This window comes from Tursiops truncatus, chromosome 6 (genome assembly GCF_011762595.2).
Source record: "Tursiops truncatus isolate mTurTru1 chromosome 6, mTurTru1.mat.Y, whole genome shotgun sequence".
In the NCBI taxonomy this organism is placed as follows: Eukaryota; Metazoa; Chordata; class Mammalia; order Artiodactyla; family Delphinidae; genus Tursiops; species Tursiops truncatus.
Window position 1 is genome coordinate 112,748,774 of NC_047039.1, and position 139,359 is coordinate 112,888,132.

Here is a 139,359-nt window from a genome sequence, read left to right on the forward strand (position 1 = left end):
AGACTTCCATTCACAAAAATGCAGAAGACGTGAAGATCAGACTGTGCTGTCCATGTGCCAAATGGCGGCAGAATCCAAAGAAGGAGGAAGCTCAGGTGGACAGGGGTGTTCAGGAGGGCTTCCTGGAGGAGGGGGTAGGATTGCAACTGGTCTCAGACTGTTCTCTGTGGAAGCCCCAGGGCCATGTTGCCAAGACCACTTGGGGATAAGCCACTTGGGGTCTTTCCTAGGCTGCATCCGCTTCCAGCCACCAGGCCCCCCACGCAGGCTGGAGGCCTGCTGTCCAAGATGGACCTGCCCCTCCCAGCCGAGCTACAGAGAGGAGATAGGAGCTGAGGTCCTGAGTGCAGCCGCAGACCAGGTGGCACTGAGCTTCAAGCATCACTGCAGACCCATTGCCCCACGTGCAAGCCCTTCGGTCAGCAAGTGTTCTTGGGTTCCTGGGGTGCCTGCATTTCCCGTGGGGCGATGAGGCCTTCAAGGGGCTCCAAGGAGGGTTTCTGACTAACCATTCATGGCCAGGGTCCCCCAGCGGAGAACCAGCCCCGGGTAAACACGCAGGCAGGGAGGTGCCCCGCCACCAGCACCCGGTGGGGAGGTTTCGGGGTAGCCGCTCCTAAAATTAGCGGCATCAGCAGACACTCAAGCGTCCACCACTTCCGCTGCCCCCCACCAAGAGGACGGTCCACCTCCTGGACCTCCCTACGCCCCCATCTTCCCCCAGAGAGTTAACGAAGGAATCAGGTCTGTCCCCCTACAGCCAGACCTTGACATTCATTGTCTCATCGCACCCCAAGCAGGCAGCAAACTGAGGTCTCAGGGGACAGTGCTTGCTGGAGGCTGACCGGCGTCCAGAACCTCCTGAAGGACCCCTGCCTGGCGCTCCCGCCCCACCCCAGGCCCATGGAAAGTCCAGCAAAGAGAATCAGCCCGAGGAGAGTGCAGCCCACTGCCAAGGCCCCAGCAGGCGGTGGGAGGGAGACAGAGAGCTCCCTGCTAAGCAGAGAGCCAGCGGCTACTTTCCATGGAAAAAATGTCTTCAGACCCCCAGGGGCCGGGAGGCCCCAGCCCATGAGTCAAGGCTCTGCTGCAGCCACTGCTGAATCGCTTCCCAGACAGACAGCCTCGACCCTGGCCCCCCACCCCATCCTGCGCCAGGCTCTGTCCCCCTCCCATCCGTCAGGGCTGGGTCACAGCGAGGGCCCCCTCCAGGCTCAGCCCCACCGGCAGGCGCCGTTGCGCCTAGCAGGCCCCTGGCCCTCTGCCTCGCCCCAGCACGGGCCCCAATGCGAGTCCCCTGTCCTCCAGGATGTCTACCTCCCCGCTGAAAAGTGGGCTTGTTTCGAGTGGGCTCCTGAGAGCCCACAGCGGCGTTGCTCGGGGGTGACCCCGGTGCCTGGCCTCAGGCCGTGGGCCCTTGCTTTCGGGCCTGGCACCAGTCAGCTGCCAGCAAACTGGGATCTGAATCCCTCCAGGCAGACGCTCGCCCATTCTCGCACTGTCACTGGGCTTCTCTGCTGGGTTTTATTTCAAGAAGCATTTCTGAGACAGAACGTGGAGATGACAGCTAAGCCGGGCCACCTGTGCGGACCTCCCTGGAGTGACTCCTCGGAGATGCCAGGGCTTGTGCCTGACAGGGCTTTATAAGTGGCAGGTGAGGCCCTTTCTGCCCGGGGGGCCCCCTGCCGCTAGGTCTGGGAGGGGTCTGAGGCTCTGGCGGGGTGGGGAGAGTCCCCGGAGAAGGGGACTTAGCACCCTTGTGCAGTGAGGACCGTATCAGCTCCCGCCGTGTTCCAGGGCCCCTGGCTCAGGGACCCGCCCTCTGGAGACCCCGTCTGGAGGTGCTGGGACAAGCAGGGTCCCGAGGACAGAGGTGGACAGAGGTGGGCTGCCATCCTCCCCCCACTCCAGGGCCCACGGTAGCCAGGGGCTGGGGACACCGTGGGGGGCCCAGACAACCGGCTACAGGGCTGACTTTGGACAGTGCGGGAGCCGCGGGCACTCAGAGGCAGAGCCCTGAGGGCCGAGTCACCCCCGCAGCCCCGAGGGGACCCTCCTGACGACGAGGCTGGAGGGGAAGCAGAGCAGGCCCGGCAACGCCGTGACGTTTCCGTCCGGGGCCAGCGGGCTCTTGGCAGGGTCGAGAGACACTGATCTTTTCGGGAGCAGCCCAGTGGGCGCCCTTTCTCCCTCCCAGGCTGTGGGGCTGAGACCAGACAACCCAGGACACCCAAAGCAGGGGACCCCGTCTCCCCCAGTTCTGCTTATCTCCTTGTGCAAAAGACCCCATGGGTCATCAGCTGGCCTGGCTCGAGGGCCAGGAGCCGGCCTGGGACCTATTTCATGTTGTGTGTGTCCCAGAACCAGTGGCGAGCTTCATATTTTCCCACTGACGTCACCCGGCATGGTTTGAATCTGAAGTGACTTCGAAACCCTCAGAGACATAATTGCAGTTGTCTTTGCAAAGTGAAATCAGATGGTTTTTCCAAACCTCCCCAGCCCCTGCCTCTTCCCCCACTCCCTCTCGCCCTCTCTCCTTTTTATTATGTTCCTTGGACCACGTCCAGGTGTTTCCTGCAATAGCAACCCTCCAAACATTACAAAAAAAGAGCAGGCGTGCGGCTTCCCGCCGGCCCGGGTGGAAGTGGCGACGTGGCAGGGCGGGGGCGGCAGCCAGAGCTTCAGGCCGGCAGGAGGCAACAGGCTCCAGCCAGGCCACAGGTCCGGACACCCGCAGAACATGGCCACAGGGCCACAGGGCTCCGGGGCAGCCCCCATCCCCGGATGCGGGGCCCTGGCCCAGCCGTGGGCCGAACGCAGGCCATGACCTGGGAAAAAGCAGGGCAGAACGTCAAGTCCAGGCTCGGGGCTCAGGCTGACCCGGGTGTGATCCCAGCTCAGTGGCTCATACATGTGGCCGTGGGAGAGCCACATCTTCACAGCGGCTGGGCGCCTTCATGACAAGCAGCCTCTGTCCAGGGCTGGCATCGGGGACCACGTCACCTAGACCAGCTCACCTGGAGGCTGGTCCACAGGGCCCGTGGGAGGAGGGGCTTCAGAGCCTGGAAGGAGACCCAGCACCCCTCCTGGAAGGAGGCAAAGATGGGGAAGGTGTGTCCAGGGCTGGCATCGGGGACCACGTCACCTAGACCAGCTCACCTGGAGGCTGGTCCACAGGGCCCGTGGGAGGAGGGGCTTCAGAGCCTGGAAGGAGACCCAGCGCCCCTCCCGGAAGGAGGCAAAGATGGGGAAGGTGTGTCCAGGGCTGGCATCGGGGACCACGTCACCTAGACCAGCTCACCTGGAGGCTGGTCCACAGGGCCCGTGGGAGGAGGGGCTTCAGAGCCTGGAAGGAGACCCAGCGCCCCTCCTGGAAGGAGGCAAAGATGGGGAAGGTGTGTCGGGCGGGGATGCCCGTGGAGCAGCGGCCTGGCTAGACCCACCGCTGGGGACCGAGGCACCTCTGGGAGAGCTGGCACATGAGGACCCCTGGATGCCCCCCCGAGCCTTAGTGAGGGCAGCACAGAGGCAGCCCCTGAGCCGGGGGAGAGAGAGCCAGATGCTGCCTTTGGAAGCCCCGCAGCCCCAGCCAGCCCGCAGCGCTCCCCCTTCCGAGACAACTCAGCGTCTGCACACAGACGCAGAGTCCAACGTCTTACCAGGCAGTGTCCCCTCTGACCTATGTGCCTCCAGGTTCAGAATGGGGTGGGGTGGACGGGGGGAGGCCTCGGTCAGAGGACCCCCCTCAGGGAGGGTCCCCCGACCTGAAAGAGTCTGGCTCTCCCCAGGACTGTAGGTGCCAGGTGGATGCCCGGTGGGCAGAGCTGGGAACCTGGACAGGGAAGCCCTCAGCAAAATGTCCCAGCGTCTGAGGACGTCCTACAGGGCCTGTTGGACACAAGCCTGCCTGCTGGGGGTCGAGACAGAAATGGGACGGACGCCCCCCCACCAGCCTCGGGGCCAGTCAGCAGGGAGACTGACACTGCTGTCCAGGGGCTCCGACCACCCTCAGCTTCCATGATGCACTGGAAGGACTCACAGAACCCAGACAAGCCGCTAAGCTCCTGGCTAACGTTTATTAGGGCGAGAGGACAGGTAAAAACCAGCCAAGGGAAGGTCCGCATGCGGCAGGTCCAGGAGATACCAGACACCAGCCCCTCCTGATGGACGTGTGATGTCACGGGTGAGGGTTGCCAGCCAGGGAAGCCCCCCTGAGCTTTGATGCCCAGGTTCTCGTTTGGGGTGGGTCATGTAGGCATGGCTGACTGCCCACGTGGGTGACCTTAGCCTCCAGCCCCTGCAGAGGTCGAGCTGGTACCATGAGCCCCTAAGCCCCCCCATAAACCCCATCATTTCACAGACTCTCTGGCCTGGCCTGGGGTGCCCCAGGTAGACAGAGATGCTCTTATCAGCAGGATGTCCCAAGGGCTCAGAGGTCCCTGCCGGGAGCCGGGCCAGGGACGGACCTTTCTTGAATGTGCAGGGTGTGGGCAGCCCAGGTCTGCTGGGTTAGCCTTTACTGCACAGGGACCGTGACCCACCGTGCACCATATTGGGAGGCAGTCTGCCCAAATGAGCCCAAGCTGGGGAGGCGAGGAGGGAAAGCATCTGGCAAAATTACAGCCCCTGCCAGACATATGGCAGGCGTGGGGCCAAGGGTGGGGCCGCCGTCACCTCCATCTTACAGGCGACGGAACAGAGGCTGGATGGGGGCACGGAGCCAGACTGTTCCGGAGCCCAAGTCCAAACCCAGTCTCACATGCAGCCGGCCCCTCAGCAGAGCGAGCTGGGCCCACGTCTCGGCGAGACCCTGCAATGGGCTGGGACTGGCTGCTGGACCAGCTTCCTCTCCATCACCCAAGGGTTCTTCCCTCAACTCCAGTGACACGAGCACCCTTCACAGCGGCCCCTGCTAAACCCTCCCAGGACCTCCGAGAAGAAAGACCAGGACCACTTCAGTCTCAAAGGTTCAGCAAGTGTCTGTAAGGGCAGAGGGTGATACTCCCCCCCCCCCAGAATGAAGCCCCGAAGCTCAGATTCCAGACAACAGAGGACGGAGCTTTGGGGAAAGGGAGGTCATCCTGCTGCCCATCCCATCCCCCGGAACCACGGTGTCGATTCCAGAGAAACCCCCTCTTTCCACAGAAAGGAAAGCTGACACCCCAGAAAGCAGAAGGGATGTGCCTCTGGCCACACAGAGCCGTCACAGCCCTCGGCCGCCCCGCAGCGGTCACCTCTCCAGAGACGCCCCTGATGCAGGTTTAACCTTTTGATTCTTTGTAGAAACATTTTGGAAGATTCACATCTAAAGGTTTTTATGAACACGGCAGCTTTCCAGGCTGGCCCCTGGGAATAGCCACAGGTATGGGCGGCATCTGAGTAGCTCTGCAAAGCAGCCTCGCCTGGGACCCCAACAGCAGCAGAGACGTTTCCGTCAGACCTAAGGAAGGCTGCCCGAGCGGCAGCCAGGAGATCGTACCTGGTTACAGACAAGTTTGGGGAATCCCCACCTGCACTTCCTTCCTGTAACACCTCAGTGAAGGCTCTGGAAGGCACAGGCACACACAATGGCCTCATAACACAGCAGTAGGGCCAGGTTATGCTGTCCAATGGCCTGGCCAATACAGCTAAGGTCTATGGCCCGCCTATTAGTAGCTAAACCTCTAGACCTTGGTGTTTGGAACTAAAAGATGGCAAAACATGTGTACTGGCCCAGGGGCAGGAAGAAGAGGATTTAAACCAGCGGCTCCTTTAGGAGAAGCTGGTGGGAGGTCACGGAAAGTCCTTGATTTCTTCAGACCCCACCTAGGCAACGAGGAATGAAATTAGAAGGTTTACTTTTCCCTACTTTGTACCCAAAGAACTACTATTTTCCTTTCAGTGCCCAGCTCAAATGCCACCTCCTCTGGGAAGCCTTCCAGCCTCCTCCCCCCCTGGCTGCTCCCTCCTCTGAATTCCCACAGCACATTGGGCGTGGCCTCCTCCTGGCCCAGATCAGCCCACATTGGCTCCCCTCCTTACATGCAGCCCCAAGAGAATGTTCTAGATTTTCACTCTCCAATATGCCAGCCACTGGCCACATGTCGCTTTTGAGAGCTTGAAGTGGGGCTTGTACAAGTGGGGATGATGTGCTGTAAGTGTAAAATGTGTACCAAACCTCAGACTTGGTACCCAAAAACGAGTGTAAAATAGCTCACTAATAATTTTTAGATCGCCCACATGTTGAAATAATAATAGTTGACACATTGGGTTAAATTAAATATATTGTTAAAATTCACGTGGCTCTTAATGTGACTACTAGAAAATTTTCGGCCACACACGTCACATTCTATGGGACAGACTCTGCTCTCCCCTAAGCCAGCCCAGGGCCCGGCCCGTGCAGGTTTCCAGGCAGTGTTTGCTGAATGAATGAACAAATGACTGGGTGGTCAGGGCCACACGCCATTGCCTTTGCCCTGGAGCCTCGGACTCACCCCAGCGTGACCCATGACCGTCTTGTTAAAACACAGACGATGTGTGAAGTTTAAACCACAGCTCCCCCCTCTGGAGTCTACAGCCAACCCGCGCCGCAGGCAGCGTGCGCCTGGCCCTGTGCTGGGGTCTCGGGGCACGCTGGGGAGAAGCTGGGCGGTGCACCCCGAGGGGTAGACGGGGAGCTCCGGTGAGCGTGCAGAGGTCTGCAAGCACGCCCTTGGCTGCACCTGCAGGCTCACAGCGGGCTGTGCAGGCAGTGGGAAGGCTGGGTGCCCGCCTTCTGCTCAGGCTGAGAGTCTGCCAGGCCGAGCTGGAGAAGGAAGCGGGAGGCTGCGATGTCCTTCCCTGGGTCTCTGCGGGCTGGCTCCTCACTGAGGCCCGGCCCGACCACGCCGTCTAGGTCGTCTCCCCAGACACCTCCTGGGGCTCCCCACCTGCCCCACCACTTGATTCTCACTCTGAACTGGCAAGGTGCCCGCCTGAGGCTTTCTACAGGCTCCGGGGAAAAGCTGGGGGTGTGGCACTGGGGTCCAAGGTGGTCAAAATTCATAATCGCTTCTCGCTCCACAAGGTCTGGCCACAGAGGGAGCTCCCACGGGACCTCCGCTGAGACCAGCTGGGGGTGGATGTCCCAGGCCCCTCCACTCTTCCACCGGTGATCTCCTGCATTCTGCATGCCCCTCCTCTCGGCAGGCAGCCACTGCACCCTCCCCGGCCCACTCTCCACCATGGGGTGTGAGATGATCGCTGCCTTTGCACCTGGTTGTGAAAGTTTGCTCTCTCTCTTTTTTTTTTTTCCCTGCTCTGTGTTTCCAGAACAGGACGTGGGAAAGAAAAGCATTGGGGGAAAAGGAGGGCCCCTCAACCAAGATGAAATCAGAGATGCTGGTATGGGGCCCCTGGCTACTGGCACCATCTGGCACCGTCCATTTGGGCAGCTCCTCGGCCCCAGGTTCAGGGGACAGAGTGCGGAGGGACAGCACCTGTCCATCACAAAGCAGCACGCTGCTGGATGGGCACTGGGAAAGGGAGGGCTGGAGGCGGTTGCCAGGGAGACGTCAGGGCTCAGCCAATCAGCACCGGCCACCAGGCTTGGTGGTGGGGTTCACTCAGTGGGGCAATGCTGTCCTCTGGTGGTGGAATGGGGAGCTGACAGCCCAGCCCCATCTCTGCCATCATGCCGGGTGGAGGCACCTGGTGATGTTTTCGCCTCATTCTAGGTACATTAAAGATACCCAGATAGGCATGCGTTTCTCTAGTGGGGGGGGGGGGGGGGGGGGGGGGGCGAATACCTCCCTTCGTGATGAGTTTCACAACCATCCTGTACTCCAAGGAGGTTATTTTTATTGGAGTCACCCTCACCTGCTGCCCCACAAGTCAAGGTAAGCTGTTGGCAGGTAATAGATCACGAAATGGCTCTTTCCTTGAATCTGACTTAATTCGAAGTTATAATCCACAGAATTCTGTGCACAAAGGTAGGCTTTATTGAACTTGCTCAATCAGTAAGTTATCTCGGTTTGGTAAACCCTAAAGTTGCAGAATAGAGGAACTTTCCGCTTGGAATAGTTAGAGAGCGCCACCCACTGTCGACCCAGAGAACTGCAACCCAGCTTTACAAGCTGTTGTAACTCTTGGAACAGAAGGGCCACAGCCTCTGTGAGTGGGGCGGCTGGAGGGGTAGGAGAGGGTGTCCAGGAACTGGTGGGATTTCTAGAGCCCTAAGAGGTCCTGGCGGGACCAACAGAAAGAAACCACCAAAGTCAGAGGGATGAGTAAGTGAAGTCAGCTAGCTCCGGACCTTTAAGCCAGCTGCCCTCTCACACATTCCAGCTCACCCATGGACACAGCTACACAGAGGCAGTTCTATCAGGCTGGTAAGTGTACAGCCTCCACTCTCCTAAGGCTGTGGCAGAACCAACCCATCAGGCATCTGAATCCTTCTCAACACAGTGCCCCAGGCAGCCCCTGCTTTTGACTGGAAAGGGCAGACAGCTGGCCCTGGAGATGAACAGCTCAGAACAGCCCCTCAATCCACATTCTATTTGCTCCTAACTCATTTGTTTGTTTTGTGGGTTTGGGGGAGGTTTTTTGGTATATTTCTTGTTTTTTTAAATTAAAATCTCACTTATCTGTTGCACCCAAAGTTCACTGGATTTGTACTCACTGGCAAATTCCTGGACCCTTTCCTCCAACTACCAGGGCCCTCTGAGACCTCAGGGCCCTCCAGCAACCCCGATATCTTGGTCCTCTACCCCCTGGGCAGCCTCCTGAGGCCCAGGGGAGCCCCACCTTCTACACCCACCCACCTGTGACATTCTGCTCCAGAGCGGGGAAGCTGATGTGCGTGACTGCAGAACCCAGGGGCAGGGCGGCTGAGACCCAGGACTGGGTTCCGGAGCTGCCACCACCCGCAGGGCCCTGAGACACTGTCATGGAGGCTCTGAAGAGCTCACTTCCTGTTCCGTAAGGATGCTCTAATCTCCCCTCCCACGCCTACCTCATCCAACCCCAGACAAATCAGAAAACCTTGCCTCCCTATTGGGAAAGTATTCCCACCCCCTACACATGGGACCTCTCCAGCCCAGGTCCTGCTGACCTAGAACATGAGTTGGGGGTGATCTACTGGAGAGCTGGAGTTTGGGCCCCGAGGGGTAACATATGGTGTGGCCTGGGTGTCCAGCTGAGCCTCCTGCACCCCTGCCATCCCTGGTGCGTTCACTGGGCCTGGAAGCCAGACCATGGGCCTGCCGGGTGGGCACCGGCTGTGAGATGGGACTGGTTTCCGCCCAGCAGCCAACCCTCCCTCGTCCGAGGCACCCGGGCTCTCCCCTATCAGCTGAGTTTGGGGCCTTTCAGATTGAAACACAAAAGCTGAGCTACTGCATGAAAACTTGTCCATGTGGTTCTGTAACTGGGGTCATGCCCATTCCCAGAGAGCTTTCATTGCTGGGGAAGGGGCTCAGGCACATACAACAGAGACCCTAGTTAGTGACCTTAGAGGGGTAGGAGGGAGTGGGGAGGGAGGGAGGTGAGGGAGAGCCAGTCAGTCTAGCAGGTCAGCTCTTCAGCCCCCTCCCGTCACCAGACCCCAGCAGCCCCCCACCATGCTCTCTCCCTCCATCTCTCTCTCCCCACCCCCTCCTGAATATGGGATATTACACACAGGCTGGATATGGAATATCTCTGAAAAAGCAACGTCCTTATTCGCAACAGCTGGGCTGTCTCGCAAGAGGTCTTCAGTAAACACACTGGTTTCTGTAAGTCAGTATTCAGGCCACATTTTTTGTGTATATATGCTGCTTTGATTTTCTAAATAAACTTTTTTAATTTTAGAATCATATTAGATTTACTGGATTGTTGCAAAGATAGTACAGGGAGTTTCCATAGACCCCTCGCCTAGCTTGCCCTCATGCTAACTAACATCTTACATTCATATCGCACATTTGTCGTAACTAATGAACCAATCTCAGTACGTTACCTAAGGCAACAGCTCAGAGATATTGCGGGTTCGGTTCCAGACCACTGCAATAAGTGAATATCGCAAGAAAGCAAGTCACAGGAATGTTTTGGTTTCCCAGGGCCTATAAAGTTATGTTTACACTGTACTGTAGTCTATTAAGTGTACAATAGCATTAGGTCTAAAAAAACAATGTACAAACGTTCATTTAAAATATTTTATTGCTAAAATATGCTAACCACCATCTGAGCCACTGGTAAGCCGTAATCTTTCTGCTGACGGAGGGTCTGGTCTGGATGCTAACGGCTGCTGACTGATCAGGGTGGTGGCAGCTGAAGGTTGGGGTGACTGCGACAATGTCTTAAAATAAGACCACCATGAAGTCCGCTGAATTAACTGACCCTTCCTTTTGTTAACGATTTCCCTGTAGTGTGCGATGTTGTCTGCTAGCATTTCGCCCACAGTAGACCTTCTTCCAAAATTGGAGTCAATGTTTTGAAACCCTGCTGCTGCTTCATCAACTAAGTGTGTGTAACATCCTCAATCCTTTGTTGTCATTTCCACAATCTTCACCGAATCTTCACCAGGAGTAGGTTCCATCTCAAGAAAACACTTTTGATGGCCAAAAAGCCCATGAAAAGATGCTCAACATCACTGATTATCAGAGAAATGCAAATCAAAACCACAGTGAGGTATCACCTCACACTGGTCAGAATGGCCATCATCAAAAAATCTACAAACAATAAATGCTGGAGAGGGTGTGGAGAGAAGGGAACCCTCCTGCACTGTTGGTGGGAATGTAAATTGATACAGCCACTATGGAGAACAGTATGGAGGTTCCCCAAAAAATTATAAATAGAATTATCATATGACCCAGCAATCCCATTACTGGGCATATACCCGGAGAAAAACATAATTCAAAAAGACACGTGCACCCCAACGTTCGTTGCAGCACTATTTACAATAGCCAGGATGTGAAAGCAACCTAAATGTCCATCGACAGAGGCATAGATAAAGAAGATGTGGTACATATATGCAGTGAAATATTACTCAGCCATTAAAAGGAATAAGATAATGCCATTTGCAGCAACACGGACGGACATAGAGATGATCATACTAAGTGAAGTAAGTCAGACGATTATACCACTCATATATGGAACATAATTTTTAAAAAATGCTAGAAATTAACTTAATTACAAAGCAGAAACAGACTTATCGATATCGAAAACTAATTTATGGTTACCAAAGGGGAAACATGGGGGTGGGGGTCGTGTATAAACCAGGAGCTTGGGATGAACATACACACACCGCTATATATAAGACAGATAACCAACAAGGACCTACTGTACAGCACAGGGAATTCTACTCAACACTCTGTGACAATCTGTAAGAGAAAAGAATCTTAAAAAGAATGAATATATATATATATACAACGGAATCATTTGCTGTACACCTGAAACTAACACAACATTGTAAATCAACTTTACTCAAATAAAATTAAAATTTAAAAAAAGCAAAAAATATGAGATTGAAGTTGGTAGATGTTAATACGCAAAGCATGAGTTTAGGGCAAAGGTCAGCAAACTAAAGCCCACTGTCTCCTTTCGTAAATAAAATCTTATTACAACACACACACTCACAAAAGACAGCACTTCCTTTGCTCATCCGGAAGAAGCAACTCCTCCTCTGTTACAGTTTTATCATGAGGTTCCAGCAATCCAGTCACATCTTCAGGCTCCACTTCTCATTCCAGTTCTCCTACGATTTCCACCACATCTGCAGTTCCTTCCTCCACTAAGGTCTTGAACCCCTCAAAGTCATCCGTGAAGGCTGGAATCGACTTCTTCCAAACTCTTGTTAATGTTGATATTATGACCTCTTCCCATGAATCACGAATGTTCTTAACCATATCTAGAAGGGTGAACCCTTTCCAGAATATTTTCAGTTAACTTTGCCCAGATCCATCAGAGGAATCAGTATGGCAGCTGTGGCCTTACAAAACGTATTTCTTAAATAATAAGACTTGAAATTCCTCCTTGATCCAGGGGCTGCAGAATGGATGCTGTGTTAGCAGGCAAGGAAACATCACTGATCTCATTGTACCTCATCTCCATCAGAGCTCTGGGGTGACCAGGTGCATCGTCAATGAGCAGTACTATTTTGAAAGGAAATCTTTTGTTCTGAGCAGTAGATCTCAACAATGGGCTTGAAATATTCAGTGAACCATGTAGTTAACGGATGTGCTGTCATCCAGGCTTTCTTGCTCCATGTATAGAGCACAGGCAGAGTAGATTGAGCATTATTCTGATGGGCCCTGGGATTCTGGGAATGGTAAATGAGCAATGACTTCAACTGAAAGTCGCCAGCTGCATTAGCCCCTAACGAGAGAGGCAGCCTGTCCTTTGAAGCCAGGCATTGACTTCTCCTCTCTGGCTATGAAAGTCCTGGATGGTGTCTTTTGCCTGGAGAGGCTGTTCTGTCTACACTGAATATCTGTTGCGTGGTGTAGCACCTTCATGAATGATCTCAGCTGGATCTTCTGGATAACTTGCTGCAGCTTCTCCATCAGCACTTGCTGCTTCCCCTGGCACTTCGACGTTACGAGACGGCTTCTCTCCTTAAACCTCTTCAGCCGACGTCTGTCCGCTTCAGACTTTTCTTCTGCAGCTTCCTCGCCTCTCTCAGCCTTCACAGAATTGAAGAGCGTTAGGACCTTGCTCTGGATGAGACTTTGGCTTAAGGGAACGTTGGGCTGCTCTGATCTTCTATCCAGGCCACTCGAACTTTCTCCATACCAGCAATAAGGCTGTTTTGCTTTCCTATCATTCGTGTCTTCACCAGAGCAGCGCTTTTAATTTCCTGCAAGGACTTTCCTTTGCCTTCACACCTTGGCAAACTGTTTGGTACAAGAGGCCCAGCTTTAGGCCTGTCTCAGCTCTTGACATGCCCTTCTCACCAAGCTTCGTCATCTCTAGCTTTTGATTTAAAGTGAGAGCCGTGCAACTCTTCCTTTCACTTGAACCCTTGGAGGTCATGGTAGGGTTATTAATTGGCCTGATTTCAATACTGTTGTGTCTCAGGGCAAAGGAAGGCCCTAGGAGGGAGAGAGAGAGACGGGGAACAGCCGGTCGGTGGGCCAGCCGGAACACACACATTGATCAATTCAGTTCACCGTCTTATATGGGTGCCGTTCATGGCTCCCCAAGCAATTACGGTCGTGACCTCGAAGGTCACAGATCACCATAGTGGATATAACATTAATGAAAAAGTTTGAAATACAGTGACAATTCCCCAGATGTGACACAGAGACACAAAATGAGCACATGTTGTTGGAAAAAAGGCACCAACAGACTTGCTTGACTCAGGGTCGCCGCAGACCTTCAGTTGGTTTGCCTGTGTTTGTGTCCGTAGTTTAATTTTCTTTGTTTTTTCCTCATGTCCTCCTCTGTCCCAGGACCCCACCCAACCTTTAGTTGTCACGTCTCCTAGGGCTCCCCTGGGCTGGCATGGTTTCTCAGACTTTCCGTATTTTCGAGACCTCGACAGTTCTCAGAAGATTGCTCAGGATTTTGTAGAATGTTTTCAGCCGGGGCTGGTCTGGCGTTTTTCTTGTGGCTGGACTTGGTGGTGGGTTGGGGAGGAAGACCCCAGAGGGCAGGTGCCCACCTCATGCCATCACACCAGGGGTGCGGGCCAGCACCAGGGCTCATCACTGCTGGCGTTGACCTTGATCCCTGGCTGAGGTCATGTTTGCCAGGTTCCGCCCCATCTCCACCTCCATGAAGCTCCTCTTTCTCTCCCTCCCTGTAGAGCCCTCTTTATAAGGAGGTCACTGGGCACAGCCCACGCTCAAGGATGGTGGGTCAGGCTCCACCCCCTAGAGGGCAAGCGTCCACGTAACTCCTTTGGAATTCTTCTGCAGGGAGATTTGTCTCTTGTCCACCGTTTGTCTATTTATTCAATCACGTATTTATACGAGTTACAGGCTCACGGATATTCATGCTATCCTTCGAGTTATCATCCAATCCAACTTTATTCTGTCCCAGCTCCGGTTGTTACAGCTTCAGCCATTGGGAACTGTGCCAGCCACATCCTGTGTCCCCCTGACGACCCCACTGTCGTGCTTCTGTGGTTCCTGCGGGGTTCTTTTTTACTTTTACTTTCTAGCACGACAAGATGCTCCAGGCTCATCCTGGCCATTTCCTGCCCCAGCCCTAGAATCAGCGATCTCCCGCAGAAGCCGTGGTCCTTGCATTGGAGCATCTCCCGCAGAAGCCGTGGTCCTTGCATTGGAGCATGGTGTTAGAAACCAAGATCTGGGCACGGGGGTGCTCGGGGCTGCTGGGAGCTGTGTGTCACTTCCAGTCTCTCTCAGCTGGTGGAGCAAGGAAACTGTGTGTATCCTACGCTGGGCTGTGTTTACACATAATTATAGGTATTCTCCATGCAGCCGTCTGTAGGAAGCCAGACCTGAGTGTGTACTGCATCTCCAGCTCTGAGCCACTGCCATGCCGGTCATTCGAGCGCCTCCCCTGCTGGTCTGTCCCTCCCACTCTAGCAGCTACGTGCCAGGCCCCCCCGACACCCACCCCACGGCACGGTTCAGTTCCAGTGTAGACATACAGCAGCATCAGATATCAGAGCCGTCAGCCCGCAGCCCCGGAAACAGCTTTCTCAACTTAAGTGCGGCCTCACACAGTGCGTTTCATCTCTAACTTTACAAACCCCACTCGTCTCCAAAGCTGCTAGCTCGGCGGCTGTTCCCTCCACCCTTTCAGTGAGGTTGATTCAGGAAGGTTGTTCTGCCACCGTCTGCACGCCAACCTGGGACTCTCCCAACCTCCTAAGTAATTCTCTATTTGCATGCAATAAGGCTCCCTGTTTGTTCAGTAAAATCCTGTGGGTTTGGACAGGTTTGCAGTACCCACCAGTAGCCTCGTACAGAATAGTTTCACTGCCCTGAAAATCCTGCATCTCACCTGCTCGCTCCCCCTGGAGCCCCTGGCAACCACTGATCTGTTTACCGTCTCTACAGTGCCGCCTTTTACAGAATGTTGCATAAATGGAATCGTGTAGCATGTAGCCTTTTCTCTTTCTTAGGCTTTTTCACTTAGCGATATGGATTTATAATTCCTCCCTGTCTTTTCGTGGCTGGACAGCTCATTTCTTTTTTATTAAGAGCGTTCCCTCTGTCTGGATGGACCTCAATCTGCTTGTCCATTCACCTACTGAAGGACATCTTGGTCGCTTCCAGTTTTCGGCAATTATGAAGGAAGCTGCTGTAAACGTTTGTGTGCCAGTTTGGGGGTAGCCTGCCAAACCCCTTTCCAGAGCAGCCCTCCCCCAGCCCTCCGCAGAGGAGGTGAAGTGCTGGGGGGAGCCTGCCCTGACGCCCCTGCGGTGGCAGCCTCTCCCCTTTCTGAGCTCTCAAACGGCCTTGGGCATCTACAGAGTTTGGGCCCCACCGCCCAGCCCCTACCCCACCTCCCCGAGGTCTCGGCGGCAGACGGAAAGGGAGGTCCCCAGGCATCTCTGCCGGGCTGCTCCGCCCCACCACCCGGGGCCCCGCCTGCCCCACTGGGCAGCCTGGGCTCCGAGCAGGCGGCAGGGCGGGCTCACAATGGCTCCTCTCCTGGCAGGAGCGCCGCCTAGGGGCCGGGGTTCCACTGCTCAGGCTGAACCCGGGCGGTCACCTCCTCTCCGGGCCTCAGTTTCTTACCTGAGCAATGGGGCTCCTCATCTTTGGTAGGATCATTACTCTGCTCTGAGCCGTCCGTCACAGCACGTGCTCACTACAGGTCTCCCCCATCCATAGAAGGGAGACTGAGGCCCAGCAGGGAAACGTTTGGTCCACCATCCCCAGCGGGGTTGGACTCCGGGCCTGGCTTCCTGAATCCCATGCCTCCCCGGATGGCCCCGGCTGGGCACTGGCAGCTGCTGGTGCGAGAAGGGCAGGAGGATGGAGGCCCGACTTTGCTGGCTACCCGGAGACCTGTCCCTCCCCGGCCAGAGCAGGCTTCTCAAAGCTACGTGGGGACCAGCCCCCAGGGGGCAGGGCGGCCAGGAAAGCCTCTGTGAAGCGCGTTGGCTCTGGGCCCCCAACCCATGTGCCCCTCTGGGCTGCGGGCCTGGACTCACCTCTGCCTTGTGGAGACGGGAACCAACCACAGTCCCACAGGCGGAAGCAGCTTTTTCCAGCCCCGCTGGGTGCTGTGCACCGTGCCTCACGGCTTCGGGTCGGAGTGTCCGCGGCAGTCCTGCCAGGTTAGGGCAGGGCCCCAGGTGTCCAGGCAGGGAGGGCCTGGGGGTCAGGCTCGGGGACAGCTGGGCCAGGCCGTCCAGCGGGGGGTGGGATAGGGATGTCCGGGCACTCCTGGATTCAGACCCAGGGGCCCTAGTGGGGTGGAAAGCCCCTCAGGGTGGGGCTTGGGCCTGGTAAGTGTCCTCCGTGAATGACTGCACGAAGTCCCCTCCCCGGGATCCCCAAATGCCCAGGGCTTGGCCACCCACCCGGGCAGCTCTGACCTGCCCTTGGAGTTTCACCTTCAAGGACACGATGGTGCTGACCTTCCTGGTCCCCCGGCCTGGAACTGGGCCCATAGCCCTGGCGTCCTGGCCTCCATAGACGTGGCCCCAGGCCAGAGCTCTGAGGGCTCCAGCCCCCGCCCCTGCCAGGTCTGCGCCTCTGTGCCACAGTCCCTTCGCACGGAAGTGACACAGGAAGTGGCGACTTCAGAGCATTTTCTGGATGACCAAGGTCTTGTACCCCTCATCACAACGGCTCTGGGAGGTGGAGACGTCTGTCCTCGTGGTGGGGACGCGGAAACTGAGGCCCAGAGAGGGCGGGACCCGGCCTGCCCCACCTCCCGGCCCAGGCTGAGCACACAGTAGGCCCTGCTGCCCAGCCCACCCCTGGCATCCCTGCTAAGCACCTGTGCCGCCCTCGCTTCTCCCACCCCAGCCTTCTGATGTGATCAGCTTGGGGGAGGCGGCCTGGGCATCAGGATTCCGCGAGGCTCCTGGTGATTCTGCGTGTAGGGCATCGGGACCCACTGCAGCGCGGGCTGCAGGGATGGGAGGGACAAGGGACCGGAAGGACCAGGGTGGGCTTTGCCCCAGCACTTCCAGCAGGGGGCAGTGCCGCCTCGCACCTGGGGCAGCTTGGCCCCGAAGCCTCTGTTCTGAGGCACCCAGCGCACCCTTCTACAGGGGTCCCTCGTAACCGGGGTGGGGGCTGGGCTGGTCCTGCCTCTGGGCCCCGTCACCCGACTCAGAACTCCTCCCAGGGGCTCTGTCTGCATCAGGGAGGCTGCCCCCGGGGCTGCAGCCCCCTCCCAGCCTCCTGTGGGTTCTCCGGGCATCCACGTAGAAGGGTTCTGCGGCTAGGTGGGGTCGGGGGGGTTGAAATGGCCAGTCCACTCTGACACTGAGTCCTCGAGGTCACCGGCAGTCGGGACGCCTCCCCTAGGGACAGGACGGATGGGAAGTCCACAGCCAGCAGGCTGGCCGTGCCCCGCGTGGACCCACAGCCACACTGGCACGTAGTAGGGCAGCAGCCTCTCCTCGTCCTGGCTGGGGACGACCCACCACTGCAGGGGAGCCCCTGCGTTTGGGGGCAGATGGGACTCTGTGTGGGTAGCAGGGGCTGAGGACTGAAATCGTGACAAGGCCGCTCTGCCTAACCCTCCACGTTCCGGTCACTTCCTGCCTGAGGTCTCAACTCCCCTGACCATCTCTGCAGGGTTCTCGTCACTCGGTATGGCAGCCCTCGGGCCCCGTGATGACACCTACTCTTCTGTCCTCTGCATCCTCTGCTGGGCATCGAGGCCTCACTGGGGGGCTCACCCCACCTTTCCAGGATGTCCCCCCCATTTCCCACACATGCCCTTTCTCCAATCACACTGCCTGCTTGCTGACGGCAGGGCCAGCCCTTTCCTGTCACTGGGCTCCGGCACCCAGCCCAGAACCTGTTATCTAAGGGAGCTCAGCACGGTTCCATCCAAAAACCCCCCACCCAAATCTCACCTCTCAGGTTACAACCCCCAAGCCCTGCTGACTCATCCTGTCACCACCTGATCCTGCTGGTGATAAACTTATCAAGCCCAGCATCTCTGGTCCAGGGGGACCGCCCTGGGCAGGAGTCACCATGGCAACTGGAGGCAGCAGAGAGGCCAGAAGCCAGGTTGCCAAGCGATGCCCGTAGGCAGCCTGGGTCTCCACTTGACTGGAGGCTCGCCAGGGGCACAGGTCTCCTCAAGAAGCCGGGTGTCAGAGCCCTGCCCACCCGGACTCACCCACCTCTCGGCCCCCTCCACCTACCGGCCCCTCTGCTGCTGTCCCTCCGGGGTGACGTCAGCCCAGGTGTGCTCCCTGGAGCCTCTGTCCTGGACGTTTGGGGGATGCTGGGCCTGGCTAGGTCCTCGGTCACTGCCCTGCTCGGCCTGGGAACCCGCCTCTCCCTGCTCTTCCCCTGAGACCCCCGTGGTCCCTCCTCACCCTGCAGCCATTGCAGCCATCCCTCCTCAGGGCCCACTTACACCTGTGACCCCGCACCCTGCCCAAGACACCCCTGCAGGATCCATCCGTGGAGGCCGGGCCCAGAGCTGGGCCAGGGTAGCCAGTGGGCCTGGGCATGTGGAAGGCAGGGCAAGGGGCCCTCAGTGGGTGGCAACCCTCCAATTCTCCAGGCCCCCCAGGGCTGACCCACTTTTCAGACCAAGATGAGGCCCCCACGGCTGGTATTATTTGAGCTTTTATGACAGGAAACCAGAGCGGGCCGGTCCCAGCAAGGCCCGGAGGCGGTGGGAGGCTGTCTCCCTGTGCCCGCCCCTTCCAGGAGGTCCAGGCTGAGCTCTGGTGGGCAAGGCCACGCCCTCACTCTGGGGAGGCCCTCCCAGGCAGCAGCAGACCTGGCAGCGGGTCCGGTGGCAAGGCCTCCGCGCCCTGCGCTTCCAGAGTCCCACTGGCACGGCCTGCAGCCCTGGTAGGGACGGGAGCCGCTGAGTTTGTGAGGTGGTGTGCGTGCACGCGTGTACGAGCGTTTGTATCGGTGTGAACGCGCGTGTCCCCGTGTATACTGTATGTGCACGAGCACATCTTAGGGGGGTTACCAGGGGAGCCCCTGCCTCTTGGGCCACAGGCCTCGTGGTGAGATTCACGCCCTCCTGCCGGAAGCCACCTTTGCCCTCGGTACCATGTGGCCGGCGCCACCGGGCGGGACTCTGGCCCTCAGGGTTCCCAGCTCCGGGACACCCCCGGGGCTCCCTGGAGGGTGCCTGCTGGCTGGAGGTGCACGAGAGGGTTCGGGGACCATCACCAAACTGCGGCCGGGCCCAGCCCAGCCCACGGACAGCATGGGGACGAGAGGGGGAAGGGGCGTCGCTACCTGCTCCCTAATGGGGCAGTTCGAGGACGTCACTCATTCTGTGGCTGTGTGTGAACCTCCCGCCCGTTCAAGCCAGTGTGGACACCGGGGCTGGGCTCGGCCCACACCTGGCCCCTCGGACGCTGAGGGCAGCCCTCTCGGGAGGCCTCTGGACGCGGCCCAGACCCAGAGGCAGGCTCCCGGGAGCTCTGCGACCGGAGCAGACCCAGGAGGAGAAAGGGCCCGGGGGGGGGCCCAGGGCGCAGCCTCACCATCCTGGACAGGCCGACACCGCCGTCCGGGGTGCAGTTGGGGCACCTGGTGTGGACCCGGCCCAGGTCAGGGCGAGGCCGGCAGGCCCTCCCCCTCCAGGGTGGCCGGAAGCCCCCGGCGTGGCTGACTTCCAGACCGACAGGAAAACCCCATCAGCACAGAGGCAAACTGAATGGGGATGTATTTTTAAACACTCATGTTTTGTTTGTTTCTCCTCTCACGTTTGGCTTTGAGTTTCTCTTTTCCACAATTCTAACACCATTGTTCGTGCATCCCCGGCACCTGCGGCCGCGAAGTTTTCGAGAACAATCACGTGGGGAAGTAATTTCACAGTCACAGAGTCTCGGGAAGGCCAGCTGGCAACAGGGACAGAACAGAGCAAGGCTTAGAAATTACTCGAAAGGGGAAGAAAACCCTTGAAAGTTTCAGGCCCACCTTCCTGCCCCAGAAAGAAAACATCTGTGTGCAGCGGTTTCGTCTGAAGCCCGTGCCCCGTCCCGAGAGCTCCCTCCTCCGCTCCACCTTGCGTGCCAACGTTGACTCAGAAAGCTTTCGCCTCAATCTCTGAAAGCAGAAACAAGTCCCCCCTCCCCGCCACATCCTCCAAGTATACATGAGGGATAAAATTACATTTGTACAAAAATAGATTTTTTTCTACCTTTCCCGATGCTTTAGACATCTCTCTTCTCTGTACGTATTTGTCATCCTCTCTAAGTGTGAGCTACGCATCCCGGCTAAGGCATTCTAAGGACTGGGAACGGCTAAACCTGTTTGCTCCAAAGCATCTTAAAATAGATGCATCTCCTTGCCACGAGATATCCATTCGAACCCGGATTTCACCAAAGGAGGGGTCCTTACGTACTTGCTTACATGAAGCAAATCTGTAGGAAAACGGGGGGTGGGGGGGGGAGGAAAGTCTTGATTAAAAATAAACAGAAAACGCTGGTAACTGGTACGTGTGTGTGGATGGCAAGCAGGTCTGTGCACACAGGGTCTCTGTACAGCAGGTACATTGTACACCACACACCTGCGTGGGCAGGGACCGAATTCCGTGATGGGGACGACATCAGCTGATTATCCACTGGCTGCACGTTCCAGCCGGTGGAGGAAGCTCGGCATGGTCTCCGGCACTGGCCACCGGCCTGCCAGCCCGAATCCTTCCGGAACACGGCGAGTGTGGCGCCGTCTTCCCCCCCACCCCCGGGGGACGAGAGGGCCAGGGGCTGACCCGGGAGTCATCTGGGCGGACGTCCCCGGGCAGGCCAGCTTCCAAGGAGACGCCTGACGGGGGACGAGCCGGAGTCTGGCTTTGCCAACACCTTCCAAACCCGGGGCGTGGTCGTCTTCACTCCTCGGCCTCGGGAGGCCCATCTGATGTCCAAGCAGGGAGGGGACGTGCCGGAAGCGCCCAGCAGGCGGGGACGGGCACAGGATGGCTAGTGAGCTGATGTTAGTGCTATCTTTAGAAAATTAAAGATTGTCCCACCAAAATAATAATAATAATAATAATAATTACAAAAAATCACCTTAGTTGAACCAGATTGGTAATACTACTGAAGGTCTGGTTAAATAAAAATCCTACCTCTCTACTGAGTAATGTGCCGTTTCCCCACCATCATCTTTCAAACAAACAGCACTGCATGACAACATCGATGACAGCGGACCGAGGAGAAGATGAACGGGCAGCCCCCAAGAGCCCGAGACGCTGCCGTGCCGGCGGGGCCACGAAGGCTGAGCGGCGAGGGGCCAGGGAGTTTCCGGCTTTGGGAGGGGGTGGCCTGGGGACCTCAGTGCTTTACGGGCAGTCAGCCCACGAGGCTGACCCCCCAGCAAAGCGCTCCATCCTGGGTCTTTCCCACTGGAGCCATCACGTTCCCGAGGGGTCCAGGGCAGCGGGAGGGGGCTGGGCGTGGACAGGGTGCATCTGGCTACAGAAGGCACCGGGGTGGCGGGCCGCGGGGCGGTCCACGTTCCCAGGGGGAGGGGGTCCCAGAGGGAGGCCCCTGAGGGTGCCGGCGTCCCTCTGCCTGACACAAGCATGCCCCCAAAGGGTGCCAAGACTTGCAGGGAGATCTGGGAAGAGGGACAACTAGGCAGGCGTGGGCTCGCCCCATCTCTGCCTCAGATGGTGGACGGGGCTGGGGGTGCCTGTGTGGCAGGGGACGCCTCGCCTGGGCCACCACGTTAAGGGCGGGGTGGGGTGCCAGAGAAAGGACGTGTTTGTGGAAGCTTCCACATCTTCTGTCCAGGTGCCTCACGCTTAGCTCGGGCCAGACCCTGGAGGGCAAAGAATGGACCCCGTCCTCCCTAGAGGCCTGGAGGCCGGCATCTCCCCTTCCAGCCCCAGGGGCACCCTTGCAGCACCCGGGGGAACAGACTCGGGGGGAGGGCACCCACAGCCCCCATGCCCACCCCCGCTCTGGGGCCTCTCTGGTGGGGAGTGGCGGGAAGAAGACAGGCACCGCAGAGCATCCCCTTCATGGGCTGAGAAGACAGGACTCTCCTCCCCAACCCCTACTCCTGGGTCCCCAGGCCCCCGGCCCGGTTCAGCCCCCCCCCCCCCCCCCACTGACAAATGCTGGGTTCATGGAGTACGAGGCATGCAAATGGAAAGTACTCAGACCAAAGGGAGGGCATTACAGTGCAAAAGAGGCCAGTTCAACCTGAGAGACCCTGCCCCCGCCCCCGCCCCAGGGGCAGAGGGCCTGCCTGCCTGGGGTGGGTGAAAGGTTCAGGGGTGGGTGCAGGGCTGGGTGGGGTGCCCTCAACCAGAGCAGGTGTTGATGGAGCTCCCACAAGGGCTCCATCAGCTGGCCAAGACAACAGCCAGGCTGGCTGTCCCCGAGGGGCATCCAGCCCCGGCCCAAGGGTGCTGGCACTCAACGGTTCCTGACCCCAAGAGTCCTCTGGACAGAACAGCCAGCGAAGGGGCCTCCCTACCCAGAGCGTTCCAGAATGGACCTTCTGCCCCGTGCCCCGAGCCATGCGCCCACAAGTCCCTCCTTCAACGTGCACAGCTGCCCGAAGACCCTCTGGGGAAAGTGACTCTCCTCTCCTCCCGTCCCTGTGGGCCTCCTTGGTGATGACCTCTGCCCTTGAGAGGTCAGCAGAGCCCAGGTCGGCATGGCCCTCCAGTGCTTCCAGGAGGGCCAGAGACCAGGCTAGCCCTCCAGGACTGGGGACTGGGGTCAGCCTTGGCCCTGGGCACAGACTGCAAGATTTGGGGGCGGGGTGAGGGTTGGTTACCCAGGGCTAGACAGGACCATGTGGGACAAGAAGCTGAAACCAGGACGATGCAAAGAGAGAAATGAGGTGGGGTGGGGTGGGCAGGTGACTCCAGTCCCTGCAGCCTTGAGGTGGCCCCAAAACCCTGCACAGAGGTCAGCTTCTGTTCTGACTGGCTCGGGGACAAAGCTGAAAGTCATCTTTGGAAACAGGGGTTGCTCACCCTTCATTCTGAGGGGAGACAAGGCTGCTTGCCCCAGAGCCCCTCCCGTCTTCCCAGGGGGCAGGTGGAGTCTTTTGCAATGAAATGCCAACCCCCCCACCTGTCCCCTCCTCCCGATTGTGGGTGAGGCCGGGCTGGCAGGTTGCCAGCACACACAGGAGGCAGAGGGATCCCTGCAAACAGAGGACCTCGCGACAACAAAACAGTGACGGAACAAAGCCACCCTCTGACCGCTGCAGCTCCGGGGGCGGGGGCCTGAGACCCCGTGAGCCGCCCGGGCTCCCCCGGGGCTCACACCAGTTCCTGCCACTCCGGCCGCCACCCCAGCATGGCCACTGCCCGGTCCAGTCGAGTAGTACTGAAAACGACGAGGGTGGCAGCGCATCTCAGGCTTAGCAGTGACAGGCCACGCCCCCAAGTCCAAACATCCAGGCAGAGGAGGGGCGGGGCAGGCTCGGCTGAGAAGAGCTGCTGGCAGCCGGGCGGGGCGGCCGGACCGGCGAGTGCGAAGAACGGCCGGGGGCCTAAGTCATTTGGTGCGGGGCTTCCAGCATCTCCATGAGGAAGGTGTCGATGGGCGTGTCCCCGATGAGTTTGAAGAAGAAGAGGTGTTCCAGGCACTTGAGGCCGATGGAGCGCAGGGCCGGCAGACGAAGTAGCAGCTTTGCAAACCTGCGGGACGGGAGCCGCGTGAGGGGCGGGCAGGGCGGGCAGGGCGGGCCCTCCCACCCTCCGTCCCGGCGCCCAGCGGCCCCCTGGGGAAGGGACCAGGCTCACTGCCCCATCCCCCTGAGGCTGCCGCGGCAGGAGCCCCCCAGGGTGGAGATCCAGGATGAAGGTCCAGTGGCGAGACAGTGGCCGGGCTGGGGCAGGCTGGACGGGGCTTCGTGGGGAAGCTACGACACGTGAGCTTTCTCCAGCGCAAGAGGCAGCCACAGTAGGATTTTAAGCAGGAAGAAGGGCTACGAGAAGAGATCTGAGTACCAGCAATGCCCCTGGCTGCAGGGGCGCCAAAGGTGAAGCCACTTCTGAGCCGCTCCTGATCTGGGAGCAGGTCTGAGCGCCAACAAGCCCTTCTCAGCAAGGACCAGCCTCCAGGGGGCCCCACGCCAGGGCCCACCTTCCCCAGAAAGAGCTCGGCCAGAGGCACCTGACGCCCAGACAGGGCGGGTGGGAGAGAAGGAGGCGCCTCGGTCCGTGCCCACCCCCTGGGGAGTTTCTGGGGAGGACGCTGGGTGGGGGAGGAACACAGGAAGACTTTGGGAGCCTCTTGGAAAAGGGACGCCAGGCTTAGTGGCCCCGCTGCCAAGGACAGTTGCCGTGGGGGGGGGTGACGGGGCCACATGTCCCTCCAGCGACATCCACATCTGTCCCCCATGCCGTCCCCATCCCACGTGCTGCCTGGTCTCTCCACATGCCCCTCCAGGGGTCCCAGGGCCTCATTAATTATTAACAGTGTCTGTATTTCAGGGGGGAAAGCCCCGTGCTTGGCTGCAACACTACCCGCGTTTTAAAGGCAGAAACGCAGCTTAGAGGCTGGAACAGGGCCAGAGAACGAGCTGTTTTCTGCTGAGCTGGCCAGATGGGCTAGGGCGGGAAGCCAGGAAAAACAGGCGGGCCTGCCACCCCTCCTCTCATCCTCCTCCGGGAAGTTTCACTCTAAACCAAACCAGATGAGGCTGAGCAAGACAGTTAACCCTGTGTGGCCCGTGTGTGCCAGTCGGCGGGGCGGCCAGCGGGAGAGGGAGGGGGCAGAATCAGGACAGCAGATTCGGATGCCGTGAAGTCACTGATGCTTCCCCTTCTCCTGGACGCCCACGGCGCGCCCGGCACTGTGGACCCAGAAGGGAGACAATTCCAGCCCTTCCGGGGCCCACAGTCGGCCAGGAGAGACGGGCAGGTCTGCAGACCACGGCCATCTACTCTGCATACGCCTATAAACCACCTACTGTGTGCTGGCGCCCTTCCCTGCTAGGGGTGAGCACGCCAGGCCCCCACCTCTAGCGGTTCCCTTTGGCAGGCGGAGGAAGGCACTGACTTCGTTCACGTGCTTTACAGCGACAAGCACCTACTGTGTGCCCGCGCTGGGCCCGTCTTTTTGGTGGGGCTACAAGGAAGCGTGAGAGCGTGCCCGCTGAGGCCGGGAGAGCGCCTCAATCCCCCACTGCCCTGGGTGAAGGCAGGGTGTCGCCTTCTAATCCACAAGAGGGTCTGAAGGGCTGGTGGCGGGGTCCTGCCCCGGGCGGGGGGTCTGCAAAGAGACCCCGAGGTCCGTCCAGGCAGAGGCTGGGCCGAGGCTCACCTTCCTGGCTGCTCGGGGTACTTGTGTTTGCAGTACGCCTCCAGGGACGCGTAGACCTTCTCGCGAAGCGTCTCCACCTCGGCCGGGTTCGAGAGCCCCTTGGAGTCTGTGAGGGAGCAGGGGCCGCAGGTGAGAGCCCTGCCCGGGGAACCTGCCCCAGGGGCCGAGAGCCCCGACTCAGACGAGGCTGCTCGAGCCCTGGCCCTACCGCTTGCTTGCTGGCCACTTGACCTTGGGCCAGTCCCCTGACCTCCTGCCACTCAGCCCATCCGTAAAGTGGGACGCGCCTGCCCCCGGGGCGGCTCCTGGTTACCATGGCAACCGCGTGGCCTCCAGAGGCCTCTGCTGCATCGGGTCTCAGCCCCCTGGAGCGAGATGAAGGCCCCAAACCCTCTTGTACCTGGAAGAGCCAGACCCACGCTCTGGGGGGCCCTGAAGCCATCCCGAGCCCTGGGACCCTGGCGGCAGGAGTCCAGGCTGGAAGGCTCTGCCTGTGGACGGAGATCCCTGGGACCAGCGTCGCCAAAGCCCCCAGGGCCCAGGGGTGAGGCTTAGAAGCACGGGCCGCCCGGCTCATCCTGGTGAGCCGTCACGGGCCTCTCTCCGAGGCACCGAGAGCCCCCCGGCCGGGCAAAGCTTTGCTAATAAGCCCCCTGGGCTTCTTCATCTCCTGAAGTTGCCCAGCAAGCTGACATTGGACGAGCCTCTCTCTCTCTCTCCCCGCTGCCCCCGGACAGCAGCCACCACTGCGCATCTGGATGTGGGCTCACACAGCCCTGAGTCTGGCCCCAGCCAGGCATGGTCCGTCCTAGTGGCTCAGGGGGCAGAGGCTAGAGCCTCCCTGCTGCTGGTCTGAAGCTGACGCAGCGTCCGGGGCTCAGCCACGGAACAGGACTGCTGTCGGTTGGCCTGTAAGTCCCAGACCAGGGGGGTCCCACATCGGCCCTGCCCTGGCTGGCTGATGTCCCAGTAGGAGCACTGCGGCCCAGTGTGAATGCCATGGTGGCCCGGGGTCCTGGGCACCTTGGGAACATGCCAGGCTCCGCTGCAACTGGGCTCCCCCAGGCCCTGGGGCTCTGCCAGCCCTGGACATCTCCCTTCTGTGCCCAGCAACCCCACGCCTGGGCCCCAACAGATGAACCAGAGCCAGGAGCCAAGCCACGCACGACTTCAATGGGGATCCCGCCAGGCAGGGCCGAGACACATGGCTCAGCCTCCCATGCTGGCAGGGTCACGGGCTCGAGCACAAAGCTGGGGAACACACGTCCCTGGCAACGGGCTGTCCCCCACGAGCGGACTCCATCTCCACCCCGGCCCGGCCCTCAGCACTGGAGCCGGTGGAGGGCAAGGAGTCAGGGCCCGTGACCCCTAGGGCCGTCCCATCCTCCCACCGCCTGGTCAGTTCCCTGCACCTCCCCCTAGAAGCCCTCAGCAGCCCCAAACCTGCCCCCGGTGTCCCCGTCCACCCCCAAAACATCCGGGCTCCAGAACTCCGGCAGCAGAAGCGCGCGAAGAGGCCATCTCCTCTGGAGCCCAGGATGCCGGTGCGAGTGGGGCCTCGCTTTGGACACAGCGCCCAAAGGCCCGGCCAGAGCCCTCACCAAACCGCAGAGGATGAGCTCGGCTGCGCAAGCCTTGTCCGACCTTCACGAGGGCCTTGGGAAGAAGGTGGCACGGCTGTGCCCCCCTCGTAAGGGAGACACCGAGGCTCGGAGAAGGGGCGGGTCGCCGACGCTGCAGCGCCCGTGAGCAGCGGGGCGGGGAAGAGAGCCCGGGGCCTCTAGTCCCCCAGGCGGGCTGACACCTGGGCCTGGACAGCAGGTGAAGCGGCAGGAAGGCAGTACCAGGGTTGAAGAGGACGATGGCGCGCAGGCAGCCCAGCTCCGTCTTGTCCATCTGCATGTCCCGCATCTTGGACACCAGCTCCGTCAGCACCCTGCGGGGGAAGCGGGCAAATGCCGACGTCCCAAGTCAGACCACGGCCCTCACAGGACCCGCCAGGAACCCCAAAGCGCTCGGGAGGCCCGCTGTGGGCCTGGAGGGCAGCTGAGAAGAGCCAGGAGACCGGGGGAGCTGCCCAGCCTGTCCCATCCCGCCCCGGGGGCGCCATGCCTCTTCCTCAAGGTCTGCGAATGGGATTTTATCCTGGGGGGCCAGAGACTAAAGAGGAGCCTCGTGACAGCCGGGCGAGCCAAGGCCCCGCACGTCCAGGGCAAAGCCCACAGCCACACGCCCCACGGGGATGCAGGCCACACACGGCGGCCTGAGCGCCGCATTCCTGCCACTCCCCGGAGCCCGCCCGCGGGAAGGCATTTCCCCAGCTCCTGGGCTTCCCGGCTCCTTCCTTGCAGCCGGAGCGGGCTCCGTTCCACTTCCCGACACCGGCCACTTATTACATTCCCATCACCGTCCCCTCTCTAGCAGCTGGAAGCACAGAGCTGTCAGCTGGGTGCGTGACTGGGGCCGCACTTCTAAACATGCCCCCAGGGGACGTGCTCTCCAAGAAGCCGTCTGTGGGCAGCAAAGCCCGCGCTCCACAGCCCCTTTGGGTGGCACTACTGTACACGAGCTCGTTAAAGGCCCTGAAACGTCCTGCGGCAAAGACACATCCCTACACTGTCTAAACCAGTGCTTGCCCACGGTACGCGGTGCCCCTCTGTTCTCCCTGAGCTGTCCCACGGGGCAGCAGGCTCCCACATTTATCCCCGGGGGGCTACAGGAGGGGCTTCTGCTGCTCCCCTCTAACGTCAAGGCTCCTGTACTCGGGGGCTCGCCTGGGACCCCTCCCACCACCATCCCCACCCCCCACGCCCTGCCACCCGCTCCTTCCCACTCACCACTCCTGTGCCACGCCCCCCACACCCGAGGGACCCTGGGACGCCCCTCCCCAGCCCTTCCCACTCCGGCTGGCTGAGCTGACACCCAGGTCCCCAGGTCCTCCGGGCTCTTAGGCAAGGCCCAGAGACAGGAATGAGTAGCTCCCGTCCGCCCTGCCTGGTGCAGCGCAGGTGGGCCATGATTCTGGAGGTACTTGAACGGAGCCCCCTACCCACTACCCAGCACTGGCCCCCCGGCTGTGTGCCGAGGGGCAGAGAGCGGTGTCTCCACCGGGGACACGCCAGAAGCAGCGCTGAGATGCAGCCGGGCACCCGGGGACAGGGTGCGCGCGGGCTCACAGGCGCCGCGATGCTTTTAGTCTCAGCTCGTAAGAGTCTCCGCCGCATCCGACATGACAGCAGCACAGAACAGTACCTACGGCACAGTCTACCTTTGCATTAAAAATACGGCAGCTTTCCTTCCCATAGGCAGGACTTGAAAACATACTTGGAGAAAAGTAAACCAAAAACGTCAGCTGCGGCTGTCGGGGGTCCCCGGAGGGATTTTAACCTCAGTCCTTGCACGTCTCTGTATCTCCGCAAGTGTAACCCTCGTGAACAGGACAAAGGCCAAGCAGGTCACGGCCGTGGGCTGGGCTGGGCCCCCACCTGTCAAAGATGGCGCCCACCCCCGCGCTGTGGGCGCTATTGCGGTGGACGTGCAGCCCGGTGGCCAGGAGGATGCCGTCCTTCACGGCTATGGAGCGGTGGGAGAAGGAGGCGATGAGCAGCTCGTTCCAGCCTGCGGCGGGGAGAACACACGGTCACTGCTGTCTCCAGACCCCCGGGCTGCCCTGCCCCCGACCCCCGTTGGGCCCCCCAGAGGCAGCTCTCACCCTCCCAAGCCACGGTTCCCAAAGTGGGCTCCATGAAACCCCGAGCCCATGACCGTTCCACAGAAAGGAAGTTCCCGAGCATGGACGTTTGGGGGATGCCTCTACAGCGCGTGCAGTAAAGGCCCTGAGAAGTCCTGCACAGAGCATGTCCTGTAGCGTAGCTTAACCCAGGCTCCCCAGCTAGGGTGCCAAGGAAGTCTGTCTCTGTGAGTGCCAGACGCTTGCGCCACGGAGCACAAGGGAGCTCCCAGGACCCTCTCCAGGCGGCCCTGGAGCAGCTGCCGCCAGTCTGGCCCCCCACGGCAAACTCCCAGAGGCTGACATTTTGTGGATGCCACAAATCGGCAAATTATTGAGCTGAAACAAGGGGTGTTTAGAGCCAAAGGCCAACTCGCCGCTCTCTCTACATGAGGCCCTGGCGCGCCCAGCGCAGGCGCAAGGGCTACAGAGACGGATGGAAGCGATTCTGTGAGCAAGTGTCTCGATGACCCTATAACTGAACAGCATGAATCGTCCCACAGGACTGTCACTAGTGACCGTCCCAGCCACCACTCCTGAGTGCCCCGAAGGTTCTGGGCTGGCGGCTGCCAGTATCACAAGGATCATCCCACTGAATGCTGATTCAACCCCACAGAGCAAGTATCGGCCCCGTTTCATACAGAGGAAAACTGAGGCCCAGGGAGAGGAAGGCGCTGCCTGGTCAGTGAATCAGAACGCCCTCCGACCCCGGGTCCCAGACTTTCCCAATCCCTGCGGGTCTGACGGCTCTGGGTGTTGGGTTTTGTGCCCCAGAGTGAAAACTCCTCTGGGCACGGGCTCTCCCCGCCCCCAGGTTCAGCGCGAGGGACACCCCGCTGGCCAAACACCAGGGCCAAGGACCAGAGCTCTGCGAGGGGCCGGACCAGCCCCCCAGCGCCTGCCCTACCTGCCACTCTGCGATCACTCTGCCTCTCTCCCTCTCATCCCCCACTGAGGCCCGCCCAGCCCCTTCCTACCTCTGACCCTGCTGCCACCTGTCCTCCTGCCCCCAAGAGTGGGCCCAGCAGGCGCTGGGCTGGCCCGATGCTCCTGTGGCTCCCAGCACAGGCCCGGAGCACGCGTCAGCAGGTGCACACCGCAGGGCCCAGCGCGCACGTATGGACCGGTGGGGTGGGGCTCCCGCCCAGCACCTCCCAGCTGGCCAGTCCCTACTGTCTCTCTGGCAGGAGCTTTGCGCCAAGGACCCCAGCGTCCCAGCAGAAACCGGCTTCCACGCGGCAAGGCCGTCATGCCCACTTTCCAGATGAGAGAACGGCCTGGAGGGCGGGCGGCTGCCTCGTCGGGACTCCAAAGCCGCCGCTCCCATCCCCCGCCCCCGCCCACCCCCAGGTCCCAGGATCTCCCTCACCACCCGTTCGGCCGTGGGGTGTGTGCTGAGCACCGAGCGAGCTGTTTTTGCACCAGCTTCGCGCATCGCAAGCCCAGCCTGGGAAAGGGGCTGCGGCCTCAGTCGGGGGAGAAGGCAGAACACACAGCCCCCCGAGGGCAGCCCTTGCTGGACATGCTCACCCCTCCCTCTCCACAGGTCCCCCAGACGGCCCGTCACCCCTCTGAAGGCCACTAGGAGAGACCCCAAACTGAATCCTTCCTTATGAGGGAGGGGAGGGAAGCCCAGGCTGCGGTGGGCAGTGCCGGAGCAGAAGCCCCGGCCCGTGCCCCTTCCCCTGCGGCCCCACGCAGCAGCAGGAAGGCCGCGTCCCACCCGCGGGGCCGCAAAGCCCCCACCCCTCTCCTGTCCACGCCTGCCCAGCCCCCGCCAGGCCCGGCCACTCACCTGCCCGCAGCAGGATGACCTGGTCGTCCAGGGGCAGCTCGGAGAAGTGTGGGATCCGCTTGGCCCACTCCACCAGGGTGAAGAGCTGCTTGTCGGCCGCCTGGCAGATGTTGGTGACGGGGTCATTGGGCTGCGGGAAGGGGCACCGCGTGAGCACCGAGCAGAGAACGCAGCCCCAGGCCAGGTCCCGCCACACGCCTTACCCGGCAGTGGCGGCTGAATAACGCCCCCGGTGACACCCACGTCCTATACCCCAGAACCTGCTAATGTGCCACCTTACCCGACAAAGGGGACTCTGCAGACGCGGCCAAGTTAAGGGTTTGGAGATGGGAGGTTACCCTGGAAGAAGTGGGTGGGCCCAGTGCCATCACGAGGGTCCCTACTGGAGCAGGGAGGAGGTCAGAGCGGAGAGAAGGCGTGAGGACGGAGGCCGAGGTCGAGGAGGGAAGACGCTGCCGGCCCCGGAGCCGGAGGAAGGGCCGGGAGCAGAGGAACGCGGGCAGCTCCAGAGCGGGGACAGGCCGGGCAGCAGCTTCTCCCCGAGAAGGGCCAGCCCTGCCGATGCCCTGACTTGGCCCAGGGACACTGAGCTCAGCCTTCTGACCTCGAGAAGCGTGAGACACTAAACTCTGTGCTGTCTTAGGCACTTGATTTGTGGTCACTTGTCCTAGCAGCCACAGGAAGGACACCGTGCTACGACCCACTCGGTCCCCACCGCAGCCCCGGGGGCTGGGGCCGGGTGACCCCGTGTCACAGGCCAGACTCGGGGGTGGCACTCAGAGAGGGTGCATCAGAGGCCCCTCCAGAAAGTTCTAGCCAGAAGGGGACACCCCGGTCATTCTCAGAGACGAGGAAACCTGGGCGGCCTCCGCGGCACCCTGCTGCTCCCGGCTCCAGCCTGTGGGGCTCGGGTGGACAACCTCTGGGCCCGGGGACGGGGGGACCGAGGCCCGTGCACGGGATGTGGAAACCCCTCATTCCAGAAACCATGACGGCTAGGCAGCCACACGGGGGAGGCCCCCTCGGAAGAGCTTCCCCTGACAGAAACCATCCGCCCCCCAATGACGCAGCCTAAACAACCCAGCCCCGTGAAGGGCCTGCTGAGGGCTCTCGTGGGAGGCCCGGTGACCAACTGGCACCGAGGCCACCGGGGCGGACAGAGCCAGGCGAGCAGAAAGGGGACCTGGGACCCCGGGAGAGGCGGCAGCCGCGGGGCGTGGCCAGTTGGTCCGCGGGACCGAGGCCCGTGCACGGGATGTGGAAACCCCTCATTCCAGAAACCATGACGGCCAGGCAGCCACACGGGGGAGGCCCCCTCGGAAGAGCTTCCCCTGACAGAAACCATCCGCCCCCCAATGACGCAGCCTAAACAACCCAGCCCCGTGAAGGGCCTGCTGAGGGCTCTCGTGGGAGGCCCGGTGACCAACTGGCACCGAGGCCACCGGGGCGGACAGAGCCAGGCGAGCAGAAAGGGGACCTGGGACCCTGGGAGAGGCGGCAGCCGCGGGGCGTGGCCAGTTGGTCCGCGGGACCGAGGCCCGTGCACGGGATGTGGAAACCCCTCATTCCAGAAACCATGACGGCCAGGCAGCCACACGGGGGAGGCCCCCTCGGAAGAGCTTCCCCTGACAGAAACCATCCGCCCCCCGATGACGCAGCCTAAACAACCCAGCCCCGTGAAGGGCCTGCTGAGGGCTCTCGTGGGAGGCCCGGTGACCAACTGGCACCGAGGCCACCGGGGCGGACAGAGCCAGGCGAGCAGAAAGGGGACCTGGGACCCCGGGAGAGGCGGCAGCCGCGGGGCGTGGCCAGTTGGTCCGCGGACCTCAGGGGGAGGGGCAGACAGGCACCAGCCGCTGGGCGCCCCCGCCCCCACCTGCTCTGCAACAAACCTCCCAGGAGCGTCAACCGGAAGTCCACACACTCGCTGGGCCCCGGACACCACGTGCCCAGGACACCCTGCGGGCATCGCCCACCCCATCCCGTCTGATGGACAGCGGCAGCCACGGGCACTCACACGAGCGAAACACCCAGCAGCTAGCGTGCCAGAGGCCAGGGCCAGGTTCTCGCCGGAGCCACTGCGGCCAGGCTGCACTCCCTGGGGACCGTGCTCCTTGCCCTTCCACGCCGCAGGGCAGCCCCTCGAGGTGAGAGCACAAGCCTGATGGTGGGGGGCATGGGGGAGCCATGCAGGGGGAAGCGGGGGGCGTGGGGAAGACCCGAGGAGAGCCCCAGCGGTCGGGCCTTCTCCCTGGGCACCAGCCAACGGCTCCCTCCGAGCCCTCAAGGGGCCCAAAGCAGGTCCGGGGCACAGGCTGTCACCCTGAGCCACTCCCGGGCAGGCCGGGGCCTTGTAGGTGAGCACAGTCACGCCTAGAGCTGGGGGCGACGTCTGCCTGCACAGTGGGTGCAGGACTAGGCCTGGGGGGCTGCCCTGGGGGAGGGGGCTCCAGCTCTGCCCTGCTCCGTCCCGCAGGGTGGTCTCCAGCAAGTACTTAACTTCTCCGAGCCTGGATTCCCGCTCAGAGACAAAACAGGCCTCATTCAACGGCAGTTTCTGGAGTTCCAGCCCGTGCCTGAGAGGGCGGGACCTTCCCCGTGCTAGGAGGTGACAGCGGGATCCCCAGGCAGAGGCCCGAGGCTGCCCCAGGGCAGAGAGGTGTCGCCGGTGTCGAGAGAAGGGGCCTAACAAGCCGTCCCCAGAGCGGGGGACCCAGGCCAGCCCAGCTCAAGCTGCAGCACGAGGGCAGACCCGCTGCCTGGCCGGCCCGCCTGCCTGTCCCCTAGACCCCCCTCCGCCTGCTCTGAATTCGTGGAGAGAGAAGATGGCAGATTTGTTTTCTTCCCAATAACGTCCTTACTTGACAAAATCAAAAGCTGGCAGGCCAGGACTTCTCTTTCGGGGTTTCGACTCAGTCGTGAAGCCCTCCCCACCCCGCACTGGGACCGGAGAGGGGGCGTGGGGTCGGGCCGGACCACAGACCAGACGGACCGCTGAGCATCACAGCCGACGGGAGTCATTCTACGAGAGGCCGAGAGGCGGCGCGCCCAGGAGAGGGCCCGCCTTCCCTGGCACGCAGCCGAAGCGGGCGTCTCAGAGGGGCCGTGGTCCTGGGGCGTCACAGAGTGCGGGGCAGCAGGGCGGCCTGCGACCCCCCACAGATGAGACGGGACCCTCACACTCGGAGATGGGGGTGGGGGCCACGTGAGAGCACCTACGGGCAGGGCAGGGTCCCGTGGAACAGCCTGATGGCAAGGATGGAGAATTAACCCACTGCACACGCTGCGGTGTGGCCCCCACGTGCTAGGGGCCGTGAAGAGTAACGTCAGGGGCGCTGAGCCCACAGAACAGGGGCACCAGGGGGGTCAAAGGGAAAGGGGCTCCGCGAGGAAGTGACACCTCTCCGAGGCTGAAGCCCGAGGAGGAACAGAGGGAGCGGCACGTGCAAAGGCCCTGGGGTTGGGGCAGGGAGCTGGGCAGGTGCGTCCGGTGCCGTCTGGGCCACCGTGAGCCGGGGAGACCTCAGGGCAGGCCACAGGGCTGTGGTCCCACCCCGACCACACACGGGAGACATAGATGAAGTCTGGACCTAACGCTGCCCGCAAACCTGGGGCAGACACAGAACCCCCGAAACCCAGCTGGACGATGGGCCAGAGACAACACGAAGCTTGAAGGTTACCATAACGTCCTGGGCTTTGAGCCAAACAACCAAAACCTCACCCACCCGACTGGGGACATCACAGAGGGGGTCTCCCTCCCAGGAGCGCGCCGGGGCCACCGTCCCCAGAGCAGGGCGGGGGTGCACTCACCGAGCTGGGGTTCAGCCCCACGTTTGCCTCCACGTACGTCTCGGTCTTGGGCTCGACGGCCAGCTCGGCCTCCAGGATCTTCTCCACGGGCATGTCCTCGTTGGCGCTGCTTGTAGACTCCACCTCGTTCTCAGCCCGGTCCTTGCCCCGCTGCCGCTCCTCCTGCACAGCTGAGGCACGGGGAGGCTTCCAGTCAGCCCGCAGCTCCCGCGGCAGCCCCTCCGCCGCCAGGGCCCGAGCAGCGCGCCCACAAGCTGGCCGGGGCCGGGGAGAAGGATGCTGCTCAGAGCCGGCCAGACTGCGGCCCCCTTCTCTGCCCCAAGCCTGGCCTCCTGGAGGCTGTGCGCTCTGAGAACAGAACACGCCGCCTCTCATTAATTCATTCACCTACTGGTCACCCCAGGACCCGCCCAGGGCCAGGGCAGATGGGACCCAGCTCTCAGGAAACTGACAGTTCAACAGGGATCCCAACGTGGAGTGAGAAGGGCTTTGATGGGCTACGGACTGAGGCAAAGCCAGGAAGGCTTCCCGGAAAAAGTGACAGTGAAATTGAAGGAACGGGAAAAATAGGGAGAGCAATTCAGGCACGAGAGGTAGCACGCGTCAAGGCCTAGAACCAGAGCAGAAATGCCGCTGAGGAAAGGGCCTCTCACGTCAGCTAGGGAGCAGAACAAGGGGTGCAACGGTGGGGAGTGTAGCCGAGAACAGGGTCCACTGTGCCCCAGGAAAAGGATGGGGTGAGATGCAGATCTCTGATGGTCCCTTTCTGCTGCGGGGAGGAGAGGGGCTGGGGAAGAGCACAAGCTGGGTCAAACCCAGGCTTGAGACGGGACAGCCCGGGCCGGCCGGGCGGGTGCGGGGGTCCAGCACGAGGGTAGAACCTGAGCAGATGCTGCAGTCGGGGCAGCCTAGTTTCTGGGAACCCAGGGAGAGAAGCTGATGGGAGGAGGCGGAGAAGGAACGGTTCATTCCAACACATCCCCGCGGAGACCCGGGTGGGAGGGAAGGCCGAGGGGACCAGGCACCCCACGGCTGGGCGTTCACAGACCCTCGACTTCACAGCCCATGCAGCTCAAGCCGCCCTTTCCCAAGAGGGGCCGAGACCTCCCGGAGGTCACCCAGCAGGCCCAAGGCGACGCTGAACCAGAGCCAGGCTGTGGACCCCACCCAGAGCCCCGCAAAGACACAGGAAGGCTCCCGGGGGCTTCTGCAGCGCCCTCTGCTGGCCCTCACACCCCCGCTTCCTCTGCTGGGGACACCAAGGGCCCTGGACCCGGGGAAAGGAGGCCTGGCGGGGTGGGAGAGGCTGCCCACACAGCACCAGCACGGGGGAGCCCCTGGGCATATTGGGCCTGTGCCTCCCCAGGGACGCGCCAGATGCCACTAAGCGAGGGCCGCAGCGCCAGGACGGGGCCCGCCACCGCCGCCGGCCGCCCTCCCTTGGTCCTGCTCTGCTGAGCCAGAGCAGATGTCCAGACGTCCCCCGACACTCCCAGGGCGCCCACGGCCTCCTCAGGACCAGCTCCTCAGCCCCCACCCCACACAAGGCTTCCTGGGGCCCCTGGAGACCCCAAGGCAGAGCAGGAGCTTATGCGAGGCGACTTCCCGAGGGCGGCAGTGAAACCTCTCACACACTCCCAGCCCCACCGAGGGGAAGGCCCTGCACGCAGCCCCCAGCATGGAGCCTTCCGGAAGCCGGGAGGGCGCGGCCCCTCGGGGGACTTCCCACGTGCCATCACCCCTCTGGGCCTCCGTCGAGGCTTACCCTCCCCTGCAGGAAGTCTGGACTGGGCAAAACAGTGCCCTGTTCCCGCAGACGCCGCTGTCACGGGACTGCCCCCCACGCGTACCTCCAGACCCACCTGCCCTGCCCAGCTCCGGGGCCCGAGCTCGGGGCCTCACCCCGGGCCCTCTCACCCTTGGCCTCGGGTGGGTCTCGCAAACGCAGGACACCAGCAGGAGGGAGGAGGGGGTCCGCGGCTCTGGCGCCCGCCCTGCCCGGCCCCGGTTCTCAGCGGTCACTTCCTCCTCAGGCCGCAGCTCTAGGGGCTCTGCCGGCCCAGCCCCGCTCCGTCCTCCAAGCCTGGGGGCGTGAGGGCTCCCTCTCTTGCTCTCTGGGGGTCCCCCGGGCCCGTGCAATTCTTGGGACACCGCCCACAGCTCTGCAACAGTCCACGTGGACCCCTCTCCACCACGCCGGCCCCGCCGACGACCGTTCAGACCCTCTCCGGGCCGCGGGGCTCCCTGAGGGCCGGCCCCGCATCCTTCCCGCCTCCACAAATGGCTATTTAGGGATGGCCCCTGCAGGGGCTGCGCTCTCCAAGACGCAAACGCTGACTCGAGCGAGAGATTCTCCATCCGTGTGGCGAGACTCGGGACAGAGGGCCGGCCCACGCTTCAGACCCACCAGCTGGGCCCCGGAGCCAGGCGGGAGGCCTCGAGTCAGAGTTTTTGCAAGCCTGGTGCTTCTGGAAAGTCTGACAGCCGGTGGGGCTCAAGCTGGCCGGCCTGGCTCTGGCCTCTTGCGACACAGTGGATGCCGGGCTGGAGCAGGGCACCTCCTCGTGTCGCCGTCTGCTACAGGGGACGGGGTCACAGACCAGAAGAGTGGACCCGGTGGGCGGCAGCCACAGGCTGAGCTGGACCAGCATCCGGAATGATGGGGACCCTGGCAGGCCGGTGTCCCTGAGACCCTGAGGGTGGGGGTCCCCAGGGTCTGTCCTCTGAACAGAACCCTAAAGCTGAGAGGCACGTTGGAGCAGGTGGGGAAACGCCCAGAGCACCAAAGGGGTGCGGCTGAGCCCTCAGGAGAACAGGCGGCTTCAAGCTACAGGCTCTGGAATCAGACGCTGCTCTGCCCCAACTGCTGTGTGGCCCCGGGCGAGCCCCTAGCCTCTCAGTGCCCCAGCTTCCCCAGCCACAGAGGGACGAGGTCGGCACCAGCCTCCAGGCTGGATCCGCAGGAGGCGCCCTCGGGACGCGCACGGCCCCCATGACGCGGCCCAGTTAAGGGGTTCTCCTCCCCTTCCAGACGGGACAGGGTGGCAGGTGGGGGTCCCTCAGCACTTGCCTCCTACGTGGGGGCGTCCGGAATTAATTCGCGAGCGCTCTGTGAAGCGCTCTGAAGCCATGAAGGGCCGGGCCGCTCCGAGCAGCATCATTACAAATGTTATTGTTTTATTTAAACACGGGGGGTGGGGGGGCAGGGGGGAGGGGCTGGGGATGCCATGCTTTGCCAGCTCGACCACCTCTTAGACGTGGCTGTGTTTGACTTATGTCCGCTGGCGCCGGGAAGCCTCGGGTGGGAGGCGTCGGCCAAGACAGGGCCTCGTTATCCTCCCAGCCCCGAGCCACGGGCAGAGGGGCCGGCACGGGGAGGGGACGCTGCCGGGAGGGCAGAGGAGGCCGGGCCCCCACGCCGGGATCCCCAGGAAAGCCCCCGGGGCCGACCCACCCCCAGCAGCCGAGCACGCGCCTGGGAGGGGCACTCAACGCCCAGCATAAGCGGGGTCGCCGGCGTCAGGAGACAGCTGGTGCCGGACGTCCTGGGGAGCAGCAGCCCACAGCCAGGGTGGGACCCCCGCCCCCTGACCTGCACAGTGCCCACTGCCGCCCTCCGGCTCCTGGGGCCGGGCAGGAAGCCGCGAGGTGGGAGGGGTGTCTGGGCGGGGTGGGGGTGGGGGGACCACAGGCCTGCCGCCTCCTTTGCTTTGGCACCGCCGGCGGCTGGGCCCTTCCTCCATCCCCTGCATGGCCCCCGGGGCAGGCAGGGCTGGACTTCTCCAAGGGCTCTGGCCCGGAGGCCGGCGGGGCATGTCCCTGTCAGAGGTCACAGGGCGAGTTATGTCCCTCGAGCTCGGAGGACACATCCCTCCTTCCCTCAGGGGGCTCAACCCAGGACAAGACGCCTGCACACAAGAATGATCACGTGCAACATACACGGGCACGCACGCGGGTTCACACGCTTGCACACACGCTGCGGCCCCCACTCTCTGACCCCACCACCCGCCAGGCGCGGGGCTGGCGCCCGCCACGTTCCCCCCAACAGGCCCTTCGGGGAGCCTGCCGACACCCCCATGCACCCCGTGGAAACTGAGGCTCGGAGAGGCAAGGCCACGCGCCCCACCCGCACAGGGAGGCGGGGGAACCAGCGGGGGCCTCTCCGCAGCCGCTGCGGGGCCATGCCCGCCGGCGCACACGCGTCAGGCACTGCCGTTTCCACACCCCAGTCCCTCGGAGGCAGGGGATGGGGCGCAGGAAGGAAACAGGGAGAGGCCTTCCTCAGAGAGGAAGAAGGAAGCAGAGGCGGGGCAGCGGGTGCCCCTCCAGCCTGCTGCTGTCAGGTCTCCCCCCTTCAGACGGGAGCACAGGCAGGCCCCCGAGCCCTGCAGCTGCACGCTCAGCGGACAGGCCCGGGCTCAGTCTGGGGAGGGCTGGCCCGCGGGGCAACTCCCACCTGGGCCCCACCAACCCCGGAATGCTGCGGAATGAGCCCCCAGGGGCTGCGTGTGTGCGCACGCCCCTGCCGTTGCCCGACACGAGACGCCGTGGGCCTGCCGCGTCCCTCCTTACCAGCGCGGGGCAGGGTGCCCGTCGGCCCTCCCTGCGGTCGGCCGGTCCAGGGGCCAGCCCCAAGCCTGTGCCCCACCTGCCCCGGGGGTGTGATCACAGCCTCTCCCAGGGGTCGTGCGGCACCGAGGCCAGTCAGCATGGCCGCCCGTGTGGGGCTGGCACCCAGGAGGGCTCAGGCCGGCCCGGTCAGCATGGCCGCCCGCGTGGGGCTGGCACCCAGGAGGGCTCAGGCCGGCCCGGTCAGCATGGCCGCCCGTGTGGGGCTGGCACCCAGGAGGGCTCAGGCCGGCCCGGTCAGCATGGCCGCCCGCGTGGGGCTGGCGCCTAGGAGGGCTCAGGCCGGCCCTGGGGGCGGACAAGCCACATCCTGTGTGCTCCCGGCCAAGGCTGGGGTGTCACTCCAGGCCCCCGTCCCCCTGGGCCCCACTGGGCCCCAACTCATGCTGCCACCAGCCCTGCCACTGCCAGGGAGCCCTCCTGGCGGGGGTCGCCGAGGACAGCAGAGAGGAAGGAGGCTGCCTCAGGACCGAGCCCCCTGCAGGGCCGGCACTGAGGCTGCGCCGTGGCCACCGGTCACTCCTCCCGAGAGCGAGGCAGTGGGCCGGGCCCCGCAGGCGACGGGAAGCACGACGGGCGCTGCCACCCACGCCAGGACAGAGCCTCCTCCCGTGGCCCCAGGGCTCGCGGGCCGCACGGCGGCGGTGAGGAGAGTTTTACGTTGTATTGGGAGCAGGAGAGGGCGGTGTAGGAGGGTCCTGGCCGCCTGCTTGTGACTTATAAATCCAGCAGGAGGCAAGGGGGTGCGGGGGGTCCTGATGGGATCCGGTATTTATCTAATGGCCCATAAATCAGGTCTGCCTCAGGATCTCGCCCAACGCTCCATATTTATGCACCAGACGAGAGACGGGAGCAGCCCGGCCCTGCCAGTGTGGCCCTGAGACCTCCGCGAGCGCCCCTCCCCCCTGCACCCCATTTCTCCACCCGGGAGGTGTGGGAACAGCGTCACAGCACCACGGCTGGGAGTGTGTGCGACAAGGACAGGGCCCCCAAAGAGGCTCCGCACACGGCAGGCGCTCCTACACCCCCCGTGAGCACAGGGGAGGGGTCGGACCCGGTGCCTCCCCAGCCCCGAGCCTGCAGCTCCACTGGGACAGGAGAGGGGCGTCATCCACTCTCCCCCAGGCCTTGGGGGAGCAGGCAGCTGGGGTCTGCCCAGGGCTCATAGGTGGACAGGCTGAGGGGGCCTGAGGAGGGGGTCAGCGTTTCCGGGAAAGCCCTGGGGACCCGTGGACGGTCACCCCCTGGGGCCCCACAGTGCCACATCCACTGAGTTTCTCGCCCTCGGCGTACGCTGACCCCGGCAGCTGGGCACGGGGTCTTGCCAAAGACTCTTCCACTCTTCTGGTGTCAGCTGGACATCTGCCCACCCAAGCCTTGCCTGATGTCCACGGCTGGGCCAGGGGCCCACTCTGGGCTCCCACAGTGCCCTGGGCTTCCCCCAAGGCAGCACTGATCACACCTGGGGGGCCCTGCCTGGCTGTCCGACGGTCACTGTGAACGGGCGGATGCCCATGGCTCGCTGCTGTGTGCCCAGCGCCCGGCGTGGTACCAGGCGCCAGGGGTGGCCAGCTCACTCTACACCGTGGTGCCCACAGGGAGCCCCGAGCCGCAGCTGCATGTCAGGGCCCCACCTCCCCTCAGCACACTGGCACCTCCCCTCTGGCCAGGCTCCACATCTGGATGCAGACTGATCCGCTGCCCACCACACGCTTGCCCCCTGCCCAAGTTTCCATCCTTCAGGAACCACGCTGCACTCACCACCTCCAGGAAGTCTACCCTGACTACAAAGGGTGGCCAGAGGAACCGGGGCTGGGCACAGGCCTCCCCCAGCCAGGCACATGCTTCCTCTGCCCTCCTGATGGTCTAAAGGAATAGATCTGCACTGGAAGCCAGAAGCCCAGGCTCCAGCCCGACATGTGACCTTGGACAAGCCCTGGACTCTCTGGGCCTCAGCTTCTCCACCCACACAAAGAAGGGTGGGCCAAGGTCTCCACGGAACACGTACCCTGATCAGGAAGGCCCGGAGCCCAGGCCGGCCCCTCGCTCACGCTGAAGCCCAGGAGGCACCCCGCCCCTCACCAGCGGCTACCACCGAGCCCCATCACATCACTGCACTGCACAGGCAGCCTCGCGGCCTCAAGGAGCAAATCCTGCAGGACCACACGGCCCAGCTGAGGTTTCGGTTTCTCAGCAAGAACAAGTGGGGCTGAAGAGAGAAACAAGTGAAAGGAGATGAAAACTGCAGTCCCCACGAGAGAACAGTCCTCGGTGGTGAGACGCCAGCCCGAGACCCCGACAGAAGCCGGTGGGAAGGAGGCAAGCCACGCGTGGACCATGGGAACAGCCGCAGCGGAGAAGGGATCCCAGACAGCACCTCCTAAACCCGCGAGGCCCCAGGCACGAGACACTCAAGCAGGGACGCAGACCAAACTGAGAGACGCCACCCAGAATGCAGGAGCCGCCGAACCTGCGCTGGGGAAACCGAGGCCCACGACGGCCAAGGGCTAGGCGGAGCCACCCCGGGCTCGGGCCCAGGTCTGGCTGGACAGCTTGACAAGCTCAGCGACCTCAGGGGAGCGGCCTTCCGCGCTACACGCCCCCACCCCCCCCAATAAACGTCACAACCCAAGGCCGAGAGACCCGCAGCCCGAGTCCCTCTGCTGGGAGGACCTGGGGTCGCCAGGCACCCCGGCCAGATCTGCAGGAGGAAGCACAGTCCAGGCCCAGCTGGCGTCCAGCAGGCTTGGGAACGTCCCGATGGTCTCTGGAGTTCCCTGCCCCACCCCGGGCCCGGGTCTCCTCGACCGGCCCCTACTGAGCAGCGGGAACGAGGCTCCAGGACCCGCACGCACGCCTTCCCGGGCTCGCTCATTCAGCGCCCGCATCTCCCACCCCCAGCCTTGGCTCCCGCTGCTTCTGCCTCTGCCTCTCCCAGAGCCCAGGCACTCGGCCGGGCCCACTATGACCTTGAAGAGGCTCTGATCAATGTCTGTCCCCAGCGGGGCTGGGAGCCGCCAGCAGGCAGGACCGAGAGTGTCTCTTCCGTAATCCCAGAGCCTAGCACACAGCAGGTACTCAGGAAAGAGCCGGTAAGTGAGCTCACAGCCCCCGGAGATGTGCCGCCAACAGAGCAGCCGCCGCCGCCTCTGGAGGGAGTGAGCACCCCGTCATCAGAGGTATGCAAAGGAGGGCCGCGCAACCGCCAAGTCCAGAGCCACACCCTGTGCTCCGAGAGGGGAGCGGGCCAGCACCACCTACCTTCGCGTTTCATGCCCATGGCCAGGCACTTCTGGTAGCGGCAGTACTGGCAGCGGTTCCGCTGCCGCTTGTCAATCAGGCAGTCTTTGTTGTCCCGGCAGGTGTAGGTCAGGTCCTTGCGCACCGTCCGCTTGAAGAAGCCCTTGCAGCCCTCGCAGCTGTACACCCCATAGTGCTTGCCTGCAGGTGGGGCGGCCGTGAGCAGCCTGCGGCCAACTGGCAGAAGGGGCTCGTCCCACTGGGGTAAGGGAGCCAGCCTGGGAGCGCAGCAGGGCTGCATCCCGGCCCCGCCCAAGACCCGGACCCCGGGGTCCTCGCCGTCTCCGCGTCTGAGATGGCGGCCCGAGGAGGTCGGCCGTCCTGCCCCCGGGGCTCCGGGCTCGGGAGTGGGACGCGAAGGGCCCTTCACCCCGGGCACAGCCCTGCTGCCCCCACGCCATCGTCACCACCACAGCTGCCTCGTCTCTGGAAGCCTCAAAGCCACGCTGCCGCTTACCACCTCCCGGACGTGGACACACTAGAAGGTCCCGGGTGCGCGGCTCGGAGCTCCGAGCAGCCCCCTGTCGGCAGGGGGCCCTGCCGTCCCCACTGTGCCCTCGCGGCCTACCTGAGGAGCGGTCCCCGCAGATAGCACAGATGTGCTTGGTGAAGGACGCCATGTTCCCCGAGGGGTGGGCCGGGACTTTGAGGACGCCGTTGAGGCCCAGCGGGGGCTTGATGTCCTCGCTGCTGCTCACGGGGTTCATGGGCGAGTTGAGCTGAGGGGGGGAAGCCGGGGTCAGCCCTGGCAGGCTGCTGCGAGGCACCTGCTGCTGGGCCAGGAAGGTGCTGCCACACACCCCCTTTACTGAGAGAGAAACTGAGGCTCAGAGAGGGGCCCTGCCCACCCCAAGCCACGCAGAGCGGCAGGGCCCAGCCCCGCTGAGCGCAGGCAGGATGCCGGGCACCACTTCCTCAGCCAGGCCGGAGGAGCCCGTCCTGCCCTCAGGGCCCGACCCTCCCGCAGGACCCCAGGCTCGAAGGAGGACCCGCAAGGCCCCTGCTCACACCCTCTGCCCCTCGCCCACCTAAATAAGCACCGCCTGCCATTCCTGGGCGCTCCCCCGACAGGACAGCGAGAGCGCTGGGATCCTCCGGTGAGGCAGGCGCTTTGGGGACTCCCAACCCATAGATGGGCACTGAAGCCTGGTCCCAGCAAGGAGGGAGGAGATCCAGGGTCCACCAGCAGGCCACTCTGCCCCGGCCTCGGCAGGCAGGGTAGGGGTCTTGGATCGTGTGACCCAAGGAGAGAGGGAGGAGACAACATCCCTTACACACACACACACACACCCCTCCATCCCTCCCGCCATCCTGACACTGCTCCAGGAAGAAGGGTGGGAAACTCACCAGTCACCCTGGCAACAGCTGCTGCGGCTGCAATGACACAGCAGTTTTGGTTCCGCTGCGCCCACCCCAGCTCCCCCATCAGCGCCAAGGGCCCCGAGGTGCTTCCCGCCGCATCCTGCGCGCCAGCCGGTCCCCACAGGCGCCAGGACGCCAGCTGGGCGGCCCCCAGCACCCCGACTTCTGCAAACCCCTGACAAAGGCGGAAGTCAGGTCCTACGATGTCTCTGGATGGACTGCAGCTGCCACGCTGCCCCCCGGTCGCCCCAAGCTGGGCCCCTCCTGCACAAGGGAACCTCACCCCCTTCCTTCCCTGCGGCCCCAACCCCCTACTCCCATCCCCCTTTCTCACGGGATGGGAAGAGCCGGGTGCTCAAAGCACAAACCATCCCAAAGGCTGTTTCACACCAGCCCCAGCGCCTGCAGGGATTCTTCCAGCCCTGGACAGGTCTGGATTCTTCTGCTCAGGTGGGCTGTGGTTCTATCAGGTCACTTAACCCCACGGGACTCGCGGGGGGCTGCAAGGAGGCCGGGAGGCCAGCCCCGGCCACCTGGGGCTGTCAAGATGCAGGAGGTGGGGCGAGGGGGCGTCCAGAGGACCCCACTGCACCCAAAGAACACGTACCCCACACCTCCAACCACCCCCGCAGGACCTGCAGGCTTCAGGAGCACCTCCCAGATGAGCCTCAACTAAGCAGGGGCGCCGACTGTTTGCTAAGGGCCACCGTGCACGGCATCTGTCACGTGGAAAGCCCCTAGCGAGCAGGGAGAGCTGCCCTCCCCTTTCCAGAGTGGACACGGAGGTTCAGGGAGGTCAGGGGACCAGCAGAGAGCCCACGGGTGCTAAGTGGCCGAGCAGGTGTGAGCTCAGGCCCCTGGGAGCCACAAGCGCTGAGGGACTCCCCGCACACGGCAGAAGGGACAACCAGGGCCCCAGGGAACGGGCCGGCCCAGAGCCGCTCGGTGATCCCATCCACCAGACCATCCGCTGAGCAACCAGCCAGGTGCCCGAGGCCCCGAGGAACGCGCCCTGCCCAGCCTGCAGAGCTCGCCCACGGCCGTAGGCGGGACGGCCACAGCTTATCGCGGGATTCTGCCTCCTCTATTCCCTGTGTGACTGCAGGGAAATCATCTAATCGCTCTGGGCCTGACGCTCCTCGCGTAAAAACTGGAGAAGACTGAGTGCCTCCATCCCAGGGCTGCCGCTGGGATGACGGAGCTATTCGCGGGCAGCGCCAGCAGCAGAGCTCCTGAAGCCGGCCTGGGGCGCAGCAGCCTCGGCATTAGCACTCGGGCTTCCGGGGGCCGCCGCTAGGCCAGCTGGGCCGCGGACAATGGAAGGCGGCGTCCCAGGCAGAGGGCCCCCCCCCCACCCCCGGAGCAGACGTCTGGAGGTGGGGAAACCAAAGGACTGTTGGGAAAAGGGCAGGAAATCCGTGCGGCCAGGAGTGGAGGGTCAGCTGCAGGGGCCGGCGGCAGGCCTTGAGGGGCCACTGGGCGCGTGGGAGCAGCGGGCGCAGGCTGGAGGCTGGCCCGAGGCCTCTCTCGGGCTGCGGGAGCCCGGCCGCGACTCCACGCGGCTCTGGATCCGCTAGGCGGCACTGAGGAGAGGAGCTCGGGCGTGTCCTCTTTCTGTGGTTGCTCAAACCATGCCGGGTGGGTAGGGGCCACCTGTCCTCTCTCCCAGGCCCCCACGTGCAGGCCCTCGGGACCAGCGCCTCCCCTAAGGAAACAGGCAGGCCGCAGCACCAGGGAAGCAGCTGCAGGCAGGATGGATGGAGCCATCAGTCACGGTCAGTGTCACGGCCAAGCTGGCTCCCAGGCCACACGCTGAGGGCATCCCTGCCCTCCCGGGCTCAGGCTTCCTTCCCGTGGGCACAGCTGTCAGCCCAGAGGCTCTGGGGAGCCCTAGGAGACCCTGCACGTGTGTGAAGATGTCGGCTGGCTGAAGCCCCCTCCTCACCCCGGGCCTGGGGCCTCCACTTCCCTTCTCTGCCTCAACTGGTGGGTCCTGGCACGGCCGCCATGGCAAGGCTGAGGGGGACAGGGGTCGCCCTTCTCCCTCCCTAGCCCCAAGCTGGTGGGCCTTGGACTGGTTCACAGCCCCCAGGACAGAGCGCGGGGTGCCTTGTTCTGCCAGACACGCACACCCACCCACCGTGGGCTCAAAGCGCCCCCCGCACCTATGGGGGACAGCTCCCCTCCTGCACTCCGTCCCGTGTCCTAGGAGACCCGGGGCACCAACAGCCCCTTCTGGAGGCCAAAGACTCCCTGGCGTGCCCAGGATGGGGGTCCCATCCCATTTCCCCTTTCATATCCTTGGCAGGTATCTCAGTTCCCGCGGAGCCTACAGGACTTCCTGAAATAACCACCCGGCTCCATCAGGGCCCCCCAGGCCTCCTCGCCGCCCCTCTCTTCCACGCCCACCGTGCCCTTCCTTCCCGGCCCATCACCCACGGTCAGGACGGGGTGGCAGGCCCTTGGCCCCGCTGGCCTCCGTCTGCCCATCAAGGCAGGTGGTGAACACCATGAAGCGCACGTGGCCTGCCGGACGCCCCATCACAGAGGCCTCCCAGCCGCGGTGCCCACGGCGAGGACAGGCAGGGGCCACGCAGGCCTTGCTCCAGGGAGGCTCGCCAGGCTGGTGAGGCCAGGGGACTGAGGCGCCCACACGTGCCAGGCCCTGTGGGCGGGCTCCGGGATGTGGTGGGGAATGCTCCCTGGGCTGATGGAGCCCCCGAACCCGGGGAGAGAGGCGGGGCAACTCGCCAACGGCACCTGAGGTCCAGCCTGGCCCTGCCCAGACCCACCCCCGCGCCGTTTCCATCTCCCTGCAGGGTGGGGTCGAGGAGGAGGCCCTCCCTGACAGCAGAAGTCAGAAAGCCTCACTGGTTCCAGCCCTGTGACTTTGCGGTTGTGGTTTTGAGGCAGGGTGTGGGGGCATGTCCCCCTCGAGCTCCACCCACACTTCCATGAATCTGGGGAACCCCAGGTTTCCAAGACAAACTGCTGAAGCCTAGAAGCTGAACTCAGGGCCCAGGGAAGGAGTTACGGGGGCAGGGGTGGAGGCAGGGGTCGGGGGGACTGAGGCCGCGCACGGGGCTCAGACCACGGCTAAACCAAGTGCGGCCTGATCGACCTACGGAGGAACAGGCGGACGGCTGACCAGAAGGGCAGCTGCGAACGTCTGGGACACACGGGGTTTGTTCCCCACCCTCACCCCCTCCTAAGCTCCACTCCTGCCTTCATCCCCTCATCAGCCTCACGGGACCTGCGGCCCCTCGCTCACAAGCAACCTGCGTTCAACAAGCACCCACCGTGTGCCAGGCACCTGGCTGTGTGCAGAGAACAACAGAGAACAGGGTGGACGTGGCCCCAAACCGCCACTCGCCAGCACCGCCCACCCTTGCCCCCAGACAGGCTACCAGTGCCCGGGGGCACCAGGCTCCCTCAAGGTTTGGGGGGCATCACTGCCACCCTCGGGCCCTGCCCCCGCACAGCCCTTGCTCCAGACTCCACACCCAGGCTCCCGCCGAACGCGTGCCCGCGGGGCGTGCAGGGCAGACACCGGGCCCGGGGGCCAGCAAGGAGCCTCACGGGGCCCTCCCTGGGAGCCAGCAGGTGCCGCCTCTGTCCTGGTTCCCAGGGGACAGGGTGCAGGCCCAGCCCTCGTGTGCCCTCCCGTCGAGCAGCATCGTCAGGCTGTGGCGGCCATACGCTCACAAGGGCACGGCCGGGCCCAGGAAGGCAGCCAAGACCCCCGTGCCAACACCTCCGGCCTTCTGCCTGCTTCTGGTGACAGGTGACATGAGGGGCCACCTGAGGCCCGAGCTCCTCTGCACCCGTCCTCCAGGCACAAAGGGGCTGATGAGGTGGCCCTGGAAGAGCCAGCCAGGTGCTCCACGACCAGCTCTGGACAGGCCCAGCCGATGGAGCGGGGGAGGGCTGTCCTGCAGGCGGCGTGGCTCCGTGGGCAGCAGGGAGCCCACGGGACACGCGGACACGACTAGCTGTGCAGCTCTGGGCCGTGGAGCCTGCGCCCGAGTCCCTCTCTGGCCACTGTCCTGCAGCCCCGTGGAAACAGCTCCCAGAGCCTCCCCCACGGAGCCCTCCTCTAAGGGGGCCCCCCTCTACGGGGATGAAAGCTGGACCCAGACTTGAACGACGCTCAGAGCAAAGGGGGCCCGCCAATGTCCAAAAGGACAGTTTGAGCCCCAGAAAGAGGGAAGACCCCTGGGATTCAGCAGATCTCCCAGGCATCCAGTGAGAAATCCATCAGGAAACCCCCAGAGCCGGGAGAGGAGATGCCTAGCAGGGGTCCTGGGCACTCAGGACAGCTCTGCAGGGGTTCAGACGAGGAGCGCCCAGGGGAGGGTGGACCAGGCCTCGGGGGTCCCCACGGCAAGAACTGGCTGAGTCAGGCCCACCACGTGCCAGCAGCTTCCTGATCTGGACCCAACCCCGAAAGCCAGGCTGTTCAGAGGAGCATCTGGGCAAACACGAACACAGAGACCACCAAGCCCAGCAGATGAGCCTCAGGCCTGGCACCCCCGAGGAGGCAGCGTCTGCCCGAGGCTGGGGGTCGGGGCAGGGAGCACCGAGACACCCCGTGTGGGGAAGGGTCCGGGCCTGGGCACAAGAAGGGCAGGCCAGGGGATGACGGGGCTCCAGGTAGGCGGCTTCAGCCTGAGGACCTAGGAGTCCCCACCCTACAGAGCTCTGAGTCCTAGAGGCAGGTCCCCCCCGCACTGGAGGGGGCCTCGCTGGGACAGAGGGCCGGCGAGGAAGCTTGGTCACTGACCCCCGAGGGCCACGGGCACAGGAGTCGGCCAGACCTGAGCTCAAACCCAGGCAAAAGCTGCCTCTCTGACACTGTTGCCAGAGAGGAAAGGGAGACGTGACAGCACCTGCCTCCCAGCGTCCACAGGACTATGCGGGTAAAGCCAGGCCCCGCCCCTCTGGTCCAGGCCCCGCCCCCGCACTTACCTGGGGGCTGCTGGTGCCGAAGCCCAGGGTGGGTGTGGTGGGCACGGACATGGAGTGGGGGCCCATGGGGGAGCTGATGACCGAGAAGGGCGGGCCCATGCCGTTGATGGGGGAGCTCAGGGTGCTGATGGGCGAGTGCAGCTGTCCCGGGGAGCCGAGCGAGGAGCCGATGCCGGGCCCCAGGGAGGGGTGCAGCGAGGGGGCGGCCATGGAGCCGCGCCCCGTGGGGGAGTTGAGGGAAGAGGAGTTCACCTGCGTGGAGAAGTCTGTAAGACAAGAAGCCACAGGAGGCCAGTCAGGAATCCACACCTGAGGGATACAGCCTGGCCCGCTACCCCTCAGGCCACAGCTACCACACCAGGCCGCGGAAGGGCAAGGGACCCCCCCTGCAATCCTACGGCTCCCCAGCAACACGAGGCCAGTCCAGCCACGCCCAGAGCTCCCCCCCAAGGCACCAGCCCCACCTGGCCCAACTTTAAGGCTCAGGCTGGGCCCCAGGCAGATGCAGGAGAAGCAGGCTGACAGCTGCTCTCAGATGCCTGTCTGGGCAGGGAGGCCAGATGGCTGCCCCTGGAACCCTCAGCACCCCAGGCCTGTCCACCTGGAACGCCTGGTGGCCGGGAGTTGCCAGCCCCTCTGCCCATCTACGCGGGGGGTCAAGGTGAAAGTCTGGGGATGATAAAAATAACGAAGGCTGACATTTTCGGAACACCCACTGTGTAGCAAAAACAGTGCATGTCCTCAGCAGGGATGAACGCACGGAGTTAGGAGGTACACGGCGGTCCTATTATCCCATTTTACAGATGGGGAATTGAGGCCCTGTGTTCTTACCGCTGCCCACGGCAGGGCAGGCCCAGCACACAGCCTGGGCCTGCTCAGGTACCCCAGCGGCGGTGGCCAAGACAACAGGCCCCCAGGCCCCTCTACCTCATGGGGCCCCGAAGAATACAGCTTCCTGTGTGCCCAGGCCTGGTGGCGTGCAGCCTGAGGCAGGGGAGCTTCCAGGCAGGCCTGGTGGAGGGGGCCCAGGTGTGCACCAGGCCTGCAGACGGGCAACCCACAGAGGCTGCGGCAGTGAGAGGCCGGGACCTCCCACACACCAGCCTTTCATGCCAGGGATTTCAAAGCCCCACCAGGCACTAATTGGGCCTCCCCTTCCTACCCTGAGGGCTCAACGAGAAGCTTCCCCAGGAAGGAGGCTCTCTGGGTGAATCCACTGCCCTGGGGCCTGAGCAGACCGTGGGGAACTCAGAGAGGCCCAAACAAGGCAGCATGAGTCAGGGCTGCAGGCCACAGCTAGTCCAGTCCGGCCTCTGGCAGGGTGTCCTGAGCAAGCCACGCCCCCTCGGTGGGCCTCAGCCTTCCCATCTGCAAAATGGTCTCTCGGGCCTTTCCCGCCAGGCCTGCAGTGATCACACATGCTTCTGAGAAGTCGAGCGGGCCACGGGTGTGATCGGGCGGCCCCCGTCCACGTGCCCCCAAGTCGGGGGACGTGCCCTGCTTGCACCAGCAATAGCCGCAGGAGAACTTCGCCTGCCTGAACCTCGGAGCGGCCGTGCCCCGAGCGGTCCCTGAGCGCCAGGCTTGGGGCAGGAAGAAGCCTTGTTTGTTTGTGCATCGCCCCCGAGTCCTCTCACCCACTTTGGTCACCGGTGCAAACTGAGTCTCGCGGACAGGCTGCAGGACACCCGCTACCAACAGTCAGGGCCGGGCAGAGCCGACCCTGGCCAGAGCTGAGCTTCCTCCAGGGCCTTGTGAACTTGTCCATGGAGGTGCTGGGCGGTGGCCAGCCCGTGGGGTGGCGTGGTCCCCGCAGGAACATGGGAGGCTCTGCCAACCCTGGCGACCCCCTTCTCTGGGAGCACTTATCCATTTCCATTCTGTAACCCCCAGCCTGCTGGGCACCTCCTCCCTTGCCTGCCCTCTGAGGGAGGAGGGGCACGGGAAGGGGGCCTGGAATTCCCAGCAAGGGAGTGGGGGGCCTGCCTGCCACTGCACCAGCAAAAGAGCCTCATCTGATCCGTCTGAAACCGTTGCCATTCACAGAACTGGGAATAAACCCATTTCACTGAACTTGAAAATAAGAGCTTAAAATTCCAGAACCAGGTGGCGGCACCTATTGGCAGAGATGGGTACTGCAAGCCAGCCCTATTAGTCATTAAGCTCCCTGCACCCACAAGGTCTGGCTACACATCCTTGACCTCACTGAACGCTTGCAACCCTGTCCACCCACCTGTGACAGACAAGGAAACGGGCACAGGGAAGGTGCAAAAGTTACCCAGGCACACGCCCCAAAGCCCGCAGCTGCCCCTACGCCGAGCAGCCATGGTTCTTTCTACCAGGCCCCTGGGACAACTGGAACGCCCATTTCACCTGGCCCTGACCACCCCTGCATGAGGAACCCGGAGCCAGCTGGTCCCTGTCCAAGCCCACCCTGCAGGATGCAGGCTAGCGCTGGCCCCTCCCCTTTACTCAGTCCCGAGAAGCACGCCTCCGACGTCAGGCGGGGAGGGCAAGGGAAGCAAGATGGGCATTACAACATCTGTTTTGCAGACACCTCCACCAGAGAGCACGGGGGGCAACTGCTGGGGCTCTCGATCAGACAGGGGTCCCAACCCCAGCAGCGCGTCCAGAAGCCTGAGGGCCTGGCCACCCTAGGGGAGCAGCCCACTCTTCTCCCCAGCCTCTGGGAACGAGATGGGGGTCTGGGGCCAAGAGGGAGACAGCACTCCGGGATTCTCACAGCTTCCTCACCTCCACCCGCTGCCCGGAAATCTTGGGGGAACTGGGGGGCTCTGAATGGGAGAAGAGGACGGGGTGCGGGACTTCTCGGGGGCTGCTCTCCTTAAGGGGCAGAGTGCAGCCGGGAGCGCCATGGGGCCCAGAGCCTGTCGGGGCCTCTGCTGCGGGCCGGCCACACCTGCGGGGTGTGGGGAGCCGGGCTTCCCGTTCACACAGCTGCAGAAGAGGCTCCCCAGGTCCACGCTGGGCCTACGCGGCCTGAGCTGTTTGCTTATTTGTTTGTTTGTTGCTCTCTGGCAGGAAGGGGTGGGAGAGGCAAGAGAAAGCTTTGGCCGGAAGGAAGGAGGGAGGGAAGTGGCTCCTTAGACCGACAGCTACCAGGCTGCACCCCAAAGCTTCTGCAGCCCCTCGAGTCTGGGAACCGTGAGGAGAGCAACACCGAGATGGAGGGAAACTGGGCAAGACAGGAGGGGCCGGGTACAGGGGGGCGAGGGGCCTCCGGTAAAAAGGGGGGGCCAGGGGAAGGGGCACCAGCCTCCAGCCTCTGCGTGTGGCCCGTCTCCCAAATGCAAAGGTCGGGGCCCGGTTCCTGAGCCCAGCCCCCATCCTCTGAGCCCCAGGGTCACGTGTACAGCAACTGCTCCAAACCAGGGACTGTGAGCCCCTGGGAGGGGCCAGCCCGGCCAAGATCCACCTCAACGACCCCCACTCTGGGCCCTTCCTGTTGACACAGAACCTCCACAGCAGACACCTTCCTGGAGCCTGGGTGACAACGGGCAGGGGGTATTTTCTGGAGTCCTCTGGAGTCTGGCCAGGAAGGGAACGTTAGGAGGAAAAGGGAAAAGTGCCTAAACACCCCCTGCTCGCAGAGAGGCCCCGCCCTGCCCTCCACGTGCACGCAGGCTCTGCCTTTTCCGGGCCACTATCTGTCCCCACCCACTGATAAACAGGAGATGCGATAAGGCGCTATTCTTGAAGCCATACTTTGGACTCGCAGGGGACTTGTCACCAGCGGTCACCACACGCTTATCTGATCCTGGGCTGCGGGACACCAGGCTCAGGCCCAGACCCCACCCTGGGAGCTGCTGACACCCAGCTCTCCCCACCCAAGGGGGCACACGGGGCCTCGGAGGGAGGGGCAAAACCCAACTGCCGACTCCTCCCCCCCCCCCACCGCCGCCCAAGAACCCGGGCGTCGCCAGGCCTGAACCCAGCACCTCACACCGCTTTACACCCTCCATGCCCCTGGGGACCAGCAGTAATCCGTGAGACTCAGGACTCCAGGGAAGGAGACCATGGCCCGGGAGCTCACAGGGACCTCCAACAAGAGACAGGCCCCCGTCCAGGCAGGAGGACATCCCAGCAGCCCCAACACAGGCAAAGGGACTTCAAAGAGCTGCCAGATTCAGTTCAGGAAGGCTTGCGTGGAAGAGGTGATGGACGGATCTCTCCCTTGGCACAAAAAGCGTTTCAGGCCATAAAACTGACTCTAAAATGCAAATACCTGGAGTCCAGATAGGGAAGCCATGGAGCAGAGATGGAATGCCCTGGAATGCTCGGCGCCCAGAGCAGGAGAGCAGTAACCCCCTGGGCCCCCAGAGTATATGGGTGTGAAAGTTACATTCAGTAAAGTTAAAATAAAGAATGTTCTCATGGTAACTGACAAGGGCACAGGCTGCTCCTCGATAGTGAGTTCCCCGTCGCAGCTGTATGCAAGCAGAAACTACAGCCACCACTCAGGAGTGGCCAACCAGCTGGGCCCTGAGGTCCCTCTGAGAGAGGGAAGGGACATTCCCCGCCCCCCCACCCCCCGCCAACAGTCCTGAACTGCACGGGCTCCCTCCAGAATGCCCACCAGGACCCTCCTGCCCCCCCGCCCCACCCCGGAACCCCCAGCAGGAAGCGGGGGAACCCCCACCAACTCCTTTCTGGTCTCTGCCAGACAGCCTGGGAAGGCGGGGGAGGTGGCAGGAAATACCAACCCCGCTGAGGCTGCCCGGCTGGGGCGGGGGGGAGCCCCTGGACCTCCAGCCCCTCTTCGGGAGCCAGGGAACCCCCGACTCTCAGAAAGGGGAGCTCAGGGCTCCTCCGCGGCCCTTCTGAACCTACAGGGCCGATCAGGGCAGGGTCCGGGCGGGCCACAGACTGGGGTCGAGGGCCCAGCCAAGCAGGAAGCCCAGCGGAGGGAGGGGAGGGACAGGCAGTCCAACCGAAGGAGCACGGGAAGGAGTCCCGTGGGGCTGGAGTGAGCGGGGACTTCAGAGGGGGCCGTGCAGGACAGCACGGAGGTGGGAGAGGGGGCCAGGAGGGGAGAGGGGCACAAAGGGGTAGGGGCGCCCCGAGGGCGCCAGCACCCTACCCTGACAAGAATGAGCACAAATCCGCCCCCCCCCCACTGCCCCGAACCAAAACCCCACCACGGGGTGCTGGAGGGCCCTCGGGAGCCTCCTGGGACGCCCGCCTCCAGACCCCACCTTCCGGAAGGACTGCTTCCCCTGCCGCCCAGGGGAGGGAGAAGTGGCAGCCCACTGGGGACTGTGGTGGGGCCGTGGCGGTCGGGGTTTGGGGGAAGCTCGGGGTGGTTGGTGCAGGGGAGGGGTGGGGCAGGAGGCGTCCACAGGCTCCACGGGGTGAGGGGCCTTCAGGAACTGCGGCGGCAGGGGGTGGGGGACAGACGTGCCCCCGACAGGGGTGTGCCGGCCCTGGTCGGGAAACGCCCACCACTCAGGTTCCCCTTCTGTAAAATGGGTACGCCGACAGCAGAGGCTGCTGCCACGACCCACAGGAGTGGGCCCCACGAGCCCTTGCGGGGTAGGGTTCCAGCGCAGGCCATGTGCCTGCAGAGCGTGGACCTACCACCTCCAACCCCAGGGGGCGTGGCCAGCTCACTGCCTCTGGCCTAGTGTCAGTTTACAGCTCAGGTGGCCTAGCCTGAAATTTCAGCTCCTCTGGGGTCACCCTGCCCTTTCCCCAACGAATGCCCCCAGCCCCAAATCTCAGCCCCCGCTGAGGAGGACACAGGTCAGCTCAGCCCTTACACACGATCAGGAGAAACTCCCGCCTGCCTCCGGCTCTCCCCAAGAGCCTGGGACCTCAGAACAGGGTCAGATAGGGAGCCCACCGGGCAGGCAGCCTCAGGGGCCCCTACAGAGAGGCCCCCAACGGGCCAGGAGGGACCAGGCCCAGCAATCCGTCAGCCTGCAGGGACCATTACTCAGGTCCCAGCTCCACACCAGAGTGGCGCAGACCTGCCCAGACCCCAGGGGAGAGAGGAGGAGGGGCAGGGCGAACCAAGGCATGCACCTCCTTCACCCCGCCCCCCACCGCTCACAGACGCCCACTGGTCACCCGACAGGGGCTCCACCCCCTCCCCAGGCCGCATGGACAGCAGCAGCTGGCCTCTCCCAAGTACTGCTTCCTGGCACCGCCCTACCCAGCCCTCCGTGACACAGGCGGGGATGCCGGAGGGGAAGGGGGCAGGAGGGGGCAGGCCGAGTGGACGCCGAGGAACGGGCAGGACACTGCTGGGTGAGGGACAGTCACCACGTCTCCAGCAACCTCAGGGCTGCTCGGGAGCCCAGAGTGACTGGGGGCTGCAGGCCCGGTGGACAGAGGCTCCGCCACCATCATCACCACCACCTCAGGGACCCCTTGCCCTGCTCCCTGCACAGACAAAAGGCTGAAGCCCTAAGAGGCGGATGGTGACGCTGAATGGCTTTTGCCACAAGTGACAAACGGACGATGTTTCGGGCTCTGATGGCCGTCCTGAGCCGGCCAGGGCTGGTGAGGGGGCGGAAGGAGGAACGGGCAGTGGCGGCAGCCGCCCTCACCCAGCACACTCGTACAGCCTGGGGGCACCGTGACCGGGCCGCTGTCAGGGAAGTGGGGAGCACAGCCGGGAGGAAAGGGGGCGTCAGGAGGGGCTCCGTGTGACCAGCCAGCCAGTGCCTGGGCCTGAAAGGTCCAGGAGAGAGCTGAGGGGTAATGGTGCCAATGCACTGGGGCGCTAGCGCCAGGGTCTTGGCAGGAGGCTGCCCCCCCCACGCCCACCCTCCAGAAGCTCACGGTCTAAGAGGGCTGCAGCCACAGCCCTCACACCAGGCCCAGCTCGACGGTCAACCAACGTGTCTCCACCACTTTCCCCCGATTCCTGCGGTGGGCGCTACCACCACCCACCGGGCCAGTGGCACTTGGGCAGATGTCCGAGGGGGGCGCTACCTGGCGGTACCCTAGGCGCTGAGCTGCACCTGGGGTAGCACTGCTCCAACCACCACGGTACAGAGGAGGGATCTGAGTCCCAGAGCTGCGTCCACTACCTAACTGTCCACAGCTTACGGAAACACGCGCGGGGAGAGGGGCTTGGGGGGTGCAGGGAACACCCTGGTCGGACCCCCGGGAGGTTGGGGCCGGACTCCTCCGGCCCAGCTCCCTGGCTGCGTCACGCCCCTCTTCGCCAGGCCAAGCGGCGCACGCCCGGTGCTACAGGAAGAAGCCGCTCACAGCTTCAGGGTGACGGGGACCAGGGCCTGCTGCTGGGACACCTCCCTCCTGGCTCCATCCTGCACCCTACACGAATGCCCCGAAGGCTGGCTCGGGAAAGGTCAACACCCCACCTTCCCCGCCCCCTTCCCCATGACTGTAGGGCCTCCGGGACCTCGGGGCACGGCCGGTTTTTCAGGAGAAGCCAGGTGGCCACAGGCAGAGCCAGTCCCTGGCAGTCCTGTCCCCAGAGGCCTTGGGAAGCTTGGGGGCTGGGGGTTGTTCACGGTCAGGACTGGCAATAACAGCTGTGCCAACGTGACTCTGAGACCCAACCCAGCGCCGGGCTGCCACTCGGGTGCCGCTCCTCCAGCCAGCCAGCAGGGTGACCACCTCAGGGTGCAGGCCACAGAGCCACCACCTGGGACCCCCAAACAGGAGGCCGGTCCTTCTAGGAGAACTCCAAGGCATCTGAATTTACGGGGAGGTTCCCCCACTCTCCCCGCCCCAGAGACGGCTGCGGGACAAGCATTCACTAGCCTCCATGACTGGACCACCCACCCAACCCAGGGCCCCAGAGGTGCGAGAGGCCGGCCCAGCCGGCGCCAAGGAAGGAGTCGGGAGGACACGGTGGACAGGCAGTGCCCGGCTCAGCCCCACCCAGCAGCACTCCCTCCAGCTGGTTCCAGAAAGGAGCCCCCCCGCAGGAGGGCTGCCGGGTGGAGGCCGCACAGGGCCACCCGCCCAGAAAGATGCCAAGGGACAGAGAGAGAGTCCCCAGAGCTGTTTCCAACCCCGTGGCCGGAGGCCCTCGGCAGGCCAGCCTGCACCCCTGAGGGGCCGTCCCCTCCCCCGGGCATGGCAGGGAGACGACCCCGATCTACCGCCAGACCACTGGGCCATGCCTCCTGTTCAGTGGCCTAACACGGGCTGCCCGGGGGAGAGGCTGGGGAGGGGCAGCAGCCGACCCCCAGGCCTGCTGGAATCCCCAGGGGGGGAAGCACAGGCACAGAAAGGGGGGAGGGACAAGAGGAACGGGGCCACAGAGCCGCTGGGGAGCCAGCGGCAGGTGAGCCTGCGCGTGATGCCGCTGGCGCCGCGGCCTCTGCAAAATGGAGATCCCCAAACCCACGGCCTGCTGGCGGCCCCGCGGCTTGGGAACCCCCCCACCCCCCCGCCCTGACCCCGCAATGAAATCAGAGCCTCCAGAACACAGAGCTAGAGTCTGACAAGCCACACGGCCTGTGTGGCTGCCCCGAGCCGGCGTTGATCACGGGGCCTCCGCAAAGCCTGGGGACGTGGGCCTGGCTCCGTCCCACCTGCAGAGGAGGAAGGGGCTCAGGGACGGAAGGGCACTCCCCAAGCCGGAGCCGGAGTCAGCGGCCGGGGACCAGGACCCAGCTCTCCACTCTGATGCTCCCAACACACTTCACTCTCACGCAGAGCCCCCGCAGCCAGCCTGGGTGGCCGGCAGAGCTCCAGGCCGGACCCGGTGCTAGCAGGCACGCCCACCGTGGGGTCGAAGGGCACGGGGAGCTGGGAGCACGCTCACCTCTCCGGGGCCGGGCAGGGGCTCCCGGGTGCCGCAGCCTCCTGTCCAGGCAGCACCCCTGAACCGTCCCCAGCACCTCCAGGGCGCCGGCCCAGATGGCGGGTGGGGGGGTGCGGAGAGGGGGGGAAATTCCTGATGAAACCCCGCCTGCTCGACGGCAGCCTGGTGGTGGGGGGCCCCGAGCCCGCGGGCTGGCTGAGGCAGTTTCTCTTCAACAGGAAAAGAATGACGCTTGTTTCATTTTGAGCCGTGTCGCTCCGGCTGGCTCAGGGGCCCGCGGCCGGCTCTGTCATGGAACGCCTGTGCTTTCCACCCCCACTACAGCTGTTTTTCTCTCTAACTTTCTCGCAGCCCCTGCCGGCGTCGGGAACATGTTTGCAGACACTCAGGCCCAAGTTCGCCGGCGTCCCATCCACCTGTGCTGGCGTCGGGGGGCTCCGTGCCAGGTGGCCAACCTGTCCCAGTAGTGTGGAGCGGTCAGGGAGAGATCAGGGCCTGCCTCCTCTGGGCCCGGTGTGGGCTGGCCTCTCCCGGGGCGTCCCCAATCCTCCCACTGCCCTCCGAGCATCGCCACTTCTCGGATGTGGGCGCAGATGCTTGGCACCTCCAGCGTGTGGTAGCCCAGGGCTGCACAATGGGCGGGGCCGGGCCAAGCCGGAGACCCTGGAGGGCAGAGCGCCAGCCCAGCTCCCGAGCGGCTCACGCACGGCAGGCTCTCGGAGACCCCCGCTGCCGCGTGCCGAGAGCCCGGCCCCTCAGCGTCCTGCCCTGAGCAGAGGCTGACCCACACCACGCTGACTCAGCCAGGTCGCCAGGCTGGTGCCGTCGTGGGCGGAGGCACAGATGGCAGGGGCTCTGCAGACAGCAGACAGGACCTCACCCATGAGACAGACCGAGAACGGGACATCCGCCTGCTGGGGCAGGGCTTCCCCATCTCGGCCGCAGGAGGGGTACCTCCCACTCGGACCAGCAAAGCAGCCCCAATCCCACCGCTCCTGCAGCAGGGCCTGCAGCCTAGCCGGCTCTCCCCTGCTCTGGAAAGGCCCCCTCCCTCAAAGGGCAGCCTCCGGGGGCGGGGGGGGGAACCAGCCTCTGAACCCCCTTGGGCTGTGTCGCCACTGTGCGGATTCAGCTGGGGGCCCACGGGGCTGGCAGGATTGGTTCCCAAGCTGAGATGCGACTCTGCCACCCCTTGGGGACCTGCTGTGAGACAGGGTCTACCCTTCACCCCCGCCCCCAGGCCCCCAGCAAGTGCAGGGACAGGAGAGTGGGTTCGACTCTGCACCAGGAAACGGAGGCCCAGGAGGCCCTAGAACTTCCACCTCCATCCTCACAAAGCACTGAACCGCGTCCCCAGATCTCCGACCTAAGGCCTCATTCCTGACACACCTTGCCGGGGCGGAGCGGCCAGGAGGTTGAGAACCTTCTCATCCCACAACAGGCGCTTTTCAGGGGCTGCTGCGGCAGCAGACCCCGCAAACGCGAGGGTGGCCGTGTAACAGGCAGCGTCCGTGCCCCGTGACCCCCTGCCCTGAGAACCCAGATGGGCCTCAGCAAGCACCCACGGCAGCACCCAGCCCGGCCACCCAGCCCACAGGGCCTCCAGGCAGGAAGGGGATGGACAGACTGACAGGTGGAAAGTCTCTCCCTGGGCCCGGATGACCGTGACCTCCGTCCGCACAGCACCGCCCCCCGGGAGTGACCCACCAGCCCCTTCGTACAGACGAGAGCCTCAAGTGGCCAAGCTCAGATCTGGCGGTGGCCAGGACACAGCCACTGGCTCTGCGTGCCCTTCCCATGGCCGCCCCCTGCACTGGTCATTTGGCAGTATGGCCACTGTCCACTCAGTCACCACCAGAACCTTCCATGGCTCCCCACCACAGGCCCCAAACTCCAAAGCCCGCCCCCCACCTTGTTCCGGCCACCTGGGGCCGGGGCCTCTGCCCTTGCACCGCCGCCTCAGTGCCCCTTCCGGGCCCTCTCGGCTTCACCAACAACCACAAGCAACCCCCGGGGGGGCCAAGGTCAGGGTCAATGCGGGGAGGGAATCTGGGAAAGTATGTTTCCACTGCCGGCTCCTGCCCTTGGGAATATATCTGCCGACAGCTTCCAGCAACTGTGAACCACGTGCGGTTTTGAACACAGGATGGGGGCTGGGGGCCGCCCACCGCGCGGCCAGCCAGGTGACCGACACGCGCTCCCAGCGGCAGGGCCGTGTTGAGGGGCCCCAGTGACCAGACCTGTGCCCAGGGGTGCTGGAGCTCGGTGAGGCCCAGCTTGGAGGGATGGGGCAACACCAAGGCCTAGGGGGACACACCAGGCAGGCAGCAGCCTCCAGCTCTCAGGGCTGCCGGAGGGAGGGGGGAGCCCCTCAGCACCTGACAAGGAGAAGCGGGGACCCAGAACCATGCCTTCCAAAGCTCCAAACCCACCCCGATTCCCCAAACCCACACGCAGTCCACAGAGCTGCCTGGGAAGCAGGGCTCAGTCCCTCCTGGGAACATACAGCCCGCTGGACACCTGGGGAGCCCTTAGCACCTGGCCCCGCGAGGGAGCAGCTGTCGCCTGCCATCGTCAGAGAGACAACAGTAAAGTACCGCCTCACTCTGTCAGAGGCCTTGAGTGCAACACCCACGCCTACCCAGACCCAGGAGGGCTGCAGATCCAGGCACAGGAAGACCCCAGATACCAAGAAAGCCAAATGCACTCGAAACAGCAACTCCAGAAACTAAAAGACTTCGCGCGTTTGGCTCAAGGAGACGCCCTTGCTCAGAGCCTATTGACTCAATGTCACCCACTACGCTAACATGCCTCTTTGGATGATTTCCCAGAGAAGGAACGACCGGAAAAAGCGAAAAGTGGTAGCAAGAGATGCTACAGGTGGGAGACAATGGGAAAAAAATAAAATCAAGCCACTATCCACCAGCCAAGTAGGTGCATGTTCCACGCAGAGAAACCCCAAAATACCCTGCTCTCATCTCCTGTGTGTGGCCAGAATAACGGTCCCGATCCCCTGCAGGGAGACGGGCAGATGTGCGGCAGGACTCAGAACGCCCAGCCCGGCCACCAGATGCCCACGATGACCCCTCGTCACGCTCCCATGGGTTGCAACCACCAAAATGCGCCCCTCGTACACATATGCAGCTTCCAGCTGAGAACCCTGGAAAGAAGTCAGCACGCTCCCCACTCTCTCTACGAGCACAGAGCCTGGCCTAACAGCCCGGGATGTTTTCTGTATGAACGTAATTTTAGACGATTTTAAATGTCCTGTCACGTCAAGAGACGAACTGACCTGGAAAATTCTCTTTCCTGCGCTCAGTTTACAGACAAGGAAACCAAAACCAAGGGCTGAAGAGGCCTGTGCAGGGCCCCGTGTGTGGGGGTGCTCAGTCCTTGCCCTCGAGGAAGAGCTGCCGGAGGGGTGTGAACGCAGACCCCCCACTGACACCTCCGGAACAGGAAGGCACCGCCCCCGGTACACGTGCCACAGAGCTCTTTGCTGCAGGAGGACAGGGCCGGGGAGGAACCTCGGGCTCAGAGACTCAGACCTGGCGTGAGCCTTCGCGGTCACTCAGGGAGGATGGGAGACACCGAGCCCAGAGAGGCCCAGGGCCGGCCCCAGGACACGAGCACACCCTGAGTGCCCGTCCCTAAAATCCTGACCGAGCAGAACGTGGGCAAGGCTTGTACAGGGCAAGGTAGGGTGGGCAGCCCCCCAGTCAAGACGGCCCAGCGCCCCCGGCTGCAGTGTTCTCTCGTTTTGGGTCCCAACTCCAACACCAAGTGGTTCCCGGAGACGGCCCAGTGCAGCCTCGCCGGGCGTCCACACCTTCCACACGGCGTGAGGGAGGCCGGGTCACGGCCCGATCCAGGGAGATGCAGGCGAGGCGCCCGAGACGTGGGGTCTGAACATTCACAGATCATAAAAGGCCTTTCAAACGCCCGGAAGAGCCAGGTGGTCCCGGCTCCCACCCCGAAGGCCACATCTTGCTGGAGGCCCTCCCCTGAACCTCCGCGGGGCCCTGGGAAAATAACTTCACGCCTCTGGGCCTCAGCTTCCCCCAGAACCTGGGCACAGGGGAGCACGTCCTCCTAGGGGCGTCGGTGAAGGTCAGTGAGTGACCCACACGAGCCCGGCACAGGGTAAGCGTGAAGAAATGGAGCTCCTGGTAACCCAACGAAGGGAAGCGGCCCGTGAGCCGGGCCAGCACGATGCGGGAGACCGGGACCCGCTGGGATGCCAGCCTCTGGTCTCCCTGCAGGCCTCGTCCCTGACAAACCCCTCACCACAGGAGCCGGAGTCAAGACCCAGGGGCGAGCCGCGTCCAGGGCCATCTGTCCATCCCGGGCCGACTCCGGGCAGTCCAAGCCCCGTGTGGCCTCATCGCAGGGTGCCTGCGGCTTCCAGAGCAGACGTTTCCCACACCAGACCCAGGAGGATGGGCCAGGTCCACCGCACCCTCCGACCAGACAAGTCCCCGCCATCCCCAGCCTCAGTTTCCTCATCTGAAAAGCCAGACCCCAAGAGGCCCTCCAGGGAGTCTCAAGGCAAGGAGAGGAAAAGAGCCAGCCCCTTTCCCTTCCCCACCCAAAAACCCGTTGGCCCAGACACCCAGGGCAGGCCAGAGCCCAGCAGCCCCGGCCTCGGGCCGGGGGCAAGAATCGGGACACCGACCAGACGCGCGGAGCACAGCCGGGCACCTCACGTGCGCTGGGCAGCCGTGACTGGCCCTAGACAGGCACACTCTGTGCAGACACCCAGCACCGGCCCGGCTCTCCCCACCTGTCCCCCGCATCCCCCCGCCCCGGAGCAGTCACCACAAGCACTGCACCCTACAGACGAGACACAGGCACCTCCCAGGCCATACCGCCCCCAGCGCCCCCCAAGCCCAGCCCTTGCCTGCCGGCCACCTGGGGTCGCCCGCCCGCCAGGCCAGGCCACCTCCCGAAAGAGAGGCCAGAAAGTACAGCCTCATGGCCAGGGCGGGCGAGGGGTCTCACCACGGGGGCGGCCCCATCAGCCCCCGGCCCGCCGGCTCAGGGTCCCACGGCCTCTGGTGATGCCGCACGGTGGACGAGCAAAGCAGCAGAAGCCGGCGAGGAAGGAGGCCCGGGAGGGCCAGCGTCTCCGCCAGGCAGCTGGGAATCCGCCGGAACTGCTGAGTTCCCCTTTCCCAGGGCCGCCCGGCCCACCACCCTCACCCAGACACCTGTGACCACAGGCGGCTCCCGCTGGCCGAAGCCAAGTGCTTCTCAGAGGAGAACAGGGACCCCAGCCTCGTTTCCTCCACCTGAGAGCAGTCTCGGCCTTCAGACGACGCGGCGCATGGGACCCTCGCCCAGCCAGGGGCCCAGAAGAGGGAGAGGGCAAGGCCCAGACCGGAGCTCAAATCCACTCCTCCGCTGCCAGCTGCCTGGCCGTGGGCAAGTCAGGAGACCTGGCCGAGCCCACTTCCCCAGCTGCAGGCTGGCGTGAGGGCGCGGGGATGGGGCACGACGGCTCCCCGACGCGCTGCCAGCCGGCACACCCAGGCACGCTCATTCGCCCAGATGTGCGGGCCTGGCGGGGGTGGGGGCGTGGGCTGGAAGAAGCCCAAGCAGCACTCGTGGGGGCCACAGAGCCCCGCCCACCCTCAGGCCCCCACCACGCCTTCCCCCCTGCTCCCCGACAGGAGCATCCTGTGCCCTGACGCGCCAGCAGCGAGCGGTCCTGCAGGAGGGACGACGGCGCAGGCCGAGCAGGGGGGAGGTGGCGGTGCCGCAGGGCCTTGACCGCCGCTGGGAGCCCCCCAGCCCGGGAAGCAGGGCCTGGATGGGACTAGACGAGCCCCGGGTGGGGGCTCGGCCTCACAGCGGGTGTGCAGGAAGTACGGAAGGAAGGAAGCCTTCGTGGCCCCCGGCCACCCTCCAGCCACACAACGGGGTCATTCTCCCGGGGCACAGAATGCCTTTTGTAGCCCATCAGCCAGCAGCCCAGCCCAGGGCCGGCGGTGGAAGTGAGGGTGCGGGGGGCTATATCACACGGCCTTCAGCCCCGCTGCGCTCTGGCAGGCAAGTGGGGCGTCCTCAGTCCCTGCCCCCCCTGAGGCCTAAGGTCCAACCAACACTGTCCACATCAGGCTGCAGGGGCCGAGGCTGCCCGGGCAGCTCTGAGCCGCACATGCTGCCCGCACGGCAGCACGGCCTGCTCTGTGGCAGCTGGCGGCCAGGCCAGCCCCGGACAGAAGGCAGGCAGTGCCCCCACTTGAGCACGTGGAAACCCTGCTGCCCACTCCAGGCCTGGCACTGGCCGTGGGGCAGGGTCAGGGCCCAGGCGGCCTCGCTCGTCCAGCAGGACTCCTACAGAAGGGCCAGGGACTCCCGCCCACGCTGACCCGGCTGCCGGCCCAGCAGCAGTCCCCCTCCCCTGCCCCCCAGGCATCTCCAGCGCACCCCACCATCATGCACCCATCCGCTCGCACGGCACTCTCCACCTGAGACCCAACTTGCTGTGGGACCCAAGCAGGTCCCTTCCCTCCAGGGGGCCCACCACCCACCCCGCCCTGACCATAGAGGTCCACACTCGCTGGAACCCATTGAAGTTTGGGGTTCAAGGATGAAGAGGGAAATCCCCAGGGGTCACACTGCAGACTGGCGGGTCCAGGACTCCCAGCTCCAGGGAGGGAGATGCGACAGCCTTTCCCACGTTATTTGTCTCAGGTTTCTGCCGTGTGCACGTGTGGTTTTCGCGGAGGCCTGATTTTAGCAAGACCCTGGCCAGACGGTCCCGAGGCTGCTGCCGCCCTCCTCCGTACTGGCCGGGATTCCTCATTCACTCCTCTTCACAGCTCCGGGCTCCCTGCTTGCCTGGTTCAGGGCCCGGGACCACACCTGGTTAAGTTCACCCGATGGACGGGGGCGTGGCGAGGGCCGGCCTGCAGCAAGGATCACAGCCCGGCCCCAGTCACAGAGGCAAGCCACGCCCACTCAGCTGTGGCTGGTGGTCTGCCGTGACCCCCGGCTCCTCCTCGGCTGGGGAGGTGCCTGTGAGGCCCTCTGGACCCTAAGCCCCACTGACGCAGTTCACTTGCGCCCAACGAGTCTCATCACTTGAGCGCTTCCACACCAGGGCAGGAAAGGTGCTCAGCCCCACAGGTGGAAGGCGGGGTCCCCTCTCGAGTCCACAGAGACTTAATCCTGCCTCAGCAGCGCCAGTGCTGGGCCCAGGGCACATCCCGGCCAGCAGCTGGCTCCCAGGCCACCACGCCCCTCAGCCTCAGGCCCCCCGAACACCACCCCATGCCCGGACAGTGCCACCTCCCGTGCCGCCACGACGTGGCACCTCGCTGGCAGGAAGACCCAACCTCGGCGCCCTCAGAGGAGTCCAGCTGACCAGGCACTGGGCCTGTCCCACCAGCTGGGTGGCCTCAGGGGTGACGACGCAACCCGGGCACGTGACCCACCTGTGTGGTGACAACTGGGGGTCCCCTCGCAGGACTGGGTGTTCAGAGGCCCCAGGCCCTGCCACCCCGGCCCCCGTGTGCGTACGCGAGCCACATCCACATGGGCCCCGAGGCCCGCAAGTCTGCGTGGGGCACCGCCATGTGCCTCCTGCCCCCCGGGGGTCTCACCAGCCAGGCCCTGCCCCGGGCTGGCCCAGCCAAAGGCGCTCAGACATTAGCGAGCACCCGGAACGTGCCAGGCGCCGAGCAGAAGCCCAAGCAGCAGCACGTGCTGCCTCCGGGGGGGCAGAAAAGGGGGGGCCCAGGGGGCTGACCCGCTGGGGCTGCAGCAGCCCACACGCACATCTCCTCCCGACCAGCGTTCAGCGACATCCCGTCAGTGGCTTCAAGCTGGCCACGGCGGGAGTGTCTACCCCACAGAAAGTAGAGAAAAACCACAGATCACACCCCCCGCCCTCCGAGCCACAGGGCTGCCCCCCTCCCAGCCCCAGCTTCCCCCCAGATGTAACAAGGGGGTCGGCATGCGGCCTGAAAGGTCCCTCCCCTCGCCCCCAGCACCTCTCCATCCCAGAGACCTACTGTTCCTTCCAAGCACAGGGGCCCTGGTCCAGACCCCGCTTCTGGGCCTCCTGGACAGTCCGGCAACACCCAAGATGCTGGCCCAGGGGTTGCCCCTGGCAGACGGGCTCTGGGGCAGCCTCTCTCTCCCTCCAGCTGTCCTAGACCTGCCTCAGTGACTACCTCCTGACCCCCAGGAGCGCCCCCACCAGGCCCCACTGCAGCCCCCTGCCTTCCCCAGGCCTCACCCTCGCAGTCAAGGCACTGGAGGCTGGAGCCCAGGCGAAAACAAACACACACACACACACACACACACACACACACACCACCCAACCCTCAGCTTCCTTCCTCCCCAAGGCCGGCACGAGAGAACGGCAAGCAGGGGCCAGGGGTGGGCGGAGGCACCAGCCCACATGGCTACGTTGAGCCCCCGGCGCTGCCCCCTGGCTCAGCCAGCGGCCCCCTCCCTCTCACTCACATCCTGGTGGGGTGGGGGGCGGGGGGGTGCTGGAGGGGCAGCACAGAGACCAAGGGCCACACTGAGGCCGGCGGGCCTGGGCCGGGGGTGACGAGGGCCCCCTGGTGGGCGCAGCAGGACTGCTTACGGCTCCACCTGCAGCCCCCTGCCCCCCACCAGGAGCACTTGATTCTTCCTGCTTTCCTACACCCAGGAGGCGCCCACAGGGACGCGCAGGAAGTCAGGGGCTAGTCCGCCGTGAAGCCACCCCCTCAATGCCCTGAGCAGGGGCCCCACCCCTGCTGCTGACCGTTACACCTTGGAAAAACCCTGAATTCACCCAGGGGTCTCTATCGATCACTCCCACCAAGGCCAGCCCCACCTCCCTCTCTCAGAGGGGCCCTGAGGCCACCACGGCCAATCTGCCCCACAACGGTCTCGGTGCCCAGCCCAGCGTCCCCGGGAGGCTCCAGCTGGTGTGGCCATCAGCCCTTTCTCAGCCCCAGCCCTGGCCCTCAGAGCAGCATGGTCATCCCCTCTGGGTCTTCCTGTCAGGGACACCTCCTCCAGGGAGCCCTCCTCACACCTGCTGGACAGAGTAGGAAGGTCTGGACAGAGCCCCAGCCCTGTAGATGCTAGCTCAGGTCCGAGCCCACCGCCCCAGAAGGCAGGTCTTCAGGCAGGCCGGGTCCTCCTGGACACCAGCCCCAAGCCCGGGCTGGTCACCCCACCCCCGCCCCCAGGCATGCTTGCCCTGCTCCAGCCGCCCCGCCTCCCCCAGGACCTCAGTGCCCCAGCCCAGCCTGCAGGCTGCTCCTTCCCTGCAGTGGTGCCTACGCCAGCCCTCAAGGGCAGGAGCCCTCCTGCTTTGCAGAAGCAGCAGCTGAGGCTCAGAGGGCACACGGTGCCCGGGTCACAGATCCGACAAGAGGCTCCGCCGGGCTCAGGCCCCGGCTCTGTCTGACTGCCCTGCGCGGTGGGCACCACGCCCCACAGCAGGGCCTCCACACGCCCACTGCCCCTGGGGCTCTGCTGTCTCTGCCACAAGCGGGAGAGCGGGGTGCTGACCCTCAGGAGGAGGTGAGGCTGCTGCCGACCCTGGAACCCCTGCAGATCTAAGCCCCCCGAACCCCGGGACTGGCGGCCCGGAAGCACCACAGAGGCCTGTACTCTGGCCTCTAACCCCCGAGACCTGGGGGGAGGGGTCTGCAGGTGTTCAGCGGGCCTCGGTGGCCAGCATTATCCCCAGCTGGACAGGAGCGGGACGGCCCGGGCACAGGAGGGCTGGGGTCTGGCCTGGAGGTGCCCTGGGACAGCGGCAGCTGCCCCTTCAAACTGAGCCCACTGCCATGCTTGCCCCCTGGACATCTAGGGACATCGACCCACCCGACCCAGGGGCCTGGACTCCGTGCCCATCTGCCTCCCCACCTCCCCGTCCCCCTCCCCCCCAGCAGGTTCTCTGCCCACCTGGAAGGCAGGCACCTGGGCAGCGTCTGCTCCGTGTGAGGCTCTGAGCCGGGCGGCAGGCAGGAGCCCCGCCCCCCGTTGCACAGCCCGGGGAGGGGAGGCTGGGTCTCAGAGACCCCAACCCCAGATCTGGGCCTTGTCCCAGCTCCTCCAGGAGGCACAGGCAGCCCCCGGCCCCCAGTCCCCCGGGCCAGGCCGGCAGCGTGCCCTGTCACGCCTGCCCACGGCCGGGCCCCCGCCGCCCTGGCTCCCAGGCTCCGTGTGACTCACAGGGCCGGCACGCCACCTCCGGCCCCTCCACAGGCGGCCGCCCTGAACACACACGCCACACTTGTCCAGACTTGATGCCGGCGGCCGGCGGGATGGGCCTGGGAACCGGGGAGGGGGCCGGCCAGGCACTGGGCCACACAGGGGCCCTCAGGAGGGGCCCGGGTAGGTCACACTCAGGCGGGTGACCCAGGAACTGTAGCCCCTGCAGGGCTGGAGCCCGATCCCAAAGAGCCCACAGGCCCCGGGGAGCGGCGCAGGGAAGGGCCTGGGAGCTGGGCCCACGCCCTCCTCGAGTCACCAGCCCAGAGGCCAGTGTGCCCACCGACTAGGGAGGGCGCTGAGCGCCCCCAAACCCAGGCTTGGACCTCCGCCCTCCCCCGTGAGGCTCAGCTTCACCCTAGGGGCCAGGTGGGCCAATGGGCCCTGGCACCCTGCAGGCCACAGGCCTCTGGGTCTCGGGCTCTGGCCGGGGCCACACAGGGAAGCCCACCCCAGGGAGGGTCTCGGCCAGAGCGTTCAGGCCGGGCCCGAGGTCTCAGTCATCAGTCAGGACTGTCGTGTCACCTCCCGGAATCGGGGGGCCGAGAAGGGTGACGGCCGGGAGGCTGAGGCCCTGCCAGCCGTCAGGGGAGCGTGGCAAACGCCTCTAAGAGGGCGGCCACACCGCAGCTCTAAGGGCTGGAGCAGGCCTCCGACACAGAAGGGCCACCGCCCACCCACCATCCGGGGCGGGGCCCTCCTCAGGCTCCCCCGCTGTGCCACCGCAGCCAGAGAGCAAGGGAGGCCCTGGCCCGGGAGTCCCCAGGAGCCCCCCGTGCCGGGCACCCACCTTGAGGCAGTCTGTGCCCCCTTCGGTCCGCAGGCATGGACACCGCTCCCTCAGCAGCAGGAAGCGGGAAGCCCACAGGAAGTGGGGACAGACCCCCGGGGGCAGGGTGAACGGTGGCGGGATCCGAAGGGGAAATAAAGGCCAAGGGCCCAGGAAGAGCACAGCAGGGACAAGCAGGTAGGACAGGGAACAGCAAACAGGTCCACTCCTGCTGCGCGAGGCGGTGGGCAGGAGGGCCAGCGAGGCGGGAGCTGTGCCAGCGGGCCAGCGGCCGTCAGCGGCTGCAGCTGCTAATGAGTGCGGGACGGACGTCAGCAGGGCCCACCCCCGCCGGAGGGAAGGCGAGGGGCGAGGGGCCCCACCGAGGCAGGGGCTGGCCTCTCTTCCGGGCACAGGATGGAGCAGGACAAGCCGACTGGAGGAAACAAAACAAAGTCACGGCCAAGGATGGCCTGGCTCCCCCCCTGCACGGTTCAAGGGGATCCACAAGGCAGCCGGGTGGGGCCCGAGGGCCACCTGTGGGCAGGGCGTCCGCGGGATCCCGGAGGCAGATGGACACACGGTCAGGCTGCGGCACCTCTGGGGTCCAGAGCCCTCGGTGTGCGGGGGGAACCAGCCTCCCTCCACAAACCCGGCTCCAGGCTGCCCTCCGGAGCGGAGCAGGGCAAGCACGCGGGGGTCGGAGCGCCCCACCTCTGGCTGCAACGGAGCTCTGGACCGACGCTGGTGAACCACGTCTCAGCCAGCCGGGGAGACAGGGAGAGCTACACCTCACACCTGCCCCCGGGCACTGCCACGGTCTGGACGGGCATCAACAGCCCCCCCCCACCCCCGGGGACACCTCCCACCCCCCGCCGGGGACAGCCCCCCCCCACCCCCGGGGACAGCTCCCCCCCCCCGCCCCCGCCTGGGACAGCCCACCCCCACCCCCGCCGGGGACAGCTCCACGGGGACGGGGGCCAGGGAAGCATCCTCGTTTCCCTGCAGGCCACCAGGAACGGGTCACCTCTTCTCCCTGCTCCACCCTCCAGAGACAGGAGTGTGTGGGCCCTCGGGGGGGCAAGAGTGAAACTGCTCGGGGGCTAGGACCCCCCGGCCCAGGGACCTGCACACAACCATCACACGGCTACGCCCGGGGCGGCCTGGCTCCCCTGCGTGGCCCCAGCCGATGGAGAGCACGCCTCTCTCCCCATGACGACGGCACCCGTCCCAGAATGCGCCCCTGAAGCAGGCCGGGGTGGCCTGGCACCCACGGTCCCCCTCTCCCCGGCCTCTTCCCGGAGCCCGCGCCCTCGGCCCCTCCCTGCCTTGCCCAGAAGGCACGCGGCTGCCAGCTTCCTGCTGAGCTGCTTCTAATCCCCAAACGCAGCCAGCGCGAAACCTGCTCGGCACCCACGGCACCACCGTCCGCCGTGCGCCCATCTGGGAGGGCAGGGTGTGGGGAGGGCCCTGGGCTTCGGCCCCGCCCAGCCCCCGCCAGCCCTGCCACCGCCCCAACGCCCCTCCCCCACCCGAGGGGACGGGACGGGTTCCCGGGACACAGGCTGGTCTGGGCAGCGGGGGTCCGTGACCCACGAAAACACACACACACACACACACACACACACACACACACACACACACACACAGAGGACTAGAAAAAGGGAGAACTCAGACTCGCGGGTGAACATGATAAATCTCTGGAGGATGGGGGCTCCCCACTCCCCCGAATCCTGCACAGGCAGGCGATGGGGGGCGGGGACAGGGGCCGACACCCCACATCCCCCCGAGGCACGTGACCCCAGGGCCTTCATCCGCCGCCGGGCTCTGCGTGGTTAACAATAGGATGTGAAGCCCCCAACCTGTGTGCAGGGCAACCCGGACACCCCTGGGCACAGCGCTGCCCCTGAACACATGCTCCCCAGCCGTGGCAGCCCAGGGCCCGGGCTACAGAGGCCCAGCGACACATGTGGACGAGTTAACCGGCCACGCACACGGTGAACTTGACGGTGAACTTGTCAAAGGCAGAGTCCTGCCTCCTGGGATGAAACAAAGAAACGGACGCACCCCCGGGCCAGGGCCATGTGAAGAGCGGGCCCCAACAGCCCGCTGCCGTGAAGTCTGAGAGGAGCAAAGTGACAGAGGTGAGCCAGGGCTGACGGGGGCCAGTTCTCGCTCTGGGTTCCCCTGAACGCGGGCGATGCGTGCGTTTCACCGCGAGCGAGCGCACTGTACCCCAGAGCCCAGGGCAAGCTCCAAACAGGGCCTGCCCCACGGGGGAGCTCGACGTGGGGACACTGCACCGCTCTGGGCCTCAACCCGACAGCCCTGGAGGGAGGGGACCCGGGCTACCCCCATTCTCACCTGCTCATTGCTCAGCGGGGTCACCAGGACAGGCCGTGACCCCCGCACTGGGGAATGGCCCACCGTGACAGCGGGAGGGTAGCCAGCTAGCCTACCAACAACCCGACAGATGACCACCAGTGCCCGTGGAGAGCTGTGGGTGCCCACACCGCCTGGGGGCCCAAGGGAACAGGGGTGGGGCCCCCTGGGCCCACAGCTGGGAAGCAGGAAGCCTGGGGTTCTGTACCCAACCAGGTCCCAGAGGCTACTCAAAACTGGCCGGGTCCCTCCCCCAAGCGGTCTGGCGCCCCAAGGCCCACGGCTAAACGCCAGCCAGGCAGGGGCACTGCCAGCATTTCCTGAATGCCCAGTGCCCGGGAGCCCACACTGGGCACTTCAGAGTGTGGAGCTCATCCAGCTCTTTCAGAAATTCTACAAGCATCTCTGTCTTTCCACAGAAGAAGTGAAGCTTGGAGACACAAAGTTCAACCTGCCCAAGGCCACCCAGCTGGGTCAGTGCAGGCGAGACAGGGGTCCAAGGCTGCCTGGGCACAAGGTGCGGGGCTGAGGGAGGTGAGCAGAGCGGGCCAGCAGGGGGGCAGACAGCGGGCAATGGCGGGATCCTCCACGCCACAGGGCATGGAGACACCGACACGGGGAGTGCAGACGGGCGTGTGCACACACACATGCCCTGCTGGGGGCCCAGAAGCCCCTGAATCCCCCCACCTGGCAATGCCCTCAGGGGAGTCGGCAGCGCTCGAGGGTTGGGGGGCTGTGGCTGGCACAGGATCCTCCTGGGTGCTGGGTCCAGAGTCTCCGAGAAGCGGTTCTCTCCTCCACCGGCCATGGGAGGGCCTAACCCCCCCCCACCAAAGGCCTCCTTTTCCTCCACCAAAAGGAAGGGGGCGTCTCGCCTTGCCACTGGAGAGCTCAGCTTTATAGACACTGAAAATCCGCATTCCGTTCTTATTTAAAGCATAATAAACACCAAGATGGGCCGTTACCTGGCTACACGCGGAGGGAAAAGCAGGCTAACCTCGGGCGGGCGGGACTCAGTGGCTGGTTTTGACTTTCTTTGGTTTGGGTGACAGCGTTGCAGGGTGCTTGAGTTTTGCTTTCTCTTTTGGTGGGGGTGGGGTGGGGCGGGGGGAGGTCAAGGTTGCTTTACAGAATCTCAGCATTTCCCCCATCAGCCACATGCACAAATTCGCCCACCAAAAGCGCTCTCCAGGCCAAACGCGGATTTGATTTCCTCCAGAACCCCACCCGCCCCAGAGCCCTTCAAAGGTTCCCCCAGCGTGGGCTGGAAGGCGCCCCAGGAGGGCTGGGGGTCCCCTGCCCAGCCCCACACCTGCTCATCGCCCCACCTGTGTTCTCGGCTATGAGACAGCTGACCAGCACCACTCAGGCCCGAGCTCTAATGCCAAGCCCTCCGAGTGGTCCCTGGGCTAACCCAGAGACGAACTGGGGGTGGCTCTGGGCCAGGGCCTGCCTGAAGCTTCTGCCAGCTGCCTAGGACCAACTGCCTCAGCATCCCACCCCCAGAGCTCCAGAATGGGCCGAGGCCCACCAGGAGACCCCTCAGCCTCCCTCCGAGAAGCTCCCCCACCTCCCAGACCAGGACTGGGCCAGCTGAGTGCCCAGATGCCACTGTCGTTCTGGAAGCAGGAAGGTCTCCTCAGCGCCCAGGCCAACGCAGGCCGTGCGAGCCACCTCCCGCCCTCCTACTCGCCAGACCTCGGCACCCCTGGCCCTCCCCAATCTGAGCCTGCCCACTCTCCACCCACAGGCTTGGGAACCGAGTCATTTCCGGGAACACACCAGCTCTCTCACCTCTAGGCTTGGACATGCTGTTCCCTGGGCCTGAACCTCCCCCTACACCTCTCTTGGCTCACTCCAACCCCGTTTGAACGACACCTCCTCCAGGAAGCCCTCCTGATTCTCCCAGCCAGGGTAGGGATGTCTTCTACTACATACCCTCAACAGGGCACTCACCACACCACAGGGTGTCCCCAGCCCACTAGTCTGAGACTGAAGGTCTGGGGCCTCCGAGGGCTGGAGCCACAACTGGTTCACCAGGCATCCCTGGGGCCTGGCCTGGGGCCTGGAACACAGCAGGCACTGAATAAAGACCAAATGGACTGGGGATGAGAGGTGGGAAAGGGCCAATACAGGCTGCAGGATTCACCACAGTCCTTAAGAACCAGCGGAGCGACCACCAAGTTCCAAGGAGGCCCTAAAGTGCGAGGAGGAGGGCGGGAGGTGGCGCTCATGGCCATCGTCGGCCTGGGCGCCCAGGAGACCTTCCTGCCTCCAGAATGACAGTGGCGAGCACCAAGTTCCAAAGAGGCCCTAAGGTGCTGACAAGCTGTGCAACCCCAAGAAGGCTGAACAACCCCTCTGAGCCTTTATCTCCTCTTCTACAAAGAGATGTCGCATAAGAAGAAAGCGGCCAGGAGGCAGTGGACGTGCACGAGGGACCACGAGGCTGGCCTGTCCTCATCCATCCCCACAGGTGGTGAACACAGGTGTCCCACGGCCCACAGATCTGGGTTCGAGTCCTGGCTGCTCAGCTCACAGCTCGGGGGTGGGGGGGCCCGCGGGCATCTGAGCCAACCCCGCTGGGTCTAAGCGTCCTCGTCCTCCGAAAGGGGACAGTGCCCTCGGCTTCGGCTCCCTTCACGTATCACGGAGCACCCCCTACTGCGACGCCTACTCTCCCACTGCCCCCCACTGTGCTGGGGACAGGCAGATAGTCAAGGCCAGGCCCTGCCAGGGACAACCAGTCCAGAGCCAGAGGCCTTTTCCAGGAACCCGAAGGGCCCAGTCAGTCAGTTTTGCAGCAGAAGGAAGGGTACTCTACCTTCCTGGCGGAGACTCCACTTGCCTCCCTCCAGCTCTAACCTACAGTAGACTCCTACATCCCCGCAAACCATGAGGACAGTCACCCCAGCCAGAGGCCCAGGGAGGGCACCAGACTCACGCAGGGGACCCCTGGCACCGGAGGCACTGAGACCAGGGTCCAGGTCCAGCCCCACCTCCTCCTGACCAAGGACCACAGGAAGCAATGTCACCTCTCTGGGCGCCAACGTTCTCATCTGGAAAATGGGCGAATAAAACCTCCGGACAGGGTTGTTTCGGGACATAAATGGTGTGAGCTGAGCACGGTGCCCGGTGCACAGCAGGCAGGCAGCAACCACAGTTCCTGGGACACAGTAGGTACTCGGTAACCGAGAGCCACCTCGGGGGTCACCGCCCTTCCCGTTACTGTCACTTCCAGCCCCAGTGAAGGCGCTACGTGTCACCGGCTGGAACCTGCGTGGTCCTCCCCACCAGACCACTGAAACTTCCACCTTACCAGCACGTGGGTCTCCCGACGCACCCTCTGTCCACAGGCCCCCGGCTCAGCGGCTGCCTTGCTGTGTGGCCCAAGCCCAGCCCCTCACCCTCTCTGAGCATCCACTTCCTCATCTATAAGAGGCTGGTCTCCGGGGCCCCTCCCCCGCCGACGGGCGCCGGGCAGACGCCGCGGTCAGGGTGAGGCCGGCCACAGGTTCCTAGAACCCCAGGCCCCACCCCGCAGGGGACCTGGCTGGGGTCTGCAGGAGCGCCGCGCTGGGAAGACAGTCCTGAGCCCCTCTCCTCTTCCTCTTAATCCAGACAGCCAGATTCCAACCCTCAACCCGCTCCACACCCAAGCTGGCAGAGGTCCCTCAGGGATCAGAGAGGTTGCACAGCTCAGAATGGCAGGGCCAGGACCTGCCACTGGGGGTGGACTTTTCCATTACACCACCTCCTCCCAACCTGATCCAGCAGAATCCTAGAGAGCGTGGCCTTCACCGGCCGCAGCCTAGACACCAGTTCCCTGCCTCCTGCTGTGTGCCCCCAGCAGGTCACTCGGCCTCTCTGAGCCCCAGTTTCCTCTCTGAACACTGAGCGTAAGAACACCCACCCCAGGAGGCTACAGGCAGGGCTCCACGAGCCCCGGAAGTCGAGGGCCTGGAGCACAGTGGATGATCAATGAACCTGCAGCCACCATGGTCACTGGCTGCCCACGCACAGGGCAGCCCCAGGCCCGCTTCCCACCGTCTCCCCAAGGTGGGCTGTTCAGTAAAGGGCCCACACCCCCAGTCCAGGGCTGTCTACCGGAGGGCATGGGAGCCAGGACCCTTGGCCACCGCCCTCTGCCGCCAGGCTGGTGTGTGTCCCCCCCGGGCCAGCGGGACATCCTGGCCCGCCTCCTCCTCTCTCCGCCCCTCCCCTCCCTCCTGCCCAGGAGGCAGCATCGGCACAGACTCAGAGGCCTGGATTCAAATCCTGCCCTCCACGCCAAAGCCACCTGACTTCCGTAAAATGGGCAGATCACAAGGATTACGTGGGCCCAGGGTAATGCGGCCCTGCCCTGATGTCACGACCTCTGCCCCGCCCAGGTGGCGGTAGGGGAGGGGCGGTCTCTCCTCGTTTCCCCAGGGAGAAAACGGGGAACTGGGCACCCCAAGAGGGAGGCCCCGGCCAGGCCTGGCACGCGGTCCTGTGACAGCTGGCAGGATGTTGGGAAACCCATAGGCACTTATTTCAACACCGCGGCCGCGTCAGCGACCGGTTTCGACACACAGCGGCGCCCGGAGAGGGCCGCGGCCCTCTCGTCCGCCTGCCTGGCCCGACCCAGATGCGGCCCTCGTCCTCAGGGGCGCACAAGACGGGCCGCGTCGTTTCGAAGGTGCAGAGGCCGGCCCCGCGGCCCCGGGCCACCACAGGCCCGCTCTGCCCCAAGCCTCCCGTGGCCCTGAGTTGGCCCAGCGCTCAGCGGGCCCACCAGGGGCCAAGCTCGGGGAGATCACGTTCTAGAAAGAGAGAGCACCCCGGGGCCACTCCTCACCCGCCCCGGGAGGCACAGCCGAGTCAGGGAGGGCTCAGCCCGGCCCGCCCAGGCCTCACGGTCAGCGCACGGGCCCAGCCGAGCCCAGGGCCTGCACGCGGCCTGCACCCCTTCCAGCCGAGCCCAGGGCCTGCACGCGGCCTGCACCCCTTCCAGCCGAGCCCAGGGCCTGCACGCGGCCTGCATCCCTTCCAGCCGAGCCCAGGGCCTGCACGCGGCCTGCACCCCTCCCAGCCCAGCCCAGGGCCTGCACGCGGCCTGCACCCCTTCCAGCCCAGCCCAGGGCCTGCACGCGGCCTGCATCCCTTGGCTGAACTTTAAGCAAAAACAAGAGGCGCCTGGGCTGGCAGCTGCCACTCAAGGGCACCCCTGCTCCCCAAAACATGGTCCTGCTGAGCCCCACCCACAGAAAGAAACTGAGGCTCAGTCAGGGCGAGGGACTCGCCCAAGGCCACACCTGGAGGAGCGGGGGCAGCGGGGACCCCACTCTGGCGCCACACCTGGCTGCCTGCACTGGGCCAGGAGGACGGGAGCATTTTAGTTGGGGTGGGGGTCTGAGTCTGAGTTGGGACAGGGTCCACCGTGGAGGTAAATCCCCTCCGCGTGCCCTCTGCCGTGCGTCCCTGGGAGGGAGGGGGCGTGCCCAGGGTCCCTCCAGCCGCTGACCCCCGGAGCCGGCCCAGGGCCCCCAGCGCCAACTGGCACAGAAATAAGGCAGGTAATTAGGAGGCACCAGGTGGGGTCGCCCGGTCTGGACACAGTGGCAGGGCAAGGCCGGCAGGAGCAGGCCACGAGGGAGGGGCCCCGGTGCTCCCAGCAGCGGGAACCGCCAGCCAGAGGGGTCTCCTGCCGGGGAGAGGGCAGCCTGCCAGGGTTCAAACTCAGGCCCAAGGTCATCAAAACTCAGGCTCCCCCGGGCCCACTGTGGATAGAAGTCACCCCACATGCCCTCTGAAGCCTCCGGAGACGCCCCCGATGGGCACAGACAGGTGGCTGTCCCCCCGGCCCCACATCAGGAGACCAGGGGCCACAGCTGGCTGCATCCCAGCACGTCAGGCAACAGGATCCCCTCTCCAGGTGCCCGGGAGCCCCAGCCCAGCACCCCGCTAGGTCTTCAGACCCAGCAGAGTCTGGAAGCCGGAGAGGGAAGAGGAGAGTGTCATCCATGGTGGGACGCAGCGCCTTGAACACCGCGCTCGCCGCACGCGGAGACGCGTGTCTATGCACGTACATGTGTATGTGCGCGACTGTGCGTAAACAAGAGGTGTAAGGTCTCAGGCTAATGGGCCTTGCGCTGGGAGGAGGGGGCCTCGCCCCCGGCCCGCACCTCCTTTTCTACCTCTGAACCTCAAGGCTGCAGGGAACGGCAGGGCAGCTGTGCGACGGTGCCCGCCTGGCCGGAGAGGGAAAAGGACTTTCCGAGGTTACTTGGCCGAGAGGGACCCAGGCACCCCAGGCTGGACCTCAGAGCCAGGCCCGTAACTCCCAAACCCGGTCAGCACCCGAGGGGCGAAGAGACCCTGGGCTGGGCTGGGGGCGTGGGGACCTCACAGGGACAGGGCGACAGGACCCCAGAGGCCCTCGTCCCTCACACCCACACACGCGTGTGCACCGCCCACGGAACGGAGCCCGATTTCACTCAAAAAGCCAGCCAGCGCTCCGCACTCTGCTGCCTGGCCCCTCACCCTGCAGGGTGCACGCCTACCCCGTCCAAGTACCGGGAGGTCCCCGAGGCAGGGGCCGTCTGGCCCCGGGAGGGAAGCCCCAGGCCCTCGGGGCCGAACTCACCAGAGCCCTGGGATGGCCGGGGTGAGAGCTGCTCCCATCTTCCTGGAAGGGGCCTCGCCTCCTCCTGGGGGCCTGGTCACGCCTCCGTCCAGCCCCCGACCGACCGTCTGCTGAGCCGGTGGGGGCACCGGGCACTGGGAGCCCGGACTGGACTGGGCCACATACCGGCGTGTCCTCCTTCACCGGGAGGAGGCCTCTGCAGGGACAGGGGCGCCTGGGGACAGGGCCCAGCGAGAGGTCTCAACTTAAGGCCTCTCCTCCACCTCCACCCCCCACCCCCATATCTTACACACGGGGTAAGCGGGGAAAGGAGCCTCCGTAACTGAAGAGCGAGAACCAGGTGAGAAACGGGCTGGTGCTCCCCAGGCTGAGGGCCCGGGCCTCCTCCAACCCCGGACCCCGGGACTCAAGCCAAGGAAACTCCTGCCGCTGCCCCTCAGACGGCGGAAAGAGTCCCGGGAGACGGAGAAGACCCGGGCCCACACCCGCTGCAGCTGAGCTCGGGCAGCCCGGGCCTGGAGCCCAGCGCTCACGCCGGTACCTCCACAGGGTGAACGAGCAGGGTTGTTTAATAACAAATTACAAAGAGCCGGCGGGGAGTGTCTTATCAGCGAGGATCTCCGGCAGGGCCGATCCCGTGGACTGATGTCAGGGAGCTCTGGGAATGATTTAGCTTAATTAGCAGTTCCTGCACGATCAGCAAAAAGCGCTGGCTGAGCCGGGGCTCGGGAACCAGCGTAGCCGCCAGAGCCGGGGCCCTGGGTGACGCCAGAACCAGAGGTGCCAACAGGTTGCCACGAGGCCGCACGGGCACTGCGGGCGCTAAGGCCATCTCTGCCCCTCAGTGGGCACGTGGGCTCCCACGGGCCCACTGCACAGCTGGGCAAGTCGAGGCCCGGGAGACTGCACTCCAGGCAAACTCAAAGTCCAGGGCACACCCCGAAGGCCGGCCGAGAGAAGCCCACCACGCCCTCCCTGGCAGCCCGACAGCTTGGCAAAGGTTCACGTCCCGTCTATGAGCAGCTGGCTCCTTTACTGCTCTGTGCCACCTGCCACAGAGGCCCGAGACCACCACCCAGCCACCCCCTCCAAGGGCATGGAGGCAGGGGGCAGACCTTGGTCCCAGGGCGCTGCATGGCCTGGGGCAAGGGATCCTCCGCTCCGGGCCTCAGTTCCCCACGTGTCCGTGGACGGCGCCTCCCGGCCCTTCAGACCCCAACACTGTTATTATCTCCAGGTGCAGCTTCTGGAAGCAAGAAGACCAGGCCAGGCTGGCCCGGCTCGGGACGAGGCCCAAGCCCACCGGTGGGGGACGCTTGATCCCCACCCTCCCACGCCAAGCCCTGCTGCGCTGGCCCCAGGCCGGCCTCACGCTGCCCGAGGATGCTCAGGGCTGGGGCAGCTGTGGCTGGGGCCGGGGAGGGGGCCGCTCCCTCGGCCCTAGGAGCCCGCCGCAGCCGGGCGCTCTGTCACTGACACCAGAGGTAGCGAGTTCCAGAGGGGCTGGGGGAGCACAGGAGCAACCCTGCCCTGCGCCCTGCTGAGGAAGCTGGAGCCGGCCGGAGATCACTGTGGATTCCTGAGCCCATGCCAAGGCCCTGGGGCCCGGAGGGGCGGTGAGCCATGCAGCGGAGAGGAAGGCCCTCGCCCCCTCCCCATGCGTGCGGGGCATGCGCAGGGGACCACCCAGGCAGCGCCGATGCCGGAGAATCGCCCCCAGGACCGCAGTCCCTCCCTGGCCGCCTCCCCACTGGGGCCTGGCGTCTCCCAGCCTCAGTCTTCCTGTGCGACCGGGCACAGCACGGCCCGCAAGGCCTGGCCTGAGAGATGCTGGCCAAGTGTCAACCCCACCCCCCAGAAAGGAAGGGGTGCAAGAAGCTGGCGCCAGACAAAATCCTACAGTCTTAAGGCTCAGGCCAAGAGAGAGCCATGCTCAGAGGTAATTCGCCTGAGCCCCTGACCCCGACTCGTCACCTCTGGGCTACCCACGGGCTCACACGGAGGCCCAGCTTTACCAATGCTGAGCGTCTGTGTGTGTGCCTTTCCCCACCAGCCAAGCCCCCCAGCGTGGGACCCGTGCCCCAAGGTGGGTCCTGATCCAGGCAAGATGAATGAACGGCGGGGTGGGCTCTGCCCAAAGCATCTTCCCTTGCATCCATGGAGCGTGCCAGCTGCCCCTCCCCCAGTCCGCCCGCTCCTCGGAGCCACCCCCGCCAAGGCAGCCACCAGGGTCACATGTAAACCGGTCCCTCCCAGGCCCACCGAGGGACAGCAGGGCCCCAGTCCCCGCACACAGCACAAGCCACTGGGCCCCCAGCGCCCCAAGCAAGGAAGAGCAGGGGGCCTGGCCACACACAGCACACCAAGGCCGGCGTGAGGCCCAGAGAGGGGCCAGAAACGCCCAGTCTCACACCACAACCGGGTGCCGCTGCGTGTCTCAGGGGCGGACACACCTGCCAAACCCCATTCGCAGGGGCAGGGTCGGCCCACACTCCAAGCGCACCAGGACCCAGATGCCTCCTTGGTCACCCGCCCAGGTACCGCTGCCCCCCCCCCGGGGAAACAGCTGGCAGGGCAGAGGGGTTTCGGCCGGGCACCAGCAGGCCAGTGGCTGTGACCCTGAGTCTCCACCTCTTTGTCTAAAGCAGGAGTCCCCGAGAGGACCCTGAGATGGCACACGGGGTGGGGGGCTCTCCCGAGGCCCGTGTGCAGCCAGCCACAATCGTCAGCAGCCCCTGGCCATGCACCCACCCCACCCCCACCGGGAGCTGTCAGCTCCCCACCTCCTCCCTTCCAGCACCCGGACCCCGGCTACGCTGCCCACCCAAAACCTCACAGCCTTTACCACGAGACACACCCCCACCAGATGCTGCGGGACTGCCCGCCCCCACGGGGTGACCTCGGACGGGCACCTCTCCAGCCTCAGTTTCCTCATCTGAGAGGGGAGGAGGTGGAGAGGAGAAAGGACCTGGAGATCCTCATGCAATGTTCAAAGGCCAGGGCCCACATCCCAGCTCGTGGACCTCCTGCCCTGCCGGGACACACGGGTTCCCACCTCACGGCTTCTGCACCCTGGTCTGGAAGGTCTGGGCAAGACGCCGTGGACCTCGGAAACTCAGCTCAGCTCAAGATTTAGGGAGAAAGATCCATGACATCCCGCCGGTGGAAGAACCTAGAAAAGCAGGCTGGAGGAGGGGGGGGGGCGGGGCTGAAGACCCGTCCGGGAAGGGGGTGCCCTAGTAACCACGCCCACAGCGCAGGCTGCCGTCTTTCGGGGCGGGGGGGTTGCCGTTCTTTTCTCTGGCTGTGAAGTTCAGCAAAGGCTCTTCCCCCCAAACTGCTAAAGCAAGTGGAGGTGACAAAACATTCCCGCCCGAGGTTTCCGCAAAGGGCGCGACTGTGTTTATCCAAAACTCACGCCACCCGAAAGCCGGCGCCCTGCCCCTCCCACGCACCTGCTGGAAGGTGGGCGCTTCCCCCGACGCGAGGAGGCCCAGCGGCCCCCCAGAACCCGGTGCTTTCACCGTCGGGAAGGTGCAGCGAGGGGCCGTCCTCCGAGGGCTGTGCTCAGGCGGACAGCGGATGCTGCCGCGCCAGCCGAGCGTGACCGTGCGCTGAGTACCTGGCACGGCCCAGGACGCGGGCTCCTGGAGGTGTGCTCGCCGGGTCCCCTCTACACGACCCTCTCTGCCCACGTGCCCCGTCGGCGCCTGCCTAGAAACGCTGCCAGCAAGTCACAGCAACGGCGGAGACAGGCGCCCCTGCAGGGTGAGGGCCAAGGAGCACGCCAACAGGCCCCCAGCAGAGCTTTCTCCTTTCTCCTTTCCGCCCCCTCCCCTCTCAGATGAGGAAACTGAGGCTGGAGAGGTTGTGCCCGCAGCATCTCGGGGCTCACCCCTGGCCCATTCGGGCTGGGCGCTTAGATGGGAAACCAGTAAGCCGTGAAATGAACTGATCCTCTAAATGGACCCCCTTCCACCTCTCCCCTCCGGCAGGGAAGGGGGTGGGCAGACAAGGCCGGTGCCTCCTGGGCCCAAGGCTTGTCTCCCCAGGGGAGGGGACGCCGCCTCTGAGGCCGGCCCTGCTGCCACCAGGCTGTGCAGGAACAGGGAGCAGCGAGGCCTCGCTGCCCACACACCCGCGGCCATCACTCACAGTACGCCCATCACAAGACACGAAGACCCCCAGAAGGCTCCCCACCACAGACAGAGCCCTGCAGCCCCGGGAGGGTGACCATACCGTCCCAGACCTGTCCAAGGGAAGGGGGTGGGAGGAGGGGCGCCAGCTCTGCGGCCATCCCCGTCCTTCTCTGACTAAGGACAGCAAGCGTTCGCCCAGACCGGGGCTGGGAGCTGGGGTGGGGTGGGATGGCTGGGTCGGAGGGCGCCTCGGGCCCGAGAAACATGGTGTGGGAGCCAGGCTCAGGCGGGGAGGCAGGGCTTCTGGCGGAGGAGAAGACCCCTCCCCAACTCCCGCTTGGAGCCCCGACAGCCAGGCTTGGCCATCATCGAGAGCGTCCGCCCCGGCCAGGAGCTGGCCACGAGAGACGAGTGGCTCCACACAGACTCTGAGGCTCACGCCTGGGGACCTCCGGTCTCTCCTGCTCGGGGAAACAACTCACGTGGCCCCAGGGCCCCCCGCCCCAGGGAGAGAAGGCGGCCCGTCTCTGGGAGGCAGCTCTGCAACCTCGAATACCACCGTTTATTCGCTCAGAGCACCCGCGGCCGCGAGCGCTGTGCCGGGTGCCGGGTGCACAGTGGGGACACGGCCAGCTCCACTCCCGCCCTCTGGAAGCCCAGCCGGGCAAGGCTGGGGGAGCCCTGGACCAGCCACCAAAACACGCTGCCTGTGGCAGGAGGGAGAGACGTGGGGCTGCGGGAGCGTCCACGGGGACCACAGCGGGCGCGAGGGGTCCGGGAGACGCCCCGGCCCCGCACAGACCTCTGGCCCCCATACACGAGACGATCAGGAGCCACGGGGGGGCAGGTCGGGCAGGGAACGCGCGGGGCCGGGGCGGGCGATAGCCCAGCGGCGATGGGGACACTGAGGCACGAGCGGGGGCTGCCCCAAGCAGCAGGGACAAGCAGAGCCCACTTTCCAGAGCCACGTCCCTCCTGACCCCCTCGGGCAGTGGGACGACGTCCAGGAGAGGCAGTGCTGGCCAGGGGCGAGCTCGGGGCTGGGAGGGGGCCAGAGCTGGGGCACGTCGCCTGCACCTCCGTCACCTGCACCTTCTGGCCACGGCTGTCCCAGCCCCCCCTGGATGGACTCGGGCTGGAAAGAGCGAGAGGGACGGGGGGTGGGGGGCGTGGGTAGCAGGGGGTGACGCGAGGAGGGACCACGGGGCCCGAGGCGCCGGGACAGCTGGGCAGGTCCTGAAATGGGCCACTGCACACAGTGGGTCGCAGGCCCGGATGGCGTCAGGGCCAGCGCGGGGACAGCCGCCCTGCCGCGAGGGAGGCCTCGGTCTCCCCACCCGTGACGTGAGCTCTCCAAGTTTCCTTCTGGCTCTGAGACCAGGTGCCAGGCCCAGAGAAAGCTCCAGTGTTAATTAGTTCATGAGCAAATTAGCAAAATGGTCACCGCGTTACTCTGATGAGACAGATGCCAGGACACATGGCAAAGTCAAGTCTGACACCGAAAGGCTGCTCGCTCCCATCAGATAAACTCCGAGCGGAGCCCGCAGAGGAGGCGCTGGCCGCACCGGGCTCAAAGGGAGCCGGGGGCGGAGCCAGGCACCTCGCAAACCCTGCCAGGCCTCCTGGGTTCCCAGACCACCCGGAGGTGGCTCCCAGACCCCAGACCAGAGCAAAGATGGGGCCCAGCTGGGGCTCTCACAGCCCCGGGGGATGGGCCCCGGGCCCAGCCTGCCCAACAGCCCCATTCGGCGCCCACCCGGCCTGCCCCCGCCTTGGTCCCCCACGTCCACCATCCCCCAGGTGAAGTCCCAGGTCTCGGCCCAGCCCGGGGGCAGCCCCACTCCCAGGGACCCCAGGCCTTGAATGGGGCTACTCCTTCCAGGACGTCCTGGCCAGAACTCCTCCCCGGGTGGTCCCGGATCCCGGGTTGCCCCCGGACAAGTCAGACCCTGGGACCGAAGCGGGGGCCCCTCTGCTGCTGAAGACCTTTCAACAGGCTTGGAAGCAGCGTCTGGACGAGGGGTGCTGGGCAGGGCGCGGCACCCACGTCGTCCCCACCGCCTGTCCTCCAGACGAGGAGGCGGGCTCAGGGATGCCATCTCGAACCCAGCACTTCTGCAAGGCCACAGGGCACACCCGGCCTCACTGTCACAGCTCGGTCCCGTGACCAGCACGGGTGGGAGCGGGGAAGGAACAGCTGCTTCCTGCCAGCTCGGCCCTGGCCCCGACCACACGGGAATCTGCAGCCCGTCACCGGCTCAGGCAGCGGCCGGACGCCGACCCCTCACCCCGCAGCCTGGGCAAGGCCACCGAGAGCAGTGCGTGGCTCCCAGCCCGGGCCTGGGGACCCTGGGACCACCCACACACACACACGCCCCCACCCCCCCGGCCAGACAGTGAGACCAGGGGCTTTAGGTAAGAGCCTGGGGGCTCCTGCCACCTCTGCCTCTTGGGGGGTTAAGTGGCCATGACCCAACCAGCCCGGATCACGGCTGAAGGACCGGACGCGGCACTCAGCGCCGCCAGTCCCACCCCGGCTCAACCGCCTTGCCTGGCTCCTTGCCCCTCTCCAGCCCGGGACCCCGGGAGGCCCCAGAACCTTCCGCCTAGCCTTGGTGGGGCGACAAGGAGCCTCAGTGCGTGAGCTCCTCCCCTTCACAGGCCAGGCCCACCAGAGCCCCCCGGGCTGCCCTGCCCAGCTAGACAGATGGCCTGAAGCAGCCCACGGGGAAGTGGCCAGGAGGTCGGCCAGGCACCAAGGGCTGTCACAGGACCTCCCGAACCATGGCTGTGTGTTTGGGGAGGGCGGGGGTGGCCACAGGAGGGGCCGCCTGCCACCTGCCCCCGCCAGGGCTCCACCGCGGCTGGTTCTGACCCCAGAGCCACAGGTACCTGCCCTCTCCTGGGATTCAGGCCACAAACGATTACTGGGTTTTTTATTACTTATTCAGCAGAGTGAGTGACGGGTCCTTCTTAACCAATCTTCGGGAAAAATCAAGCCCAGGCCCACGGAGAGAGAGTGGGGGCCAGCCTCCTCCCCTGGGGTCCCACCCTCCCCAGCCCAGCACCCTCCAGACAAAGGCATACACAGTGTCCCCTGAGAGGGCGCAGAGCCCAGAGGAGAATGAGGACGACGATTTATGGAATTCATTTTCCACGGAGCTGGGGGGCTGGGGGCTGGGAGCTGGGCAGATGGGGGGTTGGGAGCAGGCGAGGCACCGCAGGGCAGGAGCGCCAGAGAGCCAAGAGGGATGGAGAAGGAAAGGGAGTGAAGCCAGAAGAAAAAAGTGCCCGGGGAGGGGCAGCCTGGGGCAGCAGGCACCCCCCGCATGACTAATTAGCTGGTTACTGGCGAAAAACGAGCAGAGGTGCCCTCCAAAACACGAGAGGCCCCAGGGCAGCCCCGACAAGGGAGCCCCAGCAAAGCCGCCTGGGCCCTGCAGCCCTCCCAGGCTCTGCGTGGCCTCGGGCATCCACTGCTGGGCCTCAGTTTCCCCAGATGTTCACTGAGACTGGTGGGTTTCAAATCTGGTTCTTAGGCGGGGAAGTGGCCCAAAGGGAACACCTCACTCTCCTCGCCTGTCCCTACTGATAGCCTGGGAGACCCGCCCCCCAAGGCCCCCCACTCTCTGCTGCAGACCCTGTTTCCTCCTGGGCCTCACCCCAAACTTCTCCTGCCCCAGGAGGTGCTCAAACGCTCCCTGAACTGAACGGGCCCCTCTGCCTTGGAAAGGGGGAGGTGACACAAGGCTTAATGAAAATCCCCCCCAACGTGGGGTGTGAGCCTCTCGGCGAGTCTAGCTTGGCCCACAGGGCTCCCCCGCACCCCTTCTTTCCTTCCACTTTTCTAAGCTCTAGGGGATGCTGGGACACCCCCCTCCCCTTCCCTCCCTGAGCCCTCCCTGAGCAGCAGTGAACTGTGAACTGCGGGGCTCCTGGCCCTCTGCCCTCACGCACAGCACGCTTTCACACACAGGCCAGGCTCAGACCTGCCGGCATTCCCGAGGCTGCCACCACCGCCTCGCGGAGACCCCAGCCCTGGCCCAGGCCTGCCCCAGAGCAGCGTGTGTCGGGCAGGGCTGAGCGGTCCTGCCCCATCCTGCTGACAACAAGGGCAGGGAGAGCCTGCGGGCAGCACTGCTCTACTGAAACAGCACCAGAGGGAAGCCTGGAAACCCAGATTCCTGGAGAATTCTCGGGAACTGGACCTTGTTAGCTTCCGCATACAACACGTCCAGGGTTCCCACAGGGTCAAGTCCAGACCCAGCACAGGCCCTCTGGGGCCAGCCCAGGCTCAGGCCTTGACTTCCCCGCAAGAACCCAGAAGTCCCCTTTCACCTCTGGGCCTTTGCAAATGCTGTTCCCCCATCCGTTCCCTTATCTAGACCTGCAGGTTGTTGCCTCTTCCAGGAAGCCTTCCCCCAAGCTCCACCCCAGCCCAGGTTGACGGAGTCCCTTTCACCCTGGACTGCAGCTGCCCACGTCCTGCCCGTCGCCCCAACTAGACCCTGAGCCCTCGCCTTACCTCCTGCCTGAAAGTGGCCTCCTGCCCAGCTCACGGCTCATCAGGCCAGGACAGTCTCCAGGTGAGGACACCCAGCCTGGGCTGGGCAGAACTTGGCGGTCTGGGCCCTGACCTGGGAAAGCAGTGACTGTCGGCTCCTTCCTTGGTCGGGGGCAGGGTGGCCAGCGGCAGCCCTCTCAGAAGTGACACACGGCCTCCCACGGGGACCCCTCTGAAGGACACAACCCTCGGGTGGGCAGGCAACCAGGATCTGTCCACGAAAACACACACAGGGGTCGCACCTCACTCCCGCCATGCGTCCCGAAGGATCCCCAGGCCACCCACGGCCCGTGCTCCCGCCGGCCTTCCCGTGCTCCCGGGGCACCGTGGATAACTGCGGCCGCCCCCGGCCTCCTCCTCAGCCATCGCTTCTCCCCGCTGCCCTCGGGCCTGCCACGAGCTGCCGCCACAGTCTCATCCCCTGGTAAGACAGGTCACAGGCTGCCGGGGCCACACTGGTCAACTTACAGAGAAGCACGACTGACACCCCCTTTTCTAGGAACGTGGGCTCCGCCCTGAGGGTGGCCCTGCTTATTTCTGAAACAGGTCCGCGTCCTGGGACGTTCTGGCTAACAGAGAGCCGACTGCTGCCTGGGAGGCGCATTCCCTCCCTAAACGCCGCTCAGGACCGTGTCCACCACTGCATCCCCGGGCCTCAGGGGGCCTGGCGGGCGTGGGGTCGCCAGGGCCTCAGCGGCTCCCGCCCTCCCCTTGACCCAGCCGTCCGGGGCCTGGCACAACTCCTGTGGACAGACCCCCTCCTCCAACCCCACCCCCGGGCCCAGGAGGAAACCGAGGCGGGAAGGGCCTGACGTCACACAGCTGCAGGACAGGGGCTGAGGCGAGACCCAGCTCTGTGCAGGCCTCTCCCCGGCCCCGCAGAGCCCGCTTTTCCCCAGGACGGGGCCGGGGGAGCGGGGAGGAGGGTGCAGGCGTGTCCCGCAGCAGCCGACTCCAGCTGGTTTCTCCTCCCGGGGAGCAGGCCCTCCACCGGGGACCAGATCCAAACCCGTCCAACTGCCCCGGACGACCCAGCGCCGGGCGACTATCTGCTCCAACGCGTTACGCAACCCGGCCCCCAGCGAGTGATTGCAACAGGCCGCTGGGCCGCAGATAAGCAGGCAGAGGTGCAGGGTGGGGGGGACTGGGGGCGGATTTCTGCTTTGCTTTGTGTCTTGTTTCTGCTCCCCAGCCCGGCTCGGGCCCTGAGGCTGCTAGGTGGGGAAGGAGGCAGGTGAGGGGGCCCCGGGAGACACCCTCTATCAGGGTCCGGGCTGAGCAGGCCCCGGGCGAGGGGAGGCCTTTCCCGGCCGTGTGGGCACACGTGCCACCGGCCGAGCTGTGACCCCGCCCCCCCCAGTAGGACCCTGATGAGAAAGTCCACCCTCCCCGTCTGAAGCCCAGCGGTATCTGGTCCAAGAGTCACGAACAGGATCACCCCCGTGCGCCGGGTACGCAGGGCCGTCACTTGGGGGCGGGGAGGGCCCCACTCCCCCCCAGCCTCCTCTGTGCACAGGGTCCCCTCCCTCATCAGCAGGGCTGGGGGACGGGCTTGAAGAGGAGCCCGCCGTGGGGACCCTCGCGCCCTGTGGCCCGCCCACCCGCCAGGGATCTTTTCTCACGCCCACATGGTGAGCCCAGCCTGAGGCCAGACCCGGCGACCCCAGACCCCGCCGCCACGTGCTCCATCTTCCCAGCGTGAGCCAGACCGTTCCCACCCACCCTACAGAGACCCAGCGAGGCAGCGCCTTATTCTCTCCATTTCAGTGATGAAGAAACCAAGGCTCGGAGTGCCTGAGTAACTTGTGGCCCCCTGCTCCCCAGTGGGGGCACCCCCAAAAGCCTGACACTGTGCCGCCCACCCGGGACCAGCCTACCCATCCCCACAGGGTTGGGGCAGGGAAGCTGGGCGAAGGTGGGCCGGCCTCCCGAGAAGGCCCCTAGCCCGTCCCAGACCGTCTGGGGTGGCAGGGAAGGAGCAAAGGCCAGCAGGGTTCATGCTTCCCCGGTCACCAGGAAAAGGAGGCCTGGTCTGGGACAGCCTGAGCCCGGCTCCCACAGCAAGAGCTCTGGTGGGCCCCGCTCTGGCTCCCCGTGGGGACACAACCCTGCCTCCTCTCTTCGGAGGCATCCAGGTCCAGCAGCCATCCCAGACCTCGTCCCCCAAACCCGGCTGTGGTCAACCCCCCCCAAGGGCTTATCTGACACCCTTAGGCTGACACCCTTATCTGACACCCTCACAGCCTCTGCTCCCCTGGGACCAGGGAGCCACAAAGCTTTCCAAAGAATGCAGACTCCAGGGCAGGGCAGAGCCAGGGCCCTGGGAGGAATTCCCCACACAGCTGCAGGTTGCACAACGGGCCAGGTCTCTACCTGCCTCTGCCGTGTTGCAAGGACCCACCGCCCTTCAGGCTGGAGAACAGAGCGAGGGCAGAGGTCGGTGCTTCCCCCACCCTCAGGGGGGCAGGGTCCGGGCCTCCCAGACCTCGCGGCACTCAGCCCTGGCCACAGAGGACGCCTTGCAAACCTCTCGGCAGGTAGCCGCCACCCCATCCCTCCTCTCGGGCTCTGCTGGCCCCCGAACTCTGGGCCTGTGCCTCTCCCTTCCCACCCCACCCGAGAGGTGAGGCCCAAACAAGCGAAGATTAACCAAAACTGACAAGCAGTGATTCCCAAGGCTGTGGCTGAGCCACGAGCACCGTTCACCTTCCCAGCCTCCCGAGGGCAGATCGGGAAACTGAGACTGAGGCGGCGTGGGGGCAGGTGCCCGACATCTTCCTGACCCCGGACGACGGTCCGGCTGGTCTTCACCGTCTGTCTTTCAGTTGCCAGTGCTCCCTGCCCCCTACAAGTCAGACTGGCCGCCTGGCCCAGCTGCGGAGCCCAGATGCCCAGCCCGCCAGGCACCGCTCACGCTGACCCTGGGGACCCACAGCACAGAGCCTGGGACCTGGGCCTGCACTTCCCCAGGTGAGGATGGACTCCGGGGCAGAAAGAGGCAGAGGGGAGCCAGGCACAGGGGAGGGCTCCTGCCTGCAGGGAGGGGGTGGCCCGGCCCCAGCCCCACCCTGAACCCCAAAGGCCAACCTGGGCAGGAGAAAGGATGCACGGCCCTCCTGCAATCACGGGTCCCGGGCACTCCTGGAACAGACACCCTGCTCACACAGCTTCCTGAGAGCAGGGGAGCCAGTCTCTGGGGGGGTCCCTCTGGCCCAAACACCCCATAACACTGAGGCAGCCTCCCCAACTACCACTGGAGACTTCCTAGTGGCCTCAGTCCCTACATGCCCACGCCCATCGCCGGCCCTGGAAGGCCCACGGGCACTGGCAGGGAAGTCAGCGTGCAAAGGTCTGCGGGACGGGAAACACGGATCAGGGACTCAGGGACTCATCACCTGAGGAGCGTGGAGGGCCCGGGACGTGGGGCCAGGTCTGACCCAGACCAACAACAGAGCTCATGAAGATTTAAATCTCCTGGGAAGACAGACAGAGAGAGACACACACACACACACACACACACACACACACACACACACACACACACACACGGAGTTACAGGAAGGATACTGGGGAGCACCTGGCCCAGATGATACCTGCACATCAGTGTCACCCAGGGGCTGCCGAAAAGCCCCAGTGCCCAGGCCCGGCCCCCAAGGCTGCTGATCTAATTGGTCCAGGGCGTGGCCTGGACACCAGCAGTTCTGAAGGCTCCCCTGCTTTCAAAGGACGGCAAGGCAGGCAGGGTTCGGCTTAGGGTTAGGGCAGCCAGGGTGAGAAGCTCCGACCGGGTCACTTTCACAAATCGCTCAGGCCTTCTCCCGCCAGCCTGTTCAAGGAGGGGGGGTGCAGAGTAACCGGCGGCGGCATCGGCGAACAATTCTGGAGTGATGATGACCACGGACACGGCCTCGCCATTCAGCTCCTGGTGACAGAGCTCCATCCCAGTAGCTGCGGATGCCGGCAGGCCCAGGACGGCAACGGCGCGGCACGCACCTCTCCTGCCCCTGATCTCCCTGCTCGCCATCACTGCACCTCTCCGAGGCCCCAGAACTTCTCCCGCTGAGCCCCTGGCGGCCACGATCAGTCAGTCAGAGAGGCCTGCGGGCTGGGGCCTGTGGGCTGGGGCAGACCTGAGTCCCCGCTCCAGGGGCCTGGTGACCTCTGCTCCCCGAGACGGTACCTCTTGCTCTCCCAACCCCATCCCCTGCAGCCCCTGTGGAACACTGCCCCGAACTGCAGACACAGCTTTCTAAAAGCACCCTCGGCGTGGCTCGGAGATGTGTTTGGAGCTGTCCATGAGTCTTTCCAACATCACCAGGGAGACGTCAGGCATGCCAAGTCACAGACGGCTCGGCTCGCCAAACAGGTACACCTAGCCCTGGAAACAAACCACCTTCTAGAGGGACCGGAAGGCTTCAGGGAGGAATGGCCCCTTCCCTTCCCGAGGCCTGGTATCACTGCCCAGAGGGCACCTCAGCCCTCCTGCCCTGGGAAGGGGTTGGCGGGAGGGCAGGCGACCTGCTGGTCTGGAGCAGGAGGGCTGTATCCAGGCCACCACCTTCAGGAGGACCGGAAGGCCCAGTTGGACACGCTGGGGACACACTCGTTTCAAGAAGCTGACAGGGCATCGCTTGGTAGAGTCTGAATTCTTTTGAACACAAGGGAAGGTTGGCTGAAAGCGGGGAATGTCCAGGGCGGCCACGCGAAGGGAGACCAGCCTAACGCCCCTGCATGTACACACACGGCAGCACGAACACACGCACACACACACGTGCCCACTTGCACACACGCACACACCTGCAGCCCAGACCGCCAGATCCCCCTCCACTTCTGTCCACCAGGCCCAGGCCTCCCACACCCAGGGCTGTCAGAAATTCCACCTTCTGGGGACCTTCGTGAGTACAATTCCAGCAGCCTTTAAATCCGCCTAAGAAAATAAACATGCCCTCTCCCCAGCAGAGCCGGCTCAGGCCAGGGTCTGCCCTCGTCGCCTCGGGCCCCGGAATCCTGGCTGTGGGCCCACCCCTCCCCGCCACCAGTGCCAAAAGGGGATCCAACTCGGCAGACCCTGGAGGGCCCCGGCCAGTCCACTCACCCTCCCAGCCCACGCGCCCGGGGCCCAGCCCAACAGCACGGGGAGAACCCAGGGCGCGAACTGCCCTCTGCCTCCCCGGGTGCAACCAGTGCCCACGCTAGGAAGTGGGGGCCCCGTCCCCCAGGAGACAAGGAAGACGGGGGAGACCGCGCTGAGACCCGCTGCCCTGGGCCGGGGAAGATGAGCAGATGGGGCCGCCGCGCCCAAGGCGCTGCAGCCCACGCAGCTGCCCCCGACCCCCGGGATGCGCAAATGGAGTGGGCACCTCGCTCTCCCAGAGGACCGCGCCCCTCTCTGCGCCCCATACAACGTGCAGGGGACGCTAAGGACCGACGTGGAGCCACTCCCCGTGCTGGCCCCGCACTCGGCCCCTCGGTCGACCCCATGACACCCGCACCCTGACTCTGTTTCGCACGGGAGACTGCGGCTGAGTCAGGAGGTAGCTGCAGGACGTGGCTGGGGCACGCGGCCCCCAGCGCCCGCCGGCAGCCGGGGATCAGCGCCGGCCCCGCCAAAGGAAAACAAGGGAGGCCCAACAGAGGGTGGCTGGAGGCTGGGTGGTCCAGACACTTAGCCTCGCACGGTCTGCTCTGGGCGCGCGGCCACCTCTGCCCGCTGCTGGGCAGAGGCGAGGTGGGGAGGGGCAGGGCGGTGCTGCCAAGCCCTGGGTCGCCCGTCTGTGGGCCCGGAGTGGGACCCCTGCGCCCTCCCTGGTGCCCGAGACGCACCCGCGGGCCCTCATGCACCCCAGGTGGGCCCTGGCGAGCGGCCACCAGGCCTGGCTGGATCCCCCAGCCCAACCCCGCTGGGGTGTCCGACCCTCCCGTCAGGAGTGGCAGGGTCCATCCACGTCTAGGCTGCCCCACGGCCCGGGAGGCCTGGGGGCGGCTCACCTGCCCCCTGCCTCGCCACGTTCCCATCACACACCTGGGCAGGCCCAAAACCCACTGCAGCCCTGGGACCAGGCCCTCAAGCCCAGAACACTGACCCCTGGCTGTATTCAAGCCCCTCACACATCACTCCTGGGACCCTCCTGCGGGGCCGTCAGGGCTCCAGCTCCCCACACATCAGGCCTCCTGACCAACAGGAAGCCAGACCTCAGCCCCCCAGGCTCTCCCCGTCCTGACACACGTGCACACCTGCACACTCACACATGGGCACACAGAGACCAGAATCTACCACCCCCCACCCCGCCACATACAGACCAAAACAACCCCACCAACACACGCCAGCCACACACACCCCGCCCCCGAGAGGCCGGGCCCACAGCCTCTGCATGGCTGCCCCAGACCTCCCCGAGGCCCCGCGCACCCTCTCACAGACCCCACCGGGCGCCGTTCACCTCTCATTTGATGCTTAACAATTCATTCACGGCTCCAGATTGGCCATTACACCTCGGCTTCAATTAAAGAGGCCGCACGACGGCATTTTAAACAGCAGTGTCATTTCCTAATTGACGAGACTCCATCATCAAAAAAAAACACTCAGACGGGCCTGAAACGGAGCCGGCGCCCCTCCTCCACCCCCTCGGAGCAGGCGACGAAGGTTCAGCTTCAATTTTTAATCCGCTGATGAAATATTCACAGGCCAGGGAGGGGATCACGTTTCCCAAGGTGTAGGATCCCTGGCCTCTCCAGGGGCTCCCCGAGCTGGGAGGACACGAGTTTGGGGTGATGAGGGGAAGGCGGGGGCTGGACACCTGCCCGCCCCGCAGCCAGCACCCCGTCGCCGCCTGGGTCCACAGGCTCTTCCCTCCCCTGCACCCTGCCCTGGTGCATCACAAACTCCACTGCTGGGGGGGGAGGCCTCTGGGCGGTGACTCCTTGGAGGGGGACACGGGGGCCCAAGGTCACCAGCAATGTCCCCCCAGGCCTCCTGGTCCCAGACCTGCCATGTTTGGACCTCCAGTGCCAGTCCAACCTGCTGCAGGAGAACCAGCTCTGTCCCCAGCACTGTCGTTTCCTAAGCAAAACATCAGAGGCCCAGCCCCCGACGCCAGCACTTCCTCATGATCGGGCATTTGTACCTCAAGGCTGCAAACGCTTCTCGTGATGGTTAAGTCGGCGGCCCCCCGTTTTACAGGCGGGGATACTAAAGCGGAGCGGAGAGGCCCTGGCCGCCCTCCCAGGGCCTCTGCCCACCGTCACCGAGGAGCACGGCAACGGCCAGGTGAGAGAGGCGTGTGACACTCGGCCTCCGGCGGTGGCAGTGCAGCCCCTGCCCCCTCACGGAGCGCACAGTACAGATGAGGAGGCAGAGCCGGAGAGAGGGGCCCCAGGACTCAGCTCCCCGGAATGCGTCCCCGCGTGCAGCAGGGTGGGCGAGGACCCCGGCCCACCTCCTTCCTGCCTGCCTCCGAACAGAGGGTGAAAACATTCCAGATGAGCAGCCCCCTGGGTGGGAGGGGTGGTGAACCAGGCCGCCATGCCCGGCCGGGCACTGAGGGCAAGGTCCTTCCATTTCCTGCGCAGGCCACACGGTGAGCACGGCCAGAGGACACATCCGTGGGCCTGGCACCATCGCTCCTGGGCAGCTGGCCGGCTGCCCGCTGTGCCCTCCGCAGGGGAAGACCCTGGACGGAAACTACGGGCCTCTGAGGAGGATGACCCCGCCACAGGCAGCCCCGCGGAACCCCCAGCCGCTGACCCAGCTGCGAGACCAGGATGGCCAGCCTCTTCTACAGCTGCGGGAACTGAGGCTCAGAGGAGCCGGGGGTCTCTAACGCCAGTGGTGTGTTTGGCCCTCCACCCTGCAGTGCCAGCGCCCCCAGCGCTCTAGAAGGCCCATCCCCCCACCTCCCCCTCCCTCCCCCACCCCTGCAGCACCGTGGCAGCTTCCACGCATCCTGCCGGGCGAGCCTGACACTGACCAGCTGCCCAGCCGGCCTGGACAGGTCGTTTAATCAAAGCCTGCGATCAGCACAGCCCCTCCTGAGATCACTGGGCAGATGCACCCGCCCAGCCATCTGGCGCAGCCACTCTTTCTGACCCTGGACCCGCGCGTACCCCGGACAGAGGCGTGAGTCCAGGGCCCGGGGAAGGGGGCCCAGCAGTGCAGGAGGCGGACAGTGTTACGGGCAGAACGCTGGTGTGTGCTGTCAGCCAGCCGCCAGCTGTGTCCCTGCCCGACCCTCCGAGCCAGCTGCCCTGCCCGCCTCTGAGCAGCCGTCCTGGGTGGGCACGGCCCAGGAGCTCGGCCCTGCGGGATCACGTGCAGAGCTGTGATCGTTGGGTTCACACCCTAGACACACACTCAAAGCGAATATGGCCAAATTCTCAGACACGGAGATACACACAGCCTCGGGGGACCGAAGACCCAAAGAGCCCAGCATGGGGCCTCCGATGCCGCCAGCCCAGCCCGCCCGCGCTCACCTAAGACTCTGGTCCCCGTCCCCTAATGCTCCCTGCCCATAATAAGCCCCACGGACCGAGAGGCCGCGGGCCCCAGCCCACCCGCTGTGGCCACCACCCCCAGCTGCAGCAGCCCGACACCAAGAGACACGGCCCGCTCGGTCCCACAGACCCTGAGACACCAAACCTCATGTGGGCATCGGGCCACCCGTGGCCCCCAGGTCAGGTCCCAGCCCACCAGAGGGGGCTGCTTCTCCCTCACCCCCTCCCTGGCCAGGCTCCTCAACCCCGACACACCAGCCCCCAACTTCAGAGCCCCCCCGGGGCAGACAGGCCAGTCTCTGTCTGCTCTCTCCTGCCCCATCAGGGATGCCCCCCACTCCCCACTCACCAAGCCCACCAAGCCCTCCACCCGGGCCGGGTCACTCCCTGCCCAGAGCTGCGCAAGCAGGCGTCCGGGCACAGCATCACAGGTGGGGGCAGGCGGCAGCCCCAGGCCCGGCCAACCCCCTCTCCCGGGAGAGCCTCCATGCGGGCCCTCCTGGGCCGGGGCAGCACTCAGGGGACCCCCATCCCCACCACGAGTCCAGGGGCAGTGCAGGTCCCTGCCTGGAGGCGGCGCAACACCAAACATCACCCACCGCCTCAGCACAGGCACTCCCTTCACGGCCTGCGACACAACTGGGTCTCCGACATGCCTGCCCCCTCCCCAGAGCCTCTCTGCCCACTGGCGCTACACCGCAGCTCCCACGGGTGCTGGGCGGAGCGGGTGTCCGGGGCGCAGCCTTACTGAGGTCCAGGAGCAGGTGCTCCTGGAGGCCGGGGGGCCAGCGTTTGGGCACCACGCTCAGAATTCTACTCTCACTCGGGGGCTGTGAGCCCCCCACCCAGGTCCCAGCTGCCCCGCGCCCCAGTACCCCTGGGAGGCATCCTGGTGGGACTGGACACCTGACAGCGGATGGACCCCAGGACAGGGCGAGGGTCTGGACGTGCAGGAGCGGCCCATCTCAGGAAGACAGGTGAGCACCGGGGTCAGGGGGCGTCCCACAGACAAGAAGGGGTCAACAGTCCCCGATATCAGCACATGGCTCCCCAGCCATGACCAGCCCTGACCTGCAGCAGGGCGCTCCCACGACCGCCCTGGGCTCAGAGAGCACCCTCACGCCCACGGGGAGCTCCCTGCCGAGCACCCAGCCCTCCACGGACGCTGTGCTCCCCGCGCCAGCAAACGCCGCTCTGACCGCCCTGCCGCCTGTTCCCACCCTCGAGCCCCTGCTCGTGCTGACCAGGTGCTGCACTGAGAACATTCCACGCTCTGACCACAGGCCCCAGATTCCCAAGTCTCTCTCCCAAGACCGGACGTCAGCGTCCCCGGCTCTTCCAATCTCCACGCGGCCCTGTGTGGCCTCACTGACCACTCGGGACTCCGGCCTCTTCCCCCGCCAAGCCCCCCACAAACAGCACCACCTCTCACCAAACCTCGCGGGCACCCCAATTCCCAGAGCCCCCAGCCCTGGCCTGTTGGGTGTGGCTTTAACTGCAGCCCAGACCCACCAACTCCCCCATCCCCACAGCCGCCACCTCCTCAGGGACTGAGGACCCCACCCCTGCCCCTGGGCCTGGTCTCACCAGCGGCCAGGGCTTCCCTCCCCTGTGGGACAGGCCCAGAGCCCCACTGGAGCCCACGTGGCTCTGCCTCTCCCGGCACTACCCCTGTCCCACCTGACCGCCATCCAACACCAGCCTCTGTGCTGACCTGCCCTGGTCAGGCTCACTCCCACCTCAGGGCCTTTGCACATGCTGCCCCCGCGGCTGGGAAAGCTCTTCCTTCCCGTCTCTGCCTGGCTGCCCCTTCTCGTCCTACAGCCTCACCTCAAGCGTCATCCCACGTACCCAGGACTCGGCCATTATCACCGCAGGCCCCGTGCTCCTCTGGACGTGGGGGTGTGGAGGTCAGAGGCGAGCCCGGTTCTGAGCAACTAGGCCACGGAAGACTCCTCCAGGGCCCTCCCGCTCAGAGGACGCACCGACACTGTGACGGCCACCCCCCGCCCCCCAGCTCCCCTCCATCCGGGCGGAGGGCGCGCCGTCTGCCCCTGGGACAATGCTGGGGGGCGCAGACAAATGCAGGCTGACCGCCCTGAGCCCGCAGTTAATCTCGGTCAGCAGCGTGGCAGGGGGCGGGGTGTCCTCCACCCAGTGATTTGCATTTTTATTAAATCACAGAAAACTTAGACACGTTATTGCCTCCCTCAGCCTTTAACTCCTTCTCTGCCCTGCACTGCACGCAGCCACTTCACGCGGGTCTGTCCCAGGGTGACACCCAGGCTCCCACCCCACCTCCACCTGCCTGTCGCCTCCCCAGTGCCGGCCCCTGACCCTCCCCACAGCCAGCCAGGGCTCCTCTTCACAGCACAGGACCCTCCCCGCCCAGCACAGAGCCCTCCCCACAGCACAGGACCCTCCCCCACAGCACAGGACCCTCCCCCCCCCAGCACAGGGCCCTACCCCCCCAGCACAGGACCCTCCCCCCCAGCACAGGGCCCTCCCCACCAGCACAGGACCCTACCCCCCCAGCACAGGGCCCTCCCCCCCAGCACAGGGCCCTCCCCCCAGCACAGGGCCCTCCCCCCCCCCAGCACAGAGCCCTACTCCCCCAGCACAGGACCCTCCCCACCAGCACAGGGCCCTCCCCCCAGCACAGGACCCTCCCCCCCAGCACAGGACCCTTCCCCCCAGCACAGGACCCTACGCCCCCAGCACAGGGCCCTCCCCCCCAGCACAGGGTCCTCCCCCCCAGCACAGGGCCCTCCCCCCCAGCACAGGACACTCCCCCCCAGCACAGGGCCCTCCCCCCCACTACAGGACCCTCCCCCCCAGCACAGGGTCCTCCCCCCAGCACAGGGCCCGCCCCCCAGCACAGGACACTCCCCACCAGCACAGGGCCCTCCCCCCCACTACAGGACCCTCCCCCCCAGCACAGGGTCCTCCCCCCCGAGCACAGGGCCCTCCCCCCCCGCACAGGACACTCCCCACCAGCACAGGGCCCTCCCCCCCACTACAGGACCCTCCCCCCCAGCACAGGGTCCTCCCCCCAGCACAGGGCCCGCCCCCCCAGCACAGGACCCTCCCCCCCAGCACAGGGCCCGCCCCCATAGCCAAGGTCCTCTCCCAGGGCCCAGCTCTGGCCAGTGCGGCCAAGAGGCAGTACCTCCTCCGCCTCCCACAGTGGCCTTGAGTCAGGCAAAGCACCTCCCCCTCGGACCTGTTTTCCCCCCTATGACATGGGGTCTCGCAGGCCCAGCTATGACCCCGCCCTGACACCGTCCCAATGGGGAGGCCCCGAGACCTCCCACCACGGCAAGCCTGCGGGCAGGCGGCAGGGGGAGGGGCAGCGGCAGTGGGGGCTGTCCCTGGGCAGCCCAGCCCTGTCCCCAGCCGCCTTCTTCCTTCACCCCCTGCGCTGAAGGCCTGGGGAGGGGGCGCCAGGAGTTGGGCAGGTCCCACAGCCCCTGGGAACCCCGAAGCCCCAGCGCGCGTGCCCCCGTCAGGGGACAGACAGGAGCCCTGCCAGCTAGTCGCTTGCAGGATGCACAGGGCCTCAGGAGGAAAGAACAGGCTCAGGTGGCCAAGGGTGACAGTGGGGGGAACCAAGGCCACGGCAGCCCGGGGGTCCACGGGGGCGACACCCACGCGAGACCGGAAGGAGCAACGGTGGCTGCAGGGCGACCCGGGGAAGGGCACTCCGAGGCAGGAACAGCATGTGCAAAGGCTGTGCGCAGGGGAAGGGCTGGGAACATTCTAGCAACAGGAAGCAGATCGGTACAGCTGGTCCCCCGGGGGGAAGAAATGAGAGACAGGCCCGGGGCTGGGACTTCACCCTGAGGACCACGGCAGCGTGGGAGGGGCATAAAGACCACAGCGTGATCAGGGTCAAGTGCTTCAGAAAGAGTGAGCAAAAAGCACCTCAAGGAGACGCTGTGTGGCCCGACGCCATCACATCACCCTGGGTGTCACCCCCACGTGCCCCACCCCGACAAGCCGCCGCCCCCTATTGGCAACACGGTCCCTACAGGGCAGGTGGGGAAAAGACACCATCGGACGCACAAGGCACGGGGCCGTGGGTGTGGGGGAGGCCCTCCTACGGGGGGCATCAAGGAGGGCTTCCCATAGGAAGGGGCGTCTGAGCACAGCCCGCCAAGCAGGTGCGGCACCACTGCCACCATCGCACCACGCGGTGCGCTCATCTGTGCCAGGAGTTGACCCAGATTTAGTCATGAATGAACCTGGCCGAGAGTCGAGTCTCTAATTACTTTTCACTTCCCCTCATCATGCATTATGCATTGACAGCGAGCGAGCAGAGAGAGGGGACAGGAGGAAACGCACACAGCACAATTAATTTCAGCTCCAATTGTTCTCTCCCGCCTCGCCCTCCCCGCCGCGGGGGGAGAGCCTTTCCTACCTGATATTTCACAAATACCTCAAGGGGTCAAGCAGGCGACTGCCGGGGGTGGCAGAGTAGGGTGGGGGGACACCAGAGCTGTTATCAGACGCTGACACATCAGAGCAACAGAGATGCCTCCCCACCAGACCCAAGCCCGTGGCCCTGGCCGCTGCCTGTGGGAGGCCACTGAGGCAGGGACAATGGCTTCTCGACCCCAGGAGCCAACCCCCCTGGCTGGCCAGCTCCATTCTGGCCCCGGGGCATGGCTGGAAGGGCCCTGAGCCTACCAGGTGCCCCCACCGCTGACGGCCCAGGGGACACGAAAATCCCATCTCCAGGTTTGGCCCAAACTTTCAACATCCTTCCCGGCAGCCCCATTCCTTGGGCAGAACCTCAGCTCTGGGACCCCAGCGGGAGTAGTTATCCCCACCTGACAGGTAAGGAGACCGAGGCCTCTGCCCAAGGCCCTGCCAAAACTGGGCGCTCACCCGCTGGGGCGCATCCGCTTCCATCTTCCAGGCAAAGAGGAACCACCAAATGCTCTACCGGGGCGGAGAGCCCTCCTGTTCAAGCAGCCTAAGCAACAGGCCCCGTGAACGCCAGACCCCAACTCTCCACACGGCCCAGAGCCCCAGGAGGCAGGCCCACCCTCCGCGGCTGGCATCGCCCCCCCGCTCGCCCCAACGCCACATCCACTGTCTGACCACGGGGCCAGCGCTGACGCTGATGAGGGCTCTAAGCCCACATCCATCACTGCCTGCAGGGCGACGGGACAGCGGGCACTGTGGCTGTGGGGTGGAGAGGACCTAACCCCAGGGGAGCGTCCAGGAGGAGGCCTAATATATGCAGACACCTGGCAGAGCAGGAAGCTGGAGGGTGAAGGGGCGGCATGGGCAGGACCCAGAGGAGGGAGCAGGCGTAGCTCCTGAGGACAAAGGGGCGCAGGGAGGGCAGAGGAGAGCGGGGCTGGGAGGCAGTGAGAACTTCATCCCGCGGGCACTGGGGAGCCACAGAGGGTGGTGCACAGGGGAAAGGGCAGTCCAGCAGGGCAGGGAGGTAGGCCAGGAGCCACGGGAGCAGTGGGCCCCGGAGCCCAGAGCTGGCTCCAGCCCCAACGCAATCTCCTGCCGGGAAGCCGGGCAGGAACCTAGGGCTCGACTTCCCACCTTCACAAAAGAAATCTGGGCCATGGGTGCCCCGGGTCGGGGTTTCTGTCGAGAGATCCGGTCTCCCCCACCCTGCAGCTGCTGAGTCAGAAGCCCGGGGCGGGGGCGGGGGAGACCCAAATCACACCCCCTTCCAGCAGCGCAGGCAGGCAGCTGAGCACGCTGGCGCCCAGCTCCCCCCACCCCCGGGCCAGACCGGAGCTCAGACAGCCAGCTCCCGGGCCCTCCCGGCCCCAGCACCCCCTCGCCGGGACGTAAGCCACAGCATCCTCACTTGTCAGCACCGGAAGGGACCCACTTGGGGCCGGGGACACGGAGGCCTGGGGCAGGACAGGGTGGGCTCGTCCACGCTTGGCCAGATCCCCTCCTGGGGCACGGAGCAGGGACCCTCAGAAGGCAGGGACGTCGGGTGCAGCCCTGGGAACTGTTTCAAGGTGGGGTGGCACTGGAAGCAGGCTGCTGGGACAAAGAATCGGAGCAGGGGCAGGGCGGGCCCGCCAGGCAGAGGGAACAGCACGCGCGAAGGCTCAGAGGTGGGGACACAGACGGCGCGGCCCAGCAGGGACCTCTCGGGGCTCTGCTCCGCCAGCGGGGCCCCAGAGGGAGAAGACTGCCAGGTCTGCGGGGAGAGCTGACAGGCCTGAGCACCCCACTCTGGTGGGGCCATGAGGGCCGGCAATGGGCCCGTGAGTGTCGCAGGCAGGAGGGCAGAAGGGCAAGAGGGAGCCGGGGACGTCACATCTGCTGACCGAGCCCCCGCCCGCACCCGGCTTTGGGGAGGAAACGCTCTTTCCCACAGTTTCGAAAGATCCTCTTTGCTTGAAGGAAGAAGCAAACCCGGAATCACACCCTTCCACGGCTTGGGGCCGTGGGGCTGGGGCTGGGGCTGGGGCGCCGGGCCCCCGAGCCCACCCACCAGAGAGCCACCCACCTGAACACACTTCCCTGCCCAGGACACTAAGCAGGGAAAGGCCAGTGGAGACTGGACAAGGGACTTAAGCCCCAAGTCCGCGTCAAGGCTGCACCTGGCAACGCTCTCGCTTCCTGGCCCTGGGAGATCCCTGGGCCCCAGAAGGTTCTGGAACCAGCGGTCCCTGAAACTGCCCCTCCCAGGGAAGCACTTCCTCCCAGGGGAGAACTCCCGCATCTCCCCCCATGGCCCAGCCCATCACTGGGTGCCGCAGAGCACTGAGGGGCAGCCCTTCACAGGCCCCCCAGCACCAGAGCAAGAAACTCCTCTCCCCAGCCTGCAGATGCAGACACTGAGGGTCAGGGAGGCCCCCAGCCACTGCTCTTCCCTGCTCCCTGGCGAGAACTAAAGTTCCGACCCTCCTTAAGTTCATCCTCACGACCACCCTAGAAGTAAGTGTCATCACCCCACTCCACAGATGACAAAGTCCAGGCTCAGAGAATGAGATGCTGCCCCAGGTCACACAGCTGCAAAGGGCTGAGCGGGGACCCGAACCAGGCACGTGAGTCCTCCCCCCGCAGCACGCCAGGGCCACCCAGCCCACACGTGGCTTCCCAGGCTCATAGAAGGAACCCCTCACCAGAGCAGTGACAAGGCAGCCCCACCAGCCAGATGGCCCTCTGCCCATGCCACCTCCCCAGGGCGGGGCGGGTAGAAATCCCATAATCTCTAGGGCCTCTCCAGGGAGGAAGTGTCCCCCCACCCCCGCCTGGGCCACGGGATTCGGTTTTCTGTCCTCTAATCAAGAGATTCCCCACAATCCTGGCAGCCACACGTGCACGCCAGAAGGAGAGGCCACCTCGGCACAGAGCAACAGCCACGGCTGAGTCCGGCTGGGCCAGCCAGGGCGGGAAGGGCCAGGAGAGAGGCCGGACTGGCTCCTCCCTCAGCGCCCTCCACCGGGCCCTCAAGTCAGAATCCCAGACCTACCAGGTCCGTCTGGGCACTGCTGGGGCTGCCCATGCCAGCCTGGGAAGCCCACCCAGCACCTACGGGGTGGCAGAGGGTCCCAGGTACCAGTGGGGCTCAGCAGGACAGAGTCCAGGATCAACCAGCTGCTTGGCACCTGCCTTACTGCCAACAGGTGGGGTGACGGGCACAGAGCGGGCACCTTAGTGCCGAGGAGGACGGGGCCGGGCCCCGGCCTTCCCACCGAGCGTGTGTCCTTCGTCCATCGCCACTCACCTGGGCAGCCCTCCTGACCGCAGAGCCCTGTGTCCTCAGGTGCCAGCGGCACGCTGGGGTCTCACGCAGACTCACTGGTCCGTGCTCTGACATGGACACTATGAGCGCTGGTGAGATGGACCTGTCTACGTGGAAAACATCTGTGTCCCACGTCCCCATCCCGGCAAGCAGCCCCCAATGTCAGGACCACGTGGGCCTTCTACTCTGACCTCACAGCCCCTCACCAAGTGCTCAGGCCCGCAGCAGGTCCGGGATAAACCCTGCCCCTTGGCCATAATGGCTGGGCCAGTCCTGCCCAGCCCCTCCCCACTGACGGCCTGGGGCAGACAGCAAGATGCCGCGTTCCCAGCTCCGGCTCTGGGGCCCTGGCACCTGCGGGGCCTCGGCAGCGGCACCCTGGTTCTCTGCACCTCAAAATACACGGGGTTGGCGGCCCCACGCCCACAATCTGTGTGGCCTCGAGGATCTGCTGGGCCTCTGAACCCGGGCCTCACCTGCAAAGGGAGAGTGCAGTGGGCTGGGCACAGGCTGGCACCAGGCCACTTGGTAGACCGCAGCCCACTCGCCCTCCACCTGAACCCCAGCCCCACCCAGGCCTGGGAGCTCACGGCGGGCCTGACCCCCAAGGTCAGGACCCCCAACCGCCAAATGCTAGCACAGGGCCCAGCCGTGCCCACGCAGGCAGGCGAGGGCCCCTTCGCCCCAGGCCGGGTCATAAGCCCTCGGGGAGACGCCCCCAACCTGGGGTTTCCACGTCCCCCGCAGCCAGCAGCACCTGTCCCAGGAAGACCTTGCGGGCCAGACCCTCCAACATCCCACCCCCACCCCGGCCCGGAGGCGGGCTTGGCCGACCCCTTGGCACAGCTGGTCCCTCAGAGGGTCGGGCCTGGGCCCGCGGCAGATACAGTCTGAATGAGGCCAAGCCCAGCCCTCCCCTCGGGGCACCCTGCCCGGCCAGTCAGAGGCAGAAACACTGAGTATTTATTTACCCTCATGTCCCTGACCCACCCCACCCAGCAGATACACCCACACCGGTCACCCTTTCTCCTCTGTCATGAGGTTTCACCCCCAACCTCAACTTCCAGCGGAGAACCAGGCGAGAATGGGAGGAAACTGAGTCATGAGCTGGGGCACTGCCACCACACACTCCCCACAGCTGGTCCCAGGGGATGGAAAGGGGCCACCCTGCAGAACTCTATACCTGGGGAGAGAGTGAGCTCCCTGCCACCGAGGGTGTGCAAGCCACGCTGCCAACCCGGGGTCTTGCACACACGCTTGGCTTCCCCAAGGCCCCAGGCCCGAGCCAGGAAGCCGGGTGTAGACTGGAGGGCGTGGGCCTATCTAACCCAGAGCTGCTAAAAAGAGCCAACGGGGAAGTAAAAATAGGAAATAAAAATAAAATTGCTCCAGCCAGCCCTGGTTGTTTGTGTAGGAAACACTGCATCTCCCGGCCCAGCAGGGCGGGCTCAGCTCTGGGCCCCTCCCGGACGAGGAATGTCTCTCCCCACATCCCCCCTCCTCCCAGGACTTAAGCTGTGCTCCCTGGGCAGGAAGTGCCTCTGAGAAGGATCCCGAGAGCCGGGTTCAAATCTCAGCTCTGACACTCATCAACTGTGGGACCCTGGGCAGGGAGCTGGGCCCCCTCCCAGGGCTGCAGACCCCCACCCTGCCCTGCCCGAGGCTCCGGCAACACCGGCCCACCACGTCCTCTGCCAGGTTCCCCTCTGGGACCCTCCCCATCTGCCCCGAGGTGGGCAGTCAGGAGATAAGAGCACCAGACTACAGAGAGGACCAGACCTGGCCCTCCGCGCAGCCCAGAGCTCCATTTCCGTATCCACACAATTGGAGGAAGGCTTCCTTCTCATCCTTTCCTGCGGGTCCTTTCCAGGGTTGGCATTAGGCTCATTCTCACTAAAGTATGCATGATTGACCCTGGCTTCAAGACCGGCTCATTCTCCCAGGGTGCAGAACCCCACAGAAGAGAAGGCACCCCGGCCAGAGGGCCAGGCTGCGGCTCACACATCCCACCACCCGCCCCGCCCCACCCTTGGCGGGCAAGGACCCTCCACCGCCCGCTCCGTTCAGGGAGGCACTTGCCGGATCAACGCTCATCGATCGGCCACGTCTGCCGAGGGCGCCCACTGCAAGGGCTCGGGAGAGCTGCAGACCATCAGTGATGCTGCGCAGCCCGGGCCCGGGGCAGTGGGACACCAGCCGCGGACGAGCGCCCCCACCCACCGTGCACCTCTTCAGAAAGCCTTGTCGCTCCCGCGGCCCCTTCGGCCCCCACCACTGGGTCTGACGTTCGTCTAACCCCTCGCCCAGGCCAGGGAACTGGGGTGAGCCCTGGGGGACTGGTTGGGGAGGTCTGGGGGTGACATGGCTGGTCTGATCCAACACCGGTCCAGTGACCCTGCCCGACCTCTGCACCCCACGTGGTTCTGGTTCCAAGTCCCCAAGGAGGGTCTGGGGAGGATGGGGTCCCTGAGGGTGGGGGTGGGGGGCAGCACACGCCACTCCCAGTCCTGGCCTTGCTGCCCAGCCCCCTCCGGCCCACAGACCCTCTGAGCTGCCCGGAGAGCCCGAGCTGGGGGTTCCACGGGTGAGAGCACAGGACAAGAGAGCAGACCCGGGGCCCTCTGGCCTCCAGGTCCTGGGGGCCAAGCCCGAGGTCAGGGACGCCAACAGCCCACCCAATATAGGCGCGTGGGACAGCGGCCACCAAGCACGGAGCGACGAGTCCAGACAGCCAGGGATACGACAGGAGTGACGACGGTCATTTAAGAAACCAGGCAGGGGGTGTGTGTGTGCGTGTGTGTGTGCGTGTGCGTGTGCGTGTGTGTGCAGGGCCAGCCACCAAGAGGGGCTGAGGGTCAGCAGTGGAGGGAGGTCCGGGGCAGGCCATCTCCAGAGCCCTGGAGGGATTCCCTGAGACCCCCAGGTCCCCACGAGGCCCGTTCACTCCCCCAAGGCCATGATCTGCCTGCCCCCTCCCCTCGCCCAGGGGCCCGGGCAGAGCGCAAGGCCTGGCCTCGATGCAGGACGGACATGACGGCCGAGGGGGTGGGGGGCCCCGGCTGCCCCTCCAATAACGAGCTCCACAGCTTATCAGCCACGTGCAGGACCAGTGCGGGCTCGGGAGCCATCCCCTCCCCCCTCCGGTAGCCGGCCATGAGAGCATCCCCACTGCCCAACGAGGAGACACAATAACTGTCCACAAGCAGATCCGTCTCGGCAAAGAGGTGCGGGCAGGGCGGCTGCTGCAGCCGGGAGACACACGCGGGGAGCACACCTCTCCGAGGCCTGCAGCCAGCGAGGGCACCGGGAGCTGCGACCTTGCCCCGTGGCCCTGGGACTTGGGGTGGGGAGGGGGCCAGCCGGGGTCGGAGGGGCAGCACCTGGACCGGGGGGTGGTCAACCTAGAACCAGAGCTGCCCGCGGTCCTGCAGCCGGATCGCACCCCGGCAGAGGAGGCCCTCTGAGCACCACGGCGTTTCCTTTTTATAAATCCCATCCCACGGCAGCCACGGGAGCCAGGAATAAGTCGGCAGGGAGCCAACGCCCAGTGGCAGCCTGTCCCAGGCCGGCGGCTGTGCCCGCACGCCTGCCCACCTTCCAGCCTGGGAGGGAAGCCCAGAGAGGCCTTGGACATCTCGGGCTGGGCTGTGCACTCTGCCTGCAGCATCTCCCATACTCTCAGGCACCCAGGCTCCCATAAGCCCCGTCTACACCTGCGGAACTAAGCTGGGACCGCCAGCCAGGCCGTGGGAACCTAAGGCGCGTGCTCCAGACTGCCCAGCTGCCTGGGCCCAGGTGTCAGGCTGCATCCTACACCGAAGTCCTGATTGCCCCCCCAGACCTTCCTCTAGAGTTTTCCTCAACTGGTAAAAGGCACATCACCCTTCCTGTGCTCAGGCCAAAAGCCCCAGACCACTTCTGCCTCGTTACCACTCCCCCGCCCTGCCCTCTGCCCCCCGCTTCTCACAGAGCAGCAGAGCCTCCTACCAAGCACAGGCCAGACGCCACCCTCCCTGGCCCGGGACCCTCCAGTGGCTCCACCTCCCCGGGGCAGGGGTTCCACAGGCTTCTCCGTGCTGATTCCGTCTCTACCCTTGCCCCTCACGGGCTCGGCTCCAGCCACACAGGTAGATTCAAGGAACTCTGAGTGGGAGGCCTCAGACGGACAACACTGACGTGCGGATCCGAGGACGCAGAAACCGACTTCTCCCAGGCAAACTCCTATGCATCCCTCACAACCCAATTCAGACGGCCCAGCCCACTGAACAGCAGGGCAAGCTGATGACCCTTCTCCTGTGCCTGCCCCGCTCCCAGTAGTCCTCCCAGCGCCACACTCACACTGTCCCCTCCCCCACAGTGAAAGCAGGCATGACCAAACTGGTCAACCACGAGTGACCTACCCTGACGCACATTATCAGCCCCACTTTACAGATAAGAAAACTGAGGCCCAGAGAGGTTTTAAAACTCTGGCCCAAGGTGACACGAGTGGTAGTGTGGCGGCAGTCCACGCCAGTCCCTATGACCCCAGGCACCACTCAGCATCTTGGGGGCGAAGCCTCACTCAACGCTGCCTCCCCAGGGACCAGGAGGTCCAGGCGTCTGCAGACAGACAGCCAGTCAGACGGACAGAGGCACGAACAGACGGCTGGCAGGTGGGAGTTTTGCTCTGAACCTCTCGGCCAGGCTTTGATTTCTACCCTCTCGCCCCACCGGCCAAGCTTCAACAAGACGTACTAAGCAGCAGAGGAAGGAACCACGTCTCGACACAGGCGACTCAGCTCTGACACTCATCAACTGTGGGACCCTGAGTCGCCCCCATGCTGCATCCGGGCGCTGAGTCCACGGGACGCCCAGGTCCCGTCCAGCAGCAGGTGGCAGCTGCATCTGAAGCACGCAGAGCAGAGAGGGTGGGGGCTCAGCCCTGGACGGGGACACCCACGGTTGCAACCCTGGCCTCAGGCTCCCCGAGGGCTTCCAGCTGCCATCTGGGCCCAGGGATCCTCCAGGGCAGGGTCTCCGTCGATGGCTCCAGGCTCTCCCTGCTCCACACCCAGGAATCAGCACCAGGGTAGACACACAGCAGGACTTCCCCCCCTGGAAAGTTGGGACGGACCCCCAGAAGAAGGGTGATTCAAACAATGATGCCTTTCAAAGTCACTTTGCAAGGGGTGGGCTCCCCCCCCCGTAACGTTTCTCAAGTGGAGGGGGTGGGGGAGACATTTGCAGAAAGCACTAATTCAGTCAACAAACACTTGCTGAGGCTGGTGCAGCGCCTGGTGCCGTGCGCTCGGCAGCCAACTAGACCTGCGAGCCAAGCCCATTGGTGGGCAGGGGTGCTCGGCGGTCTCAGGCCCCGCGGGGAAAGAGCCGCGCCCGACTGGCAGTGCCTGCCAAGGGTCCCGGCCGTGGAGCGGCGGCGTGCCAGTCCTGTACTTCCCACCTCCGACTCGGCCCAACATCCTTCCTTCCATTTCACAAATGAGGAAACCGAGATAAACAGGGAGGAAGTAACGTGCTCCAAGTCACAAAGTGCATGTGGCAGAGCCGGAAGGTGCAGGCCAGGGGCTCTGAGCGGGCCACCCATCCCCCGTCAGCGGTCTGCAGGGATCAGCCTCTTGGGGGCAGAGGCTGGCGCCCCGACCTTTGCCCAGGGAGACAGAGCAGGGAAGGGGGAAGGCCCTGGCTCCCCTCCCTGCTGTCCGCACCCCTCCAGCTGGACCCAGGAAGGTGGCCACCAGTGCCGCCCCGCCCCACCCCAGGCTGTGGCCCACCTCGCCACCGTCTGAGCTCAGAGTGGCCTGGCACTCACTGCCCAAGGCCCCCACCTCCTAGCCCTCCTCCTGACCTTGATCCTGGGCAGAAAGTCCAGGAGCAGGGGCGGGGTGGGGGCAGCTCCGCCACCTCCTGTGGACTCTGGCCCCAGTAAGAGCCATTTCTCTCAATCCAGGCAAGGAGGGGGTGAATCGAGGAACCACCAGGCGGCCCAGCACTCCTGCAGGAGGCTCCACGAGGTGGGGGCAGGGGCACTTCGGGGACGGACCAAGGGATGTGGGGACAGACAGGCGGGTGGGGAAAGGACCCCCAGCTGCTCCACCCAGAGAGGGGCCCGACTCTGGCCACTCCCCCCAGGAGCCAGAGCTCCGAGCTGGCGTAAGAACACGAGGTGGGCCGGCGTGGGCCATGCTCCAGACCAGGACATCCCAGGGCCCGGGAAGCAGAGGGGACATCGGGCCCGCAGACATCGGGCTCAGAGGGGCTGCCTGCCGCCAGGCTGGGGGTGGCCAGGTCGCGGCCAGGCCCACTCCCAGCCTTACCTCCTCCCAAGGTTAATCACTCCCAGAGCAGCTGACCACACCCCTCATGCTCCCGCGGGTCCTCACCAGCACAGACCAGTAACCAGCCATCAGGGGGCCAGGCAGAGGAGCCTGGCCGTGCAGCTGGATCCTTCTGAAATCCTCCAGGGACTGCCCACCCAACAAACTCGTATTCATCCCGTAAAACCTAACTACAACATCACCTCCTCTTTGAAGCCTCCCTGACTTCCCCAGGCAATTTACAGGTGGAGCAACTGAGACCCAGAAAAGTGAATTTGCCAGCCCAGGGCCACACGGCCCCCAGCTCAGAGCGGGTACTCATTCATCACACCAGCACGCTCTGAACACAAGAAAGCCAGAAAGCAGAGTGAGCGGTGCCTGATGCGGACGGAGAGGCTGGAGGGCCACGTGACACTGAGCAGAGGCCCGAGCTCCACACCGGGGCAATGGGGGCCCGCGGAGAATTCCAGGCTGGGGATGTCAGGGCCCAAGGAGAGAAGGGGCCGGCCCGGCCTTGGGTGGTGGCTGGCGTGACAGCACCTGCAGCTCCCCTGCCCCCGCTCTGCCCCGCCCCCATCAGTAAGATTATTCCCCCCTGACATGCTGCTTTCCCCCCAAACCGTCTCACCGTAACACTCCCAGGTGAAAGCCAGAGCTGGACCCGGCGGGACTGACCATACTCCCCACCGCAGCCGACCTCCTACCTCCCACAGCTCAGATCCTGTCCCCTCAACAGAGGAGGCCACTTCCTGAGGAGGGGATCCCCAGCTCTGCCACCCCAACTGCAAGGCCACCAGCTCAGGGGAACAGGGCCAAGGAAGGGAGGAGCAGAGGCCTCTGGTAGCCAGAGGGCCCCAGGGAAACCGAGGCCCGGGGGAGAAGGGACCTGCCCGGGCATGCAGAGAGCTGCTCAGAGAGCCAACTGGACCGTCCACCCAACCCTGGGCTGCAGCCCTGCAGGGGAGGGGCCCTCCTGCCGCCCGGAGGCGGGGGAGGGGTGACCACCAGCCTGCCCAGGTGGGGCAAGACAAGGGGGTTCGGGGACACCCCAAGAGCTCAACCATACAGGTCTCTCCTGGGAGCAGCAGGGACAGCCTCTGCTGAGGGCACCCCGAAGCTGCTCTGGATGAAGCCGGGTCGCGGGGGTACCCAGCCAGGGCACCTCGGGCACATCCTTCAGGCTCCCCAAGACTGAAGCCCTCATCCCCAAATGTGGACACAACAGCCCCACCCCAGGGCCTGTCCACATAGAGGGCACTCAGCCCAGGCCACCGCCCTGCCACCGCAGCCCAGTGCCGCCCCACGCCGGGCCCGGCCTCTGAGGGCCAAGCGGCCAGCAAGGTGGGTTCTCCGGACAGGAGGCCTGCGTCTCCTGGAGAGCGGGGGCCGGGCTGGACCACCAGCCCCTCGCCAGGGCCCCAGGCGCATCCTCCATGGCGGTCGTGGGTCACCTGCACCCCACTCCTCGATCACGGGCGCTTTCCTGGACGGCTTGGAGCCCACCGTGAGCACCCCCTTGGCTGACCCTCCCGTGTCCCTACGAGGCTGCGTCGTCACCCCGCGTGCGAATGAGAAGCGGCGGAGCTGAACCCGGGTACCCGGCACCCAGTCCAGAACTGAGCCCACCGCCCCGCACTCTACTCGGCCGGCTCACAAGCGAAAGGCCGCGCACAGCCTGGCTGGCTCTGGCGGGAAAAGCACTCAGGCTGCCGGAGGACACGGCCCCGCAGACCGGAGGGAGGGGACCGGGACAGGGACCTCCAGGGAGGGGCTCGGGGCCAGCCGCCCGACGGCGCCTTCCCAGAGGGCCGGGCAGAGAGCCTGTGAGTGCAGCGACTCCGGCCACCTGGGCTGTCACCACCTGACCTCTGCCCAGGGCCAGTGCGGACACTTAAGCTAAAGTGGTCAATTACGGGACACTTAGATCCCTCCCCGGGGCTCCCCAGCCTCCCTCGGTTCTGGGCCGCAGCACCAGGAAGCCAGTTGAATCAGTAACCTCATTACAGCCCAGCGGCCGCACCCGGGGCCGGCTTTGAACTCCGCGGGGTTTATCCATGGCCACTGCAGGATTCACACACGGCTGGCCCAGGCCCAACCTGCTCTCCCCTCCCTCTCCTCCCCTCCGCGCCGGAGCCTCCAGACTCAGGACGGCCGCGGCCTCTGCTGAGGCCCATCACCACCGGCCCCGCACCCTGGGCACAGCCAGAGAAACCGAGGCACGGCGAGACACCACTGTTGCTCAGATGAGCCCACAGAGGCGCAGGGGTGCCGGGGCCAGGCTCTGGGTCACCGGGAAGCAGACCAAGGGCTCCTCTTTGTGTCCCCAGCCCCAACTGACGGCGCGCCCCACACCTGTCTCAGGAACTTGGGACCAAGGGCCAGCCGTGAACATCTCACGAGGAGGGACCCCAGGGCAGCAACTCACACCGAGGCCCTCAGTGGCTCCAGCCCCACAAGGCGCCCCAACATCTCATTTCCTAGCCCCAAGGTCAGTCCCCACCTTGGTCCTCGAGTCCCTGCTCTGACCCCAGGAGGCCCGGTCGCCCTGCCCCGGAACAGACAGCCCATCCCCCAACTTTGGTGCTCTGGGCCCGACACGTCCTTCCGGGACTGGGCTCAGCCCTCTTGACTTCCAGACTGTTCCATCACCTTTCCCAGAGACCCCAGTCCCCCTCGCTGAAGCCACTAGCGCCCCAGGTCCTGGAACGTCTCGGTTGATGTAATGGGGGGCCCATGGGGTGGAGAGCACGTCCCCAAGGACAGGCCAAGGGCCCACGGGCCAGGAAGGGAGAAGGGGACAGAAGAAGAGCCAGGGCCGGGCAGGAGTTGGGGGGTGGGGGGGTCCTCTCCCAGCCCCGTGCTCCAACCCAGTGGCCCAGCCTGACACCCCCACCAGGAAGCCACTTGGGGTCCCCGCCCCCAGTGCAGGCCGCTGTGCCGAGAGACCCAGCCAGAGCCACTCACAGGGGCACCTACCCCGTCGGGCTCCAAGCCCGCCCAGGACCCTTCTCCTCCAGCCCAGCCTCTGCACATAGCTGGAGGCCTAATTCCGACCCCAGGGCCGCGGGGCCCCTCCTGGTCACCGTGTCAACCAGCCAGCTCTCACGCAACACGGCTTCTCCTAGCTCCGGCCACACGGGCTGCTGGGCCCTGTCTCAGCTGACCCTCCACGCGGAGCGCCCCTCCCCCTGACCTGCCGCAGCCCTGCCTCTGCTTCAGAGTCCACGCCAGGACTGGCTCCCACAGGAAGCCCGGCCGCCCTCCCGCTCACGGTCAGCTCCGGCCCGGCCGGCGCTCGGCAGGTGTTCCCCGGGCGCCGTGGGGACTGAAGCCAGCCAGCAGGCCCGAGTCCTTCTAAGGAAAAGCACATTGAGACTTTATTAGAATCAGCTGGGAAGGCCAGGCCCGTGCGCGTGTCCGTGCACGCGTGTTTGTGTGCGCGTGCTCGTGGGAGTGGGTGCGTGAGCGCCCGTGCGCGCGTGTGCACGTGTGTTCGTACGTGTGCGTGTGTTCACAGCTGTGCACCTGTGTGCGTGTACGCGTGGAGGCGTGCAGTCACGTACACGCGTGTGCGCTGCCCACAGGGAACGCAGAGATAAGGGGACCAGGTGTGGCTGTCCTCGCCCAGTACCCCCACCAGGTCCCTCAGGAATTTGCTGCCTGACAGCTCTGCCCTGGCGGGGCGAGGACGGGGACCCCAGGCCACGGGGGTCTTGAGGCTGCGCCTCTAGCTGTCACCCAGCCCGTGGTTTTCCAGTCTATCAATAATACCCTCAACCCTGTGCCACCCCCAGCCGGGGACAACCCCAGAGGAGGTTTGGGGTCTCCACTCCCCAGAGGACCTTCGAGGGGTGAACGGGGACAGAACGCGGACAGACGGGGACAGCGAAGCTTCAACCTCCACCAAGTCTCCCAGAACAAAACGTTCCCTCACCTAGGGCCCGGCACGCATAACAGGGCTCCCGGGGAGCCAGGACGGGGCACAGACCCACACTTGACGATCAGGAGGTCGGGGACAGCGGCGCCACCCCAGGGACTGGTCCTGGCCCAGCTGGTGCTCAGGCCCCGCCACTGGGACACCAAGGTGCTGAGAGAAAGCAGGCAGGACCGTGCAGAGGGGCAGCGCGGCACAAAGACCGCGACGGACCTCACGTTTCCGTGGGCCCCGCGAGGCTGTCACGAGGTCCTAGCAACCGAGGCGCAGGGACACAGCAGGCGCCCAGGGACTGGAGCCATCATGTCCTCGGATGGACGGCACAGTGCCCCGGACACGTCAGAAGAGATTCAGAGACATGGGACAGACGCGGGCCGAGGAGGCCCACCTGGCTTCTGGAGGCCAAGGAAATGGGTCCCTGAGCGGCCGCCCCGTTCACTTGCTTCACTCACGCAGGGACGCGGGTCCCAGGCACGAGAGGACACACCGACGTAGGGACACAGGACAGACGGTGCCAGGCACAGGGCAGGCAGGGCCCAGCTGCGGGGCCTAGAGCGAGCGCGCGGCTGCAGCCGCCTGAGCGTGCGCGCACCGGGGCCGCCATGTGCGCGTGTCCCCACTCTCCTCCGCGTCGGCCGGGGCCAGGTTTGCTGAGCTGCTTTCTGCCCCACCACGCTCACTCGGCTCTGAGCTAGACGACTGCTTTGTAACTCTAGGGTGCAATTTCTCCGTCTGTGAGGCACCGGGGCACGACTGCTCGGAACATCCCGCACCAGGCTCGGTGGGCGCGCAAGCGAGGCCCTCGCCCCCCCAGCTCCTGCGGGCCTCGGGGAGGGGGCACGGAGCAGGGGCCGTGTCGGTGCTCGCTCAGCACGGGAGACGAGGCCGGGGCGGCCCTCCTCTCCAGCGTGGGCCCCGCAGCCCTGACAGCAGCAGCCGTGCCTCTGCTTTGTGCTCCTGTTTCAGCCTAACACTCGAGAACCGGGCCCCTCACTGATCCAGGCAGGGGGCACGGGGAGGCTCCGGCCACAGGCCTCGCCTTCGAAGAAGGGCCGTCAGGTAGACACGCCCCCGAAATAAGATGGGCTGCCTTTCCGCCAGCACCGCAGAAGGGCCAACACACGTGTCCATTTTACAGATGCACAGTTAAGGCTCCGGGAGGCCAGCAGGCAGGCCACACACACGGGCAGCAGGGACAGAGGACCCGATCCCCAGTGGCCTGACCACCAGCCCACGAGAGGCCGGCAGGCAGGCCACACACACGGGCAGCAGGGACAGAGGACCCAATCCCCAGTGGCCTGACCACCAGCCCACAAGAGGACACAGTCCCCCAGGAAGGTGCAGCTCCCAGGGTCTGCTCCCCCTCTCCCCGGGAATGGCCGGGTCATTCGAGAGAGAGCAGGCAGGGGGAGCAAGTGACAAAGGGGCCTGAGGAGGAGAGGAAGGGAGAGCGAAGATGGAGCTGCCCCTTGGAAAACGTAAGCAGCGCAGGCAGGGGAGGGGAGGGGCCCGGCCCTCTCCCCGCACCTTCCACAGCATCCAGGTAACAGACCTGCACCGTGCACGTCAGGGCAAAGGCATCTGATCCCCAAGCGGACACCAACCTCACCAGCCACCCAGGTTCTCAAGGGCCTGCACCCCTGCCCAGCCCTAACCCTGCCTGTAGTCAGCTCCCATAGGAACAGACCAGTCGACGGGACACCTCAAGGCCCTGCCCCCCTGCCCATCCCTAACCCTGCCTGTAGTCAGCTCCCATAGGAACAGACCAGTCGACGGGACACCTCAAGGCCCTGGACCCCTGCCCAGCCCTAACCCTGCCTGTAGTCAGCTCCCATAGGAACAGACCAGTCGACGGGACACCTGAAGGCCCTGCCCCCCTGCCCATCCCTAACCCTGCCTGTAGTCAGCTCCCATAGGAACAGACCAGTCGACGGGACACCTCAAGGCCCTGGACCCCTGCCCAGCCCTAACCCTGCCTGTAGTCAGCTCCCATAGGAACAGACCGGTCGACGGGACACCTCAAGGCCCTGGCCACCAGAGCCAGCTAGACAAATTGTGACAAACTAGGGGTGGGTGAAGAGGGAAGGTGGATCACGTCTTGTCCTGGGCCAATTCAGTGGCCTCTGCTCTGTCCTACGGACAGCAATTGAGTCGGGCCCAGGAGCCCTCTTCTCCTGGAGGACGGGCCTTACTCGAGACCACCGCCTACCGTGGAAATACACCAACTGTGGAGAGAGCCCGGGCGAGCCAAGAAAATGAAAGTCCGGAGGCAGCTTCCACCGGCTCTGGGCAGGCGTCTGGGGCCTCCCCCCGACCCCACACCACCTCCTGTGCAGCCGCTGTCTGTCCCCCCTTGGCTCACCGAGGGGCCCCTCTCCTGATGCCAGAGCCCGTGGTACCCATACCCAGCCCCATTCTGTACCACACAGTAATCCCACCACCAGCCCCCAGAACGGGAGACAAGGACCACCAACCGAAACCCGCCCACAGAGGCACAGAGGGGGTGGGGCAGGGGCCGGGGAAAGGCAGGCAGAGGGCCTCCTGGAGGAGGCCCAGCTCCCCGCAGGCCCGGAAGGACAGGCACAGCTGGAAGAGCTGGTGGAGCTGGGATCAGGCCCCCAGCAGCTGCCCCAGGGCGAGCAGGGCTGCCCGCTCAAGTCTGCCAAACCCCAGCTCAGCGCTGCCCGCCCGCACGCCCTCCGTGGCTCCTCCTGGGGGTCCCCAGCTCGCCCCACCCATGTTCGGGCAGAGCGGGTCAGGGCTACACGCTGGGCCCAGGCACAGCAGACAGGCGACCAAGCCCAGGCAAGGATGCAGGCCAGCAAGGCCACGGCCACGGCCACACCCATCTGAGGGCTGTTTTTCTCACCCTGACACTTCCCCCGTCAACAAACAGAGCCCCCTCCAGAGTTTACCAAAACAAACGCCCCAACAGTCAGCAGTGCCCAGGCCAAGACAGGACTGCCTCGCAGGCTGGACTCCAAGCCCAGCCTCCAAGCCCAGCCTCCAGAGAGACACATGACCCTGTTATTTCGGGAGGCCCCGGAATGTGCTCTATTTTGGGTCCCGAGGGCTCTGATGTTACCAGATGCCCCTTACCGGGGCTCCAAGCTCTCCCAGGTCCCCAAGGGCTGCCCAGAGGGTGACCAGTGGACCTCCTGCTCTGCTACTGCCCCCCACCCTTCCCCGGGCAAAGGGGCTACTGGCAGCCAGGGCTCTGGGGTCTGAGACCTTGGGACACTGCCGACTCAGCCTTCCAGTCCCACTGTCCAGCCTGATGCCAGCGCACGTCTCCCCCCGACGGGCACGGGCACTGGTCCGCCCTGGGCAGTGGCGGCAGGGGCAGGGAGCAGGGGCTGCCTTGGGCACGTTCCTTGGCCTCCAGATCTGTACCTTGGGCTCATCCCCGCCCCGCCCCCACTGGGAGGCTCAGCAGCTGGGAGACTCCCGGGCGGGTGACAGCAAGTGCCCAGGCCCACCGAGCCCCAGGCGATGGGTGCTGGAAGGAGCAGGCCCTCTGCCCAAGGCCCCGAAAGCGGCCGGACAACCGTATGGGGCAACGCCACCTGCCCAGCAGCTCCAGGTCCGCCCTGGGTCGCCAGCCGCGCCTGGACAAGCCGGGCCTCCTGATACTGACCCCCAACGAGGAATTAGGCCGTGTTGACAAAAGGGCTTAGGCAAGTAGCCGCTTAAATGGACCTTCAACTCCACCGGACTTCAGAGCTGCTCACAAGCTTAGAAAAAACTAAAGTGTAATCAGAGCCCAGGGCTCTCCACTCAGGCCCGGGGCACGAGCTGCCTGGGAGGCCACAGGCTGAGTCAAGGAGAGAAGCTCCCCCAGCCAGCCAACTTGCAGCAGCGGGGGCGGCAGGGCGCAGGGGAGGGGGGGTGGGGGAGAGGGGGAAAGGTGCGGGGAGGAACACAACACCTACCCAGGTTCCTGGGGCACGACCTTTCCTCTTCACAGGAACTCCAGCACAGCGACCCTACAGCGTGGACCCTATGTGTGCTGACTCCCGGGACCCTCCCAGGATGTCAGACACTGGGACCTGTCCCGCTCCAGGTACCCAGCCATGGCCCTGCCTCATCGCGGGGGCCAGGAAGGGAGCAAAGGCAGAGCTGAGCATTCTTGGTCCAGAGGGACGCTCTGTATGTGCACACACGTGTGCAAAGCTTTAACGGGGGACAGTAGAGGCTGTCGGCTTCCATGGGGCCCCGCCAGGCCCACGCCAGGCCCGGCAATGGCAAGTCAAACAACTCAGCTTTCAATCCTGCTACACAGACACACACACACACACACACACACACACACACACACACACACACACACGCGGTCACCACGGGCTGGGGGTTCAAATCCAAAATCCATCACTTTGTAGCCTGTGGCCTCAGTTGCTCTCACCCAGGTTTCTCATCTGCAAAATGGGCATAAGCACCCACCCTGGGGGCTCTGGGGAGGAAGGAGGGTGCTCAGCCTGGTGCCTGCAGAGGTCTTCACTGTACAGAGCCAGGGAAGGAGTCTTAGCCTTGACAAACTCGGAACCCTGCCCCCGTCACCCTGCCATATGCCCCTCTGTGAGCCGGCGCCCAGTGCTCAGACCCTCGCCCAGACATCCCGGGGAGGGGGACCAGCTCCACGCGGCTCCCCTCCACCTCCCCGTCTCACCAAACGTCCCTGCAGCTGTGCTGAGCTCTGGCAGCCAAGCCGGTGGCCAAACTGCACCCCGGGCTGCAGGAGGGTGGGCAGGCAGGAGGGGCAATTGACCGCGGGTTTCATTCATAATCAGCTGCTCTAATTTCCATTCAGCACAAATCCTTCACCCAGACTGACAGCCTAGCTGCCGGCCCCACCACCAAATTAATATCCTTCCCGGGCTCATTTATAAAGTCTCCCCACCCCCTCCCCCCTTCCCGGCCTCTCACTGGCTCCCAAACCCTAGGGAGGACGACGGCTCGGGGCACCTGGCCATGCCCCCTCCTCCTCCTCCGTGGGTCCAGGCCTTGAACTGGAGAGCAGTCCGGGGCAGGGAAGCCACTGGGTGGGATGGCAGTGGGAGAACAGGAAAACCGGCCCTCCGTGCCTCTAGGGTGTCCACCCCAAGTGCAGGGCCAGCTCCAGAGAACGCCCGGAGAACACTCTGGTGCGCCAGAGTGAGGGGCCCCATTTCTGGAATGGGGCCCCAGGTTTGATGTTCCCGGTCTTACGGCCCCTTGGCGACCCTGCCCACCCGCGCCCGGGCTGCTCTGGGGGAGGAGGAGTCCGGAGTGTTCCAGGGCCGGCGGCCTGCTGGACTCGGCAGCCCAGGCGGCGGCGCAGAGGCCGTCCCGATGCCAGGGCGGCTGAAGGCTAGGAGCGCACAAGTTGCGCCGCCCCGCTGGAGGTGGGCGCCCGGGCGGGGGTCGCGGGCCGCTGCCAGGAGGGGCCAGGAGCCCCCCCCCCCCGCTTCCAGCCGACCGGCTGCCCCTCCGGCCCCGCCGCCCGCCCGCTGCCCACTCCCGCTCCGCCACCAAGTCGGCGGCCCGGCGCGGGCCGGGGGGCCGCCAGCCGCCCTCGCCCCCTCCCAGCCCGGCCGGCCCGGGTAAAAGTTGCCCGGCCCACCCGCTCCCGCCCGGCGCCCCAACTCCGCGCGGGCCGGCTGGGGGAGCGGGTCTAGCCGGGGCCCCCGCGCGCGCCGGGAACGCGCCCCGCCGCCGCCGCCCCCGCCGCCGCCCGCGATCACTCACCGAGCGGCAGGAAATGTTTGGTGTCCATGTCTGCGGCGACCTCGCGGCGGGAGGCGGACGAGCGCGGCGGCCCCCGGCGCGGCCGGCCGGGCCCGGGCGGCGGGAGCCGGCGGCGGCGGCGGCGGCGGCGGCGCGCGGAGGCCGCGGCGCGGCGAGTTGTTGCAAAAGTCGCCCAACAATGTAAACTACTTGTGCTGCGCGCCGCCGCCGCGCGCCCGCGCCCGCGCCCCCGCCGCGCGCGCCCGCGCCCCGCTCCGACCGCTGCGGCGCCGGCGGGGGGGCGGCGGGGGGCCCGCGACGGGCGCGGACTCGGCGCAGCGCCGCCGCCCGCCCGGGCTGCGCGCCCGCCCGGCCTGCGCGCCCGGAGCGCACCCCCCGCCGGTCCCCCCGCCCGCCCGGAGCGGACTGCCCCCTCCGCGCCCCCACCTCGTCAGCCCGGAGCGCGCCCCCCGCCCCCCGCGCGCCGCCCGCCCAGCCGCCGAGTTGCGAGCGAGCAAGCGAGCGGTGCAAACTTGCAAGTTTCCCTCCACCAGGGGTTCCCCGGAGCCGCGCGGGGGCGGCGGGGGCGTCGGGGGCGCAGGGGCGGGGGGGGCGGCGGGGGGGCGGGGCGGGAGCAGTATTCCCTCCCCGGCCTGCCCCAAAAAAACCACCCGGCGGAGCAGGCGGAGAGCCTGGCTGGAGCGACCGGCACGGCCGGGCCATTGTCTGGGCGGCCGCACAAAGCGGCCGGCCGCGCTGCGCGCCGACCCTGGCCGGCACGTGGGGAAACTGAGGCCCTGAGTGGCCGTGAGCCCCGACGCGGGAGCACAGGCTCGGCTCCGTCATCTGGGGAGTGTTTTATTTTCTGGAGCCCCCAGTCCGCCCCCGACTTTCACACTCAGGGCAAGCAGAGATCGAAGGGCACCCCGGCCCCGCCCCCACGGACCCTCCCCTGGCCCCCCGGGAAGGAGAGGCTCCCGCTTCTGCTGCACTGTGGCCCTGGCTTCTGGGAGCCCTCTTTAAAGGCACCAGGCTGGGGACCAGCTGCCGCGAGTTGGGTGCTGACTTAGTGACCGGTGGCTATTTTTACGCCTTGGACAGTTCTCTGCCCTGGCTTTTTAATTCATGACTTGTTTGTTTAAAAGCGAAAGGAAGGACGCCTGTCCCGACCGCTCGGGCTGCTGGAGTTGGGGCTTCGGTATGAGTTACCTGCGCGGAGCCGAGCCTCCTGAGCAGGCGCAGGCCAGGCGCTGCCGTGCCGTCGCCGTGTCCGGCCGCCCAGCGCTGAGCCGCCCTCCTCACAGACCCCTGCTAGACCCATATTCCCGATGGTGACCCAGGCTCGTTGGGGTGGGGGTGGGGGCAGAGGGGCTTACCAAGGTCACACAGGCTGCACGTGGTGGCCCCCGGGCCAGGGGGCACTGATAGGGAGGTGATGACTGTGGATGGCCGTCACCGCTGCCCAGGGACAACCACTGCCCTTCACAAGAGAGGGGGTCCTACTGCGGGGTGCACCACTGTCACCTGTGTGACCTCGAGCCAGCCTCACCACCCTTCTGGGCTTTAGTTTCCCCTCTGTGGAATGGGGGAGCAGCGGGCCCACCTCCTACTGGACAGCCAGGAGCTGGATCCCACCAAGGCCATTGAGACCCTTCCAGGAGGGAGGCCCTTGGGTCACCTGGAGCATCCTGAGGCGGGGCGCTGTGGGACGAGTGCTGGCTGGGGAGCCCTCCCTCCCCCAGCACAGGCCACAGCCCAGGCTTGTCTTGTCCCCTGGCTTCTGCTTGATCCGTGCCCCATCCCCTCACGGAGAAAGCCCTGTCTTTGCTGGGTCCTGGGCCGCCGACCCATCTGCCCTCCCTCCAGCATCAGCCTGTGTAAGTGTGGTCCTCATCTGCTGTCATCACAACAAACGCACTCCCCCTTTCCCCCAGCACAGCCACCCGCTTCTACAACTGATTTCCTCCTGCCAGGGCTGGGGGCAGGCAAGCACCCAGGGAAAGGATGAGAAGGAGCAAACGGGTGCTGACACGTCTGGGGTGTGTGCCGTGTGCCAGCCCCAGTTCTCAGGCCTGTCTCCGTCACCTCTGGCGTGGCCCTAGCCACAGACAGCATCAGTGGCCCGTCTGAACCCCATCCTCCCGGACTGTCCTGACCCGCATCAGACCTCGCCACTCCTGCCGGAGAAGAAGAGGCCAGATGCCCTCGCCACTCGGGGGCCCCACTGGGCACGAGGAGGAGAGCTCCAGCAACCCATGGGCAGGGGGCACTGCCAGCCCACCCAACTGATGAGGACAGCGAGGCTGGGAGAGGCGACACGACGGAACAGGTCACGCTGCAGTGAGGACGAAGCCAGCGTTTGAACCCAAGGCCTGTCCTTGGAACCCCTGGGCCACTGAGGGTGTGAGCCTGCACAGGCCCCCCGGGCCCCCCAGTGACCTGCGGTGCAGCACTGCCTTCCTGTCACATCCTGTGTGGACAGCCCATCCGTGCTCTGCTGGATGAGGACGGGTCGGGGGTGTGCTTCCATCGCTGTGGATCAGTCGTTCGTTCAACAAACGTCACTTAAGCCTTTACCAAGGGGCCAGACCCAGTGCTCAGGGAACTCATGTGGAGGTGTGGTCCCAGATGAACAGGCAAGGGCCGATCCCAGCTCTGCCTCTTACCATACGTGTGGCCTGGCCAGGTCACTCCCTTCCCTGTGCCTCAGTCTCCTTATCTGTAAAGTGGGCATGGCCACCCCCTCCTGCTGAGTCATGGAGATGACTAAACAAGGTAATGCTGGAAGAGTCTGGGCCCGAGGAGGTTCGTGATAGTTACTGCCACTACTGTTATCACTATTATTATAAGACGGTGAATTAGGCCCTCTGGCAGCCCCGGCCCAGGGGGGAAATAAGACACATCCACCCTCCCCCAGCCCCTTCCCCCTTGCCCTGGAAAACTCGAGACTCCCTTTGGAACTGTTGGCACTTGGAGCCAGGGAGACACACACAGGCAAACTTCCATATGGGTTCCTCACGCCGGGCAAGGCACAGGCACCCAGATTGCCGAGGCTGCAAGAGGGGCCTCTGTTCCTAAGAGAGACCTACGAAGGTGTCCCCCAGCCCCAGCCTCGCCCAGGGCTCCAGGAGACCGCGAGACCGCATGGACAGTGAAGGGAACATGGGGTCCAGAGCCACGCAGACCTGGCTCCAACCCATCCTCAGCGCCTACGGATGTCGAGCTGCTCTCGGCCTCCCCTTCCCATCTGCAGGGCTTCGGGAGTGGCAGGGGGCAGGGGTGTTCCAGGAGCCGGCTGGCTCGGAATGGGGAGGGGAGCCGGCTGTGGAGGGGGGCAAACACCCGGGCTCCCTGACGGAAAATGTGTGTGCTGCTTGTTATTTCTATTTCGCACTCCCCCCTCGAGCTGGGGCGCCTTGGTGCAAACGATCCCACAGGACACCGCCCGGGACGGTGGCTGCCCCATTTGGAGTCGCCAGGTCCGAGCTAACCATGGAAAAAACCACCCCCAGCCTTCCTGCCATGTGCTCCTGCAGCCAAAACTATTTTTATAGTAATATCCATCTATTTACAACCTGGGATCTGAGAGGATTTTGTTTTTTGTTTGGGGCTTTTTATCCCCTCCCGGAGGATGCTTTTTAAGGTACTTTGGTTTTGTCCATGCGCCTGTCTCAGCTCAGTCTTGTAAACCATCTCTGGAATCACTTGGTGAATAATATTTTTAAAGGCCGGTGTCTGCCAGGCTGGAGCCCCCAAGGCTGGCGTCTGGGTGGGCGGCTCCCAGCAGTTGCTGGGGCACCAAGGGGCACCGCAGCTGCTTCCGGTTCCTTCACCCAAGGGAGTGTCCGTGTGATCCCAAACTGGCAACCGGCAGGATCTCGCCGGCGGTCGGGGCCTTTGGCCCCCATCAGGCAGGGCAGGGGCTTAGGCCCTCCAGCCTGTCCCAAAGTCCCCCAGCCCGGAGGGCACTTTCTCACCATCTCTGTGGCTCCTCTGGGGGCGACAGTCTCTATCCCTGGTGACAGATGACTCAAGCTAGGAGGTGGGGATGAAGCCCAGAGAGGCAAGGGCTCACCTGAGCTCACATGGCGAGACAGATGGAGCTGCCCTGAGTCCTGCCCTGTCTCTCCACCGTGTGGGGGAGTGCGGGAAAGCTACGTGTCCACCCTCAGCCTCTAGTCTGTCCTGCTTAGTAGGGAGAAGAGAAGGGATTGGGGCGGGGGGGAGGTGGAAATGCAGTGGAGGAGAGGACGCCTTCTGTGAAATGTCTGCTCCCATCAAAGGGCAGTTGCCAGCCCTGAAGGACAGCCAGCCCCACACACCCAGACCAGAGGAGGCCAGAGAAAGGTTAGGCTCTGTTTCAATGAGATGCACTGAAGGCGGCCAGCTTCCCTCCATCGTGTGCGAGCCTGTTTCCAAACCTCTGGGAGCTGAAAGGCAGTTTGGGCAAACCAGTTCATGTGAGACAGGCCTAAGGGGATAGGGGCTGCTGTGTGAACAAAGACCGGGATTTCGGGGCAGCTCCAGGCAAGAGCTGGTGGGATCCTTCCAGAGGCCTCCAACAAGATGCTCCCTCCAAACCCCAAGGCCACTTGGAAGGAGTCACAGATGACGGGGGAGGGGGGAAAGGAGGAGTGGGAGGCAGCTCAGGGGGTTAGAGTGTGCCAGGTGGTCTGGAGGGTTCCAAGCCAGCAGAGGAAGACACTGGTGTTTCCTGGGGACTCTCCACCAACTCCACCCCAGCCCTGCAGACAGATTCCTGCTTCCCCATTTCAGATGATGATACTGAGCCAGAGGGGAGCAGTGACTGGCTCCAGGTCATGCAGCGGCTCCAGCACTGAAGTCAACAGATTCACAATAGAGGTTGATGGTCAGACCCCCTTAGGACAACCACCCACCTCAGCCTCTTGCCTTCACAGTGAACTGCCCCACCTCCCTGCTTCTCACTGGTGTGTGGATGGTGAGACCCGAGTCCAGAGAGAAGGGCCAGGCAGCCGACTTGGAAAACTGGGTGCTAGGGTGGGTACCAGGAGGAGGAAGCCTCCCCTGGCTCAGCCACCAGTTCTCACACGGCCCTCTCTGAACCTCAGTCTCTTCTTCTATGAAATGGAAGAAAACAGCGAGCTAATCGTGGAGCCTTTTTTATATGAAATGAGAACATCAACACGGACATCAACGTTGACCTATACCAGCAGCTCAGGAGAAGGGCTCAGGCCAAGAGTCCCAGCCTGGGGTGCCGATTCCATCCTGGGCCTGGCTCTGAAGATGGCCTGCCCCTCCCTGGCTCCCCTCCATCGTGCCCCTCTCCAGACACCGCAAGAAGATAATGTGTTTTACCGGGAGCATTTATTATCGACAACTGCTACATAAATCTCTCTCTGTATACATACGTGTGCACGAGAGGTGAATAAACAGAGCAGAGCCACTGTGCGCGATCTCACTGCTGTAGTCAACTTGCCCCCAAAAAGATAACGGGACATGATTCAGAATATTTATTTGGCAGACATGATATGAACCCTCATAGCCTGTTGGGATTAAAAATATCCTACGTCTCTCTCATCCACCAACGTGGTTTAAATATTGTACCTGCGGCCGCTGCGGCAACAGGGAGATGCGAGCGGATCTTGATAGCGGCCGTGAAGAGGAGTCCTTGCGCGTTGAGGAATGGGAAAGTAGCGGAGGAGTTTGCCCCGCGCTCCTTGTGCTTGCATCGAGAGAAACCTTCCCTGAAAACGTGGGTCCGCCACCCCCAGACCGCCACCCCTGGGGCAAAGACTGCCCGGCACACGCTGTTCTGCAGCACTCGGCCGGCAGCGTCCCAGGAGGGCCTGGCCTGACTCCAGGCTGCAGCTCAGGGTCCGATGAAGCTGCCACCCCCGCAGAGGAGGCCCCAGAAGGCCCAGGCCCCACCCTCGCTGGCCGGAGACCCCTGCCTGATGGGCCTGTCCTCAGCCTCCATCCACCCAGCGTAGAGCAGAGCCCTGGCGCCGCCCCCGTCCCCCCGCCCCATCAGGTCACTCCCAGTTTAGAGACCCTTTCCTGCTCCCCATTCCCCTCGGGATAAAGTCCAAGCTCCTAAGAAAACCAGCCAGGCCCGCCCCCCACCGAGTCATCTCCCTCCTGCCAGCGCCCGGCCTGCCCACAGGCCGCCCCCATCCCAGGCAGACGGCAGCTCTGACCGTCGTCGTCCACACCGGCCACTCTGCATTCCACTGGAAGGTGCAGCCCCAAAGCGGCCCCTGTAGGCAGGCGGCCGACCGCCCCCGACACACGCCCCCGAGCCAGGCTGGGCCGTCTCTGTGCCCCACGACAGCCCGCACCCTCTCTATCCCTCCGTGAGGTCCCATTCCTTGCCATTCCCACCGGCCTGCAAGCTCGCAGAGGCTGGGGACCTGGGGATGGGACCACCGGCTCTCCGTTTCCCAACCCGGGACATCGTGGGAGCTCAAACTATTCACGGAGGGAGGGCGGGGAGGAAGGAGGATATGCTGTTTTCAGGGGCCAGGCTCCCACCATCGCGGCAGTGGCTCCTGCAAGCCTGGGGGTGGGCCCTCAGGATCCCTGTTTACATCTCCGTCCTTCTGCACTTAGAAAAACTACCTTTCCCTCCCAGGGCCTCGGTTTACCCGTCAGTACAATGAGTCTCCGGCCCCTGGGTCGGGCATGTACCCTGAGCAAGGCTTTGAGGGTTTGCTTTGGGAAGAACCCAAAGACTTAGCTCTGAGAGAATCTCCAGGGGGTTGTTTAACCCCCTCCACCGTTACCCACACCACGCCCCACCCCACCTGGTCCCACCCACCTGCCCCCAGGCCCCAGAACTCCCTTTGGAGGAGCCCCACCCCCAGGCCGATGATGACTATTGGCCTTTGTTTCTCCCGCAAACCGGGGTCCCTTCTCCCCAGAGGAGCCGCTTCTGAGCTGTCCTGAAAAAGAGGGGCTGGTCTGGAAATGTTGCCCAGAGCGAGAGCCCAGACCCACCTGCCTGCAGCTGGCCCAGGAAGGGGGACGTCACCCTCACAGGCAAGACGGACGGACAGGAAAGGTGAGCCCCGGGCCGGAGCGGTGCTGATGAACGCGTCTCCCCGGCCACAGGCGCGGTCCTCCATCACCGCCTCAGGGAAGCCCACTCCTCCTGGGCCCCTGCCATCCACGTTCCCCACCTCCTGCTTCCAGGCGGTACTAGCCACGTGTGGGCACCCACCAGGCACCTTCACCAATACGTTCCCAGGACAGGGGTTTCTGCTTCGTCGTCTGCTTCTGCAACCCGGGGGTCCTCCTGGCCTCACCCTAGAACCCCGGACCCTGTGTGCAGTGGGCCGCCCTCCCCTTGCCCCCGCTCTGGTCACTCCGTCCTCATCTCTTCCAGGGATGTGAGCAACAGGGCTCCCACCTTCCCCGGGGTGATGGCGACACAGGACGGGGGACGAAAACCAGGCGGTCAGGGGTCCCACGCATGGCCTGGACAGCTGCCGGGATCCAGTGTCTTCAGGTGGGCATAGCAGCAAGGCCCTTTCCTCCCAGGCCCCAGGGAGGGAGGCAGGGGTGAGATGGGGCAGGGCCACGCCCTGGTCGAGGCCAACTGGGGCTCCGGAGCCTGCCCACTAGTCCCCCACCTCTGAGGGGCCAGCCCAGCCCCCGAATCAGGAGGGAAGCCCCACTAAGGGGGGATGACGGGGCTGATCCTGTGGCGCCCAGGGTGGACCGAACGAGATCAAGTCACGAAGCCCCTCCTGGGCCTGGCCTGAGCGAGCAGGCAAGAAACCGCTTGGGTGACTGGGTCGTCAAGCCCGGCTGGGCCCAGCCTCCGTGGTCACTGTTAGGGTGCATCTCACACCCATCACCCCCCAAGGCACTCCACCCAGAGTCCAGTCGAGCTCACCCAGGCCAGGTCCCAGCATCACCCGGTTTAAGCCTCATGGCCAGAAATTTCCAGATCGTCCTAGCATTTAGATGCGGGTCCCTGATGTTGCAGGGCACCGTGCCTCTGGGTGAGGACAGGCCCATTTCAGGTGAGTCTGCCCACACCACGCCCACGGCTGGGGAGACGGCCGTGGCTCCGGCCCTTGGAGCTGAGCTGGTTAAGGGCTCCGCCCCTCGAGCAGTGCTCTGCTGCTCTGGCCCCTGGGTCTCAGGTCTTAAGAAGCATACGCTTGGGAAGGCCCAGGGGAACTCCCAGCAGGCCCTTGGGGCTGCTCAGGGCTGGCTGGGAGGGCACAGGGACACCAGCAGAGGTGAGCTCTCGCCTTGCCAGCTGCACTCCTATCACCCCTGGGCAGGAAGGGTGAGGCAGAACACCTGGGGAAGCTGCTGTCCCCACACAGCACCGCCCTCGCCTGTGTCAGGCTGTCCTGAGGAGCTGGCCGGCCAGGCTGGCCCCGTGAACTCCTGGCACACGGCAGTCCAGCCGCTGGCCCTCTCGGCTCACCAGGTTCAGAGAAACATTAGCCGACCGGGACACTGTCACCCTGATAGCCTGACCGGTGTCACTTCCTAGGGTTCAGACTCAGGGAGGTGCCCTGGTCGGTTCAGCCTGTCTGCTGGCCGTCCTCTCCCCAACCTCAGTTTCGTCCTCTGCAACCGAAGCCTGCTGCCCCTCACCCCACTGGTGTGTGATGCCAGAGCTCTGTCCTGAGGATGACCCGGTCGCGGCCTCACCGGGAGCAGAGAGAGAGCCACGCCCGAATCTAAGCCGGCTGCTCTGCGTCCTAAGGAAACGGACACAGTGGGAGATTCAGCGAGGAAGACGAGGCCTGGCGGCAGCTGGGAAGGTGGGAAACAGCCTCAAGGGGCCCCGACGATCGTCTGTCTGTTCAATAATAAGGGATCGGGGACTTCCCCGGCGGTACAGTGGTTAAGACTCCGCGCTTCCAATGCAGGGGGTGCGGGTTCCATCGGGGAGCTAAGACCCCACATGCCGCGCGGCTCAGACAAAAAACAAAAACAACAGCAATAAAGGATCAGCTCCGATAGAGCACACGCGTGTGCTGAAAACAATACACTTTCGAGTGGGAAAAAAAATTCCAATTATAAACGCATGCACAGAACTCAGGAAAGAAGCCCCTCCTCCCGTTTGTTACTGGTGGGGAGTTCTAGCAATGGAGCCAGGAGCTTTGCACATCCTCCCTTATAATTTTCTTCGTTTCTCTGTAATGAGCCTTTATCACATTTAGAATCGGGGAAAAAAATAGGGTTAACAAAAGCCTGTCTGAATGCATCTGAAATCTGACTGTTGGTGCTGTAGCCAACCCCGGCTCAGCTCAAAGACCCAGCCCGCTCCCACCTCCCTGTGGACCCCTGTGACAGCCTCATGGGCCCTGGAAGCCAGTGGTCTTGTCTCCTCTCCATGCACGACTGCTCCCCCCAGCCTCCTCGTTGTGGGGGACTCCCAGCCCCCACCATCCTGCCACCCCCATCTCCGGGCAGCCTCTCCTCCATCGGCGTGGAGCCGGAAACACCCGCGTCTACTTTGTACTGATAAGGATACGCTCTCACCCGCTCGATCAGCTACGGGGCTATTTATCTGATCTGCCCACCTTGTCACCGGGCCAGGTGAGATTAATAATACACTTAATTTCACAAGCACAGAAGGTTTCGTCTAAGTGGGCAAAATATTTGGACCACAGCATGACAAGTGAGATCATTTTGGTGGTTTTAAAGGCTGACGCAGAAGCCACTTGGTTTTTGTTCCTGGCTGTCTGTTGCCAATTCAGCTGAATGGCTGGCTTCATCCAAGACGTTCTGAGCTGCAGGACGGTGCCCTGGACCCTGGCACCCCGCAAACGCCACCGTCCCTCTGCGGTGCCTCCGGGGAGTCAGCGGTCGAGGGTCAGAGGGGAGGGGGCGACGAGGAAGAGAACACCACATGGTCCAGGCCCCCCTCCCTCCATCTCCAGGTGACGCTGTGGTGTGACACACACCGAGGTGGACCAGACACTCACAGACCAGAGAGGGGACAGGACATAAGGCCAAGGAGAAAAAGGAGATGCGGGATCAGAGACAGCCGGAGGCGCTCTGGGGCCCTCTGACAAGGTGTCAGGGCACGGCGCTCTGAGGTGCCTGGACATGGGGCCAGGGTCTGGCCAGGGGACATAAGAAGGCAAAGCCTCCTGCTGGGGAGGTCAGCCGGGTGGGTGGGGTGAGGGCAACTACGGGGGGGCAGGGGTGGGGGGCAGGATGCTCCGTGGGGAGCAGTGGCTCTGCCCCTGCAGGTCGGAGTGGCCCAGGTTTGGAAGGGCCTCTGTCACCCAGCTAAAGTGCTGTGGAAAGGGGGGAGTGGGCCCCCCGGGAGGGTCCGAGCCCAGGGAACCCACCCTCAGGTGACAGTAAGCTATAGGTGCTGCGTTCATTGAGGGCTTGCCCTGACGCTTTCATTCGTATGCAGAGACAAACGCCACGATGGGTTCCGTTTTGCAGAGGAAACCAGCTCGAGATGCTGTGACTTGCTTTATATAGTGGCTGGCCTGGGGCACCGCCCAGAATGCGGTCCAGGATGGTCTGCAGCTGGAGCCTGGTTCCGAGAGGGCAAAGCTGGTCAGACCTGGTCGGAGGAGGAGGTTGGGGGCACTACTGCACGAACCCACCCCCAGCTCAGCCCAGGTCGGCTCAGCTGTGGGGCCCCCGCTGCCCTGCGCCCCAAGAAGAGCCTGCGGCCTCGCCCTGCCCTGATCACCTTCCAGAGGACTAGAGAGAAGCTGCTCCAGGCAGGACTCGGGAAGCCCCCAGACCACTCTGGTCCCCGGGAGGCCTTCTTTCCCTCCTCCCAATTTTACACATGGGACTCCGTGGCCCAGAAGAAGGCAGGGGCGCGCCCAAGGCCAGCTCCCAGACCTTCCAACCCTCAGGCGCTTCCAGCAAGCTCTGGAGCTGAGCGGGGCTTGGCCCTCCCTCTGGCCCCGCCCCCTCCAGCGAGCAGCAGGGATTAGCGCCTCTCCGAGGTCCCTGCCGCCTGGCCTGAGCTCTTCATCATGCCCGCTGCCCCCGGGAGCGGCTTTGTCTAGACGCCACTTGACAGACGGGGCTGAGCAAAGGACTAACAGGATTTCTCAGCCCTGTCACTCCTGCCATCGCCCTCTTCAGCCACCTGAAGACGAATTAGTGTTGCCTCTCCTCCCTCCGTCAGACCACCAGCCCTGAGCTGCTCCCCACGCGGCTGCGTTGTACGGTCAAGCTCAGAGCTAAGCCGGATTTCAGGCCCCGCTGAGCGGGGTCCGCAGGCCAAGGAGCCTGGACAGACACACAGCTCTCCTGTGAGCTAGGCAGCCCTCTGCGCCCTTACTGGGGGCCCATGGGGTGGAGGTGCAGAGAGAGCTGGGCCTTCTAAGCGACCTGCGTTTGGATCCCTGCTCTGCCCCCTCATGAGTCCGTGGAGCCCAAGCGAGCACCTTGGCTGCCCTGCCCCTGCTTCCCGCCGGCTAAAGCAAGGGCCCCAGGACCTTCCAGGAAGGCCCTTGTAAGTGTCCGAGATGCAGCTTGCAGAGGGTCAGGCCCATAGTAGGTCCACGATACCTACTAAGTATCACTGCTGTGATTGGACCAATGACGCCTACAAAGGGTGCTAATTAACTGAGCCTCGCGTCTCATTCTAGTGGACCCTCTAACAGACAGTGGGTTTGCTGGGTCCCATGAGGAAAGGTGCCCACAACACCATAACTGCCCCCAGGGGCGTCCAGGGTCTCTGTCTGGAGCTGCCAAGGGGTTCTGGGCAGGCGTCTGTGCCGGTATCTCCGACAAGGCTGCACAGGCCTCGACTGGCCCAGGGTGATGCCCTGCGGGGCCCTGATGGCTTCACCCCTCCCACGTGGAACCCACAAGGAGAGACCTCTGGGTCTCAGTCACCCGAAGTCTCCGGGGCACTCCATGGCAGGATAGGAGGACTTGTGGCATGTCCTGTGGGGCCTGGCAGACCTGGGGTCTGGCTGTGTGTCTTGGGCAAGTCACTTCTCTAAGCCTCAGTTTCCTCACCTGTAAAATGGGAACCAGCACCAACCCCACCCCCTTAAGGTGGTTGCAGGGCCAAAGAGTGTGGCACAGTGCACATACAGAGCAAACATTCAGTACATTTGCTTTAAGAAAATAAAGTCAAACTTGACTGTGGGAAGAAGAAAAGGAAACTCCCAGAGACTCCCCAAATTATCCTCATGGCTGAGGAAGGAAGCAGGTTCTTTTCCCGTAAGCAGTGCACCCACACTTCTGAGCAACCCCACCCCCACCCCGCAACTGGCTGGCCTGCCGTCTTTGCTAGGGTCTTTTCAGGAAGAGGTGGCCCTGCTGAAGCAGAGGGTCCAGCCCCACCCCTGGCCAGCACTTCCCGCTGGAACAAGAGGACGCGGCACCACTTCCGCACTGAGAGCACACCCAGCCCATCAGGGAAGGTCGCAGCTCTGGGCAGCAGAGACACCTGTGTTGGATTTCCTGCTCCTTCAGAGATTAGCCCTGTGACTGGGAGCCTGGACAAGACCCCAGCATGTCTGAGCCTCCTTTCCATCTGTAAATGGGGCACAGACTCTGCCGGGGTGGCAGTGAGGAGATGGAAGCATGGTAAGCTGTGCTGTTTTCACGAGTATCAGGCTTCAGGCAATGACCCACAGCCTAGACAAGGAGGCAAGACAGATGTCTAAGTTCATAGAAAGATGGATAATGGCAGCCATGACATTGCCTTTATGCATGAAGTAACCGAGGTCCAGAAAGATGAATGGACGCTGACACAAGACAGTTTGACCTCGGCCTGGACCAGTGACACAAGAGGAGTGCAAGATGGACAGATGGCCTCAGGCAGAAGCCTGGCAGCATGACTTTGGGGAGGAGACGGGTGATGAGGTCTGAGCTGGGTGGGGTGAATAGAGCCCTCGTGAGAAGCCAGGAGATCCCCGCCCTTTCCACAGCAGGCCAAGGAATTCATGGCTTCATAGGCCAGTTTCTGTCCTCATGCCCAGAAATGGAATCTTAGGTGTGACTCCTGGATCCAGCCTGTTCTCTCCAAATATTGGGAATAAAGTTGCAATCGAAAAATGACCCCACATATCAAAATTTTGGGGATGCAGGTAAAGCGGTTCTTAGAGGGAAACTTATAGCTTTAAATAATTATATCAGAAAAGAAGAAAGATCTAAGACCAATGACCTAAGTTTTCACCTTAGGATAATTAAAAAAAAAAAGAAGAAGAAGAAGAGCAAACTAAATCCAAAGTAAGTAGAAGGAAGGATGTAATAAAGGTACTAACAGAAATTCACGAAATAGAAACAAACCACAGAGAAAACTGACAAAGCCAAAACTGGGTCTTTGAAAATATCAACAGAATTGACAAACCTCTACTTAGAATGATCAAGAAAAAAGAGAGAGCACAAAAATCACCAGTATCAGAATGGAAAGGGAGTTATCACTACAGATCCTATAAATATTAATAAGAGAATTCTATATACAATTTTATACCAAAAAATATGACAATGTAGATGAAATGGACATATTTCTTGGAAAAGACAACTTACCAAAATTGACAGAGGAATAGAAAATCTGATCAACCCTATAGCTATTAAAGAAATTTAATTTATCAGAAATAATCTCAAAACTCTAGGCCCAGATGGTTTCACTAATGAATTCTAGCAATCATTCAAATCTTATATCAAATATTTAATAAAAATATTTTTCAAAGATTTAATAAAATACCAAAATATTAACAAATTAAATCCAAAGTATTAAAAAAGGGATAATACCTTGTAAGATAATATCTCATTGAGATAATATTTCAATCCCTGAGATTTATCTCAGAAATGCAATGTTGGTTTAACATTTGAAAGACAATAGGATTCACCATATTAACAGGCTAAAGGAGAAAAATCGTATTATTTCAAAAGAAAATATGATTCTCTCAAAAGATTCAGAAAAAGCATTTGACAAAATCCACTAGCCATTCATTATAAAAACTCTCAGTAAACTAGGTATAGTAGGAAACTTCCTCAAACTGATCCAGGGAATCTACAACAGACCAGCTTATAGTCAACATTATTCTTAACAGTGAAAAACTGATGTGTTTCCCTGACACTGGGAACAAAGATGTTCTCTTGCTACTCCTGTTCAACATTGTACTGGCCATCTTAGACATTGCTATAAGCCAAGATAAAAGAAATAAAAGACACAAATATCAGAAAAGAAGTAAAACTGTCCCTATTTGTGGATGATATGATGATTTATGTAGAAAATTCCAAGGAATGTACAAAACAACCATAAGAACCAATAAAGGGATTTAGCAAAGTCATAGGATACAAAGTTAATATAAAAAATCTATTGTACTCTTACATGTTAGCAGCAAACAACTGGAAAATAAAGTCTTAAAAAGTCCACTTACAATAACGCACAAAAAATAAAGTGCTTAAGAATAAATCTAACAACATTTGTCCAAGATCTCTATGTTGAAAAGCACAAAATAGTGCTGAGGGAAAAAGAAATAAAGATCTAAATAAATAGAAGAATGTACCATGTTCATGGATTGTAAGGCTGAATACTGGATAAGATGACAATTTCCCTACAATGATTTGACACAATCCCAGTCAAAATTTCATCAAGCTTTCTGATAGAAGTTGACAACTAACCAGAGTCAGTGCACAGGGGCACCAGCCCCTCTTCCCCTCCAGCCTGAGGACAGGAGGCAGCAGGAGCTGCAGCCGGGGCAGCCCACCTGCCAGCAGCTCCGACTCCTGCTCTCTCCTCCCTCTCTATTCCCCTTTCCCTCAGGGCAGCCTCAGTCAACCAGCCAGTGAATCCCCCAGAAACGGGGCCTGGCAGGAGAGAATGCCAGGCTGTTGTCAGCATGGGACCCCTGTGAGCTGCCTGGGTGGCATCCTCCAGCCAATCGTGTCCGCCAGGGCTGCCCTGCCCTTGAGCGAACGTGCCTGTGGCCGCCGGCGGTGCCCCACCGGGGAGCTCTTGACTCACACTGTTTGGGGCTCCTTCCAGGCACACAGGGCCTTCCTTCGGTGACGTTTTACAGCTCTGTGAACACCTGGCTTCCCCCTTGCTGGGAAGTTGGAGCCAAGCTGACTTTGCTCTTTGTCTGAAGTGGACCCCATAGCAGGGCAAGGTCCAGGCGGGCGCTCAGGTCTGTGATGTCAAACCAAGCAGCCACCTGTAGGTTCATGTTCATCCAGGAAGTGGCTGAGAACCAGAGCCATCCAGTTCCAGTTAGCTATTGCTGCATTACACGTTGCCCCCCAATTTAGTAGCCCACAGCATCTATTTTATTAAACCTCAAGATTGTGTGGGCCAGGAATCCCACTGGGGTTCAACTGGGCAACCCTCCAGCTCCATGTGGCACTGGGTGGGTTCACCTGGTGTTATTCAGCTGACAACCAGGCTGGTCTGGACGGCTTTACTCTCAAGTCTGTTTCCTCACTGCATGACTAGAAGGCTGGGCTCAGCTGGGACTGTCACCCAGATCACCTCCACATGGCCTCTGCAGCAGGGTGTTCTCAGGGTAGCTAGACTATGCATAGCTGAGGGCTCCCAGAATGTCCTAAGAGGTCTGGGGGTCAAGGAGGCTGCAAGACTTCATCTGACCTAGCCTTGGAAGTCACATGGCATTATTTCCTTGGAGTTCTATTGGTTAAGCAAGCCATAGAGCCAGCCCAGATTCAAGGGAAAAGGATTTGACTCCACCTCTCTGTGGGGGAGGGATCACTTTTGTAAGGACTCTCTGGTAAGGCTGTTTCCTCGGTGGGCTGTACAGTCAGCACGTGAGAAAGGTGTTTTATCATCTGCATCCCAGCATCATCGTCACCACCAGCATCATCTTCACCATCCTCATGGCCACCACCATCGTCATCCTTTTTACCATAATCACCACCATCACCACCATCATCACCGTCACCACCATCATCACCATCACCACCACCATCTTCCTCTTTACCATGACCACCATCAACCTGTACGTGCGCCTCTCTGAGGCTAAGGCTGTTAGAATCCCTACGGAACAGATGAAGAAACCCAGGCACAGAGCACCTTGCCCATGCTGACCCTGATAGACAGAAGTTCCCATGAAGTGTACACTTTTCAAGCACCTAAAGTCACGGAATTAAAAAAACAGCAGGTCACCAAGATGCAAGTTGGTCTGCACCACACCCTCTCACATGAGCTCCCTTTAAGCACTGGTTCCCCTAGTCTTCCCAGAGCTCTTACTGAGGTTAGCGCACGCGTCCTCACCACAGCCTTGTGGGGGAGGCTTTATCGTCCCCAAACTAGAGTCAGGGAGATCGGGGTGCAGAGAGGCTCAGTCTCTTGTTTCCAACATCCTCTCTCTTCTTCTGCAGCTGCCTAAGCTCAGGAATAGAGCGGAAGCGGGTATGCCGGGCAGACATTGGTGGTTCTGTCTACACTAATCAAGTTAATTGGATAATTGCCACTTCATGGTGTTTGGTGTTGACACAACCTTGAACTTGGCTTTTTTACAGGTTTCCTCTGAACCTCTCTTGGAGGCTCCTCCGGCTATTGAATAGAACCTCCTACTCTCCAGGCCAGGGACGCTGGGGGTCTCCTTTTCTAGCCGGTGGGGGCGGGGGAGGGACTGGCAGACAAGAAAGGCTAAATGACTGTCCAAGGTCACGGAGTGACCTGTGGACGAGGTGACAAGAGAAGCCCACGCCTGCCCACCGCCTCCGGCTCTGACAACTAAATCACCCCAAAGAGACGTGTGTGGTTTCATTTCTATTCCATCTGCAGGAGGGGGAAAAAAATCAATGTTTGCTAAATGAAAAAGAAAAAGATCGGCAGGCGGAAAATGTATTTTCAACTTTTAATAGCGTGTTACCGACAACGGCAAGTCCACGGAATACAGCAGGCCCACCTGCCGTGGGGCTGGGCTGTGATGCGGGGACATGATCTCAGTGGCCAGGTGTCGGGGATGGTGGAGGACAGTGGGAAGGGGCACAGACACCCCCATCTGCCAAGCCTGGGGTGGCTGGCAGCCTCTGAGTGAGCCCTAGGTGGACGCCCCCAATGGGCAGAGAGGGGGGTCAGCTGGGCAAGTAGGACAGGACCCCTCTGTAAAGGGGGGCGGCAATCTGAGAAAGATGTGGTCCTTCTGCAGAGCCCAAGCCCTGCTCGGGCCACGAGACTCGACAAAGAAGGGCCAGGAGGACCTAGATGAGGATTCCTCCAGGAAGGATGCTGCCCACTCAGGTCCCCCACAGGCTCTGGAGACCTACACCAGGCACCTATCAGGGCAACCTGCACTGGTGAAGGTCTGCTTTCATCCATTCCTTGATTCTGGTGTCTATTGAGAAAGAAGTTGTTGAGTATCTCCTGAGTGGTGGGCACACTGCCCAGTGCTGGGGACACAACAGTGACCAGGGCAGAGACTGGCCCTGTCAATGGGGTTTCTGGTTTGGTAATTACAGTGATAGAGGATGGGCATTAGGCAAGGGTGGGGGAATGATGGCCAAGGGTGGGGGCGCCAGGGCTGGGGGCGTAATCCAGCCAGGGGCCTCTGTGGAGGCTCCCAAGGAAGGGATGCAGCATGTCTCAGAGGAAGCGTGTTTCCAGCTGAAGGAGAGGGGCCAGTGAGGCCACAGAACGCACCAGGCTCCCGGGGTCCCGCTACGGGGAGAGGGGGCGGGGGAGAGAGGTGAGCCATGGGCTGGAGAGGTGGTGCCCTCGCTAAGCCGGGAATCCTCCGCAGGGGCTCAAACAGACCCCCGTGTCAAGTGGATCCAGACTGTGCAGGGGAGGAAGCGTGCACAGCTTTCAGGCCTCTTGAAGAAAACAAATAAAAACTGCAAGTACAAAATTAGGTCCAGGGCCTCAGAAGCAGGCCCTGCAGGTGAGGGATGTAACGGTCAAGCTTCATCAGCCTCCTGGGAACTCCCCTATCCATCTATAGAGCTTCATCTCCTTCACGATTTCTCTCAAAAACCTGTTTCCTTTACATTCCATTCTGTAACCCTCGCGACCGTAATCACAGGGCTTTATCTGACCCCAAGTAGCCTCAGGGTGCTCCATCCACCCCTTGCTGCCTGTCCGTCTCTTGGTTCCTTCATTTTTAATTTTATTTTATTTTATTTTTTTTGCGGTACGCAGGCCTCTCCCTGTCGTGGCCTCTCCCGTTGCAGAGCACAGGCTCCAGACGCGCAGGCTCAGCGGCCATGGCTCACGGGCCCAGCCGCTCCGCAGCATGTGGGATCTTCCCGGACCGGGGCACGAACCCGCGTCCCCTGCATCTCAACCATTGTGCCACCAGGGAAGCCCGGTTCCTTCATTTTGATTCGGCTCTCGGTGACCTGCGTTTTGTTGTTGTTGTGTGTGTGTGTGCGTGCGCACGCGTGTGTACGTGTGTGTGTGTGTGTGTGTGTGTGTGTGTGTGTGTTTTGGCCACACTGTGCAGCTTGCGGGATCCTAGTTCTCTGACCAGGGATTGAACCTGCGCCTCGGCAGTGAAAGCGCTGAGTCCTAACCACTGAACTGCCAGGGAATTCCCTCTTCCGTGGCTTTAGGTGCGCAATGAGTGTACATTTCCCAGGACCTGGCAGGTCTGCCAGTGTTCCCACCGGCTCCCCAGCCAGATGCCAGCTCAGCTCGGGAAGACTCAGGACCCTGGGGCATGCCTTCCTTGTCTTGATCAGACCTCGGTGTCGCCTTGCAGAGCGACAGGGTTTACAGGAAGAGCACCTGAAAGGAGTCAGGCCTGGGGAAGGCGTTTCGACCCAGTCTGAGGGGACAGATCACCGACAGTGAGACAGGCCAGAGCCGGCCGTGACCACAGCCCCTGGAGCCTTTGCTGGGGTCCTTCCCCACCCATGATGCAGAGAAAAGACATCTGGAAACTGTAGAGTGCAGCGCACATGTGCCTGTGTGTGACATGTTGTCATGTAATGCAGTCTGCCCCAGATGTGACTTCTGTCTGTACTGGTCCTCTGTGGTGTGAATTTTTAAGTTCTTTCCTTTTTAAACAAACAAACGAAAAAGTAATTCATTGGAGAAAGTCTGGAGAATGTAGAAAACTAAAGGGTAACAGACAAAATAAAAATACCAATAATCCCAGCATGAAGAAGTAATCATTATGAATACTTTGGTTTTTTCCACCAGTCTCGTTTTCTGTGAATATACACATATACACATGTTTTTCACCGAGAGAGCGCGCTATATTTACCATTTTGTGCCCTCTTTTTTCATTAAAATTATATAATGCACATTCTCCTGTCTCATTAGATACTCAAATTATCATTTATAACGGTTCCACTGGGGTCCAGCAGACCGATTTCGATTAATTTACTCAAATCTTCCTAGAAGTAAGGACCTCTGATGAATGTCCTTCTCCGTACATCTCTGTACATCTCGGGTTATTTCCGACTCCGTGCCCATGGGGCAAGGAGTCAGAGGAGCGCTCACTGTCAGGCTTGACCCCTGCTGCCAGATGGCCTTTGGGCCAGCCGTGGACCCTGATCCAGCCGTGCCCACACAGCCTGGTGATCCCGGGAAGGGACCGGCACCCACTTTTACTCAATTCTTGGCAAATTTTTTCGGTGTCCTCTTGGGGTGTGAATTTACGTTTCCTTTACGACCTGGGTATGTGAACACTGCCTCATGTTCTTATCGTCCACAATACTGATCGGAGCTCTGCTTCCTCTCACAGAGACAGAACTTCCAGGAAGAGCAGAGGCAGTTTGTCAGCTGTCCTTTGCCCATTTTCCTCTCCAGATGCCCATCAGTGGGGGGCCCCTCACTGGTGCTCTCGAGCAAAGTAATTTGAGGAGTGCTTATAAAGGGGAGGATTTGCAAAGACGTGGGAAACTGCAAAAGGCAGGGCCCTACCCGGGCTGGAAGCAAGGACTGTTACCACCCGAGGCTTGAAGGGGCAAGGGGGAAGGGGTGGTGACCTGAATCCGGAGGCAGAGTGGGCTTGGGGTGGGGGGCACCTGGCAGGCACTGTTCTCTGGAGAGAAATCAACATCCTTACCATACCTGCTACCCTGCCTCTGAAGCTGGAGGGCAGCAAACTCTGGATTCCATCCGTAAGGGTCAGCCTCTGAGAACACAGAGCCACGGGGAGATGAGAGAGGGTCCCCCAGGGGCAGAATTTCTCTTTTTTAAAAAATGTAATTTGGGACTTCCCTGGTGGCACAGTGATTAAGAATCCGCCTGCCAATGCAGGGGACTCAGGTTTGAGCCCTGGTCCGGGAAGATCCCACATGCCACAGAGCAACTAAGCCCGTGCGCCACAACTACTGAGCCTGCACTCTAGAGCCCACGAGCCACAACTACTGAGCCCGCATGCCACAACTACTGAAGGCTGCACACCTAGAGCCCATGCTCCACAACAAGAGAAGCCACCGCGAGGGGAAGCCCACACACCGCAATGAAGATTAGCCCACGCTCGCCACAACTAGAGAAAGCCTGTGCGCAGCAACAAAGATCCAATGCAGACAGAAATTAATTCATTCATACTTTTTAATTTTATTTATTTATTTTTTGGCCACACCATGCAGCCTGTGGGATCTTCGTTCCCCGACCAGGGGTCGAACCCGGGCCCCCGGTCGTGGAAACGCAGAGTCCTAACCGCTGGACCGTCAGGGAATTCCCAGCATTCCTCATGGATTTGTGGACCCTCTCTACTATCGTGGCGTTGGCCTCCCCCTCCAGCACCCAGCTTCGGTGGCATAATCCGCTTCCGTTTTCACTGTCCGGCCTTGGCCGCTGTGCACAGGACAGGATGCACGTGGGGATGTTTTCACCATCAGCGCCCAGGTTTGCCAGCCTTCTTGCCTGCTAAGGAGACCGTGTCAGGCAGCTTTAGAAGTAT

The 139,359-nt window shown here is 63.8% G+C and overlaps 1 protein-coding gene across 9 annotated transcripts; it reads right to left on the reverse strand.

Moving 5' to 3' along the window:
- Nucleotides 1-19,732: 19,732 nt before the first annotated feature.
- RXRA (retinoid X receptor alpha) lies at nt 19,733-118,755 on the reverse strand. Of its 9 annotated transcripts, XM_033858988.2 has the most exons (11): nt 77,991-78,249; nt 77,698-77,911; nt 48,913-49,178; nt 43,151-43,301; nt 42,544-42,723; nt 34,654-34,907; nt 30,844-30,973; nt 28,804-28,936; nt 27,163-27,254; nt 25,319-25,424; nt 19,733-23,688 (listed from the first exon to the last, which is right to left on the reverse strand). In XM_033858988.2, the coding sequence occupies exons 3-11, from the start codon at nt 49,120-49,122 to the stop codon at nt 23,541-23,543; spliced, it is 1,404 nt and encodes a 467-aa protein (XP_033714879.1). In that variant the 5' UTR covers nt 49,123-49,178; nt 77,698-77,911; nt 77,991-78,249; the 3' UTR covers nt 19,733-23,540. The 9 variants fall into 9 exon arrangements, 7 of the variants coding, with proteins under 7 accessions (XP_033714879.1, XP_033714883.1, XP_033714882.1 ...); XR_004527176.1 differs by lacking the exons at nt 77,698-77,911; nt 77,991-78,249 and having other exon boundaries at nt 19,733-20,449; nt 20,596-23,688; XM_033858992.2 differs by lacking the exons at nt 77,698-77,911; nt 77,991-78,249 and adding an exon at nt 118,601-118,755 and having other exon boundaries at nt 34,654-34,823.
- Between the last annotated feature and the right edge of the window lie 20,604 nt (nt 118,756-139,359).

What these genes read in the sequence shown, in the direction of transcription:
- RXRA (XM_033858991.2), bottom strand. Translation starts at nt 118,628, where the DNA reads ATGGACACCAAACATTTCCTGCCGCTCG. An exon ending in GGTCATCCTGCTGCGGGCAG is followed by an intron (nt 28,937 to 30,843) that starts GTGAGTGGCCGG and finishes TCCCCGCCGCAG; the next exon opens with GCTGGAACGAGCTGCTCATC. An exon ending in TACCCCGAGCAGCCAGGAAG is followed by an intron (nt 23,689 to 25,318) that starts GTGAGCCTCGGC and finishes CCCGTCCCGCAG; the next exon opens with GTTTGCAAAGCTGCTACTTC.